Raw genomic sequence first — 144,179 nt, 5'->3', positions numbered from 1 at the left:
GTGGTGAATTGGGGAGTGAGGAGGTCGGAGAGGTAGGGAGGTGCCAGGGAATGAATGGATTTGAACACGAGTGTGAGGATCTTGTAGTCATTCCGTTCAGTGATGGGGAGCCAGTGGAGCCTGACCAGAACTGGTCAGATGGGGATCAGGTTGTGCCAGACAACCGGCTGATTGTGATGATGGGTTTCCACCCTGTGTCAGATACCTGGCTGATCTCCGTGATCGGTTTCCGTGCATGTCAGACACCTGGCTGATCACAGTGATGGGCTTCCGTGTGTGTCAGACACCCAGCTGATCACAGTGATGGGTTTCCATGTGTGTCAGACATCCGACTGAAAAGTAGTCCCAAACTTGTCACATTTTCAGCCAACAAACGATACTATGCGGTGTTTCGCAACAGATTTGATGAGTGTGGATTATCACTAGTGATAATTAAAACATCAAAACACAGTTGTGAGCGATATAATTGTCACCCTACCTGTAATGTGGATTACAGCATGACTATAGCCACAGACAGAGACAGACGTCTGTAAACAGCATGCACGTCCTAATGAACACAGGGGCACATGTCCTGAAGGATTCTGCCTTCTACCACAGCTGAGATCAAAGTTAAAAAAAGTTAACAAGTTTGCTTGCTTTCATAAGGTGAGACATTATTATTTGAAAGCTTGTTAAAATTTGGTGACCTGTTCCCTTCCAATAAAACATTGCAACTCTGCTCATTGGTAGCTGGGGGAGCAGAGTGGAGTCCTGTAGCTCAGTGGTTAGAGCACTTGCTTTGCAAACAAGAGGACCTGGGTTCGATTCCTGGGCAGGACGAAATGTTGGGCAAGTTTCCTTACTCTACACACCTCTGTTTACCTAGTATTACGTAGGAACCCGGTGGTTAAGTCGTTTGGCAGCTCACTTTTCCGGAGGTGATAATCCCTCCTGGATGTCTCACAATCCCTCAGCTCCACTGTTATGGCCATGCATTCAGCCACTATACCCCGAACCTCTAGAACTCCCTGCCGCAAACCCTTTTGGCTCCTCTTTATCCACCTTCAGATCTCACCTGGAGACGTTCCTCTTCGACCGTGCCTTTGGTCCCCTCCATTCTCTCCCCGGCTTGGCTTTAGATTATGCCTTTGTTAAAAGCTCTGAGATGCTAACTAGTGTGAAGGGTGCTGTGATAATTCAAATTACTGTTGTTGTTGTTGATGTCGTATTTTCTTTTTATTCCGCGGTTTCTTAGTAATAATCCTTGCCTTTGATACAGTGCCTCATTGAGACATCTCAAAGCGCTTCACGATACACTGTAAAGTGGAGTAACTTTACAGTAACTTTGTATTTTATGGGTGAAACATGGCAGCACAGCAATGCCCCACATTGAAACTCCCTTCATTTTTCGAATAGCACCACCTGAGCAGGCACATGGGACCTCGGTTTAACATTTCCTTTGAAATACAGCACCTCTGATAATGCAACCTCCCCCCCTCCCCCACCCACCCCAAACTCTAGCACTAGAGTAAGACTACGTGATTCTAAGTCCCCCCAAATTGAAGGTGATCTTCCATGATTCTGTATCTTCTCAAACAGTGAGACAGATGGATCTGACAGGCTGAGGTTGGCTGGTGTCAGACGCCACCACTTTTAAGTGCTCCGGGACGCTGCCCCCTGTTGAAGGGCGCTATTTAAATGCAAGTTGTTGTTGTTATTGTTGGACATGGGTAACAACTTCAAAAGAGAAAGGATCTGGACTGTGTTTCTGCTGAGGGAAGCAGTGGCCTGTTTAAATGGACGAGAGAAAAAATATATAAAGACGTATGTCAGAACCTTCGTCACACTCCCCTCCACCCCCACACCCAATACGCCAGGTCTATTATTGGCATTCATTAGCATTTTAATTACAAATACCTGGTCATTTCACTCTTTGATCTGGGTCAGATGTCAATCAGAGCTCCTGGACTCCAAACCTTTCTCCTCTCCTGATAGTTTGCCTTTGTTTGGTGACTGAAAGGCTTAAGCACTGGTTTTCAAGGACAGGGCACAGGTCTGAGAAGCTGGCCTGGCTTGGCTTGGTGTCACGTACCATCGCTGCAGGCTCCACAGCAGCTGGCCAACCAAGAGAAGTTNAAAAAATCCTCCCTTTATTCTTCACAGTGACAAAAAAGAAGGCCTCTGTTTACAAAATAAAAGGGGGATTTCTCTTTTCATGTGTGTTTGTGTGTGCCTGTATGTTTGCATTGTCTTAACGACAACAAAAAGAAGCTTCCTCATGCAATAAATCATCCATTGGGATCTGGGACACTCACTGTACATGAATAAGCCTTAAATTGACTTAGATTATCTATCCTTATCTACCTGATCTTTCATTCATCTCTGTTTATCGTCCACCCTATTCCACCACCACCCCACCCCCCCACCGAGCCCCAATCCGCGAGAAACTAATTCACAATTCACAGGCTGAGTGCTTATTCATTGTGGCTTCTAAAGCTCGGTCTCAGGAGAGATAACATGTCAGCCAGCATTTGTGTCTCAGTGAAAAAATTCACATTACTCATTCAGGACGCAGTTCACCTGTGGCTCTTCAACAGCCAAACCAATGTGGCTCACTCAGTCAGTCGCACTCTCACATTTGAGCTCACAGTCTAGGTGCAGTGCTAGGGGGAAGCACAGCATTGACAGAGGTGTTGTCCTTGGGATGAAACATTAAACTGAGGTTCCATCTGTCCCTGTTCAGGTGGACGTTGAAGATCCTGTGGCACTAGCCAAAAAGAGACAAGAGATTCTCCTGGAGAAATAGTTGACAAACCCACTGTTAAAAATGACCATTCACATCACTGCTGATTGCAAGACATTGCTGTGCACAAATTGGCTGCTGCATTTACCCATGAAAATACAGTCACTGCGCCTTACGTGTATCTTGTGAAGTACTTTGAGACATTGCCACAATGTGCTGAGGTGCTGTATCAAATGCATTACATTCACTTTGTACCTATTGTGTTCATTCTACAGATGATATAAACAACAAAGAGATTAATTCCAGAGAGCTGATCAAGGCAGATCTCCGGCTTATGCCTTTCCAAACCAAGTTGGACTCATTGCTGCGAGTGAAGGTGAGGAATAGTCGCCCAAACTCAACATTACAACAGCAACAACAACTTGCATTTCTACAGTGCCCTTTACGTGGGGGAGCGTCCTGAACCGATTCACAGCGGAGGAGTCTGACCCTGAGCCAGGGAGAAATGGAGGGGGGAGGTGACCGAAAGCACGATCAAAAAGGAAGGTCTTTAGGCAAGATTTGAAAGTGTTGAAGGGAGGGGGCAAGGCGGAGGGATTGAGGGAGAGAGTTCCAGAGTTTCGGGGCGAAGTGCTGAAGGCACTGCCACCGATGGTGAAGCGGAGGGGACGAGGGATAAACAGGAGGTCGGAGTCCGCCTAGCAGGGACAGCGGGAGTTGGAGTGGGAGGTAAGCAGGTCATATTGGAAGGGAGGTGCCAGGGGCTCAGCATCTGATTGACTCCCCAGGAGAATCTCTCATGTCTTTTTTTACTAGTGCCATGGGATCTTTAAAATCTTTAACGTCCACCTGAACAGGACACACAGCAACCATTTGGAGCACAAAACATGCTTCAGTGAGAGAGTAACACAGTATTAGACAGAATGCCTGCCGCAGCACGAAAACAGCCCAATTCATCTGTAGGTCAGTCAATCAGATCCTACCTCATGTCCAAGCTTCCAGTCAATGGCCGACATTTGAGGTCAGTCATAAACTAAGGCAGCAAAGGATGATATAGTATGAGAATATAACAGTGATAGACTTTAGATGTATCTTAATAATAATAATAATCCTTGCATTTGCTATAGCCCTTTTCATGTCTTCTCGACGTCTCAAAGCGCTTCACAGAATATACTGCAAAGTTAATTGACTGTATATTTGTGGGGGAAACGTGGCAGCCAATTGCGCACAGCAGTGTCCCATAAACAGTCGTGGATTGAAGATGACCAATTTATTGTTGTTTTGTTTTGGAGGGATTATTATTAGGCTCTGTGTGGAGTAAGGAAACTTGCCCAAGGTTTCGCCCTCTGCCTGGAATTGAACCCAGGTGTCTCGCTTGCAAAGCGAGTGCTCTAACCACTGAGCTACAGGACTCCAGGACTTAGTTACGATATAACAGTTTATATTTTTGTGTTGATGAGTAACTACAAAGTGACTCTCGCCTGCGTCAGAAGGTTGTGGGTTCAAGCGCCATGTCGGGATTTTGAGCTCACAACCAGCCTGGGTGGGGGGGAATGCTGTACTGCCAGAGGCGCCGTCTTTCGGATTGGCTGTTAAACCGCCAAGGCCCCGTCCCATCTGTGCCTGTTCAGGTTGATGTTAAAGATCCAACGGTGCTACTGGTAAAGAGAAGGGAGTTTCTCTATCCCAGTCTTCTAGCGTCGACAATACCCCAGATAAAAGGTTTCTTGAAAAACTGATGTCATTTTTCCCCCAGTATATTTTGTGGTATTAATTCTGTTATTGCTGTATGGTTTCAAGTTGTGTTTATCTTTATTCCTGACTCTAGAGGCCGGCAGCTCGGACATGCAGTCTGGGTGACATGGCAGCAGTTGCAGGGGAGCTGCAGAGCGAGCGACTGGTGATGTACACGGGGACAGAAGAGAATGAATCACCACGACAGAGACGCATTACAATCGGTAAAGCCAGTGATAGAACATGGCCCAAAACAGCCGCTACGAGCAGTAATTAGACAAGTTCAGTGGAACAAGAGGAAACAAGGTTAGAGCTGTAAAGGGGCAATTTCAGGACAGACACCAGGAAGTGTTTCTTTACCCAGAGGGTAATTAACAACTGGAACAGGAATAGCTGGATGTTGAGGATGGAGGGTGATAGGGTGGGTATTCCAGAAGGATGAGGTTAGATGGGCTGAACGGTTTTCTTCATTCATAGAAATGTACGGCACAAAAGAAGATCATTCAACCCATCGTGTCTGTGCTGCTCCTTTAAGTGCAATCCTTTCTGTTGTTATCTAGTTTCCTTTTGAAAGCTAATATGAATCTGCCTCAACCACCACTCCCGGCAGGACATTCCATATCCATATTCCATATCCTAACCTCTCTTTGGTGTTGTTTGCTCAGCTGGGTGTCTAACACATGCAGAAACCCTTCATGCTTAAGACTATCCAAGCCAAGATAAGATTTCCATGCATCCCACCTACACATGCAAATCTCAGAGATAGATTGTTGGAATGGAATACACACTGGAGTATCAGGCACAAGAGCCAAGGCTTGGGGACCCCAGAGTGTGTGTTGGGGTAACTGCTGGAGTCTAACCAGCTAAAACCATGTAGCTTGCCATTGATATTGCTGGCTGGCAAGCTTTCCCGCTGCTTGTCCAGCTAGGACCACCCAATCCGTTAGGGCTTTGGCTTGCAGAGTTAACAGGAGCTGAATGGGATGACTCCCTACCCCAATGATTGGTCTGTGTGTTAAAACATTTCTCCTAACCTTCCCATTTGCTCGGTTATTAACTATCTTACATTGATGCCTCCTCGTCACTGACTCATTGACCAGTGGGAATAATGTCCCCCTATTGACTATCAAAATCCCTCATCATTTTAAAGATACTAATCAGGTCGCCCCTCAACCAGCAAAAAAAGTACCCGTCTTGGCTCACCTGGTGTCATTCCTGGTGTCATCCCATTAAATCTCCTCTACATCCTTCTGTCATCCATATATACGGATGACCCTCAACTCTACTTCTCCTCCAACTGCGACCCCAGTCCTCTGATGTTCTGTCAGATTATCTGACAGATATCAAGGCCTGGATGAGTGCAAATTTCTTGAGGTCAAAAATCAACAGACGGAAGCCACACCCTTTAGCTCCCGTCAACATCTTCTGTCCTGAGGTTTTGACATCCTCAACCTATCTGATCTGTGCTTAAAACTCTCTGAACCTATGCGCAACTTAAGCATCAGGTTCGATTCCCATGATGATTCCTTCATCCCCCTACATCCAGTCCTTGGCCAGGACCGCATTCCTCCCATCTCTGCCATATTTCCCATCTCCGACAATACTTCACTCCAAAACCCTTGTCCACACCTTCGTCACCTCTCGGCCGGATTACTCTGATGCCCTCCTCACTGGTCTCCCCTGCCTTCACTATTCACAAAATTCAACTGATCCAAAACTCCGCCGCCTGCATTCTCACCCCGATTACTCCAGTCCGTACCAAACTCTGGCTCCCTGTCACAGAGCGGATCAACTTCAAGATTCTCACTCTCATGTTTAAATTCCTCCATGCCCTGGCACCCCCCTTTCTCTCCAACCTTCTTTCTCCTTACAGCAGTACCCGCTGCCTCCATTCTACTGGATCCGGCCTCCTCCTTGTCCTTCGAATCCACCGCTCCACCATTGGCGGTCGTGCCTTCAGCCACTATGCCAATTAGGAGTGAAATCAGGAGGAAGTTTTCCATCCAAAGGATAATGGAGATCTGGAACTCTTTCCCCAAAAGGTTGTGGATGCTGGATCCATTTACATCTTCAAGATTGAGGTGGATATATTTGTTAGGTCAGGAAATCAAGGGATATGGAGCAAGGGTGGGTAAATGGACTTGAGGTACAGATCAGCCATGATTTTATAGAATGGAGGAACAGGTTTGAGGGGCTGAATGGCCTCCTCTTGTTCCTATGTTTCTATGTTTCTAACTAATGATTTATATAAGTAGCCCTGTGACTAGCCAGGCTCTGTCCTGGGTCAGCTTGCACATTCAAAACTTCTACAATTAGAAATGACCTCTCAAAGCATAGCGCTACACATCCTGAACACTAGGCCACTCAGTGGGTACAGGAATCATGGTTCTCCATAGAGCAAGAGAGGGTATTGATTGGAAGATATAATGGGATTCTCATTTGATACCTGGAGGATGTGGTGAACACCAACGTTTGTCTGGACACTGTCCTATCCTGAGGGACTGCGCTGAAAAGGGGCAAAAGACACTCTGGGCATTCTCATGTCTCTTCAAGGGCAGCAAAGTCCCAATGCAGGTCAAGCCTGTCATATAAGACCTGTGTTTTACCAGTTCTCCTTTATGGTCCTGAGCTCCTGGGGATCCAGTGGTGAGGCCCTTTCCAGCCCATTTACAAAGCCCGCGATCACTTAGCACCCTGGAGGTGGAGTCGACTTCATAGCAGACACATTTATTTGCCAAAGCCCCTCACATGAGGGCTTGGATTTAGCAGCTGGAGCTGAGTAAGCCTGGTCCGTGGCATTGGACATGGACCTTGAGAACAATATGCCTAGACAATTTATTATGGTCAGTTGTTTGTCTGACACATGTGGAAACCTAGAGACACACACAAACACAAAGAGAGAGAGACATACATGCAGACACACTCACATAGAGACACTCACAAACACACAGAGAAACACACAGGTAATCACAACAGTGGGGACTCAGAGTGAAGCGAAGCCCATTTCCCGTTAGCATCGAACCCCCTACCACATGCGTCAGAAGCCGCTCCACTCACAGTAGTGTTCGGTAAACAGCATTGAGAGTCCCTGGGCCTGAAACTGCATTGTTTAGCAGGTTTATAGCGGAGACCAGTATTCATAACGGATTCCGCAGGAAAATTCCGGCTGCACTTTGGCCCAGGTCATTTGACATCCAACACAGCTCAGCGTTACCACCATCTTCCTGTCCTCAGCTGAGGCACATGTTCCTTCTGATTGGGCGATGGTTCTACAGTTGAAAGACTAATCCTAACCCTCCCCAATCCCTAACTGTCCCCATCCCCAACCCCCCAATCTTCCCTTAAACCATGCACGTAAGCCTGAAACAGATACACCAAGTCCTCCCCCCTCGTTGCTATCCAGCATGTCATTGATGAACACATTAAATAGGGTAGATGGCAAATGGGCAGCCTTGCCTTACCCACCTTTCCAGAAGGATGGGCTCAGTGCATCAACCCAGTGGATCTTGAAGCTGGAGTACACATTACAGATAAAATTCGGTAATCCCGTGGATTCCAGTTTCATCACAAAGGCCTCATGAGGTACTAGGTTGTAAGCCTTGCAAAGATCGATGGTCGATAGGTGGGTTTCCTCTGAGCCTCACGAGGTTTCGTGATCTCATACAAAGCCACAACCTATTCCTCACGGGAACAGAAGCCATCCTGCTCCTTCCTGATCAAACCACAAGCCTCCCATTGTCTAAAGAATATTGTGCATGACAAGTTCGACACTTTGCCTAAAGTCAACCCTCCAACAACAGTAAGAAGAAGAACAACAACATACATTTATATAGTGCCGTTCACATGGAGGATAGTGTATGAATTAAGTGTCTCAGACTTCAATCTTCTCTTACAGCTTCCTACATGCCTGGCTCAGCTGATGCAGATGGAAACTTGAAAGAAAGGGTAAGCTGCAAGGATTATTATTAATTTTCCTGTCCCTGCAACAAGAGGATTATCAAACAGTTCATCTGCTCATTTTTATTAATATTTTCCCTTTAGAGTTACAAACCTTTACTTCTTCAATCTCCGTTTGTCATGCATGGAATGATTCACTCTCTATATATTATAGTATTCTATATATTAATAATTGAAAAGGTGTGTGGAGGAATGGAAATTACCACATTGAGAGGCTATGGAGGAATGAATCAATTATCTCAACGTTAAGACACCTGGTACTTACAGCATATACAATGAGTTGGAAGAATGGCTCAGTCGGTATCACTCACACATCTGAGTCCAAAGTTTTTGGGTTTCAACCGCAGGGGTTTGGGTTAGGGATGGGGGTTAGGGATGCGGGATAGGGATGGGGGTTAGGGTTAGGGATGGGATTAAGGTTAGGGATGGAGTTTAGGGGTAGGAATGGGGCTTTAGGTTAGCAATGGGGGATAGGGTTAGAGATGGGGTTAGGGTTATGGTTAGGGTTGGAGGTTTGGGTTAGGGATGGGTGTTTGGGTTAGGGATGGGGTTTACGGTTAAGGATGGGGGTTAGTGTTAAGGATGGGGTTAGGATTATGGATGATTTTAGAAATGGGATTTAGGGTTATTTTAAAGAGAGTTAGGGATAGGGAGCGTTAGGTGGGGCTAGGGTTAGGGTTTGCGTTGGGGAGAGGGTGTTTAGTAATGGGAATAATGGATTTCTCTCAACACGTTTCCTGGAACAAGTGTCTATCGTTCATGCTCAGTAATAAAGAGGTTTGTGTCAAAGGTGAACAGCTGCGGTGTAAGTGCAGGAAACAAATGCAGGGCGTATGCTGAGGCCTTGACACCATTGATGTACACATTGTGAATGATCTGCTTCCTCAGGGAGATGGCCGAGAGGCGCATGACAGGGCCCTGCAGGATATGAACACCGATGAGGTGTGCGAATGGTTGGCAAACCTTGGACTCCAGAAGAGCGTTCCTCTTATCAAAGGTGACACAGCTGAACTCACGTTACTCAGACTTACTCTGACAAACCACAGCTACTCTTTACAGGATGTGGAGTCCTGTGGCTAGGTGGTTAAAGCTCTCGCCTTGCAAGCAAGTGACCTGGGTTCGATTCCTGGCAGGGAGAAATGTTGGGCAGGTTTCCTTGCTCCACATGTTTCTGTTTACCTAGGAGTAAGTAAGAACCAGGTTGTTAGTCGATCGGCAGATTGCTTTTCTGGGGAAATAATTCCTTCAAAAAAAAGGAATACAATAATAAATTGGCCACTCACTGTGGCCAATTTATTATTGACTGTTTGTGGGACACTGCTGTGCGCAATTGGCTGCCGCGTTTCGCCCACAAAACAGTCAATTTACTTTACAGAATATCCTGTGAAGCGCTTTGAGACATCTAGAAAACTTGATAAGATGCTATATCAAATGCAAGGATTATTATTACTCTTTACAGATCAGCAATACTTAAAATTTTAGAGTGATTTTTAGTGCTGTCAGCCACCCGGGTGTCTGACGCAAGCGGAAACTCATCACCATGAGTGTTCAAACCAAACTGAGAATTCTATGTCACCCACACATGGACATTTCTGTGTCTGGAATCGACTCAATCAAAAGCTCTCATCATTTTATAGATCAGGTCTCCCCTTCCTTCCCTGTTCTGGTGACAATAGGCCCAGTTCCTCCAATCACTGCTCACAGATCTTTCTGTAACTCACTGTATGAGGTGGTCCGATGGATGAGCAGCCTGTGTTGTGCCTGCAAATACACAGTCACTCCACTTTGAAAAGTAAAATCACAGTAAAGTCCCATGAAGCGCTATGAGATGATTTAATGACATGATACAGTCCTATATTAACTGCATTGTTTGTTTGCAAGAAGTGTTATGTGCATGTGGGTGCTGTCTTCTGGGTTCAATGATACCGGCAGTTTCTCTCTCCCAGTGTCCTGGCCAACAATCCCCCAAATAAAATTGGTGGCTCATTCCATTGCTGTTTGTGTGCACTACTGGCCCCCGTGTTTCACCCACAAAATAAACAATCAATCCACTTTACAGTATATTCTGTGAAGTGCTCTAAGACAACTTGATAAGGCACTATATGCAAAGAATTTATTTATTTATTTTTATGATTATTATCTCCTAAATCCAAGCAGTGTACAATTATATTAATTGGAAATCTGTCGACTTATTTCCACACGGGTTGGACAGAGGCAAGTCTGCAAGGTCAGCAGCTGGCTTCCATTGATCTGGACACCCTGGAGTTTCTGCAGTTATCCACTGCGGAGGAAAAGGAGAATCTACTTTCGTCAATTTACAACAATCTCCATCCCACAGACAATGCCAGTCAGTACCTGGACAGGCTATTTGGTAAGGAATGTACATCAGTAACATGACCTGCATAAAGCAAGCAACTGTGCAATAGCTTGGGGTTGGCATAGTGGTCAACCGGGTTGTGCAGAAACCCATCACTGTGCTTAAGAGCATCCAAACCTTAAGAGTTCCATACATGTGTTGCTTACATATGGAAATGTATTTATGTCTGGTATGGAATGCACACTCTCTCCCCGATATTCAGCGTCTTGGGACGTCCTCCCGACGTGAAAGGCGCTCTATAAATGTAATTTTGTTGTTGTTGTAACGTTGTTGTTGTTGGTGGTGGTGGTGGTGGTGGGTGGGGGGCTGATGGAGAATGCACCCTGCTTGCCTAATTCTGGAGATGTATTGAGAGGGCACCTGATTGAGGACTTTAAAGTTCTGGAAAGGAGTTGATAAGGTGGATGTTTCCACTTGTTGTTGAGTCCATAACTGGAGGCGAATAGTCATAACAGAAAATAGAATACTGTAAAGTTCAGTGACTGTGTTTTGTGGGCAATTAGGGCAGCCAATTTGCACACAGCAACGTAACACAAACAGCCATGAAGTGAGTGATTGATTTTATCTGGCGGATTGTCGGTCAGGACACCGGGGGGAGGGAGCCTCCCTTCTCTTTTTCAGTAGCGCCGCAGGATCTTTAACATCCACCAGAACAGGCACAGACAGGACCTTGACATAGAGGCCTTATCTGAAGGATAACATATCAGTAGTTGGGCAGGCGGGCTATCTGCCTGATGCATCTTATGTCATGTTAAAGTATAATAACCAGGATGTGAGGAACAGGCATGGAGAAATCCTACCCAGATCAAGATTTACTCTATCTTGTTCCTGAGCCAAACGAGTCCACAGTGTTCCAGGACTCCGCTGATGAAAACACAGCCCAGCCTGGCTCATGGGCAGGACTTGGAAGGGCAGACCAGTTACTGGGAGCAGGGAATCCTCCCGCTTTTAACCCTGCAAGCCAAAGCTCCTTGGCTCTGTACTTCATACCATAATATACTACCTCTCTCCTCAGGCTACTGATACCCTCGTCTACACCTTTACCCACCCACCAATGCAAACAGTTTCTCCCTGTTCACCCTATCGAATCCCCCCAGAATTTTGAAAGCGAGTGGCGAGTTTGAGGGTGGGGGAGTTCCAGAGGTAGGGTGGGGCGAGACCACGGAGAGATTTAAAGGCAAACACTGAGAGACCTTCAAACTTAGAAGTTTGGAAATGTCACTCACACTGTGAAAAACAGCTCAGTTTAGAGCTGGTGGCATTGGCTCTTGTTAATAAGTAAACATAAGCACGTAACTTTTCATACAATGTGAGGAGAGTGAACAGGTGGATGGGCAATCACCATTCTATCTTCATTAAAACAGATTGAGTTCATTTCCAGGTTTAACTCCTCCAACGCAGCTTGTTCTTGTCCTTCTCCTCAGAGACAATAGGCCCTTACGACATTGAGAGATTTACAGCAGCGCTGGTGCCACTCAGTGCCTTCCAGGCCTCTGGTCAGTGTCCAGACTGGGTTACCCATCAGTCAAGATACGTTCAGAACAGGTAAGCAACCAATTCACCCAAACCCATCTGCATTCACACTGCCCCTCACAGAGAGTGTTTTCCTTTTACAGTGTTCCCCTTACAGACTCCCTCCACTCATCGGGCTCCGGCCTGCTTTACGTCCCGCGCCTTGCCTGCCCCATCATCGGCTGGTGGGCCTTCAGCCTCTCTGCTCCCACCTCCATCCTACATCCCTCTGCCTCGCCCCCTTCCTTGCCTCCTTCAAGACTCATCTCAAGACCCTCCTCTTTGACAGTTCCTTTTGGTCACCCTCCTACCCCTATCCTCCCCGTCCAACCACCAGCTCAGGTGCGGATCCCTGATCCAGCGCTTTGGGTCTTCCTCCTGACGTTAGAGCACTCGCTTTGCAAAGGCCGCGTTCGTCCACAAATATACAGTCAATTCACTTTACATAAATGGAATTTTTTGTTGTTGTTCACAGAGTTCCTCTCACAGAGAGTGTTTCCCTTCATAGTGTTCTCCTCTCACAGATAACTAACAAACTAATGGATTGTGTCTGAACTCTTTTTAAACATGTCTGGATGTGAACTGTCAATTGGTGGCTTGGAAACCAGATATTTTGCAGATGTTTTTATTCTGTTTGTTTTGAGAGCATTTCACTGGCCCTCAAGAGAATTACAAATTTACAGTGAAATCTGCATTCACATAATACTAACAAGGCACAGACAAGAGAAGCAGCCTTTACAGTTTAGGCTGAAGATCCAGTCCAGTGTTGGGTGGGGGAACATTATATTTCGCCCACAAATATACAGTCAATTCACTTTCAGTCTATTTCTGTGAAGCGCTTTGAGATGTCCAGAAGACGTGAAAAGCGTTATATCAAATGTAAGGATTATTATTATTATTATAATTATTATCGTCATAGCTGCTGTACTTTGGGTGAGATGTTAAACCGAGATTCCGTCTGTGCTGTTCAGGTGGATGTTAAAAGATCCCTATTCATAGCCCAGTAGCAATGAGGCCACCAATCCATTAAAATAATATGAATAATAATATCTACATTTGATACTGCGCCTTTCACACAACAAAGTGTTTTACAGAATATATTGTAAAGTGTGATGACCGTGTGAGTTGTAGGTGAACATCTCAGTCAATTTGCACAGAGCAATGTCCTTCGAACACCATGAAATGAATGATCAATTGTATCTCGGGGATTGTTGGTATGGACACCAGGAGAGAGAAATTCCCTTCCCTTTAACCTGCACCTGAACAGGCACAGATGATTTAAGCTGTGATTTAAGATGTGGTCTAATGCCACATCTGAAGGATGGCACCTCTGACAATGCAGTGCTACCCCCCCAGCACTGCACTGGAGCGTCAAAGTCCAAAGTATGTGTTTGAACTCGCAGCATTACTAGTCCAGGCTACGATCAATTAACTCAGAATTGCCACATGTACTAAGTACTCTGAGATGCCACCTGGCGTGGAGCGTGATATATAAGTGCAAGTTGTTGTTGTTATTACAGACAATGTGTTTGCTCCCTGAACTCATATTTTTAATGCACGAACATTGTGATTGTATTCTTTATGCCCTACACAGGGAAGATTTACCACTGAAGGAAAAAACAGCAAAGAGGTCCTACTTGGTCAATTTATATATCAAAGGTAAAACTAACAAACTTTTAATTCAGTCTTAAAATAAAAAGTCCTGGAGTCCAGCAAGTGAGAGGACGTGGATTCAAATCCCAGGTCGGCAAAACGTTAGGCAAGTTTCCTTACTCCACCCGCTTCTGTTTATCCAGCAGCAAGGAGGAACATGGTTGTTAGTTGATTGGCCTAACATTTCGCCCTGCCTGGGAATCAAACCAAGGTCCTCTTGCTTGTGAGGCAAGTGCTCTAACCAATACATTACATGACTTTACTTAGACTCGTGTGAATGTTTAGGGGTGGGGAGAACGCTTCTTGACAGCCAACACTGGTCTAGACCATGAGCTCAGAGTCCCTGAATTGGGGCTTGAACCCACAACCTTCTGAATTGGAGTGAGTGCTAGTGGCTGACTCCACAACATTACTTGTCCAGGCTATTGAATCACTATGCCACACCACAATACACACAAACACTTTAATTAATGACTGGATCAAGCTGCCAGGAATGGTGGTTGAGGCCCGGACACTGGGACTCAGGGTGGGTGTTCTGAAGGGATGTGATCAATGAGCCGAAGAGCTTTCTTTTAACCTGACCTGTTTCTGTGATCTCTTTGACAGCTTTCCAGCAGAAGGTGCACCTGAAGGTAGCTAAAGACATGACTATTGGTAAAGTCATTGATGCGTGCATCAAAATCCTGGGACTAAATGAAAGTGCCGATCTCTTGTCCCTGAATATTGTCAGCAGCAGAACTGGTGGAGATGAAGGTAGAGTTGATGTAATTGTGTTTGTATGCAGAGTCTTGTCATGTTACAGTCGAACGTACACGTTACAGACCCCTACACTATGCCATCTGCCCTTTGACCCTTTGACCGTTTTGTCCACAAAATATACAGTCACTACACTTTATAGTATATCCCGTGATGTCTCAAAGACATGATAGGCGCTATATCAAATGCAAGGATTATTATTATTAACAAATGCAGCCCCGTACCACATCAAGAATGTCTCAAAGTGTAGTGGCTATGCTCTGTTACTTCTCAAACCTTCCATCCTCCCTCCAGTGCTGCACATCTTCAGATGATATGTTAAGCCGAGGTCCCATCTGTACCTGTTCAGGTGGACGTTAAAGATCCTGTGGCGGTGCTTGAAAAGAGAAGGGAGTTTCTCTCTCCCGGTGTCCTGGCCAACATCCCCCTGAATAGAATCGGTCACTCACTTCATGGCTGAGTGTGGAACATTGCTGTGCGCAAATTTGTTATGCAATTATGGCAAGTTGGAGCATGTTCCAGAGAGTGGGGTCCAGTCCAATACAATACAAATTTATATTTATATATCGCCTTTCACACCAGGAGGATGTTCCAAGTCGGTGGACAGAAAACTCGCCAGCAGTTTGGTGGGCCGGATAGAGCAGGGGACACCACACACAGTTAACACTAGCCCAGCATCTTGATGCTCACAGGCTATTGCTCTGTTGGCAGCATTTCAGAGGAATTAGAAGTTGTGTCTCTTGACATAACAGTGCTCATCCATGTCCTATTGTTTCTTGTGTTCCCAAAGGATATTATTTTTCCACTCTTACAGCTGTTTAATAATTTCTTAATCAGGTGTCAGCCTGGCTCAATTGTTAGCACTCTCACCTCACCTCTGAATCACAAGGTTTTGGGTTCAAGCCCTCTGTTCGAATTTGGAATTTATACAGTCAAGGCTTACGTCCCAGTCAGTGGAGGGGGGGATGAGCATTGTTGGAGATACCATCCTTCGGATGAGATATTAAAAATGGGTTGTATTACCCTATTCCGTTGGACAATAAAGATCCTGTAGCACCACTGAGAAAGCGAAGAGAGTTTCTCTCTCCCAGTGTCCTGGCAAAAAATCCCCCAGATAAAGTCAGTCACTTACACGGCATTGAGCAATTTCTTTTCCGCAGTATGTTAAGGTGTACACCAATGGCATCATTGCCAGTAAAGTAGGTTTCTTTTCCCAACAGTTGTTCAGGAGCTGAAAGTCGAGAAACAGATAGGTGACGTCAAGCTCCCAGGAAAAAACGATCTGATGCTCCAACTGTGCAGGAAATCAATGGACAATTCAGCTCAAGGAGGAAAAGAGGTGTGTAAGCCGTCTGGAATCTACTCCAGTGAACTGCTGACCAAAATTTTTGTTTGAAATAACACAGGCTTGACTACGCCAACTCCCTGCTTGTCGGCCTCCCATAAACTGCAGATCATCAAGAACTCTGCAGCATCAGGTTCCGTGACCCTATCAGCCCACCCTCGCCCAGCTCCACTGGCTCTCCATCCCCCAGAGGATAGGGTTCAAAATCCTTGTCCTCACTTCCAATGACCTCCAAGGCCTTGCCCCTCCTTACCTCACTGACCTGCTAATCCCATATCAACCTGTCCACTCCCTCCACTCAGCATTTTCCCCGATTCCTTGCTTCCTCCCTCTCCTCCTTCAAGGCCGGTCTCAAAACCTTTCTCTTTGACCGTGCCTTCAGCTCCCCTCTCGACTCTCTTCCCCCTCCTCGCTCCCTCCCTTCCCTCCCTTCACCCTGACCATTTCCCCCCTCCTCGCTCCCTCCCTTCCCTCCCCTCACCCTGACCATTTCCCCCCTCCTCGCTCCCTCCCTTCCCTCCCTCACCCTGACCATTTCCCCCTCCTCGCCCCCCCTTCCCTCCCTTCACCCTGACCATTTCCCCCTCCTCGCTCCCTCCCTTCCCTCCCCTCACCCTGACCATTTCCCCCCTCCTCGCTCCCTCCCTTCCCTCCCCTCACCCTGACCATTTCCCCCTCCTCGCTCCCTCCCTTCCCTCCCCTCACCCTGACTATTTCCCCCCTGCTCGGGTCATGACCCAACTGTGCAGCGCCTTGGGACGTCCTCCTGACGTGAAAGGCGCTTTATAAATGGAATCTTGCTGTTGTTGCTGTTGTGATTCTACACGCTTAATTATCCCTTTTAAAAAATTTGGTCACTCAATCTATGACTGTTTGTGGGACACTGCTGTGCGCAATCGGCTGCCGCGTTTCACCCACAAAACATACAGTCAATTCACTTTAGAGTATATCCCATGAAGCATTTTGAGACATCTCGAAGATGTGATACACAGTCACTTTACACTAAATCCTGAGAAATGCTTTAGGACGTTTCAACAATGTAATGCAAAGCTATAACATATGCAAGAGTCTTACAGTATTTTATAATAATAACAATCCTTGCATTTGATATAGTGCCATATCATATTGTCTAAACTTCTCAAAGCGCTTCACAGAATATACTGTAAAGTGAATTGACTATATTTTGTGGGTGAAATACGACAGCCAATTGTCCTACAAACAGTCGAAGACTTACTGACCAAATTATAATAATAATAATAATAATCCTTGCATTTGATATAGCGCTTTTCACGTCGGGAGGACGTCCCAAAACGCTTCACAGAATAGACTGTAAAGTGAATTGACTGTATATTTGTGGGCGAACGCGGCAGCCAATTGCGCACAGCAATGTCCCACAAACAGTCGTAGATTGAAAATGACCAATTTATTATTGTTTTTTTTTTGGAGGGATTATTATTAGGCTCTGTGTGGAGTAAGGAAACTTGCCCAAGGTTTCGCCCTCTGCCTGGAATTGAACTCAGGTCTCTCGCTTGCAAAGCGAGTGCTCTAACCACTGAGCTACAGGACTCCACAATTATGATACTATTTATTTATTTTTGGAGGGATTATTACCCCAGGAAAATAATCCACCAATCGACTAACAACCGGGTTCCCACCTACTACTAGGTAAACAGAAGCGTGTGGAGTAAGGAGACTTGCCCAACATTACGCCTTGCCTGGGAATCAAACTCAGGTCTTCTTGCTTGTGAAACGAGTGCTCTAACCACTGAGCTACAGGACTCCACATTGTTATTATTAAATCGTTTCATTATACTGAAGATGACGTCCTCAAACATTTGAAGCTGTACGTTCAGATCCACCTTCCATATATAAACCATTGCAGTGGCTGTTAGAATCTCCCCGCTGTTCCATCCCGCGTGATGCCACATTACAGATGGTTTTGGTAGGAGATTGAACTGTGTAGCACTTTGTTATTAAAGACAGATTGGCGGCATAGAGGAAGCTATTTTTTGCAATCTGCCCAGGGCCCTAACACACTGCAGAACATAGTAATAATCCCCACGATGTGCTATTCTGTTTACATTGATGCTGTGGAACGTGCATCTATTCCTGCAGCACAGGCTGGGTGTGTTAATGATCACACATGCTGGGAACGAGAAATTAAGCGAAGGGATTGGATGGCACAATGGGATAAAAGTTTCCTCTTCTACTGGCGGTGAGGCTCCTAAGTGGAATAAGTCTAGACAGACTCAATTGAGTTCCTGCAGCGCACCACAGCATGAAATACTCATAATTCAGCGCTAACTGAGACTAAATCGCCAAGCTAACTTATAGTGGGGGAAGGGCTACTTACCATGGCTTGTCAACATTTAGAATGGATTTGCACTTGATATAGCACCTTTCACATCGGAAGAATATCTCAAAGTGCTTCATTCTTCTAATCCTGGAGATCAGCCTGGTGTCTCCTCTGCACTGTCTATAGGCAATGGGCAGCCCCTTATGTCACAGTGACCAGAGCTGTCTGCAGTATTCCAGGTGCGGCCTGACCACAGCGCTGTATAACCTGAGGGTGATGTCTGGGGATCTAAACTCACCTGAGTTAGCAACACAGCCCGGACTCCTGTTTGCCTTGTTTACTGCTGACTCACACTGTTTGACGTAGTGTGCAATCAACACCCCTTGATCTCTCTCAGCTTCTCCCTTGGCATGTTCTATCCCATCTTTGGAATACTGAAGAGCCTAGCTTGTCTGGCTCAGTGGTAGTGCTCTCACCTCTGAGTTAGAAGGTTGTGGGTTCACGACCCACGTCAGGGCTTGGAATTCATATAGTCTAAGATGATGTTCCAATGAAGTGCTGGGGGTTGGTGTTGCATTGTCGGAGGTGCCCTACTTCGGATGAGATGTTAAACCGAGGTCTCCTTCCCGGTGTCATGGCTAACAATACTCCATGGCTGTTTGTGGGACACTGCTGTGCGCAACTGACTGCCACGTTTTGCCCACAAAATACACAGTGAAATCTCAAAACCCACAAATATAAGGTCATTTCACTTTACAGTCTATTTGTGAAGTGCTTTGAGACGTTAATAAGATGTGAAAAGCGCTATATCAAATGCAAGGATTATTATATTAACGATGTGATAAAGCGCGATGTAAAATGCAAGGATTATTATTATTATATTACTCGTGTTTCTTATCTAGATTCACCCTTGACCATCTCTTTGTGCCTGCCCTAGGATGTTTGCCTTTTCTGCTGTCCGTAAGCTTCCCCTGTCGGTATGGGAGTTTATGGGAGAAGTCAATCCTCAATGTTTATCAGATGACCTATTGCTGATCTCATGTCGATGAGGGGAGATTAAGCCCAGGCACAGGTCACATCCAGCTTTCATAGGGCAATCTCCCAGACTGATCAGTCGCAGGCAGCGACTTTCATTTTCTCATGCCAGCAAAACATTTTCCCCTGAAATAGCGTAAGAATCTTTGTCTTTTGAAGTGCAAAAAGGCAGCTGCTCTTGAGAAGATTAATTGATTTTAGGCACTGAATCTCCTACCCAGGAACCAATTCCCAGAGGTTCAATCCGCCTCCATCTGAACAAACACGTCAGTCCCTCGGCAGTGAGAATATGCACATTGTGCACACGCTGTGATTTTCACCCTGCTCTGGTCAGGAGGCTGCCACCCCCCCAAGAGACTGAAATAATAATAATCCTGATCTTTGTATTTGTGGAGTCCTGTAGTTTAGTGGTTAGAGCACTCGCCTCACAAGCCAGAGGACTTGGGTTTGATTCCCAGGCAGGGTGAAATGTTGGGGAAATTTCGTTACTCCACACACCTCTGTTTACCTAGCAGTAAATAGGAACCTGATTGCTAGTCGATTGGTGGATCTCTTTTCCAGGGGTAATAATCCCTTCAAAATATAAATGAAAAATATAATAATAATTTGGTCACTCAATCCACGATTGTTTGTGGGACGCTGCTGTGTGCAATTGACTGCCGCGTTTCATCCACAAAACATACAGTCAGTTCACTTCACAGTAGATTCTGTGAAGTGCTTTGAGACGTCTCGAAAATGTGATAAGGTGCTATGTGAAATGCAAGGATTATTATTATTTGATATAGTACCTTTCACATCGGAAAGCGCTTCACAAAGGTTTACTGTAAAGTGCAGTGACTGCATATTTTGCAGGTGAACATGGCAGCCAATTTGCATATCAGCAGCATCCCACAAACAGCCTTGAAGTGAGTGACAAATTTATATCATTTGTTGGCCAAGAATGGGACAAACTCTCGCTTCTTGTTGAATATTGTCGATCTTTAATGTCTTTACTTAAATTAAATAAAATGTAATCTTTAATGTCCACTTGAACAGGCACAGTTGTTGTGGCTGAAGGCACAGAAAACTCCAACACTGACTCCCTCCCCCCAGCACTGCACTGGAGCATCAGCTAATGTGAATTGAAAGTCACCTATGTAGTGCTTGAACCCACAATCTTTTGACTCATTGGTGCTGAGCCAGGCTGCGATGAGGTGGGGTTGCCACTCAATTGTCAGAAGTGCCACTCCTTAATGTGGATGCTAAAGATCCCATGGCGCTGTTTAAAAAGAAAAGAAAAATCCCCCAGGTTATTGTTGAGATTTGCTTTGTTGCATTGGAATTCCAATATGCCTGTCCCACTGCCAGTTATTCTTGTCTGTTTCTGGTTATTGTACAACATATTATCTCAATTCTGCTGTTTTTTTTATCACAGCAGAATTGAGATAATATGGTGTACACGAATTGCACAACAAACCCAGTGGGTCTGTAGTGTCTGGTAAACAGGCGAATAAAACATGGTGAAATCCATCTGTTCACAGCAATTAACATTGTAACGTGGTGGACTGCAGCCACCCTACTTACTTACTCCCTCCCTCCCTCCAGACACTGAGCCAGACAGATATCACACGCAAACAGTCTTGGTTCATGAATCAAGCAGTTTATTATCATGGGGGTGGGGCTCAGTGAACAGGCAGTGTTTCAGGGAAAGAGAACACTACCCACACTATCTGTTTACTTAGCGGTAAATAAGACCAATCAGTTGTTAGTCGATTGGCAGATCGCTTTTCTGGGGGTAATAATCCCTTCAAAATAAATAAATATTATGATAATTTGGTCACTCAATGTATGACTGTTTGTGGGACACTCCTGTGCACAATTGGCTGCTGTGTTTCACCCACAAAATATACAGTCAATTCACTTCACTTTGAGATGTCTGGAAGACGTGAACAGGCAGTCTACGCTGCTCAGGTTGACAATAAAGATCACAAGATGGGTTTGGATAAAAAAGACTCTTCGGCCCATCTGATCTCCTCCCTCCAGAACATTCACCCTAACGACCCCCATCACAGCATCCAGCTGCTTTGTAAATGAGTCCCAGTGTCCTGGCCTCAACCCCCTTCCTGGTAACCTGTTCCAATCATTAATTACCCTCTGGGTAAAGAAACACTTCCTGGTGTCTGTCTTGACATTGCCTCTTTACAGCTCTAACCCTGTAGCTCAGTGGTTAGAGAGCGAGAGACCTGAGTTCAATTCCAGGCAGAGGGTGAAACCTCGGGCAAGTTTCCTTACTCCACACAGAGCCTAATAATAATCCCTCCAAAACCAAAAACAATAATAAATTGGTCATTTTCAATCTACGACTGTTTGTGGACATTACTGTGCGCAATTGGCTGCCAAGTTCGCCCACAAATATACAGTCAATTAACTTTACAGTATATTCTGTGAAGTGCTTTGGGACGTCCCCCCGACGTGAAAAGCGCTATATCAAATGCAAGGATTATTATTATTATTAACCCTGTGTCCCCTTGTTCCACTGTCTCAGTGTGTTCTAAAGTATTGATCTGGATTTATTTTTCCATCCAATTAAAATTGTCCTGGAAATTGTGCATCAGTGCCCTGGGATATATAATACATAAATTATATACATAATATATATGAAACATTATTATTTTATTATTATGAAACATTGTCCACCAGCAACATCAATAAAGGTAGTTTTACGATTCATTGCTAAACGATTTTATTTCTTTGCAGACTTATAGAAGCAGGCTTCCTTTGCACACCAATTTGATATAATGTGTTGTAATCAACAATACTCAGCTCCCACTCCTTTTACCAGAGGACTGGAGGACACCAGACGAGCGAAAGCCACGTCGGTGACACAAACTGAATCTCTGGGGAAACGAGACTGATGGATAAGGTAGCAGAATGCCTGACATGATGGGCATTTTGGTCTCAAGATGTAAGGACACACTGTGTTATTACGGTTTGATATTATTACATCGCAAAGATCCAAACAACGTACAGTAAAACCTGTTCAAGCAACTGCCTCCATTCAGCAACTACTCCCTAGTTCACCACCAGCTCTGGTGCGGATCTCTGACTCTCCAGCACTTTGGGACGTCCTCCTGACGTGAAAGGCACTGCACAAATGTAATTTTTGTTTTTGTTGTTGTTAACAACCACCCTGGAACAACTCACACACAAAGTCTTACTCAGAGCCCACCCTTATCATCAAGACCCAGGTGGGTGTCTGGCAATCTATTCATTGGTTGATGTAATGCAGGGTGACTCAGAAGAACTGTTCACAAGGTGCCTCTGCACTCTGATGCTCTTCACCACAGAATGACGGAAGGAACCAAGCTGCTGCGATGCACTTTGTTTGGATGCAAATGACAATGAACTTTGCTACCCTGTTAAAAGTACTTCCCGATAAATCAAATGGAAGACACCAAACTTCACCAGTGCGGCACCTCCCAGTGCACAAGGAAACATAGAAACACAGAAACAGGAGGAGGCCATTCAGCCCCTTGAGCCTGTTCCGCCATTCAAAAAGATCATGGCTGATTTGTACCTATAGTCCAATTATCCACCTTTGCCACACATTCCTTGAAACCCTGACCTAACAACTAACTATCCACCTCAGTCTTGAAAATGTGAATGAATCCAACATCCACAGCCTATTGGGGGAGAGAGTTCCAGATTTTCACTCCCCTTTGGGTGAAAAACTGACGCCTGATTTCAGTACTAAATAGCCTGGCTCTAATTTTAAGATGATGCCCCCTTATTCTGGATTCCCCACCAGAGGAAATAGTTTCTCTGTATCTATCCTATCGAATCCCTTTATTATTTTAAAAATGGAATGACATTAACCTGAGAAGATGACAGCTCTCCCCTTAGGTCTGGGGTAAACTGAGGGCAGTGATACAACTAGAAGGAAACCAAACATTTGAAGTAGCAAGCGCCTGGATATCTGAAGTGTATTGCATATCCTTGGCCCAATCTGACATTAATAGGGTATTACACATCGACGGTGCATTGGGGAAGCATTCTCAGGTGTCAACATGTTCCAGATACATGTTCATCAATGCGATATCTGATGACCTAATGGCTGTGAGATGTTTTATCCGTCGATTCTCACACTAGTTTTCAAATCCCTTCATGCACCCTACCTCTCCGACCTGCTTCCCCCCAACCTACTACCCTCTGCCTCCACTCGACTGGCTCACCATCGGTTGCCACGCCCTGAAACTCTGGAACACTCTTCCTCTATCCCCTCTGTCTTGACCCTTCCTTCCCCATCTTCAGATTGTACCTGAAGACCTTCTTATTCGACCGTGCCTATGGTCACCTCCCAACTCTGCGCATGCTCCGGGCTTTGGGAGGCTGTGGGACTCTACCCTGCGTGAGGATTGCTGTATAAATGCAGGTTGTTATTGTTGTCTGATGCCCGTATGACCGGGTGTCGATTCCTTTTGATTTATATCATGCGACGACTGTATTCCATTCTGAGTTGCTATGCGATTTATTCAGTATTTGAGGTAAAATATTGCTGGGTTACCTTGATTTCCTCCCATTTTGCTAGCTAACAGCAGAGATGTGTAATAATAATAATTCTTGCATTTGACATACGCTTATCTCAAAGCGCTTCACAGAATATACCGTAAGGTGAATTGACCGTATATTTCATGAGCGAAACACAGCAGCCAATTGCACGCAGCAACATCCCACAAACAGTTGTGGATTGAGTGACCAAATTAATATTATTTTTATTATTTTAAGGAATTATTACCCCCAGAAAAGCGATCGACTAACAGCTGGGTTCCACATCCTGCTCAATAAACAGAGGCGTGTGGAGTAAGAAAACTTGCTTAAAATCTTGCCCTGATGTCCCTACATAAAATAAAAACATAAGTTTGAAGGGATAGATGCTCGATCAGGTTCCATAGAATGTGAGAAGGGATCTGGCTATATCAATTGCAGTTATTATTTTATCTCACTTAAGTTTTAAGAGATTTGAAAGGTTTGAGAGCTAAATTTGTGAATGGAATCAAGGCCAGTGGAGTCAAGGAAAAACATAAATAATCCTTGCATTTGACATAGCACCTCATCACATCTTCAAGACGTTTCAAATCGTTTTGCAGAAAATAGCGTAAAGCGAATTGACTGTATACTTTGTGACGAAAACATGCCATAACCTCTGCTTTTTTTTTCAGCAAGCATCAAATAATTATTTATTTACATTCAGAAACAAAATACTTCACGCAATAAGAATTCAAAATATCCCTTCCTCGCCCAAATTGCAGCCGAGCCAGCTAATCACTTTCTTAAAATTCCACAACGTTTTATGCAAACAAACAATGGCAGGGTTTGACAATGCTGGACGAGAACCAGGGTCCTGTGCAGGAAAGGCAAAACCATCAGAAAGGAAAAATAAAGACAGAATAATGCTATATCTACAAGCTGCTGTTGCGTGAAATATAAGGGCTATCATCAAGGAAAAGGCAAAACTGCACACTGCACCAGGTCACATACACATTATAATCAACAACAACAAGAAGATTACATTTGTTTCGCGCCTTTCACGTCGGGAAGACATCCCAAGGCGCTGAATCCTTTCATCAACATGCTTCACAGGACTTTACTGAAAGGTGGCGTGACTGTATTTTGTAGGCAAACGCAGCAGACAGTTTGTGCACAGGAACATGCCACGAAACAGCCATGAAGTGAATGACCAATTTTATCTGGGGGTTGTCAGCTGAATGCCGGAATAAATTCCTTTCTCTTTTCAGATAGGGTTTGATTCCCGGCCAGGGCAAAATGTTGGGCAAGTTTCCTTACTCCACACACCTCTGCAGTAAGTAGGAACCCAATTGTTAGTCGTTCGGCAGATCGCGGGGTAAAAAAAAGTTTGTGGGACACTGCTGTGCGCAGTTGCTATGGGCTGAACCAGGCTGACACCACTGATAATGTGTTAGCCTGGCTCAGTGATAGCGCACTCATCTCTTAAGTCAGAAGGTTGTGGGTTCAAGTCTCACAACAAGACTTGGAATCACACAGTCCAAGCTGACGCTCCAATGCAGTGCTGGGGTGCGTTGCATGGTTGGAGGTGACATCCTTCAGAGAAGACGTTAAACCAAGGTCCCATCGATGCCTGTTCAGGTGGACATTAAAGATCTCATGGCACTATTCAAAAAGGAAAGAAGGTTTCTACTGGTGTCCTGGCCAACAATCCCGCAAATAAAATCGGTCACTCATTCCGCGACTGTTTGTGGGACACCGCTGTGCGCAATTGGCTGCGCGTTTTGCCCACAAAATATACAGTCACTACACCTTACAGTATATCCTATGAGACGTCTCAAAGATGTGATAAGGTGCTCTGTCAAATGTAAGGATTATTATTATCATCTTCACCAGCTCACAATATTCAAACAATTTCATTTAGTTCATCTACAATTACGGACTTTACGGTCACTTTGCAGGCAAATCCTGGGCATGCTCACAGACGTTTTGATGACAGAAGGCGCTGTATCAACTGCAAGGATTATTATTATTATGAACTGTTCAGTGTGGCGAATCATTTTAAAACAAAGTGAAGCATTATAACTGCTGCAGAATCAGCTCGAGTCAGTATGTTCACATTCAGCTTTGACCAGTTTCTGCTGTAAAACATGTATGTAACGTGTGCATCTGGCGCCAGCTGCTGGCCACGGAAGTCCTAGCTTTGACCTGGAATTACAATGAGGATAGCAAAGTCGCAATAATAATCCTTGCATTTGATACAATAATATCATGCCTTATCACTTCTTCAAGACGTCTCAAGGTGTTTTACAGAATATACTGTAAAGTGAATTGATTGCATATTTTGTGGGCAAACACAGCTATGCACAGCAGTGTCCCACAAACAGTCGTGTATTGAGTGACTAAATTAATTATGCCAAATTTATTTTGGAAAGGATTGTTACCCCCAGAAAAGCGATCCACCTATCGACTAAAAATCGGGTTCCTATTTATTACGAGGTAAACAGAGGCGCGTGGAGTAAGGAAACCTGCCCATTGTTTCACCCTGCCCGGAAATCAAAGCCAGGTCTTCTCGCTTGCAAGTCAAGTGCTCTAACCACTAAGCTACAGGACTTCACAGTGCATGTCAATATTGTGGCAAATAAGTCCTGTGTTGAAACAGTCCTCCTTTATGGATCTGAGCTCCTGGGAATGCATTGGAGGGGCTTCCTGTTCGGAAGGGTTGAGATCAGAGAGGCCGAAGGGTCTTCTTCACCCAAATCTATCTAGTGATCTTCTGATTTGCCCATATGTGAAGTCCAGGATCAAGCAGTGAGGTAGATCTGTGGCAAAAACAGGAAGTGGCTGCCGGGACGGAGGGTTCTGGCCTGCACTGCATTCACGGCCTTGCTCCCTCCTACCTCTCCAACCTACTATCCCCCTACCTACCTGCCCGTACCCTCCGTTCCTCTGGCTCCGGTCTGCTCCACGTCCCCCGCCCCAACTGCCCTACCATCGGTGGTCGGCCTTCAGCCTCTCAGCCCCGAGGCTCTGGAACTCCATCCCCCAGTGCCTTCGCCGCTTCCTCCCTTTCCTCCTTCAAGGCCGGTCTCAAAACCTTTCTCTTTGACCGAGCCTTCAGCTCCCCTCTCGACTCTCTTCCCCCTCCTCGCTCCCTCCCTTCCCTCCCCTCACCCTGACCATTTCCCCCCTCCTCGCTCCCTCCCTTCCCTCCCCTCACCCTGACCATTTCCCCCTCCTCGCTCCCTCCCTTCCCCCCTCACCCTGACCATTTCCCCCCTGCTCGGGTCATGACCCAACTGTGCAGCGCCTTGGGACGTCCTCCTGACGTGAAAGGCGCTTTATAAATGGAATCTTGTTGTTGTTGTTGTTGTTGTTGTTGCACTGACCTGGTACACGGCATTGGACTTGGACCTTGAGAATATCAAGGTGGCTGGCACATCACAAGCTGTCCTGTAAAGGTCGTCGCACCACACTGAAGCCAGATGACCGCCAGAGAGCTGATGATGAAGCTCTGGGGGTTGGGGGGACAGCTGGTGGAAGCTGCTGCTTAAGATCCGCACCTTCAACTGTAGAAACCATCAGTCAATGGGAAGGGACGTTTGCCTGAACTGCAAACAGGTAGATGGTGGCAATGCTCTCACACGTTCCATGCTGAGATGTGTTGCCCACTGGGCCGCTCGCAGGGAGTTGCTGGTATCTACCACCCACCTAGTGAGGATCAAACCCACGCTAGTCAGATGTCAAATGACCAACTTGTGACAATCCTCCTGGGGGGTGGGGGAGGTAAGTGGGGTCTCCTTGCAGCTGAACTGGGTCCAGGATAACATGCCTGGCAATGGAATGTCAGAATCGAGCCAAACCTCTGTGATAGTGTGTTAGTGAGTGACAGTGACAGTGTGTTATTGACAGTGACAGTGTATTAGTGACAGTGACAGTGTGTTAGTGACAGTGTTAGTGACAATGTTAGTGTTGATGACAGGGTTAAGTGACAGTTTAGTGTTAGTGACAGTGTTAGTGACAATGTTAGTGACATTATGAGTGTGTTAGTGACAGTGTTAGTGTTACTGACAGTGTTAGTGACAGTGTGAGTGTGATAGTGTTAGTGACATTGTCAGTGTGATAATGACAGTGACATTGTGAGTGTGATAGTGTCAGTGCGACAATGTGAATGTGTTAGTGACAGTGTGAGTGTGTGAGTGACAGTGCAAGTGTGTTAGTGAGAGTGTGAGTGTGTTAGTGAGAATGTGAGCGTGTTATTGACAGTGTGGGTGTGTTAGTGAGTGTGTTAGTGACAGTGACAGTGATTTTGTGTTAGTGATAGTGACAGTGTGTTAGTGACAGTGACAGTGTGTTAGTGACAGTGACAGTGACAATGTGTTAGTGACAGTGACAGTGTTAGTGACAGTGACAGTGTGTTAGTGACAGTGTGTTAGTCACAGTAGCAGTGTGTTAGTGATAGTGGCAGTGTGTTAGTGACAGTAACAGTGTGTTAGTCACAGTGACAGAGTGTTAGTGACAGTGGCAGTGTGTTAGTGACAGTGGCAGTGTGTTAGTGACAGTAACAGTGTGTTAGTCACAGTGGCAGTGTGTTAGTGACAGTGAGTGTGTTAGTGACAGTGGAAGTGTGTTAGTGACAGTAACAGTGTGTTAGTCACAGTGGTAGTGTGTTAGTGACAGTAACAGTGTGTTAGAGACAGTAAAAGTGTGTTAGTGACAGTGACAGTCTGTTAGTGACAATGATAGAGTGTTAGTGACAGTATATTAGTGACAGTGTATTAGTGAGTGTTAGTGACAGTGACAGTATATTAGTGACAGTGTATTAGTGAGTGTGTTAGTGACAGTGATAGAGTGTTAGTGACAGTGACAGTATGTTAGTGACAGTGTGTTAGTGAGTGACAGTGTGTTACTGACTGACATTGTGTTAGTGACAGTGACAGTGTGTTAGTGACAGTGACAGTGTGTTAGCGACAGTGTGTTAGTGACAGTGACAGTGTGTTAATGACAGTGACAGTGTGTTAGTGAGTGTGTTAGTGAGAGTGTGATTGTGTTAGTGACAGTGTGTTAATGACAGTGACAGTGTGTTAGTGAGTGTGTTAGTGAGAGTGTGATTGTGTTAGTGACAGTGTGAGTGTGTTAGTGTTAATTTGTTTCTGTCAGTGTGTTAGTGTCAGTGTGAGTGTATTAGTGACAGTGACAGTGTGTTGGTGACAATGTGAGTGTGTTAGTGATAGTGTGTTAGTGAGTGTGTTGGTGACAGTGTTGGTGACATTGTTATTGTTGGTGACAGTGTTGGTGTTAGTGACAGTGTTGGTGACAGTGTGATTGTGTTAGTGAATGTTAGTGACAGGGACAGTGTCAGTGACAGTGTTAGTGTTAGTGACAGTGTTAGTGTCAGTGACAGTGTTAGTGGCACTGTGAGTGTGAGTGTCAGTGATACTGTGAGTGTTAGTGACAGTGTTAGTGACAGTATGAGTGTTAGTGACAATGTTAGTGACAGTGTTAGTGACTGTTTCAGTGTTAGTGACAGTATTACTGATGGTGTTGGTGACAGTGTTATTGTTAGTGACAGTGTGTCAGTGTGATTGTGAGTATTAGTGACAGTGTTAGTGACAGTGATAGTGTTAGTGACAGTGTTAGTGACAGTGTTAGTGACAGTGTTAGTAACAGTGTTAGTGGCAGTGTTAGTGACAGTATTAGTGCTAGTGACAGCATAAGTGTTAGTGACAGTGTTATTGACAGTGTTGGTGTTAGTGACGGAGTTAGTGTTAATGACAGCGTTAGTGTTAGTGACAGTGTTGGTGACAGTGTTGGTGTTAGTGACAGTTTTGTTGACAGTATTGGTGTTGGTGACAGTGTGTGGGTGACAGTGTGGGTGACAGTGTGTGGGTGTGGGTGACAGTGGGTGAGTGTGTGGGTGACAGTGGGTGACAGTGGGTGAGTGTGGGTGACAGTGGTTGAGTGTGTGGTGTGGGTGACAGTGGGTGACAGTGGGTGAGTGTGTGGGTGACAGTGGGTGACAGTGGGTGAGTGTTGGTGACAGTGGGTGAGTGTGTGGGTGACAGTGGGTGACAGTGGGTGAGTGTGGGTGACAGTGGGTGAGTGTGGGTGAGTGTGGGTGACAGTGGGTGAGTGTGGGTGACATTGGGTGACAGTGGGTGAGTGTGGGTGACATTGGGTGACAGTGGGTGAATGTGGGTGACATTGGGTGACAGTGGGTGAGTGTGGGTGACAGTGGGTGAGTGTGTGGGTGACAGTGGGTGAGTGTGTGGGTGACAGTGGGTGAGTGTGTGGGTGACAGTGGGTGACAGTGGGTGAGTGTGTGGGTGACAGTGGGTGACAGTGGGTGAGTGTGGGTGACAGTGGGTAAGTGTGGGTGAGTGTGGGTGACAGTGGGTGAGTGTGTGGGTGACAGTGGGTGACAGTGGGTGAGTGTGGGTGACATTGGGTGACAGTGGGTGAGTGTGGGTGACATTGGGTGAGTGTGTGGGTGACATTGGGTGAGTGTGTGGGTGACAGTGGGTGAGTGTGTGGGTGACAGTGGGTGACAGTTGGTGAGTGTGTGGGTGACAGTGGGTGAGTGTGTGGGTGACAGTGGGTGAGTGTGTGGGTGACAGTGGGTGAGTGTGTGGGTGACAGTGGGTGAGTGTGTGGGTGACAGTGGGTGACAGTGGGTGAGTGTGTGGGTGACAGTGGGTGAGTGTGTGGGTGACAGTGGGTGACAGTGGGTGAGTGTGTGGGTGACAGTGGGTGAGTGTGTTGGTGACAGTGGGTGACAGTGAGTGAGTGTGGGTGACAGTGGGTGAGTGTGTGGGTGACAGTGGGTGACAGTGGGTGAGTGTGGGTGACAGTGGGTGACAGTGGGTGAGTGTGTGGGTGACAGTGGGTGAGTGTGGGTGACAGTGGGTGAGTGTGGGTGACAGTGGGTGAGTGTGGGTGAGTGTGGGTGACAGTGGGTGACATTGGGTGAGTGTGTGGGTGACAGTGGGTGACAGTGGGTGACAGTGGGTGAGTGTGTGGGTGACAGTGGGTGAGTGTGGGTGACAGTGGGTAAGTGTGGGTGAGTGTGGGTGACAGTGGGTGACAGTGGGTGAGTGTGTGGGTGACAGTGGGTGAGTGTGGGTGACAGTGGGTGAGTGTGGGTGACAGTGGGTGAGTGTGGGTGAGTGTGGGTGACAGTGGGTGACATTGGGTGAGTGTGTGGGTGACAGTGGGTGACAGTGGGTGACAGTGGGTGAGTGTGTGGGTGACAGTGGGTGACAGTGGGTGACAGTGGGTGAGTGTGGGTGACAGTGGTGAGTGTGTGGGTGACAGTGGGTGACAGTGGGTGAGTGTGTGGGTGACAGTGGGTGAGTGTGTGGGTGACAGTGGGTGAGTGTGTGGGTGACAGTGGGTGACAGTGGGTGAGTGTGTGGGTGACAGTGGGTGACAGTGGGTGAGTGTGGGTGACAGTGGGTGAGTGTGTGGGTGACAGTGGGTGACAGTGGGTGAGTGTGTGGGTGACAGTGAGTGACAGTGGGTAGTGGTGTGTGGGTGACAGTGGGTGAGTGTGTGGGTGACAGTGGGTGAGTGTGTGGGTGACAGTGGGTGACAGTGGGTGAGTGTGTGGGTGACAGTGGGTGAGTGTGTGGGTGACAGTGGGTGACAGTGGGTGAGTGTGTGGGTGACAGTGGGTGACAGTGGGTGAGTGTGGGTGACAGTGGGTGAGTGTGGGTGACAGTGGGTGAGTGTGGGTGACAGTGGGTGAGTGTGTGGGTGACAGTGGGTGACAGTGGGTGAGTGTGGTGGGTGACAGTGGGTGAGTGTGTGGGTGACAGTGGGTGACAGTGGGTGAGTGTGTGGGTGACAGTGGGTGAGTGTGTGGGTGACAGTGGGTGACAGTGGGTGAGTGTGTGGGTGACAGTGGGTGAGTGTGTGGGTGACAGTTGGGGTGACAGTGGGTGAGTGTGTGGGTGACAGTGGGTGACAGTGGGTGAGTGTGTGGGTGACAGTGGGTGACAGTGGGTGAGTGTGTGGGTGACAGTGGGTGACAGTGGGTGAGTGTGTGGGTGACAGTGGGTGACAGTGGGTGAGTGTGTGGGTGACAGTGGGTGAGTGTGTGGGTGACAGTGGGTGAGTGTGTGGGTGACAGTGGGTGAGTGTGTGGGTGACAGTGGGTGACAGTGGGTGAGTGTGTGGGTGACAGTGGGTGTCAGTGGGTGAGTGTGGGTGACAGTGGGTGAGTGTGTGGGTGACAGTGGGTGAGTGTGGGTGACAGTGGGTGAGTGTGTGGGTGACAGTGGGTGACAGTGGGTGAGTGTGTGGGTGACAGTGGGTGAGTGTGTGGGTGACAGTGGGTGACAGTGGGTGAGTGTGTGGGTGACAGTGGGTGACAGTGGGTGAGTGTGTGGGTGACAGTGGGTGAGTGTGTGGGTGACAGTGGGTGAGTGTGTGGGTGACAGTGGGTGACAGTGGGTGAGTGTGTGGGTGACAGTGGGTGACAGTGGGTGAGTGTGTTGGTGACAGTGGGTGACAGTGGGTGAGTGTGTGGGTGACAGTGGGTGACAGTGGGTGGTGTCGGGTTCCTGTAGGTGGCGCTGTCGCGGGAGAGTGCGAGTCGGCAGCTGTTCTGCGGGTGACGGTTCGCTGAGGGGATCGCGGGCCTCTGGCGGCGGCGGCGGCGGAGAGGAGGAGGAGGAGGAGGAAGGTGAGGATTGAGGAGGAAGGTGAGGAGGAGGAAGATGAACGAGGGCCGCAGGATGAGGCTCCCGGCGGCTCCCGACACCGTCTGCTTCAACAAAGAGGAGTTTATGAAGGTAAAGTCACGGATACACAGCGTTACACACCAACATACATGTCCACACACCAACATACATGTCCACACACCAACATACATGTCCACACACCAACATACATGTCCACACACCAACATACATGTCCACACACCAACATACATGTCCACACACCAACATACATGTCCACACACCAACATACATGTCCACACACCAACATACATGTCCACACAGCCCCTGATATACACACCATACACACAGCCCCAGACATACACACAGCCCCAGACATGCACACAGACACACACAGCCCCAGACATACACACAGCCCCAGACATACACACAGCCCCAGACATGCACACAGACACACACAGCCGCAGACATACACATCACATATACGCACAGCCCAGACATATACACAACGTAAACGTGCAGCCCAGACATACACACCACGTACACGCAGCCCTGGACATCGTGTATACACACACATCGATACAGACACACACGTAGCCCGGGTCACACACCAGGTACACACAGGGAGAATCTGAGTGCTATTAAAAAAGAAGTGGTCACTCAACCCATGACTGTTTGTGGGTCACTGCTGTGCTCAGTTGGTTGCTGCGTTTCGACCGCAAAAAAGTACATTCGCATTATGGTATATTCTGTGAAGCGCTTTGAGAAATCTCAAAAGTCGTGATAAGGCACTGTATCAAATGCAAGAATTATTATTATTATTATGATGCATATAAAGACTTTCAGAAGGCTTCAGATTATCAATAGAAGGATCCTATGACGATTTACGACATGGTATTAAAGTAAATTCATGGAGTGGATAGAAGTATGGTTGAGAGACAGAGTGCAGACTGCGGAAGTCAATGAGTGTTTCTCAGATTTCTCATACGTCAGGTAGTGGTGCGCTGCATACATCTGTTGTGGATCCACTGCTTTACAATATACATCAAGGTCTTGTACGTGGACATAATAATAATCCTTGCATTTGAAGCAGCACTTTTCACATCGGGAAGACGTCTCAAAGCACTTCACAGGTTTTACTGTGAAGTGTAGTGACGTGTGGTTGTAGACGAATGAGAGAGCGCATTTGCGCACAGCATTGTCCCACAAACAACAACAAGAAGCAACAAATTGAATTTATATAGCGCCTTTCAGGTTGGAAAGTCGACAGTTTGCACCCGAGCTGGGGTGAGGCAAAGGGAATCTGGGATGGAGTTCCAGGGAGCGGCGCAGGTACTCCAGACTACCTGACTACCGATGGAGGGACACATGAAGCAAGCTGGTGCCTGCTGAGTGAAGGAAGCGGGTGGGTTGGTTGGGTTTTAAAAAGTCGCCAAGGTCAGGTACCTCAAGACCATGGAGTCAGACTTGTGTCCCAAGTTTGCTGATGATTGGATGGATTTGCTAAGATTTTTTGATAATAATAATCCATGCATTTGATACAGTGCCTTATCACATTGTTTTCATACGTCTCAAAGCGCTTCACAGAATATATAGTAATGTGAATTGACGGTATATTTTGTGGGCGAAAGCCAATTGTGCACAGCAGTGTCCCACAAACAGTTGTGGATTGAGTGACCAATTTTTTTTGGAGGGATTATTACTTTGAAGATTTTTTTTTGAGGGATTTGCGGAAAGTGATCCACCAGTCGACGGTTCCTATTTACTGCTAAGTAAGCAGAGGTGTGTGGAGTAAGGAAACTTGCCTAACGTTTCGCCCCGCACGGGACTCAAACCTGGGTCCTCTTGCTTGTGAGACGAGCATGACAATCTACAGGACTCCACAAAAGAGCGAGTGAAGAGAGAGAGACTGTGGGTGGGAGAGAAGAGAAAGTTGCTTGTTTTAGCACCTGGTGGCTGAACAGTGACCAGACTGTAAACAATGGTGACTGACGATCTACAATATCAGCGCTCAGAGACAGGCTCCATCTAATACAGGTTACCGTTGTTGAGGAGCTGTGGGTCTAAAATCAACAATACCTTGGGAAATGACAGTGTGAAGTGTTGTCACATAACCCTAACACACACACACACACACACGCACTCCCTCCCTCCCTCCCTCCCGCCCTCACTCACTCACTCACTCACTCACTCACTCACTCACTCACTCACTCACTCACTCACTCACTCACTCACTCACTCACTCACTCACTCACTCACTCACTCACTCACTCACTCACTCACAGGACGTCCCAAGGCGCTGGACAGTGTACAGTGGTTCAGACCCAAGTTGGGGTCAGGGGGGGAGAAAGGAGGGGAGGGGAAGGCGGGTGACCGATGGCATGGTTGAAGAGGAGAATTTTGAGGCAGTTCTTGAGGGAGGCTAAGGAGGGGGCGAGGCAGAGTGATTGATGGATGGAATTCTAGAGGTGGGGGGCAGAGTGGCTGAAGGCTCTCCCACCAATGGTGGGGGCGGGTGGGTTGGGGGACGTGGAGCAGGCCAGAGCCGGCTGAGCGGAGGGAGCGGGCGGGTTGGTAGAGTGTTAGGAAGTCGCAGAGGTAAGGTGGGGTGAGGCCATTGGGGGCTTTGTAGGTGAGGACCAGGACCTTGAACTGGATCCTCTGAAGGATAGGGAGCCAGTGGAGTCGGGCGAGAATGGGGGAGATGGGGTCACAGAGTTTGGTGCGGGAGAGGACATGGCTGCAGAGTTCTGGATTATCTGCAGTCTGTGGAGGGAGGAGTTGGGAAGGCCGACAAGCAGAGCGTTTGCACAGTCGAGCCTGGAGGTGAGGAAGGTATGAACAAGAGTTTCAGTGGCCTGAGGGGTGAGGTAGTGGTGGAGTCGGGCAATGTTACGGAGGTGAGGGAAGGCAGAGCGGGTCATGGCTTGGATGTGGGGAAGAAAAGACAGTTGAGGGTCGAACAAGACACCGAGGTTCCTGACTGGCTGGTGAGCTGTAGTGTGCAGCCATGGAGGTTGATGTTGCCAGAGCCTGAGGTGCAAAGGCGCTGGCGCGAGGCAATCCGGAGGGCCTCAGTCTTTGTCACATTCAACTGTAGGACATGCACTAGATTTCTTCCCAACCACACCATTAGTGTTCAGGTTCTACAAAGTTCGCTGGCTCAGAGCTCAGTCATTACACTGCAGACAAACACTGCTCTCACCTCTTAGAGGTGTCTAACATTAACATCTACCTGCAGACAGAGTGAGCGACAGAGAGACACACACACGCACACATAGAGCAAAAGACACACACACATCCACATACAGACAGAGTGAGCGACAGAACAAGAGACAGAGAGAGAGACACACACACAAATAGATCAAGAGACAGAGAGAGAGAGAGAGACACACACACACACACACAGTGAGAGACAGATTGATTGCATTTTAATGCACAAATGTAACTTCTGAATTGCAGGATAATTTTGACGTGGATCATTTTGTATCGGAGTGCAGAAAACATGTTCAACTGGAGACACTGCGTGATGATCTGGAACTTTATTACAAGCTTCTCAAAACTGCTATGGTGGAACTCATAAATAAAGACTATGCAGATTTTGTCAATCTTTCGACTAACCTGGTAAGACCTCAATTAAGTTTTTTTTAAAAACCAAATTTAAAATAACATGATTTGACTATATGAAACGTATGTCACAAATGATTGTAATTTTCTCTCCCAGGTTGGTATGGACAGAGCTTTGAACCAGCTAACAGTACCATTGGGCCAGTTGAGGGAAGAAGTGCTGGTATGTTATCACGTTTTGTTCTTGCACAGGTGAAAGTATTACTGTAGGACCTGACATTGAGTATTGTTATTATTCAGAACTCTGCAGCTTGTATCTTCTCCCGCACCAGGCTCCATGAACGAATCACCCCTGTTCTTGCTTGACTTCACTGGCTCCCCATCCCTCAGAGAATCGAGTACAAAACCCTCGTTCTCACCTTCAAAGCCCTCCACAGTCTTGCTTCCCCCCAGCTCTCCGGCCTCCTAACCCCATATTAGCCTGTCCGTTCCCTCTGCTCGGCGGATTCCGACCTGCTTCAGGCCCCCGCACTTCCTGCCCCACCATTGGCAGTCGGGCATTCAGCATCTCTTTCCCCACATTTGAATTCTATCCCCCAATCCCTCTGCCTCACCCCCTCTCTTGCCTCTTTCAAGTGCCGTCTGAAGACCCTCTTCTTCAACCGCGCCTTTAGTCACCCTCCCATACCCCCTGCCCTCCACTTCCTGACCCCAACTTCCAGGTCGGGTCCAAAAAACCCTGATTGTCCAGCACCCTTGGACGTCTTTCCGACGTGAACGGTGCTATATGAGTTTAATTTGTCGTTGTTGTATAAAAGCAGACTGGAGACCACCTAAATGCTGTCTGATCCCTGTGATACACGTGTGGTTTTTGGGGCTGATTGCCTGGCTTTTAGCATGTAACACTGGCGATCTGATGACCTTGAGCAAACTCACATAGTGTAAACGAGCGTTTCTCAAAAGCGTGAGGTATGCAGCTGGTATTGACCAGCTTTAGCTTGAATACTGTTCTGCTTGTGCAAAGTGATAGGACAGGCTTGGGACTACCAGGAGGCCTGTAGCATAGTGACGCGCTGACCTCACAAGAGAGAGGACCCAGGTTCGATTCCCGGGCAGGACGAAACCTTAGGCAAGTTTCCTTACTGCACACGCCTCTAAGTAGGAACCTGGTTGTTTGTCGATTGGCGGACCACTTTCCGTTGTAATGATCCCTTAAAAAAAATTTGGTTACTCAATCCACAATTGTTTGCGGGACACTGCTGTGTGCAATTGACTGCTGCGTTTCGGCCACAAAATATACTTTACAGCAGCTGTGGGCAAAAGACGACCAATAGGCCATATCCGGCCTTTCAAATAATTCTATCCGGCCCATCATTGTGTCTAGCAATAGAAAAAATTATAGTTCGTTCATTCCCAGAAAGTCGCACAAATTTCGCATTTGATCTGACTGGGAACATCAGCCAATCACACGGCTTAGTTGTGCGCACACTCCCTTAAGTGTTGAATCAGACTGACGTCAAAAATGTACGGATCGACAAATTTTTAAACGCGTGCAAGATAACCGCGGCAATACTTTTCACTGAAAAGGACGTTAAATCAAAATGAGGATATCAGAGAAGCGAAGGCCGAATATTCAACAAAGAAAGGACTTCTAAAAATTTTTTTACCAATGCGGGTGGAAAAGCTGTTTGCTTAATTTGCAAAGAAAGTGGCAGCATTCAAAGACTACATCTTGAATCGCCATTTTGAAACCAAACATGCTTGCAAATATAAGAACGTTTCTGCCGAAGAAAAAGGAAAGAAAGCTGATGAGATGGCTGTTCGAATACAAAAAGAGCAAAGCATTTTCACAAACAATTTGCATCCCAGGATGAGATTACAAGAGTGAGTTACATGATTGCACACAAAATCACCAAGAACAGCAAACCATTTTCTGAAGGAGAATTTATAAAGGAATGTATGGTTGACTGTGCCTCGATTTTATGCCCAGACAAGAAAAACTAGTTCAAGAACATTAGCTTGTCAAGGCGATCTAATGTGAGATGTGTCGAGGATATCTCTGAGAACCTGTATCTGCAGTTACAATATAAAGTAAGCAATTTTGCATGTTTTTCACTGGCACTCGATGAGAGTTGTGATGTCAAAGACACAGTCCAGTTGATAATTTTTTTTCGAGGTATCACCAAACATTTTGAGCTCACAGAAGAATTGGCATCAATGCAGTCAATCAAAGATATGACAACTGGTGAAGACTTTTTGGAGGCAGTAAATAAGTGTATCTTAAAATTAGGAGTGGAGTGGAAAAAATTGGTGAATGTGACCACCGATGGAAGCCCAAATCTGACAGGCAAAAATGTTGGGTTACTGAAAAGAATTCAAGATCAAGTCAAAGAAACAAATCCAGAACAGAATATTGTTTTTCTATACTGCATTATCCACCAAGAGGTCCTCTGTAAAAGTGTTCTAAAACTAGCAATGTCATGGACACAGTTACAAGAGTGGTCAACTACATTCGAGCAAGAGGATTAAACCACAGGCAATTTGTAACTCTGCTTAAGGAATTGGAATCCGAGCACATGGAATGTAAGATGGCTTAGTTTAGGAAAGGTCTTGAAAAGAGTGTGGGAACTGAGAACAGAAATTGATTTATTTTTGGGAATAAACAAAAAGATTCGGATTTTCCCCAGTTGAATGATGCGAATTGGCTCTATGATTTTGCATTTGCCGTTGATATCATGGGTCACATGAATGAACTGAATTCAAAACTGCAACGGAAGAGGGTCTTTGTGCACAATTTGTATTGCAGTGTCAAGTCATTTATGACAAAATAATTTATTTTATCGCGTCAGATAGGAAACAGGTTGTTCGCCAACTTTCCAACTTTTCAGCAGATTACTGTTTGTGATCAAAGCCTTAAAAAGTATACTTTGTCACCACTTGACTTATATGCCAAATTTTCTAGCCGATTCCAAGATTGCAATTTGATCGAAAATGAACTGTCTCTGGTCTCTTCACCTTTCTCATTTGATGTTCACAAAGCCACATTTGACGTCCAGCTCGAACTTATTGACCTGCAATGTGATCCATTGCTTGCGGAGCAATTCAAATCAGTGCCACTTCCCAGTTTTTAACGCTTCTCTTAATGAATATACCTTTCCAAAAATAAAGGCTGATGCCCGGAGGATGCTTGTGCTATTTGCATCAACATACATATGTGAGGAGACATTTTCTGTGATGAAATTCAATAAATTAAAACACAAAACTGTGATGACTGATGACCACCTTGCAGCAGGTCTGCATTGCAACAACGGAGACGATGCCTGATTTCAATTGTCTGGTTAGCGCACATCAACGCTTTCATTCTTCTCACATTCTCATCAATATGTGAATAAATGAATAAATATCGAATAAATGTCTGCTCAATGAGTTGTATTTATTTAACCTAATTTTAATGAATGTCAATTATATAGATTTAACTTTATGAGTGTACAAGGGTAAAATTTGATTTTGAGCTGTTATTAAGCATTTGCATCTATATTAAGTTTGTGGCCCGCGAAGCTTACCAAAACTCGTGAAGTGGCCCGCCAGCCAAAATAATTGCCCACCCCTGCTTTACAGTATTCTGTGAAGCACTTTGAGATGTCTTGATGATGTGATAAGATGCTATATCAAATGAAAGGATTAGTATTATTATTAACAATCCCCCAGATAAATTTGGTCATTTGTTTCATGGCTGTTTTGTGGCATATTGCTGAGGCTTTTTAATATAATAAAGTGCTACAAAAATACAATAAAAATTTTCCTTCTTTGTTTACAGAGCCTCAAATTTGCGGTTAGTGAAGGCATCCAAGCCATCGACAACCGTTTGGTTAAGCAAGAAGATGTCCGAAAGAAAAAGGTGAAATTGTGTTTGAAGCTGCAGTGGAAGATTTTTTCTATTTTTCTCCTATTATTGCGGTGTCTAATTGTATTGGAGAAAAGCAGCCCACACCAAAACTTTCAATTTAGAATTTTTTGCAGAAGAAAAATTCTACCTTGGAAAAAAAGCATTGAATTGGATGCGGAGAATATTTTTATTGTTTGATGCATTTCACCACCTGTATTTGCGAATTCTATATCTTAACACTTCTGAGTGAGGACATTTCTTCTGACTTCTCCCGTAATGTCTAAACAAAACTTCTGAGACAGAGGGAGAGAGATGACCGTAAGCACGATCAAAAAGGAAGGTCTTCAGGCGAGAATTTGAAGGTGGGGAGGGAGGTGGTAAGGCGGAGGTATCGAGGGAGAGAGTTCCAGAGTTTCAGGGTGTAGTAGTTGAAGGCACAGCCACTGATTGTGGAACGGAGGGCATGAGGGACAAACAGGAGGCTGGAGCCAGCCAAATGGAGGCAGAGGGTGGTGAAGTGGGTGGTAAGCAGGTTGGAGGGGTAGGGAGGTGCAAGGGCATGAACGGATTTGAAAACGAGTGAGAGGATCTTTAAATCGATCCATTAGTGAACTATGTAGATATATATAAAGTCCAGTGAAATGTCTAGTGAGTGCTGAATTATCAGAGGTGCGTCCATCGATTTTTGGAATAGAGAAAGGATTTTGTTTTGTGCCTATTTTAGAATTCCTTAGAATATTTGTGAAGTCCTGTAGCTCAGTGGTTAAGAGCACTCGCCTCTCAAGCGAGAGACCTGGGTTTGATTCCCAACAGGGTGAAACCTTGGGAAAATTTCCTTACTCCACACGCCTAATAATAATCCTTCAAGAAAAAAATAATAAAATTGGTCACTTCAATCCATGACTGTTTGTGGGGCATTGCTGTGCGCAATTAGCTGCTACGTTTCGCCAACAAATATACAGTCGATTCACTTTATAGTATATTTTGTGAAGCGCTTTGGGACGTCGAGAGGACGTGAAAAGCGCTATATCAAATGCAAGCATTATTATTATTATATATTTGTATCCCATAATCCTCTACTCCTTCAATTGTTTTGATTGTTTTAGCACTTGGTGTTACAATTTCAATCCCAATTCTTTCTTGACATTACTTAACATTTATTGCAATCTGTGTACAATGCGCTAAGTTTCTACCATATGTAAGAAACAACAGAACAATTCTAATGTGTGACAAACTAGCCTTTGAGTACTGTTGCAGGAATTAAAAAAAAACTTGCTTTATTGTTGAATTTAAATACCTATGACAGGAAAAAAAAATCCTCTTTATATGCGTATCTTGTAGATGTGTGTTTTGAGGTTGTTTCAAGTGATTCGATCAGTCGAAAAAATTGAAAAGATTCTTCATTCTCAGTCTTCAAGGGAGCTGCCTTCCTCAGAGAAGAGTGGGTAAGTGTTAAGTTTCAGCTAGTCACAAAGTTCATTTTGTGCGAGACACCTGAGTTCAATTCCAGGCAGAGGGCGAAACCTTGGGCAAGTTTCCTTACTCCACACAGAGCCTAATAATAATCCCTCCAAAACCAAAAACAATAATAAATTGGTCATTTTCAATCTACGACTGTTTGTGGGACATTGCTGTGCGCAATTGGCTGCCGCGTTCGCCCACAAATATACAGTCAATTCACTTTCGTGTGTTCTGTGAAGCGCTTTGGGATGTCCTCCCCGTGAAAAGCGCTATATCAAATGCAAGGATTATTATTATTATTATTTTCTCTGTTGAATATGGCTGAAGTCTTTCGATGTGTGAAATTAAGAAAAAGAGATTGCCTAGTTCATCATAAAGTTGCCTCCCACTATCAGATTCACTTGTAGTTGTTTGCCCACCTTCCCCATCTCTTCCACTTGTTCCCCTAATCACCATTCTCCTTCCTCCCATTCCTCTCCTCTTTCTTTCTCTCGACTCCCACTCCCTCAGTGTTTTTTAATGGGTAGGGAATCAAAATGGCCACCACTGACTTCATTTTCCTTCAGTTTCCTTACTCCACACGCCTGATAATAACCCCTCAAAAAAAAACAATAATAATTTGGTCACTCAATCCACGACTGTTTGTGGGACGCTGCTGTGCGTGATTGGCTGCCGCATTTCGTCCACATATAGTCAATTCACTTTACAGTATATTCTGTGAAGCGTTTTGAGGGGTCGAGAAGAGGTGAAAAGCGCTATAACAAATGTAAGGATTATTATTATTATTTCCGAGCAAAAGTGGGATTGGGAAAGAGGCTCTCGTGTAGGTTTTGTGCGTCACTTGGTAGCACTCTTACCTCTGAATCAGAAGGTTATGTGTTCTAGCTCCAATCAAGGACTCAGAACTCATATCTTGTCGTCTTAACTAATAGACCCAGTTTAGTGTCGTATTGTTGGAAGTATTGTCCTTCAGATGGGACATTAAATTGAGGTCCAGGATTAATGATTCATTAAAGATTCCATGGCCCAATTTGATAAGAGAAGGGAGTTTTTTTCAGTGTTCTGGATGACAACCCCTCAGATAAAATTGGTCATTCACTTCAACGGCTGTTTGTGGGACGTTGGTGTATGCAAATTGGCTTTAGTTTTCAAAATAGTCAGTATACCTTTACTGTGAAGCTCTTTGAGATATCTTCCCGCCGTGAAAGCGACTATATTAAGGATTATAATTATTATTACTACAAGGTGGGTAATCATTGCCATCATTTCTTAAAAAAAACTAGCTACAGAAAGTCGATCAGTGTTATGGTCTCGTGAAGTGTTTTATTGAATCCCACGAAAAGTTGTAACGGTTACTTTGTATAGAATCACCATGCCAGACAATTAAATATTTTCTTACATGTTTTGTAATTGGGCGCCAAGCTAGCACCGTGAAGCACCTTGGGATGTCCTCATGAAATGCGTTATATAGATGAAATTTGTACTGTAGATACTTTAGGAACATGGGGATTTTTGTTGGAGCTGATTTACATTGTGATTTGCTTTGTTTCCATTGCAGACCATCCTTAGCTGGGCAGATGTTAGAAAGGATTGGCACTGAATTTAACCAATTACATTTTCATGCTGTACAGAGTAAGGGAATGCCGCTTTTGGACAAAGTGAGACCTGTAAGTGTGATGTATACTTTGTTATGTTTTTCTTTCTGGATAAAAGGATTTTCTATAGACCTTAAGAGGCAAATTGAAGAGACAGAATGAATTCAACATGATAACAAGCTGTTTTGTTAGTTTTACAGATTGTCTCAGAATATTGTAGCTATTCAGAAAATGCTTTTGAATGTTTTGGACCAAAAAGAAAAGCTGCTTTATTTATCATAGATAGTGAATATCACAAGACCTTCAGTTACAGTGAAGGAACTTCAATATAAAAGTGGTTAGTGATGAACTGTATGAGTAACCAAAAAATCATGATACTATTATAAAGAAATGATTTTTTTTAGATAGAGTAGAGTAGAATAGAGTAGATATCATGACTTTTTGGTCATGCTGTAGATAGGAGTTAGTTGTCTCCTGAATATAGCCATATCTTTTGAGAGGATTAACTGACTGTTCCAGTATAAATCAGGATACAGCAGGCAACACTGATCAGGGTTTGAAAAGGGTTTTGGAAACAGGTAGGAGGAGATATTTGGGGAGGGAGTTCCAGAGAGCAGAGTTATAGTGAAAACTTGGCTTTCAGTGGTGGAGAGAAGGGTGTACAGTAGTTCTTAGTTTGCAGAATGTTAGTAGTGGGCAGGAGGGATTAAGTGAGGAGATTTCAGCGGTAAGGAACAATTTGAAAGTCAGAATGAGGAATAGAGTGAAAGTTGAGGATACAGGCATGGACGGGCCAAGGGAAGAGGAGTTTGGAGGATGTTAGACGGAGCGTTTTAAAAATTCCTTCACCTACATGGTGAACTTTGTAGGTGCAAAAAGTAATTTTTCTCAAAGACTCTTTCATGGGGGGAAAAAAAGGTTTGGAAGTAACTTTCTGTCAAAAGATGAGCTTTTTTCCATCTCAATTTGGTATGTGTGTGCGCGCGCGCAAAAATGTTTCTCCATTCATCAAACAGCCACATCTGCGCTGAAGAATGCCTTCACTGTCCATCTGTTGGTACTGCCAGCAAACAGAGAGATTTTCATTAATTGTATTGATTTCTGTTTCAGCGAATAGCTGGGATTACAGCCATGCTCCAGCAGTCTTTGGAAGGACTTCTCTTAGAAGGTCTACAAACTGCTAACATTGAGATTGTGCGCCCATGTTTGCGGACTTATGCAACCATAGATAAAACAAGGGATGCAGAAGCCCTGATTGGCCAGGTGCTTGTGAAACCATATGTGGAAGAGGTGAGAGCTATGATAATAACGATGCCTTATAATCATTTTAGTATTATACTAATAAACTAAACTAAAAATGAATACAGTAAAAAAAATTAGGGTTTTTTGGTTGCTTTTTTAAAAATCTTTCTGGCCTTATAAATTCAATTTACAGTCTATTCTGTGAAGCGCTTTGAGACATCGAGAAGACGTGAAAAGCGCTATATCAAATGCAAGGATTATTATTATAAAGTTGTGTTTCAATTATTTGTTTGAATTATTTTATTCATTGAGTAATTCTGGCCTTAAGCTTGTCCAGCTAGCATTCCAACACAATACAACAGCAACAACAAATTGTACTTTTAGCACTTTTATAATAAAATCTTCCCAGGGCCCTGGAGGAGTGCTGTATTGTTAGAGGTGCCGTCTTCTGGATGAGACGTTGGCATGTTAAATTTGTCATGTTTGAAAAATATCCTACACTTTGATGTGATGGAGCTATCTTGGGCTTCACTTTCCATTCACAGCTATGTCTTTCTCTTTGAGTTTAAATGCATATTTTCATTTTCAGGTAATTAATGAACAATATGTTCAGTCTCGTACCAATGGCCTTCAAGAAATGTATGCGAGGCTGCTCGACTTCATTCCAAACCATTGCCGCCTCCTGCGAGTGGTGACGGGAGGAACAGTCACAGGGTGAGTCACATTTTACTTATAATAATCTGTTCATTTAGTATTGCACCTTTCAATTTAAGACATCACAAAGTTCTTCACGTTTTTCATACACACAAGGTATACAATAATAAAAGTTTTTTTTGTGTTTCTCTTCAGTTTGCCATGTCTGTTTACTTTTCCAAGAAGCAGTGAATCCTGTTCCCAATTCCGGGTTCTTTCCTGATATTTTGTTAATATACTTCCTATGTATGTGCTTGCTCAATTTCTTTTAATAGCCGTCCCTGGCAAATTATACCCTACCACACGATGCTAGGCTTTTAGGAGAAGTTCTTCTGGAACTCCCCTAGTTGTAATCTTGAATTCATAGAATCATAGAATTTTACGGCACAAAAGGATGCCATTCGGTCCATCGTACCTGTGTCGTCTATTTCAAAGAGCTACTAAATAGTCCCACTCCCCTGCTGTTACCTCATAGCCCTGCAAATGTTTCCTTTTTAAGTACCTGCATAATTCCCTTTTGAAAGCTACTCTCCAATCTGCTTTCACCACCCTTTCAGGCAGTGCATTCCAGACCGTAACAACTCTAGGTAAAAAGATTCATGGCATTTTTTCTCAAATCCCCTATTGCCCGACATATTGCCAGTCAGCACTTGCTTTCTGTGAACCAAAGCTCTAAAGAGTAAGGTAGTCCAAGCTTAAGAAGTAACAGGAAGCTTGTCACTGTCGCAATGGCAAGATGCAAGTTTTAGCTGGTTAAAGTCCTCTAGCTCAGTGGTTAGAGCATTTGCCTCTCAAGCGAGAGACCTGGATTCGATCCCTAGCAGGGCGAAATGTTGAGCAAGTTTCCTTACTCCACACGCCTCTATATAACTATATAATTAGCAATAACAACAACAATAACAAGAAGATTTCATTTATAGAGCGCCTTTCACGTTGGGAGGACGTCCCAAGGCGCCGGACAATTGGTTCGGGACCCGAGTAGGGGGGAAATGGTCAGGGTGAGGGGAGGGAAGGGAGGGAGTGAGGAGTGGGGAAATGGTCAGGGTGAGGGGAGGGAAGGGAGGGAGCGAGGAGGGGGAAGAGAGTCGAGAGGGGAGCTGAAGGCACGGTCGAAGAGAAAGGTCTTGAGACTGGCCTTGAAGGAGAAAAGGGAGGAAGCAAAGCGAAGGCACTGGGGGATAGAGTTCCAGAGCCTGGGGGCTAAGAGGCTGAAGGCCCGGCCACTGATGGTAGGGCGGTTGGGGCGAAGGATGTGGAGCAGACCGGAGCCAGAGGAACGGAGGGTACGGGCAGGTAAGTAGGGGGATAGTAGATCGGAGAGGTAGGAGGGAGCGAGGCCGTGAATGGCCTTGTAGGTGAGGATGAGGATCTTGAATTCGATCTTGAAATAAGTAGGAACCTGGTTGTTAGTCGATTGGCAGATCGCTTTTCTGGGGTAATAATTCTTCAAAAAAAATTGGTCACTTCAATCCATGACTGTGGGATACTGCAGTGTGCAATTGGCTGCCTTGTTTCGCCCACAAAAATATATCGTCAATTCACTTTACAGTATTTTCTGAGAAGCGCTTTGAGACGTATCGAAGACGTGATAAGGCATGATATCAAATGCAACGATTATTATTATTAAACACCAGCAGTAACCTCAGTACAAGACTAGGGTTCCCAACTCTTGTCTCTTGCTAACCCCATACCTATCAACAATTTGTAATTTTTCAGGGATTTGTTAAGTAGAGTGAGTCCCACTGGAGAGAGTGTGCATTCGATTCCAGACAAAGGGAAGTCTCCATGCTTAGGTGGAATCTCATTTGTTTGGTTTGGATAATCTTAAGCATGGCGATGGGTATTCAGGTGTTAGTTGACCAGAAAAATGGCAGACTAGTTCCATTTTCTGCTTAGATATTCAGTTGCTGTATAAACACCACATATTGTGAAATGCTACAGTATTATTTAGCCTCTCCTCAATATCATTGTTTTCTTTGTCCTCTTTACTCCCCTTTCTATGAACCTCAACTGCAGTCTTTTAGCACACTCAATCTTTTATTTTGCATGTAACAAGATTTAACAATAATCATCCTTTACAATTAGTGTGTTTGTAAATGGAGGCAGAGTCAATTTTGTGGTGGGTACATATATTTGCCAAAGCCCGTCACATGAGGACCTGGATTAAACAGCTGTTGAGTAAGCATTGGACTTGGACCTCAAGTACATCAAGGCGGCTGGCCCGTCACAAGCTGCCCATTAAAAGTCCTCCCACCACGCTGAAGATAAATGTATGTCAAATAGCTGATAAGGAAACTGAGGCTTGGGGCCACAGCTGTTGGAAGGCATGGCAGTCTGTGTTCATGAACACACATTCACACATCTAGGGCTTTGAATCCACCTTAATTGTTCTGCAGAGATAAGCAGCTGCTGCTTAACCTCCACAACCATTGCTAATGGGAAAGGATGTGTGTCTGAGCTGTGGGCAGGAGATAATAATAATAATCCTTGCACTTGATACAGTGCCTTATCACATCTTCGAGACGTCTCAAAGCACTTCACAGAATATACTGGAAGGTGACTTGACTGTATATTTTGTGGGCGAAACCAATTGCGCACAGCAATCTCCCACAAACAGTCATGGATTGAGTGACCAATTTATTATTTTTTTGAAGGAATTATTAACCCGGAAAAGCTTTCATACTGTTTGCCCAGCTAACCTAGGCAAACAGCAGGAAAGCTTTTCCTTGCAGGGCTTTGGTTTGCAGGGAGATGAAGCAGTCCATTGTATCAGCCAGGCTCAGTTGATAGCATTCTCGCTTCTTAGGTTGTGGGTTCAAGCCCCATTGTGGAGTTCCACTCTATACAGTGCTGGAGTGGGGGTGCTGGGGGTTAGCCAATCCACTAACAACTGGTTTCCTACTTACTGCTAGTGGAGTAAGGAAATTTCCCCAACGTTTTGCCTGCCGCGAATCAAACCCAAATCTCTCCTTTGCGAGGCGAGTGCTCTAACCACTGAGCTACGGACTCCACAAATGTATGCTTGTTGATATGTACATCAACAAGCAACAAATTACATTTATATAGCGCCTTTCACATGGGGATACTGGCTGAGTGGAAGTCCATTTCATTAGAACATGGGTTTGATTATTGGAAATTTAGAGCCCCAAATTTACTTAAAATAAAGTAACACATTTATAAAATGTGTTGCTTCATCACACGGCGATCAGAAGACAAGATGCCGGCCAGCATGAGATGACAGCACGTCCAGCCGGGCTCATCGGCAGGACCTGGAAGGGTAGACCAGTTACTGGGGGCAGGGAGTCATCCCACTCAGCTCATGTTAACCCTGCAAACCAAAGCCCTAATGGGCAGGGTGGTCCTCGCTGGACAATCAGCAGGAAAGCTTGCCAGACAATGCTCTTGATGGCAAGCTATGCAGTTTTAGCTGGTTAGACCCCAGTAGTTACTCCAACGCACACTGAAGGGTCACCAAGCCTTGGCTCTTGCCAAACTGCGCCTAACACTTTCCGGAATTAGATAAGCATGGTTTCCGCATGTGTCAGATACCTGGCTGATGAAAAAAAATGAGAAGCCAAAAATCTAGGTGATTATATGTTGTGAGAACTGTAATTCTATGTGAAGTTGATGTGTGACTTACGAATTCAAAAAACTAATGCAGATTGTGTTGTCTAATTGAACAATTCTTTTTCACACATTTCAGTGATAAGGCAGAAGTGATTCCAGGCTACGACTTTTCAGTAAATTCAGTCTGGCCAGAAATAGTGCGAGGTTTAGAGGAAAAAATGCCATCACTATTTAATCCAGGGAATCCAGACACTTTTCACCAGGTAAAATCAATACAAGAAAGCTTTTATTTCTATAAGCATAATTTCAGTATATATAGCTAACTTTACTAATGTTGTGCTGAGTTATAATGATGATATAATACTCCTTGCCTTTCACGTTGGGAGGATCTTTAAAGTCCACCTGAAAACGGGCAGACAGGACCTTGGTTTAACGTCTCATCTGAAGGATAGCATCTCCCAACAATGCAGTGCTCAACCCTCAGCACTGCGTGGAGTGGGACTCCACAATGGGGCTTGAACCCACAACTGAGCCGGGCTGATGGACTGCTTCATCTCCCTGCAAGCCAAAGCCTTAACGTGTAGGGTGGTCCTAGCTGGGCAAACAGTAGGAAAGTTTGAAAGACAGTGCTCAAGCTGTATTAGCTGGTTAATCTGGTTAAACTCCAACAGTTACCCGGATAGCCCCTATCCTTTCCCATACTCGGCTTTATGGGCCCATCATCCCATCCTTACTGAGCTCCAACGGCTATTTATCCATTAGCAGCTTGGCTTTAAGATTCGCATTCTGACTTTCAAATGCTTCCACGTCCTTGCTCTACCTGTGATTTGCAGTTCTACTCTTCCACCCATTCCCTCTACCTAGCCTGCTCCATGAAACCTGTCCCCTTCGCCCTACCACCAGCCGCTTTGCCCCCACTCTTTGAAATTCATCAGCCTTGCTCCCACCATCTTTGCTTTTTATACATTTAAAAACCTATTTATTTATTATTAATAATAATTATCCTTGCATTTGATAGTGTACCTAATCACATTAGAACATAAGAATTTGCTGGATGAAAGAAGACCAAGGTCCATCCAGTTTGCCTTCCACCATCCTGGCAATGGCTTGACCTAAACTGTCGTGTCCTAAACTATATATTGTATCCCGAGTTATTATTTTGTAACTATCTAATTTGTTCTTGAAACAAACAACACTTTCTGTTTCCACCGTCTCCCTAGAGAGCCTGTTCCATACTCGTTCACTGAAGCAGTGTTTCCGCCGATTTGTTCTGAATTTACCTCTCTTCAATCGCAGGCCATGTTCTCTAGTTCTACTGTTCAGTACCAGATAAAACAACTTATCCTGGTCTACATTATCTATTCCCTTAAAGAATCTTAAAGACTGTAATCATATCGTCCCTCAACCTTCTCTTCTCCAGAGTGAACATGCCCAGTTTACCTAATTGCTCCTCATAGTCCCTCCATCTCCTCAATCATTCTGGTTGCCCTCTTCTGTATCCTCTCAATCTCTGCCACATCATTTTTATATTGTGGTGACCAGAACTGCACACAGTATTCCAAGGCGTTGAACGTCTCAAAACGCTTCATAGAATATAATGTAAAATGGAGTGACTGTATTTTGTATGTGAAACGCGGCAGCCAATTGCACACGGCAATTTTGACAGTGTCCTTGATCACCTCCCTCCCACTATCTCCCCCTTGCTCCTATCCTCTCTTCGAAGTGCTTTGAGACATTTAACTACATGAAAGGTGCAAACTGGTATTGGAGTGGAAGTCCAAGCAGGGTGTCAGAACCATAGAGGCCATTCGTCCAATTGTGCTGGCTCTTTGTGAGAGCAACCTCCCTCCCTATTCAGTCTCATTTATTATAAATAAAAGAGGGGCGGAGGGGTAAGAGGAGGTTCTTTTAAGACTGGGTTTCAAAAGCAGAGGTGGAGGGATTATGGACATATTCTAATCTGGTGATAATCTCTGGATGATTGACATCAATCTATTTGCTGACAATTCATTTTGAGTTGCAGAAGTACACTATTACAATGGAATTTATTAGAAAATTCGAGTGGCAATGTGGCTCACAAGCAAGTGTGAAGAGATTGCGATCACATCCAACTTACATGACTTTCAACAATAAATGGAGCCTTTCGGTTTACTTTCAGATCAGGTAAGCAACTAGTCTTGATTACAGATTACGTCTTATCTCCAGTCTTGTGTACACTTCAGTTGAGAGTATAATAATTGCACTACATGCAGTAATGTGAAGCACTTTGAGACGTCCTCGCAGTGTGAAAGACGCTATGTGTTGGACCGTCAATGAATTTATATAACTCTTTTCGTGTTGGGAGGACATTTCCGGCACTTCACACAGCTAACTGAGTCTGAACTAGGGGGAACAACAAGGTTGGTGGGAGGGCAGAAAGATGGCCAAAAGCGCGATCAAAAATATAATCTTTAAGGTAAGTTTTGAAGATGGATAGGAATCGGGCATGGCGGAGGGACTTTGGGATAGAGTTCCAAAGAGCACGGCAGAATGGCTGAAATGACTTGCTCCCTCTCTCGGTCACGTCGTTCAAGATTTGTCTAAAAACTTACCTCTTTGACTGCGCTTTCAGTCATCTATCCCTTCCCCATTCCCTCAGCTCCCACCCCAACTCCCTGGTGTCAGTATAGGTAAGCTCCTTCGGATGTCTTCCTGACTGAGAAGAAAGATGCCTAAAAGAGCGGTCAAAGGGACTGAACTTGAATGGGTGGGAGGGGAATGGAATGAACGAGGTGACAATAACTAACAAATATTGCAGTACAAATTTATTTTGTAATTATAAATAACAAAAACATGTACAACTGTTTTAAAAGGATGGCAAAAATGAACATTTTTATTTGATCTTGCCTTCTTTGCAGGTTTAAAGAAATTGCTGGCAGTTTAGAGGCCTGTATGTCTGAAGATTTGAAGGAAGCACCAGGTAATTTTGTAACTAGCAGAAATTTGAAGTAGTAAGACTTAAAACTGTCAACAACAACAAAAACTTGGATTTATATAGCACCCTCCATGCTGGACGGTGTCTCAGAGCGCTTCACAATAACGGATCTCGGGGCCGAGCCAGGGAGAAGGGGAGGAAAGTGACCAAAGACGCGGTCGAAAAGAAAGTTCTTCAGCTGAGACCTGAAAATAGGAAGAGAGGGGGCGAGGTGAATGAAGTGAGGAAGGGAGTTCCAGAGCCTCTGGGCATAATTGCAGAAGGCACAGCTGCCGAGGGTGGAGCGGAGGACTCGGAGGACAAGGAGGAGGCCAGACCCAGTGGAACGAAGGCAACGGGCACTATTGTGAGGAGAGAGGAGGTCAGAGAGGTAGGGGGTTGCAGAGGAGTGGAGGGATTTGAAGACAAGGGTGAAGATCTTGAAGTCGATCCTCTCTGGGCCAGGCAGCCAGTGCAGTCTGGCGAGGACTGGGGTAATTGGGGAGCGGAGTTTGGTGCGGGTAAGAATGCGGGCGGCAGAATTTTGTATAACCTGGATTTTATGGATGGGAGGCCGGCGAGGAGGGCGTTAGAATAGTCCAGCCGAGAGGTGACAAAGGCATGGACCAGGGTTTCAGCGGCTTTTGGAGTGAGGTATTAGCGGAGATGGGCGATTTGTCAGAGGTGGAAGAAAGTGGTGCTGGTGAGGGACCGGATGTGGGGGAGGAAGGATAATTGGGGGTCGAACTTGACGTCTAGGTTGCGTACGATTTTGGAGATAGTGTGCACTCACACACACACTATCTCTCTCGCTCACTCTGTCTTGGGCTATCTGATTATTGTGTGTGATGTGCCTCTCTCTACCTTTGTAATTCTTTGCGTATCTGGATAGGATCTCTCCACCTCGTGCTGTTGTGTCACAGGACACCCTCTATTAAAATTACAATACCTCGCTGCATCTTAAAATAAAACCCTGATTTCTTAGCTGAGATGACTTCTGCATCAGTGGAGAAGGAGATAGCCAGCCCTGTACAGATAGTCAGTGGCTGTTGCATTGTACACACTGCTGAGTACGTCTGGCACTGAGGAGCACATGCTACTTATTGGTGGATTGTGGTAAAGAGAAAGTATTGGTACGCCCTCTGGTGGGCGTATCCAGAACAAGAGGGCGTCAACTTAAAATTAGAGCTGTGCCATTCAAGAGTGAAATCAGGAGGCAGTTTTTCACCCAAAGGATAGTGGAAATCTGGAGCTCTCACCCCCAAAAGGCTGCAGATGCTGGATCCATTCCCATCTTCAAGATAGATATTTGTTAGATCAGGGTATTGAGGATACGGGGCAAGGGCGGGTAATTGGAGTTGAGATACAGATCTGTCATGATCCTATAGAATGGTGGAACAGGCTCGAAGGGCTGAATGGCCTCCTCCTGTTTCTATGAAATAATGACACATTGTGACTCCTCAGATTTCCAATGAATGGCCAAAGTTTATTTTTCCTTTTTGTTTGCTCAGCCATCTGTCACATTGAGTAACAGTTAACTCTCATCAGTTTCTTTATTTGTGTTCTCAAAGCTAGGGTAACAACAGCAACAGCTAGCATGTATATAATGCCCTTCATACAGCGTAGTGTCTCAGAGCGCCTACAATGATCTGAACTTCAATTTCTCCGAAACATCCAGCCACAAGTTCTCATCGGAACATCAAGCTATTTAAGAGGAAACTTAAATTCAGAGTTTCCTCTAAATTGTCCAAATTATTCAAAGATTCTGGCATCCCTGTCATCATCTGTACCAGGCTCCGCATCCCCATCACCTCAGTTCTTTGAAGACTTTGCTCTTCGTTTGTGCCTTTGGTTACTCACCCCCCCAACCCCGCTTCCAGCTCAGCATCAAGCTACGCCACTGTTTAGTGCTCTGAGACGCTACCGCACGTGAAATGTGCCATATAAATGCAGGCTGTTGTTGTTGAAACTCGATGGCAACATGAAGGAGAAAGGAGTAGAGGGGAATAGGAGCAGTCAGACTGGTCTTTTTCTCTGCTGTAACCTGCCAGAGGTTCAGAGGCTGAGCCGCCTTCAGAGAGGTTGACTCACCAGCGCTCAGGGTAATTGAATGGCACTGCTGGAGAAAATCCCTTGCGGCGTTGGAATAGGAATGTTGTGAAAGTGTGAAGAATAATTCAGAGCTAATTTTCAATCCGTTTCGTGTTATAGACAGCAGTGGGTACAATCTGCTGGTGACACATGTGCTCTGGCAGAATCTAGTTCAATGCTGGTCAGATCACGTTTACCTTCCCTCGCTGGCTCATCGCTTCTGGAAAATGACTTTACAGTTGTTAGCACGTTATGCCAAGTGGATAGAGGAGGTAAGTAAATGTGTTCGGGTAAACTTCATAGTAAAAAGAGGAGCAGCATAGCTTAAACATTTTTTTTAACTGCTCAGCCGGGCCTCCAAACTCCAAGTGAGTCTCCAAACCACCTATACATGGAAATCCCAGAGACAGATTGTTGTAATGGAATAATGGAATGGTCACTCTCTCCCTGGAGGGACACATCCTGCTTACCTAATTCTGGAAAGTATTAGGCACAGGTTGGCAAGAGCCAAGGCTTGGGGACCCCAGAGTGTGTGTTGGGATAACTGCTGGAGTCTAACCAGATAAAACCACATAGCTTGCCATTGATATTGCTGCCTGGCAAGCTTTCTCACTGCTTGCCCAGCTAGGACCACCCTACCCATTAGGGCTTTGGCTTGTAGGGTTAACAGGAGCTAATTAGGATGACTCCCTGCCCCCAGTGACCGGTCTGCCTTTCCAAGTCCTGCCGATGAGCCAGGCCGGGCTGTGCTGTCATCAGCAGTGCCCTGGAATACTGCGGACCCACCTGGCTCAGGAACTGAACTAGAGATCGTCACACAGGTCTGGCTCGATTCTGACATTCCATTGCCAGGCACGTCACCTTGGAGCCAGTTCAGCTCTAAGGAGACCCCATTTAAGGATTATTATGATGAGCAAACTGGTACTGTAGTAGTTAATACCTCCTTATGTGCAGAGCTTTCCCATCTCCTGGTTGAAGGTCTTTCTCAGATAGTGGATATCTGACTTCACAGCCACCATCACTTCTGTTACCTCTCAGGAAACCAGCCTTGCTACCCACACTGTAGCACACTGTACACTGTAAATTCATAATTCTAAATATTGTAAGATGATGAAATTGATGTAGACATTACAGGCTTTCTAAATAAAATGTTAAAACTGAGTTTCTAGGTGGAGAAAATATTTTGAAATAGTTTTGCATTAAGGTTTAAGTTGATAGTACAATTGGAAATGTATTTCCTAACTACTGTTCCCTTTTCACAGTTGCCAATTGTTTCCTCAAGCAAGGATTTTAGTCAGGGAGCTAAATCTGTGTCTGCCAACGGCAACTCTACAACATCCTCTACAAGTGCAAATAATGAGGAACAAGGAAATGGACTTAATGGAGCTGTGAAAGCTGTGCAGTGTCTATCTGTCAATCAACTTGTGTATGTTATCGCTGATCTGGATAAGATCCAGGATCAAGTAAGATTTTGTAAAATCTGATACATTTTCAATCTTGGTAAAATTATGAAAAAAAACATCTCTGTAGCTAGACAGTAAAAAAATCACGTAAGGTGTATTAGTCGGGAAAGTAACAATTTAATATGACTTATGAGTTAGAAGGTGATTAATAGGAGTCATATAAAGAAATCCAAGTAGTTTTGATAAGAAACTGAATGGGACTCGGGTAAATATACGTCTTAGGTGATTATGCTATTTATAAAGATAAGGCTTATGCGAGTTTTAGTGTATATAAATTTGGTAGAGACCACACACACTTTTATTCCTTTTCCATCGGGGGTCAAAGCATATAAATTGCTGAACCTATCTTGAAACATTTCTGTCCTGGAAATTTTGAGAGAAACCACAAAAGAACATATGTAGTAAGTGACATCGAGTGAACTGGTGGTAAGCGGCACATAGTTACTGGCTGCTTTGACTGAGCAGCAGGTCTCATCATGGCGGCTATTTTGCTGCCACTTGGGCTCAGTGTTCTTGTGTTCTGCATGACCACTGGCCATTACCAAGTCTGTCTTTGTCTTACCCATGATTTTCTGCCTTGCTTCCGTAGTCGCATATCTAATAGGGAATAGAACTTCAAACTGAGCAAAGAGGTTTGACAGACAACTTTGAAATTCATGTTCGATGGGCCATCTTAACCACTTCAACTAAAATGCCATTTACTTAGAGCAGTTAACGTTTGTCTCATCAAACAGTGTCGGGAAAATGGCAGAGCTGCACAAGCCGAGCTCTAATTTGGTAATTGTGTATTCGTAACAGTCGTGTATACTTAAAATGTCACCCGCTGTAATCTCACATTCTTTCCCTTAATCTCACTGCAGCTTCCAGAACTTTTGGAGATAATTAGACCCAAATTAGAACATGTTGGTTTGGAGAATTTCTCCCTTATTTCAGGTAAGATTTGTTTGTTCCTTTGAGTATTTAATAATAATAATCCTTGCATTTGATATAGTGCCTTATCACGTCTTTGAGATGTCTCAAAGCGCTTCACAGGATATAATGTAAAGTGTTGTAACTGTAAATTTTATCGGCGAAACTCAGCAGCTCATTGCGCACACCAGTGCCCCACAAGCAGTCATGGATTGAGTGACCAAATTATTATTATTAATATTTTGAAAGGATTATTATGTTATTTGTTGGAGGTGACATGCAAGGCAAGTATGCAAGTATGCAAGCCACTCATTTCTGTTGCTTTCCTCAAAGGAAATGCTGTTGAGAGATCTGCAATGGGGAGTGGGGGAGAGAGGGGGAAATACAGACAGAATACTGAAAGGTAGGAGATAATCTGCCTTTCACTTTCAAATCTGCATGCTCACATTTTCATAATTCTTAATACTTCAGGAAGAGAGTTTCTCCCAGTCTCTTGACTGACAATCCCCCAGATAAAATTAGTCATTCACTTTATTTTGTGGGACATTGCTGTGAGCAAATTAACTGCTATGTTTGCCTACAAATACACGGTCACTACACTTCATAGTAAAATCCTGTGGCGTGAAGTGCTTTGAGGCATCTCGACAAAGTGATGAGGTGCTATATCAAATGCAACGATTATTATTATGGTCAAAATAACATAGCCTCAGATACCATGGTAACTGGAAAGATACCAGTGATCCTGTAACAAGTCCCGTGTAAGTGAATTTAGCAGTGTTTCTGACTCAAAGCTTGAGAGCGTTAATGCTTTCATTGAACTCATTGACTCACCGTGTCAAAACAGTGTGGGGCAGGACTGAACACAGCAAACAGGATGCTGAAGTATATTGTCAAAGCAATTGAGTTCAGATTCCCCAAAATTATACTCAAACTGTACAGTTCTCCGGTTGGCAGCAACTGGAAGACTGCATACAGTTCAGGTCACTGTGATGTAGTAGAGAAAGTGCAAAGGAGACAAAAAGGATGATCTCTGGTGTTGGAGGAATGAGTTTGGAGCAATGACAAGCTCAGTTGTTAGTGCAGTTGCCTCACAAGCAGAGGACCTGGGTTTGATGCCTGGCATTGGGCAAGTTTCCTTACTCCACATGCCTCTGTTTACCTAGTAGTAAGTAGGAAGCCAGTTGTTAGTCGATTGGTGCATCACTTTTCCAGGTAATAACTCCTTCAAAAAAAATTAAAAATTGGTCACTCAATCCACGACTCTTTGTGGCACATTGCTGTGTGCAATTGGTGGCCGCGTTTCGGCCACAAAATACACAGTCACTACACTTTACAGTAAATTCTGTATAGCACTTTGAGACATTTCGAAGACGTGATAAGGCACTATATCAAATGCAAGGATTATTATTACGTTTGAGCTCAACAACCTTGAAAGGAGACATCTCAGAAGGAAAGTTTTCTTCAACTTTTTTAAAAAATAATAATCCTTGGATTTTGTAAGGCATCTTTCATGGTGGGAGGAGGTCTGAAAAGCGTTTCACAAGGTATATTTTAAAGTGTAGCTGCTGTGGTTTGTAGGTGAACACAGCAGCCAATTTGCACACAGCAATATACTAGATTCTAAATGAGATTGAGAACCACACTACAGTGATACGATTCTAATTGGTTACAATCATCACAAAACTATCAGTACATCAGTAAAAAAAAATTAGTCATTGAATCCACGACTGTTTGTGGGACACTTCCGTAGGCAATTGGCTGCTGCATTTCGCCCACAAAATATATAGTCACTCTACAGTATATTCCATGAAATGCTTTCAGACATCTCAACGAAGTGATGAGGTGATGTATCAAATGTAAGGAATATTATTCTGATATAAGAAGAAATACTTTTCCTTTGAAATTCTTTCAGTTCAATTATTGTTTTCCTTTTTTGTGTCAACAGAAGCATTGGCAGACTCGCAGAGCTCTCTGGTGGCCAGGATACCTGCACTTAGTGACCGCATCACTGAGGAGCTAAGTGAGAGTTGTTTCAGTTATCTTAAAAATGCTTCAGAGGTGCCAAGACTTTATCGCAGGACAAACAAGGTTAGTCTTTAGATCTTGTTTACGAACTGACATGCAGATTTACAAATTTGAAATGTCTTTATAATACAAAGCAGTTATCTTGTCCATCAGAGGAAGATGTGGATATGAACTGGGTTGCAATACCAGCAATACCAATGTTTTGCGATCAGTCGGGTGTCTGGCACACGTGGAAACCCATCATCATGCTTTAGAGTATCCAAAGCAAGTTGAGATTTCCGTGCATCCCACCTACACGTAGAAATTCCGGAGATATTTATTGGAATGGAATGCGTACTCTCTGCCTGGAGAGACACATTCTGCTTAACTTATCCCAACGAGTATTAGGTGCAGGTTGGCAAGAGCCAACACTTGGGAACCCCAGAGTGTGCTTTGGGGTAACTGCTGGAGTCTAATCAGCTAAAACCGCATAGCTTCCAATGAGAGCGCTGTCTGGCAAGCTTTGCCGCTTCTTGTCCAGCTAGGACAACAACAACAACCACCTAAGCGCTCTGAGACACTATCCTGCGTGGAGGACGCTATATAAGTGCAAGTTGTTTTTGGCTCAGAAACTGGACTAGAGTCCATCACAGAGGGCTGGCTCGATTACGATATTGCCAAACATGTCACCTTGAGGCCAGTTCAGCACCAAGGGGACCCCATTTACCTCACCCACCCCACTCCCAGGGAAGATGGCACTATATAAATGCAAGTTGTTGTTGTTTATCATTGGAAGCATGTACACAACATTGCTAGAGACCTGATGGATTCACTGACCAGTGACATCACGCCCACAGCAACCCCACACTCCTGCACATACACACAAAAGGATTTTGCATGTAGCATCTTCATATAGTCCTTTTTTTAGCACTTGATGCCTTCTCAGCATGGTCAAGTTTAGTTGCACAGTTAACAAGTGTTGTGAATTAAAACTTCCTGTCTTTATCACTGACTATGAACATCTAAAATACTGTTCCAGTGTAATAGCCCTTGCATTTGTATTGTATTCCAGGAGCTCCCCACCAAAGCTTCTCTGTATGTTGAAAATGCATTGAAACCATTTCACCGTCTTCAAAGTGAGTATGGGAACGTTGTGAAAGACTACAGAATGCAGGAATGGATGACAGGTGCTCTAAAAAATAGCATCGGAAGGTAAATGATCTGTCATGTCGAGTACATTCTAAATTTGCTACTTTATCCATCCAGTTACAAATCCTGTCTGTCTCTAATGCTTAATATTTTGTCTAACCCAGATTAAATCTCATTTATTCTCATGTTATGCCTCATCTGGAGTATTGCTTCCAATTCTGAGCACCACACTTTAGGAAGTATGTCAGGTCCTTGGGAGAGGGTGCAGAGGAAATTTACCAGAATGATAGCAGGGCGCTGAATGATTCAGTTACGTGGAGAGACTAAGATTGTTTTCCTTAGAGCAGAGAAGGCTAAGGGGAGATTTAATAGAGGTGTTCAAAATTATGAGCGGAATTGATAGAGTAGATAGGGAGAATTATTATTATTAAACTGTTTCCTCTGGCAGGTGGGTCGATAACCAGAAGACACAGATTTAAGATAATTGGCAAAACAACCAGAGGGGAGACTAGGAAGGTGTTTTCTTGGAATGCTCTACCTGAAAGGGTGGTGGAAGCAGATTCGATAATAGCTTTCAAAAGGGAATTGGATAGATATTTGAAAACAAAAATTTGCAGGGCTATGGAGTAGCCAAACTGTTTGAGATAATATAGTTCATTGAAGTGTTCTTTTGCCTTGTGGAATAATCTGAAATTTTTTTTTCCACACACACACCCCTTTCCCCCCCAGATATTACGAAACTGTCTCTGATGTTCTCAGTTCAGTTAAAAAGATGGAGGAGAGCCTAAAACGCTTGAAACAAGCCCGGAAAAGTGCAAATATAAGCAGCATTGGAACAAATAGCGGCAACAGTGATGATAGCAAAATAAGACTGCAGCTTGCTTTCGATGTTGAATCCCTAGGGGAACGAGTAAGTGAATGAAGATTCATGTTTGTTGTGAATAAAAGAAAGGCAAATCAGCCCAATAGTATTCTGCATGTGGAGATTGAAAGATACATCTGTACTGCTAGACAATCTGAAATAATAATAGTAATCCTTGCGTTTGATGCAGCTCATTTCACGCAGGAGGGACATCTCAAAGCTCTTCAAAGGGTTCACTCTAAAGTGTATATACAAGTATTTTTGTAGGTAGAAGGCAATTTGCCCTCCACAAGGTCACACGAAAGAAATAATAAACATGCCGCACTTTTGCCCACAAAATACAGTCAATTCACTTGAAGAGCTCTGAGACATCTCAATAACGTGATAAGGCACTATATCAAATGCAAGTATTATTATGAAGTGAATGGCCAATTTTATTTGGGGGCTGATTGGTCAGGACACCGAGAGAAACTCCCCTTTTTGAATAGTGCCATTGGATCTTTAATGTCCATCTGAACAGGCAGATGATACCTTGTTTTAATGTCTTATCCGAAGGACGGCCTCCAACAATGGAGCACTGTATCAGAGTTTCAGCCTGGACTGTGAGTTCAAGTCCTTGAAGCCACAATGTTCTGGCTCAGGGATACGTGTTCCTGACTAAACCTCTACCTCCCCCTCCTCTATCTCCCCACCTCCTCTACTTCCCCCCCCCCTTTGCTTGGCCGGCTCGGACCTTCTGCAGGTCCTCCAAACCCTCCACTCCACCCTCGGGTGCCGGTCTGACATTAAACTCTCACTTTCATGTGCTAATCTATGCATTTCCTGATTCCAGAAATGGATCTGTTTTGGGGTAATTTTAAGAGCTATTTATATGATTTTTCTGCAATATTATACTTGTACCTGGAGATTGACTTTTTAAGCATTTGCTATGAAAAAAGTAGTACATTTTCTCTTGTTTAACTTTAGAGGATGTTTTTGATTCAAATATAATCTTCCCTTACTGTTGTAAATATATTGGATTGCAGCTTTTGATTAGTTGTAAATACAAGAGTGTACATTTTGTTCAGTTATCAGTAAATGCCGGTGCCAGTTATCACCAAACTTTGCGGTGTTTAGTATGAAATTAAATATCAGAAGATTCACAGCGAACATTTGTGCAGTAAACCACAAGGGCCAGACGCTTGCTTTCTGACTACCATTTTATTTTTAATTACTCTGTTTTTGACTTGAAGTTGCAGTTCCTGCGCTCTCTTTCCCCTTCCTGTCTCCCCCTCCATCCACCCCTTTCCGAGAGAGTGTGTGTTTCTTTACAGTATCTCGCCTCGCAAGCGGGTTTGATTCCCGTGTGGTACAAGACCTTAGGCAAGTTTTTTTACTCGACACGTGTCTGTTTACCTATCAGTAAATAGAAACCCAGTTGTCGATTGGCAGATCGCTTTCCGGGGATAATAATCCCTCAATCAAATTGTGGTTGCTCAATCCACGAATGTTTGTGGGACACTGCTGTACCCAATTCACTGCCGCGTTTTACCCATAAAATATACAGTCAGTTCATTTTACAGTACATTCTGTGAAGTGCTTTGAGACGTCTCGACGACGTAATAAGGCGCTATATCAAATGCAAGGATTATCATTATTTTAGTTTGCTGCTCTGGATTTGGTGAAGAGCAACAAAAAACTTCCTCTTCCTGAGGAGAAGAAGATTCCAGCCGGAGATCTTGATACCGATAGCGAATAACATTTTGGGGGCTGAGGAGAGCGTCAATTTTGCTGCTTTTCACCAGATTTAGGACAGAAAACAAGTAATAAATTAAAAAAACATACCATGGGGGCTATAATTTCAAATTTTAAAAAGGTGCCAATTTAAAAGGACAAAATACAAAATGTCTGTCATAAAGCTGGGAGTCATTGCTCTGGGAGAGAGCTTGGCCATCTATGGCCACTCAGAGTACTGTCTAGTCGATGTTCTGTTTCACACTAATAGTAATAATAATAATAATACTTGCATTTGATATAGTGCTTTTCATGTCTCTAGACGTCTTAAAGTGCTTCACAGAATATCCTGTAAAATGAATTAACTGTATAATTATGGGCGAAACGTGGCAGCCAATTGAACACAGCAGTGTCCCACAAACAGTCGTGGATTGAATTGACCAATTTTATTATTTTTTTTCTTGAGGGATTATTATCAGGCGTGTGGAGTAAAGAAACTTGCCCAAGGTTTCGCCCTGCTGGGATGCGAACCCAGGTCACTCGCTTGTGAAGCGAGTGCTCTAACCACTGAGCTACAGGACTCCTCACTAGACACTGCAAGGTGCAGTGATAGTCACCACAGATTTTACCCCTCTGTCTGTCTTTGTATTTTGCAGATCCAAGGTTTGGGACTGAAGACATCCACCTTCGCTCAGTTCTCAGCTCTTCTGGAATTGGTTCAGGCAGCCAAAGCTCTCGCCCAGGCAGATCAACTCTGAGACAGGATGGAGAGAACTTTACATAGGCACCCGTCAGTACGAACAGTTCGCAGTTATTTCTTCAGAGCTGCCTTAGCCCGCTATCAAAATTAAATATTTTTCCATTTCCTTAATTTTCCACTCATTTGTTGTGAAGTGTCACATTGATAACACAACTTGTAAATGGCCCAATGTATAATATTGCTTTCTATCTAGCAAGTAATTATTGATTTGTGCTTTGTTCTGCAGTCCTATATCGACATCAGCCGAGTACAGTTTTATGTTCATATTCTTGCTTGTTTGGTGAGTGTTGCCCACATATCACATAGACAATGTAAAAGTTTTTTTTCTTTCACTTGAACTGATTTTTAAATTCGGAATACTTTTGAGTATAGGGATGGCCGTAACATTAGCTACTGTATATGATGCACCAGCAGATTTCCATTGAAGCAGCACAGTCCAGAATTATACAGTCTTTCAGTACAGCAGAAGGCCATTTGGCCCAGGGCAGGGGGATTTTACAGATAGCTATTACAGGAGTCTGCACAGTGGGCCAAATGTCCTTCTTCTGTACTTCATACTCTATTATTAATTTCCTTTTCAAATATTAATCTAATTCTCTTTTGTAGGCTTCTATGTCAACCATTGTTTTTGATAGTACATTTCATGCCCTGATAACCCTTGATGTTTAAACTTCTAACTTCTCCTTTTGTACTGTTCGTAATGATTTATACCTTCCACTTACTTGCATGTACCAAGCAGTGGAAATAGTTTCAAAGAAGCATAGAATTATACAGTTTTTTCCTATTGATCAAAATTCTTATTACTGAACAGCTCCACTGGGTCTCCTCTTAATTGTCTCTAATCTAATGAAAACAACTTCTGTTTCTCTTTGGTCTATCTTGTCATAAGTAAAATCTCTCAAACAGCTATCACCCTAGAGAACTCCCTCTGTGCTCTCTCAGTGGCCTTGACATCCTTATAATTGTACTAATAATAATCCTTGCAATTGACATAGCACTTTATCATGACTTTGAGACATCTCAAAACGCTTCACAGAATATACTGTAAAGTGAATTGACTGTATATTTTGTGGGCAAAACACTTTATGCTTTCAAATCTAATGTAAAATAAAAATGAGCATTTTTGTCGTGTGGAAACGAGGGTAACATTTGTGGTGTTCCTTATTTAATGCAAACCACCAGATGACAACACACCTTCCAGCTAACTTCTTCCCAGGTGCCAGTGCCTGACATAATATCAGAAGCGGACATTTTTTTTGCTTTGTAAATTTTAGACTCTACATCAGGCTTTGTTTGCTTTGTTAAGTATTTCTTTCCCAGGTGTGATCTGCTGAGGACGGCTGAAAAACACATTTTTCCCCTCAGCCAGAATTTTTATTTTATTATTATCTGACGGGCTGGGCCTAAGGTCGCTGCCTGACATCAACTCTAAAAGTTATTTGACTGAGAAGAGCTTTCTGCCCGGTGTGTCTGTGCCATGAAACAATCACAGTAAGACCTATTTACAGATGACACTGCAGTGTTTTGAAGCTGCAAAGGCAGAATTGAATTGTTCAGACAGTTTATTTTGTAAAAGCCCTGTTGAGCAGCAGCAACAACAACAAAGTACAACAAAATTACATTGTTATAGCGCCTTTCATGTCGGAATTACGTCCCAAGGCACTTAAACTGCAAAGTTAGAGGGATAGAGGTTCAATATAATTGATCAATATGCATAACCAGGTTTCTGATAACTTGGGGAACTAAATTCTGCACCCTCCAATGTCACTGTTTGGATTGGAGTTGACATGAGGTGAATGCTCTAGAATACAGACGCCACTTATCTACAAATAACTTGCCCGACTTCAGATTGAACTCAAAACCGACCCACAGGTATTTATTATTTCACCTGAACATACACAACATATTTCACAACAGGTCATAATTTCAGCCAAGTTTGACATGGAAAAAATGTAAAATACGATAAAATAGAATTATTCAACAAAGCGGGTAGAGCAAATGTCAAATTCGGGTATCTGTCAGAAACGGATGGAATTGTGTCTGTTCAAGAGAAAGGCCCTTCCCAGAAGAGGTTGCAACATCTGAAATAATAGGCACCAGCTGGAAAATGGCTTGTTACTCAATATTGTCCTTTCAATCTGTCAAAGTGGCAGAAAGTTTAGATTTCATCCATTGCAGTCTCATTGGCTCTGCAAATAGTTTCTCTGCAAATTATTGGCAATATCAGGAAATTAAGATAGTTTACACTTACAGAATCCACAACATTTCTGTGTAAAAAAAATCTAAGTTAACAGGGGACTTTGATAAGGTAAATACAAATGCAGTTTCTAGTAGTTGGTAACTAACATGAATCTCACTAGTTCAGTGAGATTGAGAAAGAGCAAGAGATCAGAGCCAGAAGAGAGAAGACATTGGTGGGAGCTGAGGGTATGACTTCCGTCTTATCACTGTTGGGTTGGAGGAGATTTCCGTTCATCCAGGCCTTGACTGGCAAGTGAACAGACCATCAGTGCACCTGGAATCAAGAATAGAAGAGGAAACAGTACAGGTGTCCACAAAGTCCTGTTACCCCCATGTTATTTTTGTGCAGCGCACTGACCAACAACAACAACAAAATTACATTTGTATAGTGACTTTCATGTCGGGAGTACGTCCCAACAACTGAAACAAGGTAGCATAATTATAATTATATTTAGTACAATTATGTAACTTTACATGTCCAGAGGATCTGTGTGAGTGAGTGAGCGCCATCATTTTCATGGCAGATAATGATCCGTTGCCACATCTTCTAACATGGATGGAGTGAGGAGGCAAAATACATCACTGACAGGTTCTTTCAGCTCCTCCATAATTTCATATCATTGGTTTGGAGTAAGGGGTAAGAGGACTTTGCAGGTACCCTGTAGACAAAGCTGAGACCGCCTTTAAATCCTTGAGAGGAATTTACAATAATTTTAAATTTGATACAGCACTTTTCACGAATTTCAAGCACCTTTCATGAATTTGCACCCATCACCATGCTTAAGAGTCTCCAAATGAAACTGACAAATGAAACTGACAATTCCATGCATCCTACCTTCACGTGGATATTCCAGAGATAGATTTTTGGAATGGAATGTGTACTTTCCCTGGAGGAACTCATCCTGTTTACCTAATTCTGGACAGTATTTGGCGCAGGTTGTCAGGAGCCAAGACGTGGGAATCCCAAAGTGTGCATTGGGGTAACTGCTGGTGTCTAACCAGCTAAAACCGCATAGTTTGCCATTGATATTGCTGTCGGGCAAGCTTTCCTGATGTTTGTCCAGCTTAGACCAACCTACCCGTTAGTGCTTTGGCTTGCAGGGTTAACAGGAGTTGAGTGGGATGACTCCGTGCCCCCAGTGACTGGTCTGCCCTTCCAGGTCCTGCTGATGAGCCGGGCTGGGCTGGGCTGTCATCAGCAGTGCCCTGGAATACTGCGGACCCTCCTGGCTCAGGAACCGGACTAGAGACGGTCACAGAGGGCTTAATTCCCACATTCCGTTGCCAAACTTGTCACCTTGGGGCCAGTTCAGCTCCAAGGAGACCCCACTTAGGGAAGCTACAAAGGGATGTAGACAGATTAACTGAGTGGACAGAACTATGGCAGATGGAGTTCAATGTGGTGAAGTGTGACCAAAGAATGACAGATCAGATCAGAGTGTTTTCTGAATAGTGCTCGACTGGGAGCTGTGGAGGAGCAAAGGGATTTAGATGTCCAAGTACTCAAATCACTAAAAGCTAGTGCACAGGTACAGAAATCAAACAAAAAGGTGTTTTTTTATGCATTTATCCTATGTTAAAACATGTTTTGCAGTGTTTGTGAAGAATTGAGAGCACCAACCAGCATGTAAGCGGTTAATAGCTTGATGACTGCACCGGAAAAATCTCAACCAAAAAGCCGAAGTCTTGGTGAAACTGCTGTTATAATAAGTTTAGTTTGTTTTAAAATGCTTTTTATTTAAGGAATGATACTTGAGGTGCCAACATGTCGGACTCAGCCTCAATTGCAACAATTTGGTTGGATAAAAAAGTTATTTTAACCTGGGGGTCACTGATGATACATTGCTTTCCCAGTGGATTGAAAAACACACCTATATCACTGGGCAAATGGTGAGTGGATCTCACTGGACCATACAAAAAGCCAGCGTATTATCACAGAATCATAGAATTATACAGCACAGAAGGAGGCCATTCGGCCCATCATGTCTGTGCCTGCTCTTTGAAAAGAGCTGTCCAATTCAATCCCACTCCCCCAGTTGCTCCCCATAGCCCTGCAAACTTGTCCTTCCTAAATAGTTATCTACCTCTCTCTTAAAAGTTATTATCGAATCAGCTTCTACCCCCCTTTCAGCTAATGCATTCCTGATCCCAACAACTCCCTGTGTGAAAAAAAATTCTCCTCACCTCCCCTCTGTTTCTTTAACAACTATTTTGAGCCAGTGCCCTCGGGTTACTGACCCACCCGCCAGTGGAAATAGTTTCTCCTTGTTCACACAGTCTCCAGCTGAAGCCCAACTAGTGTTTTATAAAGGTTCATTATAACTTCCTGACTTTTGTATTCTATGCCCCTATTTATAAAGCCTAGTATCCCGTAAGCTTTTTTAACAGCTTTATCTACCTGTCCTGCCACAGAATTACAAAGAATTACTTATATGAACGCCCAGGTCTCTCTGTTCCTTCACCCAGTAACAATCACAGTAATAATCACACTGACAATCACAGTAGCAATCACACTGACAATCATACAGGGCTGTCACTCTCCTAGTTCCAGTTCGACTCGACCCACCATCATTTCATCATTTACACAGCGCCCTTCACATGGAGCAGTGTCTTGGAATGCTTTACAGTGATGTAGCTTGATGCCAAGCCAGAGAGAGGGGAAGTAACCGAAGGCACGGTTGAAGAGAACCTGAAAACGGGCAAAGATGAGGTGAGATTGAGGGACTGTGGCAGGGAGTTCCAGAGTTTGGGGACGTAGGGGTTGAAAGGACAGCCACCAATTGTGGAGTGGAGGGGACGAGAGACATGCAGTAGGCCTAAGCAAAGGCAGCTTGTAGGTAGAGGAGTGGGGTGTGAGCAGAAAAATGTTATTATAACCTCACTCTAGTAACTAGGACCTAATCATTCCCCGATTTATGTTCACTTTTCCTTAACGTGTGTGGGGGTGTAGGTGTGTGTGTGTGGGGGTGGTTGTGTGCTACAGTGGGAGGCTCAATAAATAGCCAAAGGTAGACAAAGCTAGGAAAGTGTTTCATACAATTTAACACTCGCTCCCATCTAGAACTTTCTGCCTTCCAAAATAGCCACTGACTCGGTTAACAAAGCATCTCAGTTGGACACACTGAACACACTGGACTTTGCTGACTAGCCTCTGACCTCAGTATCAGCGTGAATGTTAAACATCAACCAAGTCCGAGAGGCAGAGCGCACAGCACAGCTATTGAGTGCTACGGCGGTCAAGGCGAGACATGGCCACCAAACCAGTGTGCCTGAGCGACTATGAGCAGTACGCACAGCAGGTTCTCCCCAAAGCTGTGTTCGATTACTATTGTTCGGGGGCAGATGATCAGCAGACGCTAGCTGACAATGTGGCTGCCTTCTCCAGGTAACCCTTCCTGCCGCGCACTTTCATTTCTCCTGGTGTGCGCGAGAGAGAGAGAGAGAAAGAGAGAGATATGCCACAAAGCGCTTGAATCTACGGTGAAGTGCAGTGACTGTATATTTTGTGGGCAAAACCCGGCAGCCAGTTGCGCATAGCAGTGTCTCACAAACAGCCATGGAGTGAGGGACTGATTGTATTTGGGGATTGTCGGCCAGGACACCTGGAGAGAGAAACTCTCTTCTCTTTTCAAATAGTGCCGCGGGATCTTTAACGTCCACTTGAATAGGCACAGACCAGGCCTTGGTTTAACATCCCATCCATCTAAAGAGGGGACATTTACAGGATATAGTTGGGTGTGGAGGGAGAGGCAGGTGAATGGTACTGAATTGATTACTCTTTAAAGAGCGGCACAGAAATGATAATCGTGATGTCAGTACCACAATACGATTCTGATAAAGTGCCAGAGCTTTGTTCTGAGTGCAAACTCACAACAATAATAATAACTTAATTCAATATAGTGCCTTATCACATCATTGAGATGTCTCAAAATGCTTCATAGAATATATGGTAAAGTGAATTGGCTGTATATTTTGGGGGCAAAACCCGGCAGCCAATTATACACAGTAGTGTCCCATAAACAGTGGTGGATTGAGTGACCATATTATTATTATTTTTATTATTATTATTTTTGTTGAAGGGATTATTACCCCCAGAAAAGCAATTCACCAATTGACTAACAACCGGGTTCCTACTTACTGCTAGGTAAACAGAGGCGTGTAGAGTAAGGGAACTTGCCAACGGTTCACCTTGCCCGTTATCAAACCCAGGTCCTCTCACTTGCGAGGTGAGTGCTTGCAAAAAATTTGGAAGAGTAAATTGTGGCAATCATCTGTTTTTGAAGATTTAATGAACATTGAACAAAGCAATGTGAAAACATCAGATGATTTCACTGCTTTCGAGTCACATCTGGGAGTCCCTGTTTCCCACTCACATTTTCATTCTGTTCCGCTGTTAAACAGCGGATACCGCTGAATCTTACAAAATAAAACAAAAGTGGTAATAATAATAATGCTTGCATTTGATACAGTGCTTTATCACGTCTTCGAGATGTCTCAAAGCGCTACAGAATATACTATAAAGTGTAGTGACTGTATATTTTGTGAGCGAAATGCGGCAGTCATTTGAGTACAGCAGTGTCCCACAAAGAGTCATGGATTGAGTGACCAATTTATTTATTTATTTTTTTGAAGGAGGTATTACCCCAGGAAAAGCAATCTACCAATCGACTAACAACCAGATTCCTACTTACTGCTAGGTAAACAGGCGATTGGAATAAGGAAACATGACTTACGGGAATCCAATCTAACTGCCAGGAATCAAATCAAACCCAGTCTCACACTTATGAGGCGAGTCCTCCAACTACTGAGCTACAGGATGTGATCAAACACTGTGTACCTTCACCTAAGGTACAAACATGATGGGCCGAATGGCCTCCTTCTGTGCTGTATAATTCTATGATAATGTAGGCATCAACCTAGCTCAACCACTCGTTCTCATGCTCACCTCTGGGTCAGGAGGTTGTGGGTTCAAGCCCCACGTCAGAATTTCTGTTTATCCCTCATCAGCCTCTCTCTCCTGTTATCAGTAACAAGCACAGTCAAGAAATCAGATTTAAAAACAAAATTATTTGTTTCTCTCACATGGTATCCTGTAGCTTAATGGTTAGACCACTTGTCTTGCAAGCGAGAGGAACTGGATTTGATTCCTGGGCAGGGTGAAATCTTAGGTAAGTTTCCTTACTCCAACATGCCTATGTTTGGAACCCACAACATTCTGACTCGGAGGCGAAAGTGTTATCACTGAGCCAGGCTGACACACACGCGGTACAGCTGTGTCAAACGGAAGGATTATTATTGTTATGGCGTCTCCCGTGCCTGACGGATGTATCTAATTAATTGTCCTCTTTACCAGGTTGTGCCTCCGCCCACGTGTCCTCAGGGATGTGTCCAACATAGATTTGTCGGTGACCGTCCTGGGCCAGAATATCAGCATGCCGATCTGTGTGTCTGCCACTGCCATGCAGAGGATGGCACATCCTGAAGGAGAAGTTGCAACCGTCAAAGGTGATTTGTCCCTTCATGCCCTGGTACTTTCCTACCTCTCCGGCCCGCTTACCCCCTAACCTACCTGTGCTTGACTGGCTCCGGCCTCCTGCTTGTCCCTCATGCCCGCCGTTCCACCATCGGTAGCCGTGCTTTCAGCACCTACTCCCCCAAACTCTGGAACACTCTTACTCTATCGCTCCACCGTGCCCCTTCCTTCCCAATTCGACCGTGCCTACCGTCACCTCTCCACTCCCCCCGGCTGGGTGTCGTACTCTGCCACTGTTAAGTGCTCTGGGATGCTACCCTGTGCGAAAGGGCACTATATAAATGCAAGTTATTGTTGTCGTCATTGTCTTCAGATCTACTTTCTATGATCTATGCTTAAGTTGTGACAGCACTGTCTTTCTTTCGTGACCATTTGTGTGTCAGCATGGCGCAGTGGTAGTTCTCTCGCTTCAGAGTCAGAAGGTTGTGGGTTCGAGCCCCACGTCAGGACTTGGAATCCCACAGTCTAAGCTGACCCTCCAATGCAGTGGTGGGGCATGTTGCGTTGCGTGTTACGTTGTCCCTGGGATGGGATATTAAACCGGTGTCCTGTCCAGCGCCTTGGGATGTCCTCCCGACGTGAAAGGCGTTATACAAACATAATTTGTTGCTGTTGTCTGCCTTTTCAGGTAGACGTTAAAGACCCCATAGCAGTATTCATAAAGAGAAGGAAGTTTCTCTCTACCCTTGTCCTGGCTAAACAATCTCCCAAATAAAATTGGTCACTCACTCCGTGGTTGTTTGTGGGGCACTGCTGTGTGCAATTGGGCTACCGCATTTGCCGACAAATAAACAGTCACTCCATTTCATAGTAGATTCCTGTGAAGCGCTTTGAGATATCCTACCGATGTGACAAGGCGCTATATCAATTGCAAGGATTATTATTATTATTTGCAGTGCATCATAATACAATTTACATTTATTTTGTGGGAGGATGTCTCAAAGTGGTTCACGCTGGAGACAGAACACACAAGCTGGGAGCTGGGGGGTGGTGGGGGGGAGATGACCAAAAGAGCAATCAGTAGGTCAATAAGGTACATTTTGAGATGGGGCTTGAAAGAGTAGGAAAGCTTGCCAGACAGTGCTCTCAATGAAAATGTAATTCCAGGTGGCAGACCTGGAATTCTCAGTCTGGTTTGGAGATTCTTAACACAGGGGTAGGGAATCATCCCACTTAGCTCCTAGCACAGCTCAGCCTGGCTCATTGGCAGGACCTGGACAGGCAGAGCAGTCACCTGGGATAGGGAGTCATCCACTCAGCTCCTGTTAACTCTGCAAGCCAAGTCCTAACGGGTAGGGTGGTCCTAGTTGTACAAACAGCGAGCAAGCTTGCCAGATAGCGATGTCGATGGCAAACTATCATTGGTTTTAGCTGGTTAGACTCCAGCAGTTACCCCAACGCACACTCTGGGGTCCCCAAGCCTTGGCTATTGCCAACCTGTGCCTGATCCCCTCTGGAAAGGGTAGAGTGCTTAGGAAAGCAGGATGTGTCCCTCTTGGGAGAGAGTTCACATTCCATTCCAACAATCTATCTCTGGGATTTCAATGTGTAGGTGGGATGCATAGAATTGTCAGTTTGATTTGGAGACTCTTAAGCACGGTGATGGGTTTCCGCACGTGTCAGACACCCGGCTGACCAAACAAACTCTTCACCATCAGGTGGCAGTGCAACACTACTCAGAAATAATTAACTGGAAATGATTGAAACACTGCGCTTTACAATCTGCTGACTGAGAGTTCACACATGCATTGCCAACTCCCTGTATCTGGATTGGAGTGCGCACTCTTTCACCAGAATGATGTGCCTTGCATACCTAAGAACGATTGAGGGGCAGAGTCCCACATAAGGATCCCTCTAGGGTTTTATGCTATACAAATGAAATCTTCTTGTTGTTATTCTGCCCCAACAACCTTGTGTCCCCTCTCTGGAACTCCCTTCCAGACTAAGTATGAACACGGTTGTTGGTCGATTTCTATGAGTAATATTGCCTTAAAAAAATAATAATTTAGTCACTTAATCCACGACACTGCTCTGTGCAATTGGCTGCCGTGTTTCGTCCACAAAACATACAGTCAATTCAACAGCGTGCTACCACTGAGCCACTGTTAATAATAATCCTTGCATTCGATATAGCGCCGTATCACGTTGTCGAGACGTCTCAAAGAATTTCACAGAATATACTGTAAAGTGTATATTTTGTGGACAAAATGAGGCAGCCAATTATGGACAGCTGCGTCTCAGTCGTGGATTGAGTGACCACATTATTATTATTTTTATTATTATTATTTTATTTGAAGAGATTATTACCCCTGGAAAAGCGATTTGCCAATCGACTAACAACCAGGTTCCTAGTTACTGCTAGGTAAATAGAGACGTGTGGAGTAAGGAATCTTCACCCTGTTTCACCCTGCCTGGGAATCAAACCCGGGTCCTCACGCTTGGAGGCGGCGAGTGCTCTAACCACTCAGCTACAGGGCAACATACAATTGTATGTTGAATAGAAAGATTATTATTATAATTATTATTGTTATTATTAGCATAAAGCTCAGGAGCAGTTGCATCAGACAGTTTCAGTCTTGCAGAGTGCAGCAAGTAGTGATGACTCGGAGCTAGGAAAGGAATTTAGGTTGCGTTTCTCACCTATCCATGTTTGAGCCAGTCAGGTCACTTGTTGAGCAGGCTGTCTGGAAACTTGTAAACTGTAAACCAGACACCCGATGTCTGTATTTAAACTGAAACATCCACTGGAATCTTTGTGTCGTGTTTGATGATGGCAATATAGCCTGTGTGAGACGGGACAGGGGCCAATATTTAACCTCTCGACTCTAATTTGTGGTACGATCAGAAAATAAACATTGCTTTGATTCATTGAAGTAACGCAAACCTGCTTGCTTCTGTGTCTCCCCGTGACGTGTTGTTGGTGGAGTAACTCAATGGGTAGAGTCCTCGCCTCGCAAACGAGAGGACCTGGGTTCGATTCCCAAGCAGTGTGAAATGTTAGGCAAGTTTCCTTATTCCACACGACTCTGTTTACCTAGCAGTAAGTAGGAACACGGTTGTTGGTCGATTGGTGGATTGGTTTACCGGGGGTAGTAATACAATTTAAAAAAATAAATAATTTGGTCACTCAATCTATGACTGTTTGTGGGACGCTGCTCTGCGTATTTGGCTGCCATGTTTTGCCCACAAAATATGCAGTCAATTCACTTTACAGTATATTCTGTGAAGCGTTTTGAGATGTCTCGAAGACGTGATAAGGCACTAAATCATATGGAAGGATTGTATTATTATGCTATTGTTGTTGAGTGTAAGAAACTATTATAATAATAATAATCATCATCCTAAAATACAGGACTTCACTCTGTTGCTGTTGTTTAGAATGAGAAAAAAATACAGTGATGTTGTTGTTGATGTTGTTGTTGGGCAACCTGACCAATAGCACAATGAGTGCTCTGCCCATTCTCCCCGCTCTGCACTGCCTCTCGCCCCCGCAGTCTCCATGTCTGTGGGCTGACTGTGGCCCACTTACCGCCTGCCTCAAGAATTGGCTGCTGCCCCCGAGCTGAGCTGTCCTTCCCCCAAAATGCCCCCATCCCTGCAACACTCCTGCTCTGTCCTCCTCTCTTTCCGTCCTCCTCGCCTCCTATCCCCACTTGACCGTCCCACAACCTCCCTCTGCTCCAGCTTGGATTCCTCCATCAGGCTCACTGTGGCATTCGGCTTTGGCTGTCCAACAGCAGCCACACTGACTGCCCCATTCTCCACTATCACACCAGACCAAAACTCCAGGGGCCAACCTCTCATCCCTCATTCCCATCCTCCCTGCCAATCCCTCCATCAGCCCCTCCCATCTCACACATTCCCCTGGCAACTGTCCCCTCTGGACCGGCCGATAAAATGTCTGCTCCCTCTGCAACAAGGCTCTGACCATCATTGACCTCATTGCTGATGAAAATATTGACATTATGGCCCTCACTGAAACTTGGATCACCCAGAGGCCACACCACCCAGCTATACCTCCCACCATACCTTATGTCCCAATTGCCTTGGCAATGATGTGGCTCTCATCTCCAGGACCTCACTTGCTCTATCCCCTTACTCCTCTGGATAGTTCTCCTCATTCAAGCACCTTTCAATCTATCATCCCTCCAATCTTTCCCTCAAAATTCTCCTCAGTTACCTCCCCTCCAAAAACCTCCCCAACTTTCATCTCTGACGTCTCCACCCTCCTAGCTTCCCTCTGCCTATGTTCTGAACACCTTCTCATCCTCAGCGATTTCGACCTTCACTTCACCCCCTCCTGCTCTATCTCCTCGGACTTCTCCTCTCTCCTCTCCTCTCACAACCTCTCCCTCCACCCATGTTCATGGCCACCCACTGGACCTGGTGATTACCTGGGGCCTCAGTGTCTCGGATTCACAATCACAGATAAAGCCATCACCATTTCATCTTCTTTAACTCCTCAATCCCTTTCCCAACTGCCACCAAACCCACCTCCATCTCCTACCGCCCCTGGAAAAAAAATTCCCCGCAATCCCTCTCCGCTTCCCTGGAGTCATCTGAACACCTTCCCCTCTGGCCTACCTCCCACACTGATATATTCTCCTCGCTCGCTCTCCTCCACAACTCCCTCTCCACCACTCTTGATGCCCTTGCTCCCCTCATCTCCCGAACTGCCTCCAACTCACAAACCTTGCCCTGGTACACCAGTCAGCTCCACTCCCTCAAGGGGCAGGTGCGTGCCGCCTGCTGAACACACCTGGCTCAAATCTGATCTAACTGTCCACTGGCAGATCTGGCTGGACCACATCAAAATGTACCATTCCGTCCTCGACTCCACCAAACCATCGATCTACTCCAAGATAATCTTGGATGCGAAGGAAAAACCCAGCCTCCTATTCTTCACCACCAACCGACTCCTCCATCCACTTCCCCACCCCACCCCCATTCTCTCCTCAAACTCTGACTGTGAGGAGATGCTGGATTTCCTGAAATCCAAAATTGAGGGGATCCGTTCAGCTGGCCCCACCCTCCCAACTGCCACTCCCTCCCCTTCTCCCCGCCCCACTCTGACCTTGCCTCTACTCTCTGATACCATCAATCTCTCCTTATCATCTGGCACCATTCCCATCCCCTAAAAACAGCTATTATCACCCCCATCCTCAAAAAACCTTCCCTGGACCCATCTCTGCTTTCAAACTGCCAGTCCATCTCCAACCTCCTTTTTCTTTCCAAGGTCCTTGAAAGAGTTGTTGGTTCCCAGCTTCGCTCCTTCCTCTCATACTACTCCCCTCACGAACCCATCCAATCGGGTTTCTGTGCTGCTCACAGGGTGGAGACTATTCTGGACAAGGTCACAAACAACATCCTGTCCATCTGTAACCAGGGCTCCCTGTGCCTCTTCGTCCTCCTCCACCTCTGCTGTCTTCGATACCTTGGACCATTTCATCCTCCTCCACCGTCTCTCCTCTCACCTCAACCTTCGAGGTTCTATTCTTGAATGGTTTAGGTCTTATCTCTTACACCATCTTCAATTTGTCTCCGCCAACGGTCTCTTCCAGTCCCCATATCCTTGCCATGAACAGCTCTGCCTTACCCCACCTTCGAAACATTGTCCATCTTCGCCATTGCCTCACCCCTCAGGCTGCCGTAACCCTCATACATGCATTCGTCACCAAGGCTCGACTACGGAAACTCCTTCCTTGTCGGCCTCCCCAGCTCTTCCCTCATCCAGAATTCTGCAGCTCATGTACTCTCCAGCACCAGACTCCATAACCCCATCACCCCTACCCTCGCCCGGCTCCACTGGCTCCCCATCCCTCAGAGGATAGAATTCAAAATCCTTGTCCTGACTTTCAAGGCCCTTGATGGCCTTGCTCCCTCCTGCACCTGACCTGCCAACCCCTATCAACTTGTCTGCTCCCTCCAGTCAGCAGGCTCCTGCCTGCTCCATTTCTCCTGCCTGACCCACCATTAGTTGCCAGGCTTTCAGCCTCACCTCCCGCACCCTTTGAACTCCATCCCTTTGCCTTGCTCCTTCCCTTGCTACCTTCAAGGCATGATCAAGACCCTCCTTTTCGACTGTACCTTCAGCTGTCCTTTTACCTCTCTGTCCTCCCTCATCCCAATCCTGCCCCCACACGCTTGGGATCAATGTTTTGGGACATCTTCCCGACATGAAAAGCGCTTTACATGTGCAATTTTGTTGTTATTGTTGAGTGTGAGGAGCTATTGCTGTGTTGTTCAACTGTCCATCAGCGGATCTGGCTGGACCTTATCAAATCTTATCCCTCTCTCATCACCCCTATAACCTGCATGAAACCGATCACCCGCTCCCTCAACTCCATTCATACCCCTCTCCTTACCTCCCAGCTCCTCGTCCTTGCCCCTCTAGTCACAGACATCATAAACCTTTCCCTCTCCATTGACACCATTCCTACATCTTTAAAAACGGCCGTCATCACTCCTATCTTCAAAAAAACCCTCACTGGACCCATCCCTACTCTTAAACTACTGCCTCATCTCCAACCTCCTTTCCTTTCCAAGGTCCTGGAATGAATCGTTGCTTCGCTCCTTCCTCTCCATTCCCTTCACAAACACTCACAGCACAGAAACAGCTTTGGTTAAAAAGTGACAAATTGTATTTTGTACATCTGCGATCAGGGCTCTCTCTGCTGCCTTGATCTCTCTGCTATCTTTGATACCGTTGACGACTCTATTCTCCTCTACCACCTTTCCTCTCCTCTCACCTCAACCTTCATGGTTCTGATTGTGAATGGTTCAGATCCTACTTCTCACACCATCTCCACTTCATCTCCACAAACGGTTCTACTCTAGCCCCCGCACCGTTTCATGTGGTGTTCCTCAGGTCTCTGTCCTTGGTCCCCCTCCTCTTCACTGTCTACATGCTCCCTCTTGGTGGCATCATCCACAAGAGTCAACTTCCACATGTATGCAGATGACACCCAACTGAATCTCTCTGCTTCCACCCTTGTCTCCAGGACCACTGCTATCCTGGCAGAATGTCTATCAGACATCAAGTCCAGGATGAGAGCTAACTTTCTTCAGTTGAACGTAACAAGACCGAGGCTCTCCTTATTGGCTCCCATCAGCGCCTCCATATCTCAGGTGCTGACAGTATCACCACCCAAGGATGCACATTCCACCTTATTAAACCAGTCTGGAACCTTGGCATCTTGTTTGATTCTCAATTATCCTTTCTGCCCTACATCAGTACCATGACCTGCTCTGCTTTCCTCCACCTCCGTAACATCACTCGGCTCCGCCACTGTCTTACCTCTCAGGCCGCCGAAACCCTCATACATGCATTCATAACATCCAGGCTTGATTATGCAAACTCTCTGCTTGTCAGCCTCCCCAACTCCTCCTTCATCATCCAGAACTCTGCAGCCCATGTCCTCTCCCGTCCCAGTCTCCTTAACCCAATCACCCCCATCCGCACCTGACTCCACTGGCTTCCCATCACAAAGAGGATATAGCTCAAGATCCTGGTCCTCACCTTCAAGGCACTCATGGCCTTGACTCCCCCCTACCTCTGCAAGCTCCTAAACCCCTACCATCCTGCCCATTCCTTCCACTCAGCATGCTCCAGCCTGTTTATGTCCCCTACTTTGCCTTTCCCACAGGCTTTCAGCCACTCTGACACCACCCTCTGGAACTCCATCCCGCAGTCCCTCTACTTGGCTCTCCATTGCCTCCTTCAAGACTCATCTCAAGATCCTCTTCTTCGACCATGCCTTTGGTCACCCTCCTACCACCGACCCTCCCCGCTCTCAACCCCTCCTGATCCCAACCACCAACTCGGGTTTGGATCCCTGACTGTCGACATGAAAGGCACTATGGAGATGTAATTTTTTATTGCTGTTTTTGTAGTTGTTGTTTCGTGTGAAGAGCTATTGCTGTGTTGTTGCTGCTGTTGTTGATTGAGGAGCTAACCCTATGTTTGGCCTGTGTTGTAGCCTGCAGTGCTCAGGGCACGGGAATGATGCTGAGCACATGGGCCACATCCACTATCGAGGAGGTAGCGGAGGCTTCGCCAGGTGCCACCCGCTGGTTACAGCTGTACATCTACAGGGATCGGGACGTGACCGAGTCCCTGGTGCGCCGCGCGGAGGAGGCCGGCTATCAGGGCATCTTTCTGACCGTGGACACTCCTTACCTGGGCAAACGTCTTGCTGATATGCGCAACAAATTCAAACTACCATCTCACCTCAGGTAATAATAATAGCGCCTTATCACATGATTGAGATGTCTCAAAGCGCTTCACAGAACATGAAGTGGATTGACTGTGTATTTTGTGGGCAAAACTCGGCAGCCGATTGCACACAGCAGTGTCCCATGAATAGTCGTGGATTCAGTGACCACATTCTTATTATTTTTTATTTGAAGGGATTATTAACCCCAGAAAAACAATCCACCAATCAACTAACAACCAGGTTCCTACTTACTGTTAGGTAAACAGAGGTGTGTGGAGTAAGGAAACTTGCCCAACGTTTCCCTCTGCCTGGGAATCGAACCCAGGTCCTCTCGCTTGCGAGGCGAGTGCTCTAACCACTGAGCTACAGGACTCCATGGCAAACCACTATTATTACGAATGATTAAACTGTTCGCTCTATTCTCTTGGTGTGAATTGTGGGCCTTCAGGATGGCAAACTTTGAGACACCTGAGTTGGCGTTTGCCAAAAGCGACTATGGATCGGCCAGTGGCTTGGCCGGCTACACAGCGGATGCTATTGACCCCTCAATAAAATGGGAAGACATCGACTGGCTGAGAGATCTCACCAAACTGCCCATCGTTCTCAAAGGTATCTTGAGAGGTGAGCCTTACAAATGTTGTTCTTGTTGTTTTGTTGTCATTTCCATATTCATGAACATCATAGCTGAAATTCAGAAAGCTTAGTCTTTGGAAGTGTGACATAGAGGAAGTTTTCTGAGATGCTACACTGTGTGGGATGGGTGGGGGGGGGCGCGGTATATAGGTGCAAGTTGTTATTCTTATTGGGATTGTAGTATGCTTGGAAGGACCAGGCAACAACAACAACTTGCATTTGTATAACGCCCTCAACAACAGGCAGCGTCCCAGAGCGCTTGACAATGGTGGAGCCCGATGCGGAGTCAGGGAGAGGGGAAAGGTGACCATAGGCATGGCCGAAGAGACGCAACTTGAAAATGGGTAAAGAGTGGGAAAGGCGAAGGGATTTGAGGGAAGGAAATATGGATCCCATGTGCTTCCCACTCGGTTGTAGACTAATCCATGCAGAATTAATTGTTATCGACATCTCCATTATTATAACAATGCAGTAGAAGACAGATGAGATGAACCTTGGTCTTTTTTTGTCCAGCAATTCCTATGTTCCTAGGTTTCTGAGTGGAATATCTCAACCACACCTTTGTCCCCTCCACACGCGTCTTCTCCTTTGTCCTCCTCTCCAACCTCCCCAGCAACCAAGCTCCAACAAAGATCACAAGATGGGTTCAGGTAAAGAAAACCCTTCGGCCCATCTGATCTCCTCCCTCCAGAACACCCACCCTACCATCCCCCCATCAAAGCATCCAGCTGCTTTTTAAATGAGTCCCAGTGTCCTGGCCTCAACCCGCCCTTCCTGGCAACCTGTTCCAGTCATTAATTACCCTCTGGGTAAAGAAACACTTCCTGGTGTCTATCCTGAAATTGCCCCTTTACAGCTCTAACCCTGTGTCCTCTTGTTCTACTGTCCCGATGCACCCGAAAGTAATGATCTGGGTTTACTTTTTCAATCACATTTAAAATGTTACGATCTCTCTGAGGTCCCCTCTGAGTTGTCTTCTCTCAACACTGAAGAGTTGTCTAACCATCGCTCACAGCTCATTCCTGTAAACCTGGGGATCAGCCTGGTTGCTTTCCTCTACACTGTCTTTAGTGTCTGACAAGTTTCTTTGCTGCTTGTCTAGCTAGGACCATCCTACCTGGTAGGAGTTTGACTTACAGGGTTAGCAGGAGCTGAGTGGGATGACTTTCTGCCCCCAATGACTGGTCTGTCTTTCCAGGTCCTGCTGATGAGCCAGGGTGGGCTGTGCTGTCATAAGCAGTGCCCTGAAATACTGCGGTTATTGAACAAATTGGGTTCCGCTTACCATAAATCCCAAGCCTTGCCTTTTGCCAAACTGTGCCTAATACTTTCCGGAATTAGGTAAACCGGATGTGTCCCTCCAGGGAGAGAGTGCGCATTCCATTCAGGCAATCTACCTCTGAGATTGCCATGTGTGGGTGAGATGCATGGAATTTTCAGCTTGGTTTGGATACTCTTAAGCACAGTGATGGGTTTCCGCATGTGTCAGACACCCGGCTGAGCATAAATAAGAGCCAGCAGCTGGTGACTTTATTGAAAGCTCTTTTTCATGGAGGCAACCTACTGCCAGTTAAACAGAGACGTGTGGAGTAAAGAAACTTGCCTAACATTTCGCCCCGCCCGGGAATCGAATGCAGGTCCTCTTGCTTGCGAGATGAATGTGCTAACCACTGAGCTACAGGACTCCACGAACGAATAAGATAAAACGCAGAGTCTCTCACAGATTTATTTTTACAGAACAAGATATTGAAGATAAAATGAAGTATTAGATTGATGGTAAAAACATAGGTAGTGAAGGCAAGCTCATAATTCACTCTCTTTTTATTATTCCTTAGCAACTTCTGAAATCAATCCTGTTTGTCTGGCAAAGTGAAGTCATTAAGTTAAATGCCTGTTATTACCGCAATCATATTAACAACTTAAACTCGTACCAAAGTCATTCAACAGAAGGTGCTCTTAATTAAGATAAATTGCGGTGTGGCTGGGCAGAGCCAATACAAGGCACTATTATTTGACACAAGATACAAGAAAGTGAACTTATTAAAACAATGAGACAAACATGTGGCCAATATAGGAGTCAGCTACATGTGTGAGGGGAAAGGGCAGGTAAATGGAACAGAAAGGATTTTGTTCTTAAAGGAACAGCACAAACATGATGGACCGAATGGCCTTCTTCCTTGCTGTAAATTTCAATGGTTCTATGGTTCTGTTTCAGACTGGTACTCTTATCTCTGAGTCAGAAGGTTGTGAGTTCAAGTCCCATGTTTAGACTTGGAATCATATAGTCTAAAATGACACTCCAGTACAGTGCTGTGTGTTGTATTGTCGGGTGTGCCGTGGTTCGGATGAGACATTAAACTAAGGTCCCGTCTGTGCCTGTTCAGGTGAATGTTAAAGATCCTGCAGCGTTATTGGAAAAGAGATGGGAGTTTCTCTCTCCAGGTGTCCTGGCCGACAATTGCCCAAATAGAACTGATCACTCACTCTGTGGCTGTTTGTGGGCCAATGCTGTGCGTGTTTCACCCACAAAATATACAGTCATTACACTTTACAATATATTCTTTAAAGTGCTTTGAGATGTCTCAAAGATGTGATAAGGCTCGATATCTAATGCAAGTATTATTTCCATTAAGCAAACTGTGCAGTCTGTGTTTTATTGAATGTGCATCTCTGTGATTGCAGCTGACGATGCCAGAGCAGCTGTGAAGCACGGAGTTGATGGTATCCTTGTGTCAAACCATGGAGCGAGGCAACTGGACTGTGTGCCGGCAACTGTGAGTTTCCCCCCTCTGTGTCCCATGTGTGACAAAACTCTGTACCCCCATCACCCCAGTCCTTGCCAGGCTCCACTGGCTCCCAATTATTGATCAAATCATTTTCAAGATCCTCTCACTCGTTTTTAAATCCCTATCTCTCTGATATGCTTACTCCCAACTCCACCACCCACTGTCTCCTCTCAGCTAACTTCGGCTTTCCGTTTGTCCCTTGTCCCCTCCGCTCCACCATCAGTGACCATGCCTTCAGCCACTACACCCCAAAACTCTGGAACTTACACCCTTGATCCCTCCAAGTATTTCTTTAGCCAGAAGGTAATTAACACTATACCAATCTGCCCGCTCCCTACACTCAGCGGGCACTGACCTGTTCCATGTGCCCCACCCTGCCTGCCCCACCATTAGCAGTCTGGCCTTCAGTCTTTCTACTCCACACTCTGGAACTCCGTTCCAGAACCCCTCTGCCTCGCCCCCTCCCTTCCCTCCTTCAAGTCCCATCTCAAGATCTTCCTCTTCGACCATACCTTCAGCCACTCTTCCACACTCTTGCCCTCCACCCACGGAGCTCAGGTGCAAACCCTTGACTATCTAGCACTTTGGGACATCCTCCCAACGTGAAAGGCTCTGTATGAATACAATTTGTTGTTGTTGTGATTAACGACTGGAACAGGTTACCAGGAAGGGGAGATTGATGCCAGGACACTGGGACTCATTTAAAAAGCAGCTGGATGCTATGATGGGGCGATGATAGGGTGGGTGTTCTGGAGAGAGGAGATCAGATGGGCCAAAGGGTCTTCTTCACCTGAATCAATCTTGTTGAAGTCTGATGTGCTGCCTTTGCTCAGATCGATGCTCTGGTTGAAATCGCTGAGGCAGTGGGTGGATCGGCTGAGGTGTTCCTGGACGGAGGTGTGAGGAAAGGCACTGATGTTCTGAAGGCTCTCGCTCTGGGTGCAAAGGCTGTGTTTGTTGGAAGGCCAGTCCTGTGGGGGTTAGCCTACCAGGTAAAGAAATGATAATAATAATCCTTGCATTTGATATTGCGTCTTATCACGTCATGGAGATGTCTCAAAGAACTTCACAGGATATGCTGTAAAGTGGAATGACTGTGTATTTCTTGGGCGAAATGTGGCAATGTTTTTGTTTTGAGAGATTATTACCCCTGGGAAAGTGATCCGCCAATTGACTAACAAGCGAGTTCTTACTTACTGCTAGGCAAACAGAGGTGTGTGGAGTAAGGAAACTTCACTAACGTTTCGGCCCACCCGGGAACCGAAACCAGCTCCTTTCGGTTGTGAGGCGAGTGCTCTACTGACTAATCTACAGGATTCCACTAACAATAGTATTATATTAATAATAGTAATCTTTGCATTTGATCCAGCGCCTCGTCACGTCTTCGAGACCCCTCAAGGCACTTCACAAAATAAGTAAAGTGTAGTGACTGTGTATTTTGTGAGTGAACAAAAGGAGGTTTGAGTGAATTCCACTATTGGGTCTTTCTTTCTTACACTACAAATAGGGAGAAGAAGGGGTCAACGATGTCCTGCAGATGCTGAGAGAAGAGTTCAAGTTAGCATCAGCTCTTGCAGGTCAGTGTCTCCCAGTCTCTGCCCCTCTCTCTCCCTCAATCTCTGTCTCTCTCTCTCCCAACCTCTGTCTCTCTCTCTCTCTCCCAATCTCTGTCTCTCATGTCCCAGTCTCTCTCTCTCTCTCCCAGTCTCTGTCCCTCTCTCTCCCAGTCTCTGTCCCTCTCTCTCCCACTCTCTATCTCTTTCCCAGTCTCCAGTTGAATAAATCAATCAAGTAGAATGATGTCTGTTGTGTATGGGTATTTACTGGATGATGTGTCCGTGATTAATGTAGTTTATAACCCACTGTATAAATTGCTTCTTCGTTTAAACAAGCACGTCAGTGTGAAACACAGCGTTATTATTTTTAGGTCAGTTGGTGTCTGACACATGTGGAAACCCATCACCGTGCTTAAGAGTCTCCAAACCAAGCTGAGGTTTCCATGCATCCCACCTACACATGGAAATCCCAGAGATAGATTGTTGCAATGGAATGTGCATTCTCTCCCTGGAGGGATGTATCCTGCTTACCTAATTCCGGAGAGTATTAGGCGCATGATGGCAAGAGCCAAAGCTTGGGGACTGTTTAAGCTAAAACCGCTTAGCTTGCTATTTTTATTGCTGTCCGGCAAGCTTTTCCGCTGCTAGTCCAGCTAGTCCTATCCATTAGGGTTTTGGAAACCAAGGTTAACAGAAGCTGAGTGGGATGACTCCCTGGCCCTAGTCACGGGTCTGGCCAGACCCACCTGGCTCAGGAACTGGACTGGAGACCGTCACAGAGGGCTGGCTTGATTCCGACATTCTGTTGCCAAACATGTCACCTTGGAGCCAGTTCTGGTTAAATGTCTTGCATCAGGATCTTTAAAAAGTCAAGATCCAAAGAAATGTACAGTTTAGAAGGGTATTCGTCACATCATACTGTCTCTCCGATAGAAATCTCCAGGGCCAGTCGCCTCCTCCCACCCTCTACCCGCCCCCCCCCCACCAACACACACACAGCCCTTTCATACTTATCCTATTGTGGCAGGGAAACTTACTACTTAGCTATCTTTAACCCTCCAAGCCCAAACCCTAATGGGTAGGGTGGTCCTAGCTGGACAAGCAGAAGGAAACCTTGCTGCACAGCAATATCAATATCTGGTTAGACTCCAGCAGTTACCCCACATGCTCTGGGATCCCCAAGCCTTGGCTCTTGCCGACCTGCGTCTAATACTTTCCGGAATGAGGTAAACAGGATGTGTCCCTCCAGGGAGAGAGTGCGCATTCCATTCCAACAATCTCTCCCTTGGATTTCCATGTGTAGGTGGGAAGCAGGGAAACCTCAGCTTGGTTTGGAGACTCATAAGCACCGTGATGGGTTTCCACATGTGTCACACACCCGGCTGAGCAAAAGAAAGAACACATTGTACAGTTATCACTGATATCACTGAACAGTGATAAAATCAACTGATGTTAATTAATCATGCTATCCTCAAATAATAATAATCCATGCCTTCGATACAATATCTCATCACGTCAGGAAGATGTCTCAAAGTGTTTCACAGAATACATTGTAAACTGAATTGACTGTATATTTTGTGGGTGAAATGCGACAGCCAATTGCGCACAGCAGTGTCCCACAAATAATCATGGATTGAGTGACCTAATTATTTGTTTTTTTATTTTTTGTTTGGAAGGGTTTATTACCCCCAGAAAAGCGATCTGCTGATCGACTAACAGCCGGGTTCTTACTTACTGCTAAACTGGTAAACAGAGCAGCGTAGAGTGAGGAGCTTCCCCAACATTTGCCCTGCCCGGGAATCAAAACCAGGTCTCTTGCTTGCGAGGCGAGTGCTTTAACCACTAAGCTATAGGACTCTTTTACTCTGAAGTGTCGTGACTGCGTGTTTTGCAGGGTGAAAGTCAATTATGTCAATTGAATCTTTGCGTGGCAGGGTGTCGCAACGTGAGAGAGATTGACAGGTCGGTCGTGCGATCTCGTTCCTGGACAGCCTCCCGCTTCTGAGATCCTTTCCTCAACAGTGAAGAGACACAGAGAACAGTTACTACTTCAAGTGCCCTTCGCATTCACTCTCATATACAATAATAAATAATCATCCCCACATTTGATACAGCGCCTATCACATGGTTGAAACATTTCAAAGTTCTTCACGTGTTTTTGTTGTAAAGTGTTGTCTTGTTTGCTTGTCTTTCCCCCCACCCCACAACCACCCCCATATCCCTTTACAGGGTGTGCACAAAGTCCTGTTACCCCCATCCCCCCTCCCCCCCGCCCAGTTCACTGATTAGCAACTGAAACATGTGGAAGAATGATAAATGGATTTAGAAGTCCATTATTGTATTCAGTACAATTTATTAACTGTATTTAGATGCCCATCAGATGGGTGAGTGAGTGAGGAGCGAGCGAGTGAGTGAGTGAACACCATCATTTTCATAGCAGATAATGATCCGTTGCCATGTTTGGTGTCACATCTTCTGTAACATGGATGGAGTCAGTGAGGAGAGAGTTACTGGGATCAGACAATGTTACATTCCACTCATCTGCAACAGGAAATAAACATTCATTGTACAAAAGAAAAACTCGGTGGGAGGCTGGGTGGTGGCATCCTGTAGTTTAAACCTCTTTAGGTATATGTCTAGTTCCCTTTTGAAAACTAATATGAATCTGTCTCAACCACCGCTCCTGGCAGGACATATCCTAACTATTCTGTATGTGAATCCATTTCTTCTAACCTCCTCATTTGCTTGGTTACTAACTTCTTAAATAAGATGGCGATGTAGATAGAGAGGTGGTTAAAGGGTAGGAAACAGAGGGTGGGAGTACAGGGTTGTTATTTACAATGGAGAGATGTAAACAGTGGTGTCCCCCAGGAGTCAATACTAGGACCACTCCTTTTCAAGGCCGGTCTCAAGACCTTTCTCTTTGACCGTGCCTTCAGCTCCCCTCTCGACTGTCTACCCACTCCTCACTCCCTCCCCTCCCTCCCCTCACCCTGACCATTTCCCCCCTGTTCGGGTCCTGATCCAACTGTCCAGAGCCTTGGGACGTCCTCCTGACGTGAAAGGCGCTCTATAAATGAAATGTTGTTGTTCAGTATCCCCCCGATGTGAAAGGCACTATACAAATGTAATTTGTTGTTGTTGTTCTCCATTTATAAAACAAAGTTGCATTTACACAGCGCCTTTCACGTCTGGAGGATATTCCAAGGCAATGGAGAGTCAGGGATTTGGGGGTTGGAATCAGGAGGGATGGAGGGTAGGGAGGATAAGGTGTGATGAAAGAAGAAAGTCTTGAGACGGACATTGAAGGCGGCAAATTGAAGGAGGCTTCTGGGATGTAATTCCAGAAGGTGGGGGCAGAAAATCTGAAGGCCCAACAGTTGATGGTAAAGCGGGCAGGGCAGGGACATAGTTTAAGGTTTAAGAAGATCTCAGTGGTAGAGTGGGGCAAGAGGAGAAAAAGTTTATGTTAGATGGTAAAATATTAAAATAAGTGGAAGAGCAGGGGAACTTGGGGGTTAATGTACATAAATCTTTAAAGGTGGGATGGCAGGTGGACAAAGCTGTTAAAAAAGCAAATGGATATCCTAGGTTTTCTAAACAGAGGTATAGAATATAAAAGCAAAATGGTAATGGTTATACAAATTAATAGTTAGGCCTCAGGTAGAATGTTGTATCGAGTGTTGCTCACCCCACTTTAGGAAAGACATTAATGCATCAGAGGAGGTACAGAGGAGATTTACAAGGATGATACCAGGGATGAGGGGTTTGCCTATGAGTAGAGACTGGAGGAACTGGGACATTTTCTGCTGGAACAAAGAAGGTTGAGACGTGACCTGATCGAAGACTTTAAAATGATGAGGGGTTTTGATAGAGATCAATAGGGAGATATTATTTCCACTGGTCAGTGCATCACCTGCCCACTGGTATTAGGTATCTCTCCAAGGGGAGAGTGCACGTTCCATTCCACACCCAGGGAGAGTTCCACATGTGTACTCATGTCAGACACCCGGCTAATCACCGTGATGGGTTTCCGTGTGTGTAAGTACCCGGCTGAAATTAATCTAAAGATTTTCTGTTTCCAACAAAATGAATCGAACATGGAATCTTTAGATACATGAAGCAACTAGACTACAGTAATAGTTACCTTCTTCTTGTAAAACAGTAACAGCAACTTGCATTTATACAGTGCCCTTTTAGCCGGGCAGTGTCTTGGAGCGGTTAACAACCGTGGAGTCTGACACCGAGCCGGGAGAGGGAGGTGACTGTAAGCATGGTCAAAGAGGAAGAACTTCAGGCGCGATCTGAAGATGGGGAAGGAGGAGGCAGGACGGAGGGATTGAGGCTATTCCATAGTTTCTGGGCTAGTGGCTGAAAGGGCAGTCACCGATGGTGGAGCGGATCGGGTGAAGGACCTGCAGGAGAGAAAGGGGAAGGTGCCAAGTCGAAGAGTGGATCAAAGCAGTTCGGAGAGGTAGTCAGGGAGGTAGGTGTCAGGACATGGAGTGATCTGTACATGAGTGTGAGCATCTTGAAATCAGCAAGACAATCAACGACAACAACTTGCATTTATTCCGCACCCTTCACACAGAATAGGGTCTCGGAGCACTGAACTGGGAGCAGTTCATCTGTAGCCTTGATAAGATTTTACAAGTCTTTTAAACCACTGAGCCAGGTGGTCAGCCTGGCTCAGTGGTAGTACTCTCACCTCTGAGTCGGAAGGTTTTGGGTTCAAGTCCCATGTCAGGACTTGGAATAACAGAATCTAAGCTGATGCTGCAGTGCAGTGCTGGGGGTGTGCTGCATTGTTGGAAGTGCCATCCTTCGGATGAGATGTTTAACTGAGGTCCTGTCTTTACCTATTCAGGTGGACGATAAAGCTCCCGCGGCGCTGTTGCAAAAGAGAAGGGATTTTCTCTCTCCCGGTGTCCTGGCCGACAATCTTCCAGATAAAATTGGTCACTCAATTCACGATTGTTTGTGGCACACTACTGTGTTCAATTGGCTGGTCCACTTTACACTCTATTCTCTGAAACGCTTTGAGACATCTTGAAGACGTGATAAGGCGCGGATTGCATTTTTAAAATAATAAACGGATTTGGTAGCTACAGAGAAGCTATTGCCTTTGGTGGGGGAATCCAGAACAAGGGGGCATAATCTTAAAATTAGAGCTAAGCCATTTAGGAGTGAAATCAGGAGGCAGTTTTTCATCCAAAAGATAGTGGAAATCTGGAACTCTTTCCCCTAAAAGGCTGTGGATCTCTCCACTCCTCTGCATCCCACTACCTCTCTGACCTCCTCTCTCCTCAAAACAGTGCCCGTTGCCTTTGTTCCACTGGGTCTGGCCTCCTCCTCTTCCCCTGAGTCCTCCGCTCCACCCTCAGCAGCCCCGAGGTTCTGGAATTTCCTTCCTCACTCCCGTTGCCTCGCCCCCTCTCTTCCTATTTTCAGGTCTCGGGTGAAGACCTTTCTTTTTGACCACACCTTTGGTGTTGTTGTTATTGGATCCATTCACATTTTCAAGACTGAGGTGGATAGATATTTGTTAGGTCAGGGCATCAAGGGATATGGGGCAAGGGCAGGTAATTGAAGTTGAGGTACAGATCAATCATGATTTTATAGAATGGAGTGGAACAGGCTCAAAGGGCTGAACAGCCTTCCGTTTCTATGTGGCTATGTTTCTATATCAAATGCAAGGATTATTATTATATTATTGCTATAAGAATTGCTCAACCATGAGCTCAAAACAGCTGAACACAGCATGCTTCCTATTACTTGAAAGCTGGAATATATATGAAGATTAATGGAAGTAATATATTTGTTGCTATGATTCCCAAGACAAACAAGAGGTCGACAATGTTTCGGTTCAGCACATTAAAGCCTGGCTGAGTCTGAAACCCTTGAGAATTATTTGGGGCAGAGACAGGGCAGGGGTATGTGTGTGTGTGAGCATGTGGAAAGTATCATTTGTCTATATAATAATAATATTATAATTCATATAGCACCTTATCATGCCATTGAGACACCTCAAAGCGTTTCTCAGGATATATTTTTAAAGTGGATTGACTATGTATTTTGTGGACGAAGCACTGCAGCCAATTGAGCATGGCAATATCCCACAAACAGCTGTGGATCGAATGACCAAATTATTTTATTTTGGAGGAATTATTACTCCCAGAAAATGATCCACCAATTGAATAACAACCAGGTTCCTACTTATTGCTAGGTAAACAGAGACGTGTGGATTAAGGAAACTTCCCTAAAGTTTTGCCCCATGCCCCCACCCCGGAAATCAAACCCGGGTCCTCTCGCTTGCGAGGCGATTGCACTAACAGCTACGTTACGGGACTCCACAGAAACAAAGAGCAGAAGCTGCCCTTTCACAGATGAATCAAGCAACGGAAGGAAGGCAGGCACGTTTGGCCTCTTTATAATTCCCCAGCTATTGCAAATATCAGCTGATGACGATTTATATTATGCCTGGCTCAATCTGCAAGGTAAACAAGAGAAGAGGGGAGGGAGGGAGGGAGAAAAAGAGCTCTCTTTTGATTCCAAGCTGGGAAACGGTGTCTGAACTCTGTGGGACTCTTTAGCCACAGTTTTGACGGTTGAGAGGAGCCGCCTGGCTGAATCGAGCCATTATGTGCTGGCAGTGGGTGAGTCCGGAAAGGCAACGTCTCCCATTATTAATAGTGACTCCTCACTCCTTGGCCTCACAACATCCATTTGCCCAGAGGGAGGAAACTCATTTCCTGCCTCAATGGTTATTATAAGAACATAAGAGTATAAGAAATGCTAGACAAAAAAAGACCAAGTTCCATCTAGTTCGCCTTTCACCTTCCTGGCTGTAGCATGCACATATGTCCCGAACTACCTATGTACTATATCCCATAATGTTATTTCCTAAAAGAAAACTATCTAATCTGTGTTTGTAAGACCAATTACGGAAAAACATCAGCTCAAGCTTTCTTGCATACCCACTTCCTAATTGCTCCTCGTAGTCCAGTCCCTCCATCCCCTCAATCATTCTGGTTGCCCTCCTCTGTGTCATATGAATCACTGCAATGTCATTTTCATACTGCGGTGACCAGAACTGCATACAGTAGCAGAGTCTTTTAATAATAAAATAATAATTCTTGCATTTGATATAGCGCCGTATCACATCTTCGAGACGTCTCAATGCGTTTCACAGAATATACTGTAAATTGAATTGACTGTACATTTTGTTGGCAAAATGTGGCAGCCAAATTTAAAGCATGTGGTAGCTTCCTTGGAGCAAACTAGAACTTCAGCAAAGGCAACGTACAACTAAGCACAGCATGAAGCCAGGAAGGTTTTCAGAGAGATGAAATGGGATTAATGGGTTGTGTCACTCCAAAAGTTGAAGAGGAAAGTTTTCAACAACAACAACTTGCATTTACACAGTGCCCCTCCCAGAATGCTTGACAGTGGTGGAGCATGACACCGAGCCGGGGGGAGGGGGAGGTGACCATAGGAACGGTCGAATAGGAAGGTGTTCAGGCAGGTCCCAAAGATGGGGAAGAAGGCAAAGGAATAGAGGAAGGGTGTTCCAGAGTTTCAGGGCGTAGTGGCTGAAAGTGCGGCTACCAATGGCAGAACAGAGGTCATGGAGGACATGCAGAAGCCCGGATGATATTCAATACTGTGACACTGTGTGCAAAGGGAGGGGGTGGTAGAACATCTTCTACCAGAGGGGTGTCAGGGGGTAGAGTAATTTGCCGGGGGCGCAGTGGTGGGATGACTGTTAAAGTACAGTTTATTGAGGAGTGGGTTAAAAGAGACTTGGACGGGGAAAGGTATTAGAGGGGACGGGGAGAGCAGGGAGGAGGAATTAGGATGGGCAACTTCTGGGAGGAGCAAAACCTGAGGCATGGAATAATGGCCAGGTGGTTTGTTTCCATAGTTCTCTCAGTTGAGGTGAATGGAATGTCTGCAGATAAAGCCAAAATAGGAGGCAAGTGCACTCCATGGATGGAGTAAAACTTGACAAGGGGGAAGCTAAAATAGACCTTGGGAATTGGACTTGGATCTTGGGAACATCAAGGTGTCTGGCACGTCACAAGCATCACAAGAGCACCTGTGAAGGTCCTCTCCCCACGCTGAAGGCAGATGTCCATCAGATGGCTGATGGTGACTATTCTCCTTGGCGAGGAGATAAGCAGGGACTCCTTGGAGCTGAACTGGCCCCAAGGTGACATGCTTGTCAAAGGAATGTCGGAATCGAGGCAGTTTGTGACGGTTTCTAATACGGATCCTGATCCAGGTGGGTCTGCAGTATTCCAGGGCACTACTGATGACAGCACAGCCCAGCCTGGCTCACTGGCAGGATCTGGAAGGGCAGATCAGTCACTGGGGGCAGGGGAATCCTCCCAGTTACCTCCTGTTAACACTGCAAGCCAAAGCCCTAATGGGTAGGGTGGTCCTAGCTGGACAAGCAGTGGGAAAGCTTGCCAGACAGTCCTCTCAATGGCAAGTCACGTGGTTTTAGCTAGTTAGATCCCATCAGTTACCCCAACTCACACTCTGGGGTCCCCAAGCCTTTGCTCTTGCCAACCTGCGCCTAATATTTTCTGGAATTAGGTAAGCAGGATGCGTCCCTCCAGGGAAAGAGTGCGTATTCCATTCCAACAATCTATCACTGGGATTTCCATGTGTGGGTGGGATGCAGGGAAATCTCAGCTTGGTTTGGATACATTTAAGCATGGTGATGGGTTTCTGCATGTGTCAGACACTGCTAAGCAAATAAAATTGACTTTGGCTGTTATTTGACTCATCTCGTAGTCCAAACAGTGTGAGGCAGCAATAGACAAGGCAAACAGGATTCTGTTATGGTCAGCTGGGTGTCTGACACATCATCCTGATTAAGAGTCTCCAAACCAGACAGAGAGTTCTACACAGCTATGCCATCGTGGAGATTTCCCCGTGTCTGGAATGGAATGTGCACTCTCTCTCCCATGACGGACGCATTCTGCTTATCTAATTCCAGAGAGTATTAGGAGCAGGTTGACAAGAGCCAAGGCACAGGGACCCCAGAGGGTGCATAGGGGTAACTGCTGGAGTCTAATCTGCTAAAACCATATAGCTTGCCATTCAGAGCACTGTCTGGCAAGCTTTCCACTGCTTGTCCAGCTAGGACCACCCTACCTGTTAAGGCTTTGGCTTGCAGGCTTAACAGAAGTTGAATGGGAAGATTCCCTGCCCCTAGTGACTGGTCTGCCCTTCCAGGTCCTGCCGATGAGCCAGGCTGGGCTATGCTGTGATCAGCATTGCCCTGGAATACTGCGGAACTGCCTGGCTCAGGAATCGGATGAGAGACTGTCACAGAGGTATATTTTTCTGTCCTCACTTTTCTGTCCAAGACCGCTTGTAAACCATGTTGACCACTTGCAGGCAGTCAGTCAGAGGACTTGGTGTTGCAGTGATGATGAGGCAAAGGCACGGAGCAGCAAAGAATGAGAAACAGGGGCATCAGTTACAAGAGTGGAAGAAATGAGTCCTGTGGAACTTGCTGTGGCTTATTACGACCGAGCTGTTTGGAATGAGCTCCAAGGGTTAAAGGTTACAGAGGTTACTCACTGTATCTCACTTTCCTGTGCAGAAAGTGAGATAAACTGGAGTTTAGGTTGGAGAGTGGATAAAACTCCACAGATATTTCACCAGTAGATGGTGCTGCGTAATGCCCTAACCAAAGCTCTCTGCCTCCAGGTGTGGATGTTAGCAGCCATTCTGCACCCTCTCTCTGGCACTCTATCTCATAGTCCATCTAACTCCCTCCCTCCCTTCCTCTCTTCATTCAAGGCCTGGCTCAAGACCTACCTCTATCACTGCATTTTCAGTCATTTTTCCACCTCTCCCACTATCCACCCCACCCGCACCGCCTCGCTCGACTCTTATGCACACATTGGGGGCCCAGTCAGTAACATTAAATGCTTTGAGATATGTTCATTCACCTCCCGACTCAACTTTTCAAATGCCCTGTTCACCGGTCTTCAAATCTTTTCATACCCTGGCACCTCCCTACCTCTCCAACCTGCTTATTCTTCAACCTACTACTCGTTGTCTCCGATCGACTGGCTCCAGCCTCCTGCATGTCCCTTGTGCCCTCCATTTCACCATTGGTGGCCGCTCTTTCAGCCACTACACCCCGTAACTCTGGAACACTCTTCCTCTATCCCTCCACTTTGCCCCTTCCTTCCCCATCTTCAGATTGCCTTAAGAACTTCCTATTCAACCTTGCGTACAGTGACCTCCCCCTACTCCCTTCTCCCGGCTCAGGGTTGTGCTCCACCGCCGAGACCTTCATACACGTATTCATAACACCCATGCTCAACTAAGCAAACTGCTTGTCGGCCTTCCCAACAACTCCCTTCATAGGCTGCAGATCATCCAGAACTCTGCAGCCCGTGTCCTCTTACACACCAGGCTTCATGACCCTATCACCCCCATCCTCGCCCGACTCCACTGGCTTCCCATCACAGAGAGGATACAGTTCTAGATCCTGGTCCTCACCTTCAAAGCCCTCCATGGCCTTGCTCCTCTCTACCTCTGTGACCTCCTAACCCCCTACCAACCTGCCCGCTCCCTCCACTCAGCGGGCTCCAGCCTGTTTCACGAACCCCGCCCCACAATTGGCGGGCAGGCCTTCAACTACTCTGCCCCCACCCTCTGGAACTCCATCCCACAGTCCCTCCGCCTCGTCCAATCCCTTGCCTCCTTGAAGACTCATCTCAAGAACCCATCTTCGCCCGTGCCTTTGGTCACCCTCCTTGCCCCCCTGCCCCCCACCCTCCTCGATCCCGACCCCCAGCTCAGGTCCACAACACTGATTGTCCAGAGCCTTGGGACATCCTCCCGACATGAAAGCCACTATACAAATATAATTTTGTTGTTGTTGTTCCTTATCTCTATGCAGTGGAATGCATGAATGTGTGTGAATGTTTGTGTAGATACATGTGAGTGTTGCGTTTACACTTCCCTTTCCTGTGATGTGTCCCTGTGGTCCTGCCCTCCTGATGCGAGGCTAGAGTCTTCCTAAATGTGGAGTCTTAGCTTAGTGGTTAGAGCATGTGAGAGGATTCAGGTTCATTTCCTGGGCAGGATAAAATTTTAGGCAAGTTTCCTTATACCACACGCCTCTGCGTACCTAGCAGTAAGTAGGATCCTGGTTGTTTGTCGATTGTCAGATCGCTTTCCGATGTTAATAACCCCTGCAAAAATGGTCACTCAATTCACGATATTATGACGCTTTGAGACATCTCAATGACGTGATAAGGCACTATGTCAAATACAAGGATTATTATTATTATTACCAATTATTTTCGAAAAGGATGGCAGTGTGTGATAAAAGAGCAATTCAGCTTTAAAACGCAATAATTATTAAAAAAACAAGCATTGACAATTTTCTTTGACCTCTAAAATTAAAATCCCTTCCTCCACTGAACTAGTTGTAACACGCAGACTTGGTGCATCAGAAATTATCTTTAAACATCGGGCACCTGTAGAGTGTCATTCTAACCAACATCAATTATATGTTTATACCAGAGCAGGTGTGTGCGCAAGGAGAGTGACTGCCTCATTGATATAAGCAATGACTAAACTAGACAATTTTGTTAGATGCACCCAGACAGGAGAACGAGAGGACACAGGGTTAGACCTGTAAAGGGTAATTTCAGGATAGACACCAGGAAGTGTTTCTTTACCCAGAGGTACTGGGACTCATTTGAAAAAAAAACTGTCTCAGTGCATCCGAAAGTCATGATCTGGGTTTACCTTTCTCATCCTATTTTAAATGTTATACACCACAATGAGGCCCCTTTGAGAAACTTCTTTTTAATAAGGAAAAGCCCTAGAGAGTTTGATTGTTGCTCACAGCCAATCCCTCCATCACAGCTCTCACGTGCACTGCCTCAAGACTTGACAATGACAATGTAATACTTATCACAGGTGATAATGATTACGGTGCTAATTATTATATTGCGCCTTGGGACGTCCTCCCCATGTGAAAGGCGCTATACAAAAGTAACTTTGTATTGTATGTTGTCCAATAATGACATAAAATGAAATGAGTAATATTTTGGAATAGCCTCTGTGCGATAACAATTGAGATGTCAGCCTGACTCAGTCGTCACTCTCTCGCCCTCTGGCTGAGAAGGTTGTGGATTCGAGTGCCATGTTGGAGCTCACATGAACGATGCTGACACTTATAGTGCATTGTTGGAGGTGCCGTCCTTCGGATTATATGTTAAACCAAGGTTCTATCTGTCACTGGATGTTAAAGATCCTGCGGCGCTATTGAAAAAGAGAAGGGAGTTTTTCTCTTCCAGTGTCCTGGCCAACAATCCCCAGATAAGATTTGGTTACTCACTCCATGGCTGTTTGTAGGATTGTGGAAATTGGCTGGTGTTTGTCTACAAAATACACAGTCACTACACTTTATAGTAAATCCTCTCAAGCACTTTGAGACGTCCTCCTGACGTGAAAGGCGCTGTGTCAAATGCTGTCCCCGCCCCCTATGGTTTTCTTTACTCTGACATTGCTCCCAGTTTAACTTACAGCCATTCCTCAGGAATGGATGGACCCATTCCTATAGCTTAGTGGTTAGAGTGCTTGCCTCGCAAGCGAGAGGTCTTAATTCCCGGGCAGATTGAAACGTTTGCCAAGTTTCCTTACTCCACAAGTCTCGGTTTACCTAGCAGTAAGTAAAAACCTGGTTTCTGGGGGTAATAATGCCTTAAAATAATAATAATAATTTGGTTATTTGTGGAATTCAACTGTTTGTGCAATTGCCTGCCACATTTCACCCACAACATACATAATCAATTCACGTGACAGTATATCCCGAGAAGCACTTTGAGACATTTCAACAATGTGATAAGGCGCTATATCAAATGCAAGGATTATTATTATTATTGTTACTCATTGGTTTTGTAGGTAAAGGCAAACTGCAAACAATACATCTGAGATACATTACAATGCAAGATTTTAAGTGTTTTTTAATACCCTTGCGTTAATGTCAATCTACAATCACAACAACAACAACAACAAGATTCCATTTATTGAGCGCCTTTCACGTCGGGAGGACGTCCCAAGGCGTTGTACAGTTGGGTCAGGACCCAAGCAGGGGGGAAATGGTCAGGGTGAGGGGAGGGAAGGGAGGGAGCGAGGAGGGGGTAGAGAGTCGAGAGGGGAGCTGAAGGCACGGTCAAAGAGAAAGGTCTTGAGACCGGCCTTGAAGGAGGAAAGGGAGGAGGCGGCGAAGGCACTGGGGGATAGAGTTCCAGAGCCTCGGGGCTGAGAGGCTGAAGGCCCGGCCACCGATGGTAGGGCGGTTGGGGCGGGGGATGTGGAGCAGACCGGAGCCAGAGGAACGGAGGGTACGGGCAGGTAGGTAGGGGGATAGTAGGTCGGAGAGGTAGGAGGGAGCAAGGCTGTGAATGGCCTTGTAGGTGAGGATGAGGATCTTGAATTCGATCCTCTGGGGGATGGGGAGCCAGTGGAGGTGAGCGAGGGTGGGAGTGATGTGGTCCCGAAGCCTGGTGCGGGACAGTACATGAGCTGCAGAGCTCTGAATGACCTGCAGTGTGGAGGGAGGTGCCGGGAAGGCCGACGAGGAGAGAGTTCCCATAGTCCAGCCTTGAGGTGATAAAGGCGTGGACCAGAGTTTCAGCAGCGTGAGGGGTGAGGTAGTGCCGTAGTCTGGTGACATTGCGGAGGTGATGGAAGGCGGTGCCAGTTGTGGCGCGGATATGAGGGAGAAAGGACAGCTCAGGGTCGAACAGAACACCGAGGTTCCTGACTGGCTTTGAGAGGTGGAGAGTGCAGCCTTGGATGCTGATGCGGTCAGCACCTGAGGTGCGGAGGCGCTGACGTGAGCCAATCAGGAGGGCCTCAGTTTTGCGCACGTTGAGCTGAAGAAAGTTATCTCTCGTCCAGGACTCGATGTCGGACAGGCAGCTGTCAGGACATCGGTGGTCGTGGAGTTGAGGGTAGAGGAGGAAAGGTAGAGTTGGGTGTCATCCGCATACATGTGGAAGTTAACCCCATGTCTGCGGATGATGTCACCAAGGGGGAGCATATAGAGGGTGAAGAGGAGGGGACCGAGGACAGAGCCTTGAGGGACACCGCACGAGACAGTGCGGGGGCTGGAGGAAAAACCATTTGTGGAGACAAAGTGAAGACGGTGGGAGAGGTACGACCTAAACCACTCAAGGACAGGGCCTTGAAGGTTGAGGTGGGAGGACAAGCGGTGGAGGAGGATAGCGTGGTCGACCGTATCGAATGCTGCCGATAGGTCGAGGAGGACGAGGAGGCAGAGGGAGCCCTGGTCACAGATGGTCAGGATGTCATTGGTGACCTTGACCAGGGCAGTTTCTGTGCTATGGGCAGCACGGAAACCCGACTGAAGGGGTTCGAATAGTGAATGGTTGGAGAGGAAAGAGCGCAGCTGGGAGGCGACAACTCGTTCCAGGACCTTGGATAGGAAGGGGAGGTTGGAGATGGGCCGGTAGCTTGATAGCTGCGACGCATCAAGGGAGGGTTTTTTTAAGGTGGGAGTGATGGTGGCAGTTTTTAAGGGAATGGGAACAGAGCCAGAGGAGAGGGACAGGTTGATGATGTCTGTGATATGTGGGGCAAGGAGGTGGAGCTGGGAGATAAGGAGTGGAGTGGGGATGGGGTCAAGGGAGCAGGTGGTAGGTTTCAGGGATAGGATGAGTTTGGTGACAGAGGGTGGGGAAACGGGTACGAAGGTGTGTAGGGGAGGATGGGTAGGAGTCGGAGTGTGGGAGGGAAGGGGTGGGTGGTGGGTGGATGTTGGAGGGGAAGTGACCGCGGAGCGGATTCCCTTGATCTTGGATTCAAGGAAATCCAGCATCTCCTCGCAGTGAAGGTTGGAGGAGATGACCTGCGCGGGGTGGCGGGGGGGACGGAGGAGTTGGGATGTGGTAGAGAACAGTAGCCTGGGGTTGTCCTTCGCCTCCAGGATTATCCTGGAGTAGAAGGACGACTTGGCCGAGGCTAGAGTGGAGCGGTAGATTTTGAGGAGGTCCAGCCAGATTTGTCGGTGGACCGTTAGGCCAGATTTGACCCAGGTGCGTTCAGCGGCCCGCACCTGGCTCTTCAGTGAGCGGAGGTGGGTGGTGAACCAGGGGGAGGAGCGAGAGTAGGAGACAGTACGGGAGGTGATAGGGGCAAGAGTGTCAAGTGTGGAGGAGAGGGTGTTGTGGAGGAGGGTGAGAGCAGAAGAGGGGTCGGTGAGGGTTGAAGGCCAGAGGGAGAGGAGTTCAGAGGACTCCAAGGCAGCGGTTAGGGATTGAGGGGGTAACTTCTTCCAGGGGCGGTAGAAGATGGTGGTGGGTCTGGTGGGGAGGGGGGTGGAGGTGGTGAAGGAGATGAAGTGGTGGTCGTAGATGGCCTTATCGGTGATGGTGACATCTGAGACCCTGGGTGATCACCAAGTCGAGTGGGTGGCCGTGACTGTGAGTGGGGGAGTTGATGTGGAGGGAGAGGTTGAGCGAGGAGAGCAGGGAAGAGAAATCTGAGGAGATTGAGCAGGAGGGGGTGAAGTGCAGGTTAAAGTCGCCCAGGATGATGAGGCGATCAGAGCAGAGGCAGAGAGATGTGAGAAGTGTTGAGTATCAGAGATAAAGGTGGGAGAGGTTTTAGGGGGCCGGTAGAGGAGGAGGATTTTAAGTGAGAGGAAGGAGGGGTGGGAGAGGGTGAGGTGCTCAAAAGAGGGGAAAGAGCCAGAGGAGTAGGGGGATAGGGCAAGTGGTGTCCTTGAGATAAGGGCAACACCACCGCCACGGCGGTTGGGGCGAGGGATGTGGTGGGAGGTGTAGCCGGGTGGTGTGGCCTCCGTGAGGGGGAAGGTGTCGCCTGGGGTGAGCCAGGTTTCCGTTAAGGCCATGATATCAACGTTCTCATCAAGGATGAGATCGTTGATGACCAGGGCCTTGTTGCAGAGGGAGCGGACATTTTGTAGTCCGATGTGGATGGAGCGGTTGACAGAAGGGTGTGTGGGGAGGGAGGGGGGTTCCGGTTGTGAGGCAGGGGTGGGGGAAATGGGGGTAAGGGAGGAGAGGTTGGCTCCCCGGGTCTGTGTCCGGGGTGGCTGGCGAGTGTGGTGGGGAATGGGGCAGTCGGTGTGGCTGCTGCTGGACAGCCAACGCCGAGTGCCGCGGTGAGCCCGGCGGAGGATTCCCAGGCTGGAACAGAGGGAGGTTGTGGGAGGGTCAAGTGGGGATAGAAGGCGAGAGGGACGGAGAGAGAGGAGGAGAGAGCGGGAGAGATGCAGAGGGGGGAGGGTTTGGGGGTAGAGAGGAGGGAGGAGGGAGGGATGGGGTGAGGGGGCTGGGGTCATAGCGGCAGCCACATTGCGCACGCGGGGACTGGGAGCGAGCGGTCAGGTAAATGGACACATTATCCCACAAGCACAGAGTGGCACACTGCATTGCTGCCAGACTGCCTGAGGGATGTGTCTGCAAGAGCTCAGATCTGAACGGTGGAGGCAGTGGCAGGTGCTCACAAGACTCGGTTATAGCAACCTTGAAAGAATGTCGCAACACTGGAACATAGGAGCTTAGCAACATAGGAATATAGGAAATGCTAGGCAGCAACAACAAATTACAATTACACAGCATCTTTCATGTCGGGAGGACCTCCCAAAGCACTGCACAGTCGAGGACTTGCACCCGAGCTAGGATCGGGGCGGGGGGGGAGGGGAGGAGGAGGGAGATTGAATGCAGGAGTTAATCCTGCAATCTTGAGACGGACCTTGAAGGAGGCAAGGAAGGGAGCGGGCCGAAGGGACTTTGAGATGGAGTTCCAAAGGTTGGAGGCCGAGATGAGAGGACAGGCAGACAAAAAAGACTGAGTTTCGTCCAGTTCATCTTCCACCATCCTGGCAGTCGCATGCATGTGTCATATACTGAACTACTCATATACTTTAACATTATTTCCTAAAAGAAATCTATCTACCATTGTTGGTGTCTCAAAACACTTCCAAGAACAGTCTCAAAACACTTCCAGGAACAGAAGCTCTGAAGTTCCACCTGTAACATGGAAACATCTCAAAGTGACATTAATTACTGTAAAGTGTGGCAACTGTGTATTTTTGGCAAACATGGCAGACAATTTGTGAATATCAACATCCTATCAAACAACCAGGGAGTGAGTGACCAATTTATTTGGAGAATTGTTGGCCAGGACACTGGGAGAGAGAAACTCCCCTCTCTTTTTGAATAGCACCGCGGGATCTCTAACTTTCACCAGAACAGGCACAGACGGAACCTCGGTTTAATGTCTCATTGCTTTTGAAGAACAAAGATGTACGTACCAAGCCGGGTTAGCAATAAATAGAAGTGATACAGTGCACCAGAGTACCTCGGCAGACCCCCATGCAAGGCAATAGAAATGCAATAGGTTCAAACTTCAGAAACTCAGGATTGGTGGAGCCTAATTAGCGTTAAGCCACACAAACAGTGCCTCCACTGCATGGTAAAGCTGCCTGCAGACACCCCCGGAAGTAAACTGTTGGAACTGAGGGTAAATAAATAAGAAGGTGTAGGGTTTAAACGTGTCTTTGCTGCTTCACATTGGTATTCCCTGCTCAGGGAAACATGTTGTCATGTATTTTCGTTGGCTGCATTGCTCCTTGTGGTCAGCTCCAGATTCCATTATTAAAGGAAAGTGCCGGGTGCTGGAAAGAGAGGTTAGAAGTCTGAAATACCCGTGATCTTATTCCATTTCAAAGAGCAGGAATCTGGCCGCAATGAATTGCTCAACATTCCAGGAAAGCCATCGCTGTAAGATCACTTACTCCAGTCACACAGAGCACTCTACTTAGTTTGGATTTGCGTTTTTTTCTTTTTAATAATTATAATCCTGGCATGTGATACAATGCCTTATCCTGTCTTTGCAACGTCTCAAAGCACTTCACAGAATATACTGTAAAGTGAATTGACTGTATATTTAGTGGGCGAAACACGGTACCCAATTGCGCCCAGCAGTGTCCCACAAACAGTCGTGGATTGAGTGACCAAATTATTTAAATATCTATTTTTGAAGGGATTATTACCGCCGGAAAAGCGATCTCCAATCGACTAACAATCAGGTTCCTAATTCCTGCTGGGTAAACAGAGACATGTGGAGTAAGGAAACTTACCCAACGTATCGCCCTGCCCAGGAATCAAACTCAGGTCCTCTCACTTGCGAGGCGAGTGCACTAACCACTAAGCTACAGGACTCCACAAATGATCTTTCTTTGATCAGTTTCAAGTGTCTATTTTTGTTTCTATGGTCCCCACCCCACCCGCCCCCGCCACCACCCCCCATATTTACATAACACACCCAGAGTAATAATTACTGTATTCTATATGTTTCAAGCAAATAACAAGCTAACAAATTCCATAACATTTAAAACATTTAAAACTTCTTCAATGGGTGAGGGTGGGGGGGGCTCTTTTCAATAAGGTCAGGCGCTGACAGCATCAGTATCCAAGACTGCACTCTCCACCTCTCAAAGCCATCAGGAACCTCGGTGTTCTGTTCGACCCTGAGCTGTCCTTTCTCCCTCATATCTGCGCCACAACTGGCACCGCCTTCCATCACCTCCGGAATGTCGCCAGACGACTGCACTACCTCACCCCTCACGCGGCTGAAACTCTGGTCCACGCCTTTATCACCTCAAGGCTGGACTATGGGAACTCTCTCCTCGTCGGCCTTCCCGGCCCTCCCTCCACACTGCAGGTCATTCAGAACTCTGCAGCTCGTGTACTGTCCCGCACCACATCACTCCCACCCTCGCTCGCCTCCACTGGCTCCCCATCCCCCAGAGGATCGAATTCAAGATCCTCATCCTCACCTACAAGGCCATTCATGGCCTTACTCCCTCCTACCTCTCCGACCTATCCCCCTACCTGCATGCCCGTACCCTCCGTTCCTCTGGCTCCGGTCTGCTCCACATCCCCCGCCCCAACCGCCCTACCATCGGTGGCCGGGTCTTCAGCCTCTCAGCCCCGAGGCTCTGGAACTCTATCCCCCAGTGCCTTCGCCGCCTCCTCCCTTTCCTCCTTCAAGGCCGGTCTTAAGACCTTTCTCTTTGACCGAGCCTTCAGCTCCCCTTTCGACTCTCTACCCCCTCCTCGCTCCCTCCATTCGCTCCCCTCACCCTGACCATTTCCCCCCTGCTCGGGTCCTGACCCAACTGTACAGCGCCTTGGGACGTCCTCCCGACGTGAAAGGCGCTCAATAAATAGAATCTTGTTGTTGTTGTTGTTGTTGTGGAATTGGATTGCTCTTCAATGGATTACGCTTCAAAAAATCCGGTTATTCAGAATTCTGCTGCCGCATAAATACCCGGACCAAACTCCGTACTCCCATCTCACCAGTTCTGGCCAGCCTCCATTCGTTCCCCATTACCAAATGGATCAACTTCAAGATCCCCACACTCGTGTTCAAATCACTTCACTCCCTGGCACCTCCCTACCTCTCCGACCTCCTACCTCCCCAGTCCATCACCCAGCACCTCCGCTCGACTGGCACGGGTTGCCTGCTTGTCCCTCGCACCCTCTGCTCCACCATTGGAGGTCGCACTTCCAGCCACTACGCCCTGAAACTCTGGAACACTCTCCCTCAATCTCTCCGCCTTGCCCCTCTCATTCCCCTTTTTCAAGTCCCACCTGAAAACCTTCCTCTCGACCGTGCTTATCATCACCTCCCCACCCACCCCGGCTTGGAGTCAGTTTCTGCCACTGTTAATGCTCTGAGAGGCTACTCTGTGTGACGGGCGCTATATAAGTGCAAATTGTTGTTGTTGGAAGCAGCTTCAATAGTAGCTTTTGAAAGGGAATTGAATAGGTACTCAAAAAGGAAAAAATATTCAGGACTATGGGGTTTGAGCGGGGGAGTGGGACAAGTTGGTAGTTCTTTCAAAGAGCTGGCGCAGACGCAATGGACCGAATGGCCTCCTTCTGTGCTATAAAATTTTATTATTCTCTTGTTCACTGAATGATCGGCAGTTACATCTGCGTTGAAGAACCCAAAGCAAAGCTAGTGATAGGCTCAGCGTATAAAATCAGCCAGTGTCAACGAGGGAATGTAACACAACCTGCAACCACCAGTAAAGGAATGGGTGGCAACCACAACAGGGTTTTCCACAACACCTGTTGCCATTGTTCGTGTGACACAATAAATGTGCTCGGAAAAAATCAACATTTTTCGCAACTGTCCTAGTTTCTCACTTGCTATTGAGCTGCGATTGATTGATCACGTGTTGTATAAAAATGCTGCCATCTACAGGTCTCAGTCAGTAGCGTTCTTGCCTCTGGGTCAAACGGTTGTGGGTTCAAGCCCCACGTTGAGGAGTTTCAGCTCACAGTCCAGGCTGATGCTCCAGTGCAGTGCTGGGGGGAGCGCTGCATTGTCAAAGGTGTCGACTTTGGATGAGATGTTAAGCCAAAGTCCCATCTGTGCTTGTTCATGTACATGTTACAAATCCCGTGGTACTACTCGAAAGGTTTATCGGTGTTTCTCCCAGTTTGCCCATCACTTTACAGTAGACCTTACCTCAGATGCAGCCAAAACACTCGTCCATGCATTCGTCACCTTCTGTTGCAACTTCTCAAATGCCCTCTTCGCCGGTCTCCGCAGCTTCACCATGAACAGGATCAAGTTGATCCAAATCTCTGCCACCCTCATACTCACCCATACTGAACTCCGTATCCCCATCACACCAGTCCTAGCCAGGCTCCACCAATCTCCCTATTGCCAAACAGAATGATTTGAAGATTCTCACACTCGTTTTCAAATCCCTTCATGCCCTGGCAGCTCCCTAAATCTACGACCTGCTTACTCCCCAACCCACTAGCTGCTGTCTCCAGTCGACTGCCTCCTGCATGTCCCTCATGCCCTACATTCCACCATTGGTAGCTGAACCTTCAGCCAATACGCCCTGATACTCTGGAACATTCTTCCTCTATTCCTCCGCCTTGCCCCGTCCTTCCCCATTTTCAGATCGCTCCTGAAGACCTTCCTCTTTGACCATGCCTATGGCACTATATAAGTTGTTGTGGTTGTTAGTGTTCAATGGTTACTGTTCAATGTGTTACTACTACCCATCCCTCCCCACTTTGAAACCCCATCTAAAGATTCCTTTTTGATTGTTATCTCCCCACTACCTCTCCCCTTTGGCTCTGGGTCAGACTCTGCCACTGTTAAGCTGCCTGGGATGCTATCAAGGGTGAAGGGCGCAATATAATGCAAGTTTGTTGTTGTTGTTGTATTCAATGGAGTGTCTGTTCAATGGGTTAGTTAATGGTGAATTGGATTACTGCTCAATTGAGTTACTCTTCTATCAGATTACTCTTCAACGGGTCTGGGATATTGATCAGTGAAATTACTGTTCAATAAGTAATATGCCTTGGGACGTCCTCCCGACGTGAAAGGCGCTCTATAAATGGAATCTTGTTGTTGTTGTTGTAATAATAATAATCCTTGCATTTCATATAGCACCTTATTGCATTATTGAGACATCTCAAAGTGCGGTGCAGGATACTGTAAAATAATTGACTATATATTTTGTGGGCGAAACGCGGCAGCCATTTGAGCACAGCAGCGTCCCACAAACAATCGTGGATTGAGAGACCAAATTATTATTATTTTTTATTGAAAAGATTATTACTCCCAGAAAGTGATCTGAATATTGACTAACAACCGAGTTCCTACTTACTGCTAGATAAACAGAGGTGTGGGGAGTGAAGAAACTTAATTAAGGTTTCGTCCTGCACAGGAATCGAATGTGGGTCTTCTTGCTTGTGAGACAAGTGTTCTAACCACTCATTACCTGCCTCCCACACCACAATGTTTATGTAATGTAATTTGGAGCCCGTGCTGTAGTTGAATGCCTGCAAACTTCAAAGAGAGTTTCAATTGTGGTCAATGGTTGCCTGAGAGATATTGGGAGTCCTCAGAGGAAGTTGAGCAAGTTATTTTTCAATACCTAAAGAAAAAAAAACAGAGACTTGATGTGGTCAAACTTTGAAAGGAACCACGTTGCCCATCCCTTTGGAGAATTCCTGACATCTGGAATAGCAGTAAAATGGTTGCAATGTTTTTATTTAGAAGCAAAACACTCATTAACCAGTACATAAAAAAGTCATTGCAGCTGGTTAGCAAAGGAAAAATTGGAAATTGAATCTCAGTACCATCCTTACTCATGAGATCCTTATTCCAAACTCCGCCACCCACACACTCACCTGTTTTGAACTCTGTACCCCAATTACACCAGCTCTAGCCAGGCTCCACTGGCTCCCCATCGCCGAACGGATCGATTTCAAGATCCTCACACTCATTTTCAAATGCCTTCATGCCCTGGCACCTCCCTATCTCTCCGACCTGCTTAACTCCCAACCCACTACCCTCTGCCTCCATTCAACTGACTGCGGCCTCCTGAATGTCCCTCATGCCCTCCATTCCACCACCCATTGCCGCACTTTCAGCCATTATGGTCTGAAGTTCTGGAACACTCTTACTCAATCCCTCTGCCTTTCCCCTTCCCCATCTTCAGGTTGAGCCTGAAGACCTTCCTATTTGGCCATGCCTATGGTTACTTCCTCCTTCCCCCGGCTCGGCACCAGGCTCCACTACTGTCAAATGCTCTGGGATATAAATGCATGTTGTTGTTGTGAGACGTAATATACCAAATGCAAGGAATATTATTATTTTCTTTGTCCTCAATGTTTTCACAGAGTGCCTTGGAGTCTCATTGAGGTCCTGCAGTTCGCCAATGATAATGGAGTCCTGTAACATAGTGGTTAGTGCGATCGCCTCTCAAGCAAAAAAAGACCCAGGTTCAATTCCGGGGCAGGGTGAAACTTTAAGCAAGTTTCCTTACCCCACACCCCTCTATTTACCTAGCAGTAAGTAGGAACCCGGTTGTTAGTCAATTGGCGGATTGCTTTCTGGGGTAATAGTCCTGGCCAACAATCACCCACCAAACGAAAATCAGAAACTCAATCCACAACTGTTTGTGGGGCACTGCTGTGCGCAATTGACCACATTTTGCCCACAAATATAGGGTCAACCTGCATTACAATATACTCTGTGAAATGCTATCAAATAAAGGCTTATTATTATAATAATACTTGCATTTGGTACAGCGCCTTCTCATTTCTTTGGGATGTTACAAAGAGTTCCACAGGATTTCACTCTGCGGTGTAGTGACGATGGATTCTCTAGTTGAACGCAGCAGCCAATTTGCGCACAGCAATCAACGTTCCATAAGCAGGCATGAAAGATTGACCAATTGTGTACCGCAGTTTCCCACAAACAGTCGTGGAGTGAATGGGTGACCAATTTTTATTAAGGGATTATTAACCCTGGAAAGCGATCTGCCAATTGACTAACAGCTGGGCTTCTACTTTCTGCTGGTAAACAGAGGCATGTAGAATAAGGAAACTTGCCTAAGGTTTTGCCCTGTCCGGTAATCGAACCCGGATCCTCCCACTTGCGAGGCGAGTGCTCTAACCATTATGCTACGGGCCACCATTTGTTTTTGTAATGCAATGAAAAACAATAAACTGCAGAGTTTCACAAGACTTTGATGTTCCACTGTAGGGTAATCATGGTGAATTTAGATACAAACCAGAACATCAGATTGTGGATGTACTTTTCTCAATGACTTCACCCTTTATCTGTTACACCAAACCAAGATGTTTTACCTCACAACACATGAGATGTTAGGAATTTCACTAGAACCCCAGGAAAGCAAAACTCCTCTTTTCCAATAGCACCGTGGAGTCTTTAATGTCCATTTTAACAGACATAGATGAGACCTGAGTTTAACATCTTGTCCAAAAGACAGCACCTCCGACAATGCAGCGCTCCTCCCGCGCCCCCCCACCCACCACCCACCCAGTACTGTGCTGGAGCGTCAGACTAAACTGTAGGCTCAAAGTCCACAGGGTAGGGCTCGAACCCACAACCTTTGTGACTCAGAGATCGGGCTGACTGACACCAACAGCAGAACACGTCATAGTGCTGAGCCTAGAGGTGCAGTAGAATAACTGGCAGTCTCTTTCTTGCGAGCGTCACATCACGGTGATGTAATTTCTGCGTGCGTTAATGTTTATTCAGCGAGGGTTGGCAGCAGGCTCCGCATTGCACCTGTAACCAATTAATGTTCAGCTCTGGCTACTGCATTGTGCACAAATAGGGAGGAATGAATCGCAGTGAAAGTGTCTTACAATTGGGAAGTGTCTTACAATTGGGATCAGCTGAGTATGAGCACAGCTGTTTGTGTAGATCACCAAGCCTGTCTATTTCAGTCTGTCTTTACCACCCCACGTATTTCACTCTGCCTCTGTACCCTGTTGTGTTGTGAAGGAGCTCCTACACATGGTGACAATTGTACAGTTTTTGTTGTCGCTGTTCTCAGTTTGAAGAGTTCTTTTTGGAATAAGACGAAATGAAATAACAACAACTTGAATTTGTATATTGATGTATATTGAACACCCCCATTCTCGTCCGGCTCCACTGGCTCCTCATCCCCCAGAGGATAGAGTTCAAAATCCTCATCCTTGCCTTCAAAGCTCTCCACTGCCTTGCTCCTTCATAGCTCTGTGTCCGGCTAACTCCATATCAACGTGTCCGCTTCCTTCACTCAGCAGGCTCAGGCCTGCTCCTTATGTGCCGCCCAGCCTGCCCCACCATAAGGGATAGGGCCTTCAGCCTCTCAGCCCTCACTTTGGAACTCCATTCCCCAGTCCCTTCAACTCGCCCTCTCTCTTGCCTCCTTCAAGGCCCATCTCAAGAATATACCGTAAAGTGTAGTGACTGTGTACTTTGTGAGAGACGTGCGGCAACCAATTGCTTAAGAGCAGCCAATTGTGCACAGCAGTGTCCCACAAACAGTTGTGGATTGAGTGACCAATTTTATTTAGGGGATTGTTGACCAGGACACCGAGAGAGAAACTCCCTTCTCTTTTCAAATAGCGCCGCGGAATCTTTAACATCCACCTGAACAGACAGATCTCAGGTTTAACATCTCATCTGAAGGACGGCACCTCTGACAATGCAGCGCTCCTCCCCCAGCACTGCACTGGAGTCTCAGCCTGGACTATGTAACGATTTGGGGCTTGAGCCAACAACTTTCTGACTCAGACGCGAGAGTGAGAGTGACTGCTGCAGGGTGACACAATTGGCAAAGAGAGGAAAACGGGGTGAGATTGAGTCCAAGAGATCCCAGAGTACAATGCAGAGGTTCAGGGTAAAGTGGAATGAAGGCATGGCCAGCTATGATGGAGCAGAGGGTATGAGGGATGAGCAGAAAGCCATAGCAGACCAAGCAAAGGCGTGAATTAAGGAGCATGGAGTGAACAGTTTAGAGACGTAGGGAGGTGCTAGGGCACAAAGTGATTTGTGAATGAGTGAAACAATAGTTGTTTTTTGGTCAGACAATTTGATATGTGCGGAAACCCATCACCATGCTTAAGAGTATCCAAACCAGGACATCGACGTGAAACATTAACTTTCTTTCCTCTCTCCACAGATGCTGCCTGACCTGCTGAGTGTTCCCAGCCACTTCTATTTTTATTTTAGATTTTCAGCATCTGGGGTATTTTGCCTTTTGAAAATTCCATGCATCCTTGTGCGCAATTGCCTGTCACGTTTCGCCCACAAATATACAGGCAGTTCATTTTACAGTATATTTGTGAAACACTTTGAGACATCTAGAAGACGTCCTCACATGCAAGGATTATTATTATGTTAACCCACCTACACATGGAATTCCCAAAGATAGATTGCTGGAATGGAATGTGTACTCTCTGCCTGGAGGAACGAGTCTTGCTTACCTTTTTCCACCTGCTTTCTTCCACCTCCGCTACATTGCCCGCCTCTGATCGTACCTTATCCCAAATGCAGCTGAAACCCTCATGCATGCGTTTGTTACCTCCTGCCTGGATTACTCAAACACTCCCCTCGACGGTCTCCCCAGCTCCACCATTCACAAGATCAGCTCATTCAAAACTCTGCCGTCCACATACTGACCCGGACCAAACTCCGTACCCACATCTCACCAGTTCTGCCCAGGCTCCACTGGCTCCCCATCACCGAATGGATTGACTTCAAGATCCTCACTCTCGTGTTCAAATCTATTGGCACCTCTCTACCTCTCCAACCTCCTCACACCCTAATCCACCACTGGGCTCCTCCGCTCGACCAGCACCGGCCTCCTGCTCATACCTCTCACACACTGCTCCACCATCGGAGGTTGTGCTTTCAACCACTATGCCCCAAAACTCTGGAACACTCTCCCTCAATCCCTCCACCTTGCCCCCTCTCTCCCCTCTTTCAAGTCCAGCCTGAAAACTTTCCTGTTCGACTGTGTTTAAGGCCACCTCCCCTCTGGCTCGGAGGCAGGCTTCGCCACTATTAAGCGCTGAGACGTTACCCTGCGTGGAGGGTGCTATATAAGTGCAAGTTGTTGTAGTTTTACCTAATTCCGGAAAATATTAGATGCAGGTTGGCAAGAACTAAGGCTTGGGGACTCCAGAATGTGCTTTGTGGTAACTCTTAGCGTCTAACCAGCTAAAATGACATAGCTTGTCATTGATATTGCTGTCTGGCAATTCACTGTCAATTCACTTTACAATATATTCTGTGAAGCGCTTTGAGATGCCTCAAAGGAGTGATAAGACGCTGTATCAAATGCAAGGATTATTTTTAGAAAATTCTCATCCCTTCCAGCAAAGAAAGGAGATGTCACTCCACATAAGCTGGGGGGTGGGGGGGGGGGTGGGAAACGGAGCTAAGTCAGCAACGATGGGACAAGTGGACACATACATCGGCTGCCTGTTCCGGGCAAGGACAGGCATTTCAATCTTCCGACAGCCCTTTGTCTGGTCCAGCTGAGATGGGGCCTGTGTAAGACAGTGCAGACGTGCTCCCTGCAACACAAAGGAACTTCTGTTGGGAACAGAGGTCACCTGTTTTCCGGAGGTTTTGACTGCTCCAAGGGACGCCTTTTCATGGAAGAGTTAACAACAGGCTTAATGTGGTTCATCAGCTAATGTGTGCGGCTAAAGAGAACAGGGGCTGGAAGGCTGAAGTCTTGTTAATTACAAACAGCCTCTGACAGTCATGTGTGGGTTTGGGTTTACCCTGAGACACCGGGCAAATGAAACCAGGAAGGACAAAGGCAGAGAATCCTCGCTTGTTTTAAAATTGAATCCAAAAAGATTTTAAACAACTGAAAATACTACACACACAAAAAAAAATTTTTGGTCTTGATTAGCGAGGTCAGACAATAATAATAATAATAATCCTTGCATTTGATATAGCGCTTTTCACGTCGGGAGGACGTCCCAAAGCGCTTCACAGAACACACTGTAAAGTGAATTGACTGTATATTTGTGGGCGAACGCGGCAGCCAATTGCGCACAGCAATGTCCCACAAACAGTCATATGGATTGAAAATGACCAATTTATTAATACTGGCTGTCAAACACACAGTCACTACACTTCACAGGGAAATGAAGCTTTTAGACATCTTAATCAATGACATGATAAGCGTTGCATCAAATGTGAGAATTATGGTTATTGATAATCACTATTATCATTATTATAAAATGAGCAAAGTATCAGGAGCTCAAAGGGTTGGAACCACAGATCTGACAAGCAGATTTGAACCGTGCTTCATGACTGTGTGGCATGTTGCTGTATGTAAATTGGCTGCCGGATTTGCCCACAAAACACATATTGACCACACTTCAATCCATGACTGTTTGTGGGACACTGCTGGGCACGATTTACTGCCCCGTTTTGCCCACAAAGATACAGTCAATTCATTTTACAGTATATTCTGTGAAGCGCATTGAGACGTCTAAACAAAGTGATAAGGCTCAATATCCAATGCAAGGAATATTATTCCTATTAGTTTGCAGTATATCCTTTGAAGCTTTGGGACATCCTTTTGACATGATATGGCGCTGAATCAAATATAAGGATTATTATCTTGTGTTTGGTTTATTCCCCAATACCCCTCCAAAAATGACGGTGCAAATTAGCGAGCCCGTTGAAAAGCGATATTGAGATGTGTGCTTGTGATACAGAGTTTTACTTTTGAGTTTTTAGCTCTCCCTATCAGTCTCTCACCCTCTCTATCAGACTCTCCTCCTCACTCTCACCCCCTCTATCAGTCTCTCTCCCTCCACCTCGCCCTCTTTGTCAGTCTCTCCCCTTCTGTCTAACCCTTTCCCTATCAGTCACCAACCTGCCATTTCTATCTGTGTTAAATCACATCTCAAAAACTACCTCTTTGACCGCAACTAACCACCCATTCCTTCTCCTCCGCACCCCCTCTGCCCACTGAATGTCCAATCCTATCACGGTCCAGTGCTGTGAGTCATTACTGTGCATGAAGGGTGCTGTATAAAGACAAGTTGTTGTTTGGATCCTCTCGCTAACCACTACGCTTTGAAACTGCACAAATATCATAATGATCATAATTGTACAAATTTCATTTCACATTTGATGTTGCCACAAAGTATGGACTTACCTCTAAGGATTAGACATTGACCTTTTGGGGGTAAATTGAACGGACTCGCTCTGTAGCCTTTTCCCATTTTCCCTTCTACTGAGGAGACCCCTTGGTCATAACTTCCTTTTACCTGCACTCCATTCACATGTTAACGTGGTGTAGCATAATGGTTAGAACACTCGCCTCCCAAGTGAGAGGACCTGGGTTTGATTCCCGGGCAGGGCAAAGCCTTTGACAAGATTCCTTACTCCACACGCCTCTGTTTATCTTGCGGTAAATAAGAACCTGCTTGTAAGTCAATTGGCAGATTGTATTTCCGGAGCTAATAATCCCTCCAAAAAATAATAATTATTATTTGCCACTCAATCCACAACTGATTATGGGACACTGCTGTGCACAATTGGCTGCCACATTTCATCCGCAAAATACACTTACAGTATATCCTGATAAGGCGCTATATAAAATGCAAGGATCATTATTATAAAGGAGAGACTTTCTCCTTTACTTCCATACCTCCCACCCCACACCGCCCCCACACACACATACACACACACAACACACAGCCCCCATTCCATTTGCAAGAGAAAATAGTTGTTGGCATTGATTGGAAAAAAAAGCTTCCGCCAAGGTCAAGTGGGACGCTGGCACCTGGGGAAAGGGGGAGAGAATGCTGCATTCATTGCTGGAGCGTTGTGTGTGGGAAGCCAGCTAATGGGGAAGAGCTTGATTCAGCAGACGAGCAGGGTGGAGATGGACCTATCTGAATGGGACAAGAGGAGAGAGTGTCCAGAGCCACCCCTCCCCCCACTCCCCCTCCTCACAGAAATCTCTGTATTTTGGGTGCTTGAGGTTCAGTGATGCAGAAAGCTGAGGGGGACATCTGTGCCATCAATAAACGGGAACTGGGCAAGCGAGCAATTAGCTACATTCATATGACACAGCCTTGAAAGGTGTCTGGCTGAATGGCTGGTCACTAGTGCCAGGAAAGGATGCAGGCAGGACTTGACTAGAATCCCAGCATTGATAATAACTGTTTCTACCCAGCCATGCTTTGGGAATTCAATGCTCTGTTAAACATTGTTAAAGGTACAATCTGCCACTTCAGTCAAAGAGGAGTGCTGAATGGAAACCTTTCGGGCTTGAATGGACCGAGTTGCGGGGACGGTAGAGCTGCCGAACGAATGACCTCACCTGCCAAAAAATGTGACATTTCGCTCTAGATTGAATTTAGTTTCATTAAAAATCAATTTTTTTGGGGGGGTCAGTCGGGAGAGAGGGGGAAGAGGGAAGGAGATGGGGTGGGGGGATTAGCCAGGTGTCTGACACGTGTGGAAACCCATCACCATCATTAAGAATATCCAAACCAAACTGAGATTTCAGACTGGTTGGACCTAGCAGTTACCCCAACTAATACTCTGGGGTCACCCAAGCCAACCTATGCCTAATACTTTCCGGAATTAGGTAAGCAGGATGCGTTCCTCCAGGGAGAGAGTGCATATTCCATTCCAACAATCTATCTCTGGAATTTCCATGCATAGGTGGGATGCAGGGAAATCTCAGCTTGGTTTGAAGGCTGTAGAAGCAAGGTGATGGGTTTCTGTATGTGTCAGACACCTGGCTGATCACGGTGATGAGTTTCGGTGTGTGTCAAACACCCGGCTGATGATGGTGATGGGTTTCTGTGTATGTCAGACACCCAGCTGATCATGGTGATGGGGTTTGGTGTGTGCTGTGTGCAATTGGCTGCCATGTTTGACCCACAAAATACAGTCAATTCACTTTACAGCATATTCTGTGAAGAGCTTTGAGACGTCTCGAAAATGTGATAAGAGCTATATCAAATGCAAGAATTATTATTATTACTATTGTATTATTGGTGTTCAAATGGATTTTAAAGAACCCGCAGCACTATTGAAAAGGAGAACAACAACAACAAAATTACATTTGTTTAGCACCTTTCAAATCGGGAGCACGTCCCAAGGTGCTGGACAATCATTGTTTCAGACCCGAGCTGGGGGTCGGGATTGGGGAATGTGAGGGCAAGGGGAGAAGCAGGGTGATCGAAAGCACGGTCGAAGAGGATGGTCTTGAGATGGGTGTTGAAGAAGGCAAGGGCCAAGGCGGAGGGACTGTGGGATGGAGTTCCAGTGGATAGGAGCAAAGTGGCAGAAGGCCCACCCGCCAATGGTGGGGCAAGCAAGGCAGGGAACGTGAAGCAGGACTGAGCCCGCTGAGCGGAGGGAGAGGGCAGAATGGTAGGTGGTTAGGAGGTTGCAGAGGTAAGGGGAGCAAAGCCATGGAGGGCTTTGAAGGTGTGGACCAAGATCTTGAACTGTATCCTCTGAGTGATGGGGAGCCAGTGGAGTGGGTGAGGATGGAGGTAATAGGGTCATGGAGCATGGTGTGGGAGAGGACACAAGCTGCAGAGTTCTGGATGAGGAGGAAGTTTCTCTCTCCCAGTGTCCTGGCCAATAATCTCCCAAACAAAATTGGTCACTCGCTTCATGGCTGTTTATGGGACATTGCTGCTGTGCGCAAATTGGCCACTGTGTTCACCCACGAAAGACAGAATTACTTTACGATGGCTTGATGACGTGATAAGGCGCTATATCAGTTCCATTTACCTATCCTCCCACCCCACCCTGTAGTTTACTCCCTTTTAATAATATTATTAATAATTCTTGCATTTGATGTAGCACCTTATCACTTCTTCGAGACGTTTCAAAGCGCTTCTCAGAGTATACTGTAAAGTGAATTCACTGTATATTTTGTGGGCGAAACGTGGCAGCCAAATACGCACATCAATAACTCACAAACAGTGGTGGATTGAGTCACCAAACTATCTATTTATTTTTTGAATGAATTAATACCCCCGGAAATGCGATTTTATTATTATTATTGTTATTATTAACATCCACCTGAACAGGCAAATATGGGGCCTCTGTTTAATGTCTCATCGGAGGAATGGCATCTCCGACCAACAAATGTATTGACTCCCATCGCCGGGTGCAGTAAACCATTATGATATAAAAAGAACACACACCCAATTGCTTCTTTGGGAAACTGTTTCCTTTCAGTAAAGACACATGAATGCTCCCAGCTATGTTTGGCAAACATCACTGCACAGGTGGCCTATGAGCTGATTCACAGATGGTTTTTGGCAGTATCGCCTGTATCTGGGAATAACCCCCCTCCTCCTCCTCTCCACCTCCCCCTATGCCAACCCCGCTTCCCAACTAATTGTATCACATTGTCTTCTTTGTTCCCCTCAAAGGTTGCAAAAATCTCATGCGCTGTGAGCTCTAAAGCCTCAATTAACCCCTGGCCGGATTTGACGCATTGCTTCTCACACCCGACCGCGGGTCCATTAACACGTCCTGCGTGAATCACAGATTGTTTGTGACGTCGCCGTAATTGGTGCTAAGTGACGGGGCTAACAATGCCGCACTTTGTCAGAGGCAGAACGGAGGAGAGCAGGAGGCTCTTCTCATCGACTCAGTCAGCGAGATTCCTCTGCAGATAACTATGAGACAATTACTGTCAGTCAGTCAGTCAGGCAGTCAGTGTCAGTCAAGTGAGAGGACCTGGGTTTGATTGCCAGGCCAGGGCGAAATATTAGGCACGTTTCCTTACTCCACATGCCTCTGTTTACCTAGCAGTAAGTAAGAACCCGGTTGTTAGTCGATTGGCGGATCGCTTTTCCGGGGGTATTAATCCCTTCAAAAAAAACTAATAAAATAATAATAATTTAGTCACTCAATCCATGACTCTTTGTGGGACACTGCTGTGCGCATTTGGCTGCCACGTTTTGCCCACAAATATACAGTCAATCCACTTTACGATATACTCTGTGAAGTGCTTTGACAGGCTATACTGTGAAGTGAATTGACTATATTTTGTGGGCGAAATGCAGCAGCCAATTGTGCACAACAGTGTCCCACAAATAGTCGTGGATTGAGTGACCAATTATTTTTTGAAGGGGCAAAAATGCTTAACCCTCCCCTAAAAGCAAGAGAAAGCTGAACAGGGCTGCTGATTATAATAGGTAAACAGCTTAGATTATTTTTTTCTCATATCCCATTCAGAGTGTCCATCCATATTACATGGAGTTGACTTGTGTCTGTGTGTCAACCTGGCAGAGTGGTAGCGCTCTCGCTCTGAAGTTTGTGGATCCACTCTGGAATCACAAAGTTTAAACTGACACTCCAAAGCAATTTGTTGTCTTGAGTTTCATATAATTTCATATAATATAATAATAATAATCCTTGCATTTGATATCACATCTTTCACGTCAGCAGAATGTCTCAAATCAATTCTGGGTTTAAGCCCCCCGACTATTCAAATGACCTCCTCTCCGGTCTCCCCAACTCCACTATCCAAAATCCAGCTAATCCAAAACTCCACCCCGCACACTCACCCACACTACAACAACAACAACAACAACAAGATTCCATTTATAGAGCGCCTTTCACGTCAGGAGGACGTCCCAAGGCGCTGCACAGTTGGGTCATGACCCGAGCAGGGGGGAAATGGTCAGGGTGAGGGGAGGGAAGGGAGGGAGAGAGGAGGGGGAAATGGTCAGGGTGAGGGGAGGGAAGGGAGGGAGCGAGGAGGAGGAAGAGAGTCGAGAGGGGAGCTGAAGGCACGGTCAAAGAGAAAGGTTTTGAGACCGGCCTTGAAGGAGGAAAGGGAGGAAGCAAGGCGAAGGCACTGGGGGATGGAGTTCCAGAGCCTCGGGGCTGAGAGGCTGAAGGCCCGACCACCGATAGTAGGGCGGTTGGGGCGGGGGACGTGGAGCAGACCGGAGCCAGAGGAACGGAGGGTACGGGCAGGTAGGTAGGGGGATAGTAGGTTGGAGAGGTAGGAGGGAGCAAGGCCGTGAATGGCCTTGTAGGTGAGGATGAGGATCTTGAAATCAATCCTCTGGGGGATGGGGAGCCAGTGGAGGCGAGCGAGGGTGGGAGTGATGTGGTCCCGAAGCCTGGTGCGGGACAGTACACGAGCTGCAGAGTTCTGAATGACCTGCAGCTTGTGGAGGGAGGTGGCGGGAAGGCCGGCGAGGAGAGAGTTCCCATAGTCCAGCCTTGAGGTGACAAAGGCGTGAACCAGGGTTTCAGCAGCGTGAGGGGTGAGGTAGTGCCGTAATCTGGCGATATTCCGGAGGTGATGGAAGGCGGTGCCAGTTGTGGTGCGGATGTGAGGGAGAAAGGACAGCTCAGGGTCGAACAAAACGCCGAGGTTCCTGACTGGCTTTGAGAGGTGGAGAGTGCAGCCTTGGATGCTGATGGTGTCAGCGCCTGAGGTGCGGAGGCGCTGACGTGAGCCAATCAGGAGGGCCTCGGTTTTTTGCACGTTGAGCTGAAGAAAGTTGTCTCTCGTCCAGGACTCGATGTCGGACAGGCAGGCTGTCAGGACATCGGTGGTCGTGGAGTTGAGAGTAGAGGAGGAAAGGTAGAGTTGGGTGTCATCCGCATACATGTGGAAGTTAACCCCATGTTTGCGGATGATGTCACCAAGGGGGAGCATATAGAGGGTGAAGAGGAGGGGACCGAGGACAGAGCCCTGAGGGACACCACATGAGACAGTACGGGGGGTGGAGGAGAAGCCATTCGTTGAGACGAAGTGAAGACGGTGAGAAAGGTACGACCTAAACCATTCAAGGACAGTGCCTTGAAGGTTGAGGTGGGAGGACAAGCGGTGGAGTAGGATAGTGTGGTCGACCGTATCGAATGCTGCCGATAGGTCGAGGAGGACGAGGAGACAGAGGGAGCCCTGGTCACAGATGGTCAGGATATCATTGGTGACCTTGACCAGGGCAGTTTCTGTGCTATGAGCAGCACGGAAACCTGACTGAAGGGGTTCAAAAAGAGAATGGGTGGAGAGGAAAGAGCGCAGTTGGGAGGCGACAACTCTTTCCAAGACCTTGGAGAGAAAGGGGAGGTTGGAGATGGGCCGGTAGCTTGATAGCTGCGACGCATCAAGGGAGGGTTTTTTCAGGGTGGGCGTGATGATGGCAGTTTTTAATGGAATGGGGACAGAGCCAGAGGAGAGGGACAGGTTTATGATGTCAGTGATGTGTGGGGCAAGAAAATGGAGCTGGGAGATAAGGAGTGGAGTGGGGATGGGGTCAAGGGAGCAGGTGGTTGGTTTTAGGGATAGGATGAGTTCAGTGACAGAGGGTGGGGAAACGGGTACGAAGGTGTGTAGGGGAGGATGGGTAGGAGTCGGAGTGTGGGAGGGAAGGGGTGGGTGGTGGGTGGAAGTTGGAGGGGAAGTGACCGCGGAGCGGATTCCCTTGATCTTGGATTCAAGGAAATCCAGCATCTCCTCGCAGTGAAGGTTGGAGGAGATGACCTGCGCGGGGTGGCGGGGGGGACGGAGGAGTCGGGATGTGGTGGAAAACAGTAGCCTGGGGTTGTTCTTCGCCTCCAGGATTATCCTGGAGTAGAAGGACGACTTGGCCGAGGCTAGAGTGGAGCGGTAAATTTTGAGGAGGTCCAGCCAGATTTGTCGGTGGACCGTTAAGCCGGATTTGACAAAGGTGCGCTCAGCAGCCCGCACCTGGCATTTCAGTGAGCGGAGGTGGGTGGTGTACCAGGGGGAGGAGCGGGAGTAGGAGACAGTGCGGGAAGTGATGGGGGCAAGAGTATCGAGTGTGGAGGAGAGGATATTGTGGAGGAGGGAGAGAGGAGAAGAGGGGTCGGTGAGGGTTGAAGGCCAGAGGGAGAGGAGTTCAGAGGACTCCAAGGCATCGGTTAGGGATTGTGGGGGTAACTTCTTCCAAGGGCGGTAGAAGATGGTGGTGGGTCTGGTGGAGGTGGGGAGGGGGGTGGAGGTGGTGAAGGAGATGAAGTAGTGGTCGGAGATGGCCTTGTCGGTAATAGTGACATCCGAGACACTGAGGCCCCGGGTGATCACCAAATCGAGTGGGTGGCCGTGACTGTGAGTGGGGGAGTTTATGTGTAGGGAAAGGTTGAGTGAGGAGAGCAGGGAAGAGAAGTCTGTGGAGATGGAGCAGGAGGGGGTGAAGTGTAGGTTAAAGTCGCCCAGGATGATGAGGCGATCGGAGCAGAGGCAAAGAGATGTGAGGAGTGTTGAAATGTCAGAGATGAAGGTGGGAGAGGTTTTAGGGGGCCGGTAGAGGAGGAGGATTTTAAGGGAGAGGAATGAGGGGTGGGAGAGGGTGAGGTGCTCGAAGGAGGGGAAAGAGCCAGTGGAGTAGGGGGAGAGGGCAAGTGGTGTCCTTGAGATAAGGGCAACACCACCGCCACGGCGGTTGGGGCGGGGGATGTGGTGGGAGGTGTAGCCGGGTGGCGTGGCCTCCGTGAGGGGGAAGGTGTCGCCTGGGGTGAGCCAGGTTTCTGTCAAGGCCATGATATCAACGTTCTCATCAAGGATGAGATCGTTGATGACCAGGGCCTTGTTGCAGAGGGAGCGGACATTTTGCAGTCCGATGTGGAGGGAGCGGTTGACAGAAGGGTGTGTGGGAGGGGAGGGGGGTCCAGGTTGTGAGGCAGGGGTGGGGGAGATGGGGATGAGGGAGGAGAGGTTGACTCCCCGGGTCTGTGTCCGGGGTGGCTGGCGAGAGTGGTGGGGAATGGGGCAGTCGGTGTGGCTGCTGCTGGACAGCCAACGCCGAGTGCCGCGGTGAGCCCGGCGGAGGATTCCCAGACTGGAACAGAGGGAGGTTGTGGGAGGGTCAAGTGGGGATAGAAGACGAGAGGGACGGAGAGAGAGGAGGAGAGAGCGGGAGAGATGCAGAGGGGGGAGGGTTTGGGGGGAGAGAGGAGGGGGGAGGGAGGGAGGGGGTGAGGGGGCTCGGGTCAAAGCGGCAGCCATAGTGCGCACGCGGGGACCGGGAGCGAGCGGTCAGGTGGATGGCATTATCCCGCAGATTGGGGCATCGAACCCAACAGGACCATAGTGGGCTCTGATGTGAGCCCTGGGGGGGGGCGCAGAGGGTTTTTTTTTTTTTTTGTTTTTTTTTTTTTTTTTTTTTTTTTTTTTTTTTGTGCGCGCGCACTCACCTGAAAACTAATCTATGACGTCGCAGTTCCCCCGCTCCGCCCCCACACCTCCCTCCCCTCGCTAGCTGCACTCGCTCCGGCGTCGAGTTTAAGTACCTGGGTCAGTAGGCCCAGGCTCCTCCCCGCGCTGTCCTGCTGCCGCTCCCCGACTGGCTGCACTCGCTCCGGCGTCGAGTTTAAGTACCTGGGTCAGTAGGCCCAGGCTCCTCCCCGCGCTGTCCTGCTGCCGCTCCCCGACTGGCTGCACTCGCTCCGGCGTCGAGTTTAAGTACCTGGGTCAGTAGGCCCAGGCTCCTCCCCGCGCTGTCCTGCTGCCGCTCCCCGACTGAACTAAACTCCGTACTCCCATCACACCAGCTCTAGTCAGGCTCCACTGGCTCTGCATCACCGAATAGATCGATTTCAAGATCCTCACACACCTTTTGAAATCCCTTCATGCCCTGGTACCTCCCGACCTCTCCGACCTGCTTACTCCTCAACCCACTACCCACTGCCTCTGCTCGCCTGGCTCCGGCCTCTTGTATGTCCTTCGTGCCCTCCAAACTTTCAGTCCCTACACCCTGAAACTCTGGAACTATCTCCGCCTTGCTCTCTGCTTCTCCGTTGTTAGATCACACTTGAAGACGTTCCTCTTCGACCATGTCTATAGTACCTCCCCCTCAGCTCTGTGCTAGGCTCCACCACTGTCAAGCGTTCTGAGAAACTACACCATGTGAGGTTTGCTGTGTAAATGCAAGTTGTTGTTAATGTGTGACGATAAGCACCCTGTGGTTTGAAGGGAAGAAAGTAAGTGCGGTCTCCTTGGAGCTGGACTTGATCCAGGGTGACATGCCTGGCAATAGTATATTGGAATCGAGCCAGCCCCCTGTGACGGTCTCTAGTCCGGTTCCTGAGCCAGGCGGGTTCGCAGTATTCCAGGGCACTGCTTATGACAGCACAGCCCAGCCCAGCAGGACCTGGAATGGCAGAGCAGTCACTGGGGGCACGGAGACATCCCACTCAGCTCCTGTTAACTCTGCAAGCCAAAGCCTAATGGGTAGGGTGGTCCTAGCTGGACAAGCAGCAGGAAAACATGCCAGATAGTGCTCTTAATGGCAAGCTATGTAGGTTTAGCTGGTTACCCCAACACACACTATGGGGTCCCCAAGTCTTGGCTCTTGCCAACCTGCGCCTAATATTTTCCGGAATTAGGTAAACAGGATGTGTCCTTCCAGGGAGAGAGTGACCATTCCATTCCAACAATCTCTCTCTGGGATTTCCATGTGTAGGTGGGATGCATGGAAATCTCAGCTTGGTTTGGATACTCTTAAGCACGATGATGGGTTTCTGCCTGTGTCAGACACCCGGCTGAGCAAATAACACAGGAATGATATTAACAAACAGCTGTGACATCACACGGTTTGCTCAAACTCTGATGGGAAATGAATTAATGGGGGATCCAGGCCTGACAGGAAGGGTGAATGTCCTTGTTCCGTGCTATAAATGTCTAAGGAAGTGAAGCATTCATTCAGCACACTCTCGGAATCCATCAAGTTGAAAATTCTGCACGACTTGAAACCGTTTCCTCCCTCGGCGTTCGGCAAGCCATAAAATAATACTCCTTTCAGAGCTGAAATGACTAAAAGGATTCCTTGTGCACCACAACCTGTTGCCTTGGAAAAGATACAACACTAATACCCAGCTGACGTTTCAAGTGACTTTTAAGGGTGGAAAATGCCGGAACATTTGGAAGCCCCGTATTTAATAAATGTTTCCTTTGTGAACGTTGCCTGTAATTGGGGAGCATTCCCCTGACTCAGCAGAAATCACTCCACGTTAATTGTTTATAGAACCACATGGAGGGTTTGCGTGCAGTATGATATTCAGCGCAATACAGTACAGAGCTCCGTCAGTCCTTCTTGGTAAAATCTGTCTGTTCTTGATATCATTGAAACAGGAGTACGCAGGAGTCCCTTAGCATAGTGGTTAGTAGAGCGCTGGCCTTGAAAGCAAGAGGAACAGGGTTCCCTCGATCTGTGTCTGTGTGTATGGACATTGTACATTGAGTGCCATAGCTTCGTGGTTAGCGTGCTCATCAAGTTATTATTATTATTATTTTTATAGGGATTATTACCCCCAGAAAAGCAATCCGCCAATCAACTGGCATCTGGGTTTCTACTTACTGCTGGGTAAACAGAGACGTGTGGAATAAGGAAATCTGCCCAACGTTTCATCCTGCCTGGGAATCGAGCCCAGGTCCTCTCGCTTGCGTGGTGAGTGCTCTAACCACTGAGCTACAGGACTCCACATCTGTTCTTGTGAGGAGATAGCACCAATGCCAATGTTCTCCAATCTTGCTCCTAAAAGTTCCCAATATTATTCTGCTCCACATCAGACAATCAATGCAGTATCAATTGCCACTTTTGCACAGTCTGCTCATCTCACCAGCCAAAAGTAACTTAATAACAACCCTTGTATTTGATATAGTGCCTTGTCTTTGAGATGTCTCAAACCGCTTCACAATATATACTCCTGGATGAGTAGGAGGTCAGAGCCAGCCGAGTGGAGGGAACGGGTAGTGGAGTGGGGAGAAACCAGGTCGGAGAGATAGGCGGGTGTCAGCCAGAACCTCAATGACAAGCTTTCCCGCTGCTTGTCCAGCTAGGACCATCCTACCAGTTAGGGCTCTGGCTTGCAGCGTTAGCGGGAGCTGAGTGGGAGGATTCCCTGCCATCAGTGCCTATCTACCAATGAGTCATATTGTCAGGCACTTGGTTTGGAGCTAGCTCAGTCGCAATGACCCTCCTTTTATCTCTGCATCTTGAACTTATATTGGAGTCCTGTAGTATATTTGTTAGAGCGCTCGCCTCGCAAGCAAGAGGCCCTAGGTTTGATTCCCAGGCAGGGCGAAACCTTAGGCAGGTTTCGTTACTCCACATGCCTCTGTTTACCCAGCAGCAAGTAGGAACCCGGTTCTTAGGTGATTACTGATCGCTTTCTGAGGGTAATTATCTCTCCAAAAAGGATAATGATAATAATTTGGTCAGGATTATTATTATTATGATACCATCAAACTAGTAATGACAATTATTTCTCATTCAATTCAGCGCATAAAACAAGGAAACAAACAAAAGAATAAAGCGAGATCTCTGCTCAGCATGTGACCACACACACAGACACACAAACACACACATCATCATCACTTGCATCTCAGAATTGCCTGAAGAGTTGGGCTAATTTTAGAGTATGGCGTGACTTACACATTAAGCGTTGGAAGCCCTGGGTGTTTTGTTTATAATTGCTACATGTTACTGCAAGTAAAGCCGCCAATTCCAGATTGCAGGCAACAATCTTACACACACCAAAGGTAGAGGTACAGGAATGGAGGTCAACAAAGGGGTTAGGACACTCATCTCTCAAGCAAAGGACCTGGATTTGATTCCCAGGCAGGGCGAAACATTGGACTAGTTTCCTTACTCCACATGTCTCTGTGAAGAGCTTTAAAACTTTTCGAAGGCGTGATAAGCACTATATTAAATGCAAGGATTATTATTATTATTATATGATTTATTATTATTATAAGTGCAGGCAAAATATTATTTATTCCAGTTTGCTGACACCTAATTGCCCCTTTTTAAAAGTTGCATTCACATTATAAGAAATCAAAAGGTTTTTTTTAGAACGAGACTTATAATAAAATTATCCTTCCATTTGATATAGCGCCTCATCACATTGTTGAGACATCTCAAAGTGCTTTGTGGGTGAAAAGCGGCAGCCAATTTTGCATAGCAAAGTCCCACAAACGGTCGTGGATTGAGTAACCAAATTTTTTTTTCTGAAGAGATCATAACCCCCAGAAACCAGATGCCAAGCTAGGGGAGGCGGGGGGGTGACCGTAAACACAGTCCAAGGGGAAGGTTTCCAAGTCATGATGATGATATTAATAATCCTTGTATTTGATATAACGCCTTATCACGTCTTTGAGTGCTTCACAGAATATACTTCAAAGTGAAGTGAAAAGTGATCTGCCAATCCTACTTTCTGCTAAGTAATCAGGCGTGTGGAGCAAGGAAATTTCCCGAGGAATAGAACTTGCGATGCGATGCACTAACCACTAACCTAGATTGACTTGGTTCTGGTCAGTGACCCAGACACTATTCAGGGAGTGGGAATGTTGATCAACTCTACAAGGAACAATGACCACAGCTCAGTAACCTTCAGTTTGACTTGGGAAATAGTTCCAATCAGCTTCAGCTTCAGCACGGAACCAAACTCTAGTGCACAACCCTAGACAACAACACTGTACTTACATACTAATGTAACATTTATTCTCCTTGGTGGGAAGGGAGGGATTGGTAAGAAGGGTCACCTTAGAGTTGAACTGGCCCTGAGGTGACATATTTTAGCAATGGAATTTCGGAATCGAGCCAACCCTCTGTGACAGTCGGTTCCTGAACCAGGTAGGTTTGAAGTATTCCAGGGCACTGCTGATGACAGCATAGCCCAGCCTGACTCATCAGCAGGACGTGGATTCTCTTTTTGAACCCCTTCAGTCAGGTTTCCGTGCTGCCCATAGCACAGAAACTGCCCTGGTCAAGGTCACCAATGATATCCTGACCATCTGTGACCAGGGCTCCCTCTGTCTCCTCGTCCTCCTCGACCTATCGGCAGCATTCGATACGGTCGACCACGCTATCCTCCTCCACCGCTTGTCCTCCCACCTCAACCTTCAAGGCACTGTCCTTGAATGGTTTAGGTCGTACCTTTCTCACCGTCTTCACTTTGTCTCAACGAATGGCTTCTCCTCCACCCCCCGTACTGTCTCATGTGGTGTCCCTCAGGGCTCTGTCCTCGGTCCCCTCCTCTTCACCCTCTATATGCTCCCCCTCGGTGACATCATCCGCAGACATGGAGTTAACTTCCACATGTATGCGGATGACACCCAACTCTACCTTTCCTCCTCTACTCTCAACTCCACGACCACCGATGTCCTGACAGCCTGCCTGTCCGACATCGAGTCCTGGACGAGAGACAACTTTCTTCAGCTCAACGTGCGAAAAACCGAGGCCCTCCTGATTGGCTCACGTCAGCGCCTCCGCACCTCAGGCGCTGACACCATCAGCATCCAAGGCTGCACTCTCCACCTCTCAAAGCCAGTCAGGAACCTCGGCGTTTTGTTCGACCCTGAGCTGTCCTTTCTCCCTCACATCCGCACTACAACTGGCACCGCCTTCCATCACCTTCGGAACATCGCCAGACTACGGCACTACCTCACCCCTCACGCTGCTGAAACCCTGGTCCACGCCTTTGTCACCTCAAGGCTGGACTATGGGAACTCTCTCCTCGCCGGCCTTCCCGCCACCTCCCTCCACAAGCTGCAGGTCATTCAGAACTCTGCAGCTCGTGTACTGTCCCGCACCAGGCTTCGGGACCACATCACTCCCACCCTCGCTCGCCTCCACTGGCTCCCCATCCCCCAGAGGATTGATTTCAAGATCCTCATCCTCACCTACAAGGCCATTCACGGCCTTGCTCCCTCCTACCTCTCCAACCTACTATCCCCCTACCTACCTGCCCGTACCCTCCGTTCCTCTGGCTCTGGTCTGCTCCACGTCCCCCGCCCCAACCGCCCTACCATCGGTGGTCGGGCCTTCAGCCTCTCAGCCCCCAGGCTCTGGAACTCCATCCCCCAGTGCCTTCGCCTTGCTTCCTCCCTTTCCTCCTTCAAGGCCGGTCTCAAAACCTTTCTCTTTGACCGTGCCTTCAGCTCCCCTCTCGACTCTCTTCCCCCTCCTCGCTCCCTCCCTTCCCTCCCCTCACCCTGACCATTTCCCCCCTCCTCGCTCCCTCCCTTCCCTCACCCTGACCATTTCCCCCCTGCTCGGGTCATGACCCAACTGTGCAGCGCCTTGGGACGTCCTCCTGACGTGAAAGGCGCTTTATAAATGGAATCTTGTTGTTGTTGTTGTTGTGGAGGGCTGGGCAGTCACTGGGGGCAGGGAGTCATCCCGCTCAGCTCCTGTTAACCCTGCAAGCCAAAGCCCTAACGGTAGGGTGGTCCTAGCTGGATAAGCAGCAGGAAAGCTTGCCCAAAAGTGCTCTCAATGGCTAACTATGCGGTTTGAGATATTTTGACTCATAATGAGATGCTATATCAAATGTGAGGATTATTATGTTTTATTATGATAAGGCTTTCTCTCGGTGGCTATTGTTGGAGATGTGTATGGCAGAGACAGGGCTCAGATGTGGAAATGCCATCCCACATTGAAACACAAGGTAGAGAAACACTGAACTGGCTTCCAACATACACTCACTCACAGTTGACGGGTGCTTTGTCTGTACATATCCAGGACAAAATGTTTGCCCATTAAAATGCTCCTAATCTCTGCAATTATAATAATAATAATAATAATAATCCTTGCATTTGATATAGCGCTTTTCACGTCAGGAGGACGTCCCAAAGCGCTTCACAGAACACACTATAGAGTGAATTGACTGTATATTTGTGGGCGAACGCAGCAGCCAATTGCGCACAGCAATGTCCCACAAACAGTCATAGATTGAAAATGACCAATTTATTATTGTTTTGGGTTTTGGAGGGATTATTATTAGGCTCTGTGTGGAGTAAGGAAACTTGCCCAAGGTTTCGCCCTCTGCCTGGAATTGAACTCAGGTCTCTCGCTTGCAAAGCGAGTGCTCTAACCACTGAGCTACAGGACTCCACAGCTGTTCTGTACCTGTTCTGCCTGAACCCTTCTGCACATTCTCCCACCATCCCCCACATCTATCTTTAAATCCTACCTTAAAACCTTCTGTGAGTCTGGCTCAGTTGGTAGGATTCTCACCTCTGAGTCAGAGGATTGTGGGTTCAAGCCCCAAGTCAGGACTTGGAATCACAGAGTCTTAGTTGACACTCCATTGCAGAGCTGTGAGAGTGTTGCATTGTCAGAGGTGCTGTCCTTCAGGTGAAATATTAAACCAAGGCCTCGTCTGCTTGTTAAAGATCCTGCAATGCTATTGGAAAATAGAAGAGAGTTTCTCCCTCCCAGTGGTCTGAGCAACAAACCCCCAAATAAAATTGGTCACTAACTTCATTACTATTTGTGGGATGCTGCTGTGTGCAATTGGCTGCCATGTTTCATCCACAAAATACATAATATACTTTACAGAGTATCCTGTGAAGCACTTTAAGATGTTTCAAAGACATGATTAGGCGTTATATCAAATTCAAGGATTATTATTCTTACTTCTATGACCATGCCCATGATCACCTCCCCCTTTTCCATTGCTCAATGTTCAACCCTGCTACAGTGCAGCGCTCCGAGATGCTATACTGCATGAAAGGCACTATGTAAATGAGAGTTGTTCCTGTTCTTGCTGAAATGATTGATGATAAAATCTGATAATGTTTCAGTTTCCTCTTTATCTTTTACTTCAAGATACCTGTACCATAGAGTTTAGAGCATTCATCTCACAAACGGGAGGATCTGGGTTTCATTCCTGGGCAGGGCAACACCTTAGGCAAGTTTCCTTACTCCACATGCCTCTGTTTACCTAGCAGTAAGAAGGAGCCTGGTTGTTAATTGACTGGTGTAACACTTTCTGGGGGTAATAATCCCTTCAAATAATAAATAAATAATTTGGTCGCTCAATCCATGACTGTTTGTGGGACAAGGCTGTGCCCAATTGGCTGCTGCGTTTTGCCCACAAAATATACAGTCAATTCACTTTACAGTATATTCTTTGAAGAATTTAGGGACATCTCAATGAACTGATAAGGTGCAATATGAAATCCAACGTCATTATCATTATTATGATGATTAAGATTCACAGAAAGAATTCAGCTAATTGACTTCCGGGGAGAGAACTGCACACCTGTTGTTTGCCTATTGCACAACTCTCCGTGGCTTTCGTGCAGTCACACAGGGAAAGTCCCTGTTCAATAAATACTGTTCCAACTCACGCAGGACTAGGGTTGTTAAATAAAATTTAACGCAGCGTCAGTCATTTTTGAGCTCTATTTCGTTGCTAGCCACTCTCTGGGAGAGGATTTAATTGAAACACTCACAGATGTCACTCACTGTAATGCATACATTTTGCGCACAGCGCTGTAGGGAGCAGAGACGCAGACTGGATGAACCAGTTTTAACATCTCAGTCCCAGCTGGATGACAAGTGTTCTGAGCTTAGGTCCTTGCATTTGATGTGGAACTTTTTCACATCGTTGCAATATCTCAAAGTGTATAACACAGGGTATAACAACAACAATCTCGCATTGAATATAGCGCCCCTCATAGCGTCCCAGAGCGCTTGACAGTGGCAGAGCACGCCGCCAAGCCAGGGGAAGAGTAGGTGACCAAAGGCACGGTCGAAGAGGAAGGTCTTCAGGAGCGATCTGAAGATGGGGAAGGAAGGGGCAAGGCGGAGGATTAGAGGAAGTATGTTCCAGAGTATGGGAGCATATTGGCTGAAAGTGCGGCCACCAATGGTGGAATGGAGGGCACGAGGGAGACGCAGGAGCCAGTCATGCGGAGGCAGCAGATAGTGGGTTTGGAGTAAGCAGGTTGGAGATGTAAGGAGCTGCCAGGGTATGAAGGGATTTGAAAACAAGTGTGAGGATCTTCAAATCAATCCTTTCAGCAACAGGGAGACTGTGGAGCCTGGCTAGGACTTGTGTGGTGGGGATATAGAGTTCAGTATGGGTGAGTATGTGGGCGGCTTGGATCAGCTGGATCCTGTTCATGGTGGAGCTGAGGAGACCGGCGAAGAGGCATTTGAGAAGTTGCAACAGGAAGTGATGACCGCATCGACACATGTTTTGGCTGCATCTGGGGTAAGGTTTACTGTAAAATGATGGCAGCCAATTTGTGCACAGCGACATCTTACAGTTTTATCTGAGGGATTGTTGGCCAGGACACTGGGAGAAACACCACTAAACTTTTCGAGTAGTACTACGGGATTTTTAACAATCACCTGAAAAAGCACAGATGGAACCTTGGTTTAATGTATTATCTGAAGGTTGATATCTCTGACAATGCAGCGCTCCCCCAGCACTGCACTGGAGCATCAGCCTGGACTGTGAGCTGAAATTCTCCGATGTGGGGCTTGAATTCACAACCGTTTGAGGCAAGAGCTGCAACCTGTAGATGGCAGCATTTTTATAGATCGCAGTGATCAATCAATCGCAGCTCAATAACAAGTGAGAAACTAGGACAGTTGCGAAAAATGTTGATTTTTTCCGAGCACATTTATTGTGTGACACGAACAATGGCAACAGGTGTTGTGGAAAACCCTGTTGTGGTTGCCACCCATTCCTTTACTGGTGGTTGCAGGTTGTGTTACATTCCCTCGTTGACACTGGCTGATTTTGTACGCTGAGCCTATCACTAGCTTTGCTTTGGGTTCTTCAACGCAGATGTAACTGCCGATCATTCAGTGAACAAGAGAATAATAAAATGTTATAGCACAGAAGGAGGCCATTCGGTCCATCGCGTCTATGCCAGCTCTTTGAAAGATTTACCAACTTGTCCCACTCCCCCGCTCTTACCCCATAGTCCTGAATATTTTTTCCTTTTTGAGTACATATTCAATTCCCTTTCGAAAGCTACTATCGAATCTGCTTCCAACAACAACAACTTGCACTTATATAGTGCTCTCCATGCAGGGTAGCATCTCAGAGCACTTCTACTCAGATCAGAGACAGAACCTAGCTCTGAGCCAGGGGTGTGGTGGGGAGGTGGCTGTAATCACAGTCGAAAAGGAAGGTTTTCAGGCGGGACTTGAAAAAGGGGAAATTGAGGGATTGAGGGAGTGTTCCAGAGTTTCGGGGCATAGTGGCTGAAAGCGTGACCTCCCTACAGTGCTGTGCACGAAATGTTGTGTGCATTACAGTGAGTGACATCTGAGTGACAATTAAATCCTGCTCTCCCAGAGAGTGGCTGGCAAAGAAATAGGCTCAAAAATGGGGCGGAGGGTGCAAGGGATGACCAGGAGGCCGGTGGCAGATCGTAACAACTCTCCGGGTAAAAAATGTTTTTCCTCGTCCCCCCCTCTGGTTATTTTGCCAATTATCTTAAACCTGTGTCCTCTGGTTACCGACGCACCCTCCAGAGGAAAGAATTTCTCCCTATCTACTCTATCAAAACCCCTCATAATTTTGAACACCTCTATTAAATCTCCTCTTTACCGTCTTTGCACTGAGAAGTGCAATCCCAGCACATCTATTCATCTATTCAGAATAATATTAATACCATTCCTTCATTCGATACAGCACCTTTCACTTCTGAAGGGCAATCCCCCAAATGCTTTGCTGTGTCTGTATATTTTGTAGGCAAACATAGCAGCCAATTTGTGCACAGCAACAACAAAATTACACATATATGTAACACATATCACATTGGAAGGACATCTCAAGCTGCTGCAATGTCCCACAAACAGCCATGAGTGAGTGATCAACTTTATTTGGGGGATTGTCGATCAGGACATCGGAAGAGAGAAATTCTCTTCTTTTTTAAGTAGTGCCACAGGATCTTTAACATCCACCTGAATGAGCCAGTTAAGCTCCAAGGAGACGCTTAGCTTACCTCCCCCCACAAGGAGGATAGTCAATAGTTTGACATCTGACAAGCGCTGGTTTGAGCCCTCACAAGGTGGATGGTAGATACCAACAACAAGAACAACTTGCATTTATGTAGCACCCCTCACGCCTGATAGTGACCCAGAGCACTTTACAGTAGCGGAGCACGAAGCCAAGCTGGGGGGTGCGAGGGACGGATAGAGGAAGAATGTTCCAGAGTGTTTTGGCGTAGTAGCTGAAAGCGCCACCAATGATGGTGGAATGGAGGGCACAAGGATCATGCAGGAGGCCAGAGCCAGTTGAGCGGAGGCAACAGGTTGTGGTTGGGAAGTGAGCAGGTTGGGGAAGTATGGGGATTTCAGGGAATGAAGGGATTTGAAGATGACTGTGAGGATCTTGAAATTGATCTCTCTGCGAGATTCCTGGTGGGCCTGAAATGTGTAAGAGCATTGCCACAATCTTCCTGTCTGCAGCTCAGGCACACGTCCCTTCCCATTGAGCGATGGTTACACCAGTTGGAGATGCAGAGTTTAAGCAGCAGCTGCTTACCTTTCTACAGGCCAATCAAGGTGGGTTCTAGACGCTGGTTGTACGGGTTCATGAATTTGGACTCCAGGTAACGCCTTCCAGCAGCTGTCGCCCCAAACCTCAGAGTTTCCTCATCAGCTGTCTGGCGGGCATCTGCCTTCAGGGTAGTGGGAGGACCTTCACAGGAACAGTTTGTGACGTGCCAACCATCTTGATATTCTTGAGGTCCAAGTTCAATGTCTTGTATCAGCGTTACTCAGCACCAGCTGCTTAAACCAGGTCTTCATGTGACAGACCTTAACCAAAGACATACCCGCTGTCACAGGTCAGTGTAGGCCAGAGCCCTCTCCCAGCGTTTGCCACAAATCCACCTCACTGCTTAATAATAATAATAATCCTTACATTTGATACAGTACCTTATCATATCTTTGAAATGTCTCAAAGCACTTCACATGATATACTGTAAAGTGTAGTGACTGTGTGTTTTGTGGGTGAAATGCGGCAGCCAACTGTTCACAGCAGTGTCCCACAAACAGTCACGGATTGAGTGACCAAATTATTTATTTTTTTCAAGGAATTAATACTCCCCCATTACCCAATTATTACACAATCGACTAACAATCGGGTTCCTACTTACTGTTAGGAAAACAGAGGTGTATGTGGGAGTAAGGGAACTTGCCTAAGGTTTTGCTTTGTCCTACTGGGAATCAAATCCAGGTGCTCTCGCTTGCGAGGCGCGTGCTCTGACTAAGTTACAGGACATACTATCTTGATCCTGAACTTTGCAAATGGGTCGGAGGAAACCTTTCCGCTGCATTCCCAGGAGCTCAGATCCTTAAAGGAGGACAGTTTACACACAGGTCTTGTCTGCCACTAGCTTGACCTGCAGGAATTTGATGTATGACAGCAGATGTACCATTAGATCCGTGCGGTTTCCCCCACAACTTGAATTGCTACTTGGAAGAGTTACTGTGGCCAGTGAGGGCAGGAATTCTTCCCATTCAGCTACTGACAACACTGCAAGCCAAAGCCCTATTAGACAGTGCTTGAGTTCAGAAGGTTGAGCAGTGATCTAATTGAGGTGTTTAAAATGATAAAGGGATCTGATCGGGAAGCTACAGAGAAACTATTTCCTCTGGTGGGGAAATCCAGAACAAAAGATGAATCATTTTAAAATTAGAGCTAGGCCATTTAGGAGTGAAATCAGTTGTTGCTTCAGTTTGGTTTAAATAGTCTTTAAATGATGGGTTTCAGTGTGTGTCACACACCTACCTGGCTGACCAAAAATAAAAACAATTGCCCATGTGAAAACAACAAGGAAGAGAAAGACTGATGTGTGGGCAGAGCACAGCTGCCACTGCCACCTCATCTTTCCCCTTCCCCCGGGTAGCAAGATCTGGTTTGCAAGTAAACACAAAGAAGCATACATGTCTTAACAAAGAATATCACTATAACTGAGGTATCTGGCAATGACGTAACCAAGCCATTACCTCTTTTGATGTGTCGAAACTGTCAACATAATCCTGCTTTGATCTACCTTGTGTTTAAAGTGGTACATCAACCAGGTCTGGTGCAAAATGCCACAGGTAGACACACACAAGATCCCACGATCAGTTTATATGAAGGAGATCCCCTTCAACCCTCCAGAACACCCCCATCGACCTGTTTCTTAAATGAGTCCAGGGTCCTGACCTCAACCACCCTTCCTGGCAACCTGTTCCAGTTGTTAATTAATAATCATAATAACAATAATAACAATAGTAATAATAATAATTATTATTATTATAAACCAAACTCTAGTGTGCAACTTTAGGTGGGCAAACTTCCGGGCTGAGCTAAAAGGCATAGATTGAGTGACAACAACTGAAGGACAGAGCAGTTGAGGATAATTGTACTCCCCTAAAGAAAGTCTACACCCAAGTGCAAAAGGGGCAAAATAAACACAACACACCCAAATAAATCAATAGAAAATTAAAAAGAAGAAAAGGGAAGATTTATGAAGCTTGTAGGACACAGGAGAGGGTGGGGAGAGAGTACATTGTACTGAATACATGACTGGACTGAGAGGTTCAAAAAGAGATAATGGAAATCAAGATAGAACTGAAAAAGGAACATAAGAATAATACGTCTTCGAGACATCTCAAAGCACTTCATAGAATAGATTATAAAGTAAATTGACCGTATATTTTGTGGGCGAAACATGGCACCAAAATGCAAAACATCATTCCAAAAATGTCAATATTACCACAGTATAAAGGCAGTCACAGAGGACATTAAAGCATCAAATAAGTGTTGAAAAGATAAATGAGCAGGAGATAGCAAACATATTAAATGACAACTCACTGGAGGCTTTTACCAGAGAGAACACTAAGGACTTGCCCCCAACAACAGCAAACATTCTTTGAGCTTCAGGACTTCAACATAAATGAGGCTGAGACTGAATAGGCTCCAGGGGCTTAAAACCAACAAATGCCCTGAGATGACTGAGCTGTGGCCAGGGTGTTGAGGGAGACAAGGCAGGAGACTGCGCAGCTCTGACAAACAGCACAAGGGAGTCAGTCAGCATTGGGGAGATTTGGAAGCAGCAGACGTTGTTCTCATATCCAAGAAGGCGACAAAACTATACATGGCAGCTATAGTGCCATTAGCCTGAGTTCAATAATATCAAATATAATGATTTATATATATAAATCATCAGGCAGGAGTGGAAGATTCTCTATATAATAATAATAATTCTTGAATTTGATCAAGCGCCTTATCATGTCTTTGAGGCGTCTCAAAGCTCTTCACAGAATATACTGTAAAGTGAATTACTGTATTTTGTGGGCGAAACTTGGCAGCCAATTGCACATAGCAGCATCCCACAAACATGGATTGAGTGACTAAATTATTTTAAAAAAACATTTACTTATTGTTTTGAAGGCATTATTTCCCCCGGAGAAGCAATCCGTCAATCGAATAACAACTGGGTTCCTACTCACTGCTAAGTAAACAGAGCCGATTAAAAATAATCTAAGAATTGACAGCCAACAATAGTTCAGAAAGGATAGGTCTTGTCTGAACAATCTCATAGACTTCTTTGAGGAAGTAACAGATTAACTGTGGGAACTGTGTTGTATGTCTGGACTTCCAAAAGGTGTTTGACAAAAGGCTTCTCCACAGACTGCGGTCACTAGGTATCGAGGGCATGGACATGGATTCAGAATTATCTGAAGGGAAGGAAGCAGAAGGTGTTTGTTAGGGGAGGAAAATTGCAATAGGAAGACAGAATAAGCCTCAGGGATAAATACTGGGTCCCTCCTGTTACTGGTATATAAGGTATATATCGCAATGTAGCACATGAAAAATCCCTCCAGAATCTGTGGTCATTGGGTAACAAGGGCACAACATGGACCTGGATTCAGAATTGGCTGAAGGGAACCCAGATCAATAATGTAAGGTGTAACATGACAGTAGAACAAGAGAATACAGGTTCAGGATGAATCTAATTCCGAAGCACAAGTTTAGGATAGAGACCAGGAAGTGTTTCTTTACCCAGAGGGTAATGACTGGAACAGGCTACCAGGAAGTGGGGTTGAGGCCAGGACACTGGGGCTTATTTGAAAAATAACTTCCTGTGTCCTCTTGTTCTACTGTCTCAGTGCATCTGAAAGTAGTGATCTGGGTTTACCTTTCTCATCCCATTTCAAATGTTATACACCTCAATGAGGCCTCTTTGAGAAACTTCTTTTTAATGAGGAAAAGCCCTAGAGAGTTTGATTGTTGCTCACAGCCAATCCCTCCAACACAGCTCTCATGTGCACTGCCTCAAAACTTGACAATGACAATGTAATACTTATCACAGGTGATAATGATTACGGTGCTAATTATTATATTGCGCCTTGGGACGTCCTCCCCATGTGAAAGGCGCTATACAAAAGTAACTTATGTTCTCCATAAAATGAAATGAGTAATATTTTGGAATAGCCTCTGTGCGATAACAATTGAGATGTCAGCCTGACTCAGTCGTCACTCTCTCACGACCTGGCATTCTGGAGGGAGGAGATCAGATGGGTCAAAGGGTCATTGTTAACCCCTCCCTGTCCTCTGGTACTGTTCCCATCCCTTTAAAAAATGCTGTCATCACTCCTACCCTGAAAAAACCCTCCCTGGACTATTTTCTACTGCCTAACTACCGCCCCATCTCCAACCTCCCCTTCCTCTCCAAGGTCCTGGAATAAGTTGTTGCTTCTCAGCTTCGCTCCTTCCTCTCCCGCCACTCCCTTTTCGAACCCCTCCAATCAGGCTTCCGTGCCACCCACAGCACAGAGACCACCCCAGTCAAAGTGATAAATGACATTCTGTCCATCTGCGACCAGGGCTCTCTCTGCCTCCTCATCCTCCTTGACCTTTCTGCTGCTTTTGACACCGTCAACCACTCTATCCTCATCCACTGCCTCTCCTCTCACCTCAATCTCCATGCCACTGTCCTTGATTGGGTTAGATCGTACCTCTCACACCGCCTGCACTTCATCTCCTCAAACAGCTTCTCCTCTCGCCCCTGGACCATCTCATCTGGCGTTCCTCAGGGCTCTGTCCTTTGTCCCCTCCTTTTCAATATCTATATGCTCCCTCTTGGTGACATCATCCGCAGACATGGGGTCAACTTCCACATGTATACGGATGACACCCAACTCTACCTCTCTGCCTTCACCCTTGACTCCAGGACCACTGCTGTGCTGTCAGAATATCTGCCAGACATCAAGTCCTGGATGAGAGCTAACTTTCTTCAGTTGAATGTCAACAAGACTGAGGCTTTCCTGATTGGCTCCCGTCAGCACCTCCTCACCTCAGGCGCTGACAGCATCATCATCCATGGTTGCACACTCCACTCTCCTAAGCCGGTCTGGAACCTTGGGGTCTTGTTTGACCCTCAACTATCCTTTCTATCCCACACCTGCACCATGACCCGCTCTACCTTTCCCCACCTCCGCAACGTTGCCTGGCTCCGACACTGTCTCACACCGCAGGCCGCTGGAACCCTTATACACGCCTTCATTACATCAAGGCTCGACTATGCAAACTCATTGCTTGTCGACTTCCCTGACTCCTCCCTCCACAGGCTGCAGATCATCCAGAATTCTGCAGCCCGTGTCCTCTCCCGCACCAGGCTCCGCAACCCCATCCCCCTCATCCTTGCCCAACTCCACTGGCTTCCCATCACACAGAGGATACAGTTCAAGATCCTGTTCCTCAACTTCAAAGTCCTCCATGGTCTTGCTCCCCCCTACCTCTCCTACCTCCTAACCCCCTACCACCCTGTTCGCTCCCTCTGCTCAGCGTGCTCCGGCCTGCTTCACGTCCCCCACGTTGCTCACCCCACTAACGGCGGACAGGCCTTCTGCCACTCGGCACCCACCCTCTGGAACTCCATCCCACAGTCCCTCCATCTTTCCCCCTCCCTCGTCACCTTCAAGACGCACCTCAAGACCCTCCTCTTCGACCGTGCTTTCAATCTCGCTGCTTCCCCACTGCCCTCCACCCTTCCCCACCCCAACCCTCAGCTTGGGTCCATAATTCTGGCTGCCCAGCATCTTGGGACGTCCTCCCGATGTGAAAGGCGCTATACGAATGTAATCTTGTTGTTGTTGTTATAGTAGTGGTGAGAGAGGAGTGGGGGACAGGTTCAAAGTTGTGGAGGAAGTGATGGGTAGGGGCCGGGGTGTGAGGGGAAGATGGGGAGAGGGTAGTAGATGGAAGGGTAGAGGCAGCTGAGCAGATCCCCTCAACTTAGGTTCACTTCACTTCACAGTTGGCATTGGAGGTGAGGATGGGCAAGGCGTAAGAGAGTGGGTGGAGGAGCCGGTTAGTAATGGAGAAGACGAGCCTGGCGTTGGCCTAGGCCTCCAAGATTGTCTTGCAGTAGAGCAACGATTTAACAGAGAAGAAGCTGGAGCAGTAGGACTTGATAAGGTCCAGCCAGATCTGCCGATGGACTGTTAGGTTGGATTTAAGCCAAGTGCATTCAGCGGCACGCATCTGTGCGTTAAGGCAGTAGAGTTGACTGGTGTGCCAGGAGATGGCATGGGAAGAGAGGGGAGCAAGGGAATTGAGAGTGGTGGAGAGGGAGTTGTGGAGGAGAGTGTCCAAGGTCATTGCGGGAGGAAGCCCAGAGTGGGAGGAGTTCAGATGACGCCAAGGCAGCAGAGAGGGAGGGGGAGATTTTTTTCCAGGGGTGCTAAGAGATGGAGGTGGATTGGGTGGAGGTGGGAGAGGGATTGAGGAGTTAAGGAAGATAAAGTGATGGTCCGAGATGGCTTTGTCGGTGATGGTAAGGTCTGAGACGGTGAGGTCCAGAGTGATGACCAGGTTGAGGGGGTGACCACAGACGTGGGTGGTGGAGTGGATGTGGTGGGAGGAGATGAGGGAGAATAACTCAGCAGAGGTGGACCTGGAGGGGGTGAAGTGAAGGTTGAAGTCACCTAGGTTAAGGTGGCGTTCAGAGCAGAGGGAGAGGGAAGATAGAAGGTTGGACATATCAAGGGCACATATGGAAACCCAAGGCTTGGAGACCCAAAGTGTTTGTTGGGGTAACTGCTGGAGTCTAACCAATTAAAACCACATAGTTTGCTATTGATATTACTGTCTTCCAAGCTTTCCCGTTGTTTATCGAGCTAGGACCACCCTTCCGTTGCCAAACATGTCACCTTGGGGCCAGTTCAACTCCAAGGAGACCCTACTTACCTCCCTTCCAATGAGGATAGTTATTAACTGGTCATTTGACATCTGACAAGGACGTGTTTGAGCCTCGCTAGGTGGGTGGTAGGTACCAGCAACTCCCTGCGAGCTTTGTAGTGGGCAATACATCTCAGCATGAAATGCATGAGAGCATTGCCACCATCTTCCTGTCCGCAGCTCTGGCACACGGCCCTTCCCATTGAGCGATGGTTCCACCAGTTGTAGATGTGGAGTTTAAGTAGCAGCTGCTTGCCTTTCTCTAAATCAATCAAAATGGATTTCAGGCACGAGGTATACATCAACAACAAATGACATTTGTATAGTGCCTTTCACGTCAGGAGGATGTCCCAAGATGCTGAAATGCTTTTCACAAACTTGGACTTCAGGTAACGCCTTCCATCAGCTGTCGCCCCAAGCCTCAGAGTTTCCTCAATCACTCTTCTGTCTTCAACTGCTTCAACCGGTTGGCTGTCAGATGCCAAATCCTGGATGAGAGCTTATTTTCTTCAGTTGTGGAGTCCTATAGCTCAGTGGTTAGAGCACTTACCTTGCAAGCGAGAGGACCTGGGTTTGATTCCCAGGCAGGTCTTTTACCTAGCAGTAATAATAATAATAATAATAATAATAATAATAATAATAATAATAATAATAATAACAATAACAATAATAATAATAATAAAGAGGTAAATAGGAATCCGGTTGTTAGTCGATTGGCAGATCGTTTTTCCAGGATTAATAATCGCCTCAAAAAATATGTTGGCACTCAATCCATGACAGTTTGTGGGACACTGCTGTGCACAGTTGGCTGCCATGTTTTGCCCACAAATTACACAATCATGTGAAGTGCTTTCAGACGTCTAGAAGACTTGATAACATACTATATCATATGCAAGAATTATTATTATTATTATTATATGCAATTCTATGTGTTTGCCTCCAACTCAATTCCAGGACCACTGCTGTTTTGACCAATTGCCTGTCAGATGTCAAGCCCTGGTTGAGAGCTCACTTTCTCCAGTTGAATACTGACAAGACTGAGGCCCTCCTGCTTGGCTCCCATCAGAGCCTCCTCACCTCATCCGCTGATAGCATCACTGTACATGGATGTACACTCAACCTCACGGAACTTGTGCTCCGATCAGTTTAGGTTTCCCCTGCCTCTGAAACATTGTTTGCCTTGGTCATTCACTTCACGGCTGATATCACGTCATCCAGATGTCTCAAAGTGCTTCACAGGATTTTACTGTCAAGTGCAGTGACTGCATTTGTAGGCAAATACTGCAGACAATAACCTCAGCAGTATCCCACAAACAGCCATAGAATGAGTGGCCTATTTTATCTGAAGGACGCCTGGAGAGAGAAACTCCCTTCTCTTTTCCAATAGCGCCACGGGATCTTTAACATCCACCTGAACAGGCACAGATGGGTTCTCACTTAAACATGTTATCTGAAGGACAGCACCTCTGACAATGCAGTGCTCCCCCAGCACAGTGCTGGAGCAGCCGAGATGTGAATTTTGGTGCAGCAATGTATGTCTGCACATTCATTACTGTGGTCTTATAATAATCCTAATAATACTTGCATTTGATATAGCACTTTATCATATTATTGAGATGCCTCAAAGCTCTTCACAGAATGTAATGTAAATTGAATTGACTGTATATTTGTGGGCAAAACGGGACAGCCAATTGAGCACAGCAGCATCCCACAAACAGTCGTGGTTTGAGTGACTACGTTTTTTTGAAGGGAATATTACCCACAGAAAGCGATCCGCCAATCAACAACAGCAACAACAAGATTCCATTTATAGAGCGCCTTTCACGTCGGGAGGACGTCCCAAGGCGCTGTACAGTTGGGTCAGGGCCCGAGCAGGGGGGAACTGGTCAGGGTGAGGGGAGGGAAGGGAGGGAGCGAGAAGGGGGTAGAGAGTCGAGAGGGGAGCTGAAGGCATGGGCATGGTCAAAGAGAAAGCCTTGAGACCGGCCTTGAAGGAGGAAAGGGAGGAGGCGGCGAAGGCACTGGGCGATGGAGTTCTAGAGCCTCGGGGCTGAGAGGCTGAAGGCCCGGCCACCGATGGTAGGGCGGTTGGGGCGGGGGATGTGGAGCAGACCGGAGCCAGAGGAACGGAGGGTTCGGGCAGGTAAGTAGGGGGATAGTAGATCAGAGAGATAGGAGGGAAGCAAGGGCGTGAATGGCCTTGTAGGTGAGGATGAGGATCTTGAATTCGATCCTCTGGGCAATGGTGAGCCAATGGAGGCAAGCGAGGGTGGGAGTGATGTGGTCGCGAAGCCTGGTGCGGGACAGTACAGGAGCTGCAGAGTTCTGAATGACCTGCAGCTTGTGGAGGGAGGTGCCGGGAAGGCCGGCGAGGAGAGAATTCCCATAGTCCAGTCTTGAGGTGATAAAGGCGTAGACCAGAGTTTCAGCAGCGTGAGGGGTGAGGTAGTGCCGTGGTCTGGCGATGAAGGCGGTGCCAGTTGTGGCGCGGATATGAGGAAGAAAGGACAGCTCAGGGTCGAACAGAACACCGAGGTTCCTGTGCGGGGGGTGGAGGAAAAGCCGTTTGTAAAAACAAAGTGAAGACGGTGGGAGAGGTACGACCTAAACCATTCAAGGACATGGCCTTGAAGGTTGAGGTGGGAGGACAAGCGGTGGAGGAGGATAGCGTGGTCGACCGTATCGAATGCTGCCGATAGGTCGTGGAGGACGAGGAGGCAGAGGGAGCCCTGGTCGCAGATGGTCAGGATGTCATTGGTGACCTTGACCAGGATAGTTTATGTGCTATGGAAACCCGACTGAAGGGGTTCGAATAATGAATGGGTGGAGAGGAAAGAGCGCAGCTGGGAGGCGACAACTCTTTCAAGGACCTTGGACAGGAAGGGAAGGTTGGAGATGGGCCGGTAGCTTGATAGCTGCGACGCATCAAGGGAGGGATTTTTCAAGGTGGGAGTGATGGTGGCAGTTTTTAAGGGAATGGGAACAGAGCCAGAGGAGAGGGACAGGTTGACGATGTCTGTGATATGTGGGGCAAGGAGGTGGAGCTGGGAGATAAGGAGTGGAGTGGGGATGGGGTCAAGGGAGCAGGTGGTGGGTTTCAGGGATAGGATGAGTTTGGTGACAGAGGGTGGGGAAACGTGTACGAAAGTGTGTAGGGGAGGATGGGTAGGGGTCAGTGAGGGTTGAAGGCCAGAGGGAGAGGAGTTCAGAGGACTTAAGGCAGTGGTTAGGGATTGCGGGGGTAACTTCTTCCAGGGGCGGTAGAAGATGGTGGGTCTGGTGGAGGTGGGGAAGCGGGTGGAGGTGGTGAAGGAGATGAAGTGGTGATCGACTAATAACCGGGTTCCTGCTTACTGCTAGAGGCTTGTGGAGTAAGGAAATGTGCCTACTTCTTGCCCCTCCTCTCCTTCCCCCACGAACCCCACCCTTCCACCTGTCGTCTGACAGATTTGATAAAGCAGATGGTCAGACAGGCAACAATGGAGTCAGGGAGACAATTAACAAGAAGACAGGTTGACAAAGGAGCACAGATCTATGATGACACCAAGACAAAACACAGCCCACACAATAGTGAGCCCTCAGTCAGACGCTGCAATAGGACAACAATCATCAAAAATACTATCCATTATGCAAAAGCCAGCACAGTAGGGGATCGATTTAATATCAGGTGTGTTTAGACCTGACCTACCAACTCCACTGACAAGACTTGTTCTTGAGCTTCCAGCTATTCAAAACTATTCCGATTAGAGTTCTTTCATCAGGTTTTGACTCCTGTAATATCGAATAATAATAATAATAATAATCTTTGCATTTGATATAGCGCCTTATCACGTCATCGAGACATCTCAGAGAGCTTCACGGAATATACTGTAAAGTGAATTGATAGCTGTGTTTTGTGGGCCAAACATGGCAGCTAATTGTGCACAGCAGTGGCCCACAAACAGTTGTGGATTGAGTGACCAATTTATTTATTTATTTGATAGGACTATTACCCCTGGAAAAGCGATCCACCAGTCGACTAACAACCAGGTTCCTACTTACTGCTCGGTGAACAGAGGCGAGTGGAGTAAGGAAACTTGCCCAACGTTTCCCCCTGCCCGGGAATCGAACCCAGGTCCTCTCACTTGTGAGGCGAGTGCTCTAACCACTGAAATACAGGACTCCACTGAATAAGTTTATTCAGGCTTTCATATAAGCCTGCCTATTCTCTTACCTTTTATTGCTGAGATGGATCAGTTTGCACCAGAGCACAGCTAATTACACCTTCCATTACCTAAACATAATTTAATGACAAGGAAGCCATTCAAAGGTTGTTTACAATGAGAAACTCGGGGGTGGATCGAGACAATGGCATAGTTTAAATTCAGAGAACAAGAAGAGTGCCCAGAACAGGAGGGGCGAGAGCAGCCAATAACACCCCAGCCCCCACCTGTCAGAAGGCAAAATACTTCAGAAAAGCTGCAAATCTGAAATAAAAACAGAAGTCGCTGGGAACGCTCAGTAGGTCAGGCAGCATCTATGGAGAGAGGAGGAAAGTGAGTTAACGTTTCAGGTCGATGACCTTTTGTCAGATGTGGTTTGGCTTTGATGCAATATTGCCAGGAATAAATGTCCGTTCCACCGCTACTTAGAAAATAAAAAGGAAAAAAAATCAATAATTTTCTAAAGAAAGTAAGATAATACATGAACTTTATTATTCAATTTATAATTTCATTTTGGCAAGCTATTTCTGCATGTTATTTACTGATCACTCTCTCTTAATCTGGCCTTTTCATTCTCTTTCTTTAGTCAATCAAGAGCTTTATAAAGCATAGTGCCTTTCAATACAACACAAATTTACATTAACGGAAGCTTTTATATTAGGAGGATGTCCCAGGTTGCTTCATAATTCTAGCTGGACACCCGAGCCGGGGGTGTGAGCTGAGGAGAGTGGGGGAGGAGAAAGATGACCAAAAGCACGATCAAACAGGTCAGGCTTGAGACCTTAAAAATAATAATAATAATTCTTGCATTTCATATAGAGCCTTATCACATCACTGAGATATCTCAAATGCTTCACCGAATACACCGTAAAGTATATTTATGTGGGCAAAACAAAAAAGGGGCTATTTACTCCTGGGTAAACAGAGGCGTGTGGAGTAAGTAAATTTGCCTGAGGTTTCGGCCTGACAGGGAATCTAACCTTGAGGCGAATGCTCTAACCAATACACTACAGGAATCCTACCTACATAGATTTAGAGGGGGGGGAAATGACAGACACTCAGAGAGTGAGGAGAAAGAGGAACAGTCTTTCTCTTTCTCACAGAGTGGGAAATTCTCTCTCTCTCTTTACTCACCCCCCTCACTCTCCTCTAGTATTTATGAGAATGACTGCAATTTTGTTGTATTTCCACGTAGATTGTGAGGCCTTCTGAAGTTCAGTTATTTCCAACCGGTGTGCATAACATTGGCCAACATCCTCACTCTCTCACTAACCTGGGTGGCTTTAATCATTAAAGGCAGACATCCTCAACCTCTCCCTCTTCCGTTAATTTAAAGTCGGGAGGATGTCCCAAGGCGCGGGACAGTCAGAGATTTGGACCCGAGCTGGGGTTTGGGATCAGGAGGGGTGAAGGGCAGGGAGGGTTGGGGTAGGAGGGTGAGTGAAGGTGTGGTCAAAAAGGAGGGTCTTGAGACAGGCCTTGAAGGAGACAAGGGAGGGAGTGAGGTGAAGGGACCGTGGAATGGAATTCCAAAGGGTGGGGACAGAGAGGCTGAAGGCCCGAAAACTGATGGTGGGGTAAGCCATGTGGGGGATGTGGAGCAGTCCGGAGCCTTCTGAGCGGAGGGAGTGGACAGGTCGGTATAGAGTTAGCTGTTCACAGAAATAGGGAAGAGCATGGCTGTAGAAGGCTTTGAAGGCAAGGGCTTTGAACTTATCCTCTGTGGGATGGGGAGCCAGTGGAGACGGGTGAGGCTGGGGGTAATAGGTATATGGAACTTAGTGTGGGAGAGGACATGAGCTGCAGAGTTGTGGAATGCAGTGATGAAAGTAAGATGATATCAGCTCTCAGCTCTCCCACTATAAAATACCCAGTGTTCTCGTGTGCCAAGCTGTGCGTTGTACTCAGAATTGACTTGCTTCAGAGCTGAGAACAGCCACTTTCATCTGTGTTACAATCAGGCTGGTGTCTATATACTATGAGTCCTGCAGCTTGGTGAGAGAGCTCATCTCCCAAGCGAGAGGATCTGGGTTCGATTCCTGACAGGTCAAAATATTAGGCAAGTTTTCCTACTCCACACACCTCTGTTTACCGAGCAGTAAGTAGGAAACCAGTTGTTAGTCAATTGGTGTATTCTTCTTCCGG

The 144,179-nt window shown here is 46.4% G+C and overlaps 2 protein-coding genes across 3 annotated transcripts; both read left to right on the top strand.

Annotated features, from left to right (window-relative positions):
• Window positions 1-32,473: 32,473 nt before the first annotated feature.
• Window positions 32,474-63,626, top strand: cog2 (component of oligomeric golgi complex 2). Of its 2 annotated transcripts, XM_007905477.2 has the most exons (18): window positions 32,482-32,685; window positions 36,034-36,195; window positions 36,296-36,361; window positions 39,956-40,036; window positions 41,366-41,469; window positions 43,044-43,152; window positions 44,191-44,370; window positions 44,912-45,036; window positions 48,719-48,845; window positions 50,606-50,745; window positions 51,480-51,541; window positions 53,747-53,898; window positions 54,889-55,089; window positions 55,950-56,022; window positions 57,944-58,086; window positions 59,075-59,214; window positions 59,881-60,061; window positions 62,383-63,626. In XM_007905477.2, the coding sequence occupies exons 1-18, from the start codon at window positions 32,611-32,613 to the stop codon at window positions 62,482-62,484; spliced, it is 2,223 nt and encodes a 740-aa protein (XP_007903668.2). In that variant the 5' UTR covers window positions 32,482-32,610; the 3' UTR covers window positions 62,485-63,626. The 2 variants fall into 2 exon arrangements, with proteins under 2 accessions (XP_007903669.1, XP_007903668.2); XM_007905478.2 differs by lacking the exons at window positions 59,075-59,214; window positions 59,881-60,061; window positions 62,383-63,626 and adding an exon at window positions 56,332-56,401 and having other exon boundaries at window positions 32,474-32,685; window positions 57,944-58,067.
• A 4,304-nt stretch (window positions 63,627-67,930) lies between these two features.
• hao1 (hydroxyacid oxidase (glycolate oxidase) 1) lies at window positions 67,931-85,574 on the top strand. The gene is made up of 8 exons (XM_007905479.2): window positions 67,931-68,112; window positions 70,081-70,232; window positions 78,240-78,495; window positions 78,925-79,097; window positions 81,792-81,883; window positions 82,729-82,887; window positions 83,403-83,472; window positions 85,386-85,574. The coding sequence occupies exons 1-8, from the start codon at window positions 67,976-67,978 to the stop codon at window positions 85,454-85,456; spliced, it is 1,110 nt and encodes a 369-aa protein (XP_007903670.2). The 5' UTR covers window positions 67,931-67,975; the 3' UTR covers window positions 85,457-85,574.
• The last annotated feature ends 58,605 nt before the right edge of the window (window positions 85,575-144,179 follow it).

Source organism: Callorhinchus milii, unplaced genomic scaffold (assembly GCF_018977255.1).
Source record: "Callorhinchus milii isolate IMCB2004 unplaced genomic scaffold, IMCB_Cmil_1.0 Scaffold3, whole genome shotgun sequence".
Lineage (NCBI taxonomy): Eukaryota > Metazoa > Chordata > Chondrichthyes > Chimaeriformes > Callorhinchidae > Callorhinchus > Callorhinchus milii.
This window is presented reverse-complemented; position numbering and strand designations above follow the sequence as displayed.

Excerpts from the sequence above, each read along its gene's own strand:
- cog2 (XM_007905477.2), top strand. The coding sequence starts at position 32,611 with ATGAACGAGGGCCGCAGGATGAGGCTCCCGGCGGCTCCCGACACCGTC. Across the intron at positions 50,746-51,479 it reads TCGGTTTACTTTCAGATCAG|GTTTAAAGAAATTGCTGGCA; the intron begins GTAAGCAACTAG and ends CCTTCTTTGCAG. Across the intron at positions 51,542-53,746 it reads AGATTTGAAGGAAGCACCAG|ACAGCAGTGGGTACAATCTG; the intron begins GTAATTTTGTAA and ends TTCGTGTTATAG.
- hao1 (XM_007905479.2), top strand. The coding sequence starts at position 67,976 with ATGGCCACCAAACCAGTGTGCCTGAGCGACTATGAGCAGTACGCACAG. Across the intron at positions 68,113-70,080 it reads AATGTGGCTGCCTTCTCCAG|GTTGTGCCTCCGCCCACGTG; the intron begins GTAACCCTTCCT and ends CCTCTTTACCAG. Across the intron at positions 83,473-85,385 it reads GTTAGCATCAGCTCTTGCAG|GGTGTCGCAACGTGAGAGAG; the intron begins GTCAGTGTCTCC and ends TTTGCGTGGCAG.